This window comes from Acomys minous (genome assembly GCF_964271855.1).
Source record: "Acomys minous genome assembly, chromosome: 11".
Taxonomy (NCBI): Eukaryota; Metazoa; Chordata; class Mammalia; order Rodentia; family Muridae; genus Acomys; species Acomys minous.
In genome coordinates, this window is record NC_140492.1 from 10694940 (window position 1) to 10829288 (window position 134349).

Below are 134349 nucleotides of genomic sequence, written 5' to 3' on the forward strand. Positions count from 1 at the left end.
TCTGAGACAGGGTTTCTCTGTGTAGCCTTGGCTGTCCTAGACTTGCTTTGTAGACTAGGCTGGCCTCAAACTCTCAGCAATTCACCTGCCTCTGCCTCACCTAGTAGTGGGATTAAAGGTATGCACCATCACACCTGATTAGATTGTTTATTTTTTAAGTTCAATTAAAAAGTAGATTTTATATTTTTGTTTATATCACTGATTACAATTCTCTGTTTAAATCCAAGAGCAAAGAACTCTGCCATCCCATGAGAGAATCCCTTCTGGGGTAACAAATGCTTGATTTACACCCTTTGTGTGTTGGTTCACATAGCAATACATCATCTGTACTATCAGCATCCCATACACTTTTCTCTTATTCAGAATATTAAGATTAATCCAGAACAATACAATAATAAAGACAGTAAGGAGTTACTTGGAATATTTAAGACAGGTCTACTTGGGAGGCAGAAGCAGGCAGATCACTGTGAGTTCAAGGCCAGCCAGGTCTACAAAGTGAGTCCAGGACAGCCAAGGCTACACAGAGAGACCCTGTCTCAAAAAACAAACAAACAAACAAAAGACAGGTCTATTGAAAGAAGAAAAAGAAAAACTGCATAGAGATGTTACTGATTTAAAAAAAAACAAAACCAAAGCCAAAGGAAGATCCAACCAGAACAACAACAGAAATGGAACAAACCACGGGGCTCTGATTGTAGGTTGCACTGCAGAGAAATGTTAATTCAGAACAAGGCTGTTTTGGCAAAAGGTCACATCCAAAGACCTCCCAGGTCTTTCTTTGTGATCTGGCTGGCAAGAGATCACATCCAAAGATCTTCTAGGTCTGTGTGATCCCATGGGAATACAAACATGCCTTTAATCCAGGAGCCAGAGGCAAACAGATCTGGGTTCAAGGCCAGCCTGGTATAGAGCAAGTATCAGATAAAGAAAAGCTTCGATCCAGGCATGGTGATACACTCCTTTAACCCAAATGAAGGTAAAGTTAGTTTGTAGAAGGAAGCACCCATGTTTGAAAGTAGTGTCTAATTGAGTGGCAGAAAAAGTGATGAGTCAGAGAAGATTTGGCAGATTTGGCAGAATAGGATACACCCAACTCTTACGAGAAGAAAGAAGAAAATGAAGCTATGGAAGAGGGTTTTACAGAGAGAGGAGGCAGCTTTTATCAGGACAGTAATAGAGAGATGTGTTGCAGAGAGAGAACACAGATGAAGACCGAGTCAGCCAGAAAATGAGAAGAAGCCAGATTAGAGCAGATCGCTGAGTTAGTTTGAGGCCAAGCAGAGCAGTTCTGGGCCAGGAGACAGACAAGTCAGCTGGGAGAGGAGTTTGAGCCAGAACAGCTGAGTTGAGCCAGCCAGCCCAGAGCTCAGAAAGAACAAGTAAGGGTGAGTTTATTAATCAGTAAGTCTCAGAAGCTGAAAACATTCTAGGTTTAGGTCAGATTACAGTCATTTTTGGACCATATGACACACATAACCATAAGACACATCCCATTTTTAGAGCAGTAAAACAAGAAAAAAAAAATTCTGAACCAAATTAATACTAATATAATAAAATACCTATTAAAATATAATAAACATGGTAATATTAAACAATGTTAACTCAACAGGAGGAAAGACTTAGAGACTCAAGCACTTTTCTAGTTTCCTTAGCTGGCGCATTGAAGATATTGGTAAGTGACACCTCTTTGTTGATGCTCAATGGACAGGAAATGGGCCATAGGGTGCACCCTAATCCCTCTGCAATTTTGGGGAGAAAGTGGATCTTATGGTCCAGAAAATATGGTATACAGAGGCTAGAAGCTTCCAGGCCTAGGCCTAGGCCTTCAGAAGGAGGCAGTCAGCCTCCCAGATGGCAACTGACCCAGAAGAATAAATGCTACTTTTACATTGCACTCCCAAATCATGTGCAAGAGAATGAGAATGTGGGAACCAGGTGACCGAGGACGTTCCCATGTATCTTCTCACTCTGCTAGGAACGCAGGGGCATCTTGCAGGAAGTGTAAAGGAACTCACTGTAAAGCATATGGTATGACGTACAGGTGGGGGAGGAAGAGATGGCTTGATGGTCAAGAGCAGGTTCAGCTCCCAATATCCACTTGGTGGCTCACAACAGTTTGTACCTCCAGTCCCAGGAAATCCAGTGCCTCCTTCTGGCCCCAGCAGGCACTGCATTCATATGATGTGCACACACACACACACACACACACACACACACACACACACACACACACGCACGCAGACAAAGCATACATAAAATAAATTTTGTTTAAAAGGAAATGCCATAAGCATGACCGTTGGTAGATAATGGCTGCTTGAGCCACGGAAAGTGAAGTTTCCGTAGGCTTCAACTTGAGTTCTAATCATTCTTCTGTGGAAAGTTTCAGGACTAGTCTTTGCTCCTTATACAAACCAATAAATAAAAGTAGTAGATGCAAATAACATGGCTGAATCTCTAGGAGAATCGAAGGTCTTAGGATGCTTGTGAATACAATGCCAATGGAAAGTCTAGAGATGGACCATGTCACAACTAGGGAGAAAAATCCATTGAAGAGAATGTCAAGACTCCTATAGTGGGAGTGGGAGCTCTCTCTGACTACACTGCCTGCCTTTGGATCCTTTCCCCTGACTGAGCTGCTTCCTCTAACCTCAATAGGAGAGGATGTGCCTAGTCCTACTGCAACTTGATAGCCAAGGCAGGTTGATATCCATGGGAGGCCTCCCCCTTCTGAGGAGAAGGGAAGGAAGGGTGGATTTGGGAGGAAGAAAATGTGAGAGGGAGCAACTAGGAGGAGAGGAGACAGGGGATGCTGCAATCCAATCGGGATGTAAACTAAATAAATAATTAAAGAGAGAGAGAGAGAGAGAGAGAGAGAGAGAGAGAGAGAGAGAGAGAGAGAGAACTTCAAAGTGAAAGCAGAGCCAACTCCATCCCATCCTTGTATCCCATGCATATGGGAGCACACACTTTCCCTTGCTCAGGAGTTACAGGACACTGAGCAAAGTGCAAAAGTAGCCCGTGGTGGGATTGGGTGAATAGCAAACCACAGTGAGGCTAAACACTGGTCCATATTTGATTGATGATGAGAAATAGTATATGCATGTTCCTTAAGTACTTGTATTTGTTCCGCAGTCAAGTCAGAAAAGCATACAGATGGCCAAGCTTCCAAGTAGATGGAGGATGGAGTCCAGTCCCTTGCTGTTTCCTTCAGAGAGGATCTCCGAAAGCCCAGTGGGTTCAGGAGGCATATACAGGCCTCCAAGATGAATCAGTAGGTAAAGCAGTTGCAGAGCAAGCATTGGCTGAATTCAGATCTCCAGCACCTACACAAGGAGTCTGGGAATGGCAGCATACAACTGGAATGGCAGTGTAAACCTGGCATGACAGCATACACCTGGCATGACAGCATACACCTGGCATGGCAGTGTACACCTGGCATGGCAGCGCACACCTGGGATGGCAGTGTACACCTGGCATGGCAGTGTACACCTGGAGTGGCAGCATACACTTGTCATGACAGCATACACCTGGCATGACAGCATACACCTGGCATGGCAGTGTACACCTGGGATGGCAGCGCACACCTGGGATGGCAGTGTACACCTGGGATGGCAGCGCACACCTGGGATGGCAGTGCACACCTGGGATGGCAGTGTACACCTGGCATGGCAGCGCACACCTGGGATGGCAGTGTACACCTGGGATGGCAGTGTACACCTGGAGTGGCAGCATACACTTGGCATGACAGCATACACCTGGCATGACAGCATACACTTGGCATGGCAGTGCACATCTGGGATGGCAATGTACACCTGGCATGGCAGCATACACCTTCAATCCCAGGCTAGCAGAGGGAAGAAAATGATAAGATGATCTGGCCATTTGCCAGTCAGTTGTATTTGCCTATGATTGAGCTCCACATCCAACAAGAAAACTCTACCTCAAGTAAATAAAATGTGAAGTCTTTGCCTTGCTCACACACCAACAGACATGGGCATCCACACATACAGGTGTACAGGAGTGCATACACCTCACACACAAGAAGAAAGAAGACAGAAAGCCAAGACCAGGCAGGCATGGGCTTTCCCACCTGTAGATCTAGCAGCTGGAAAGGAGGACCAGGAGGCCAAGGAGATAAGGGCATCCTCAGATCCATACAGAGTTGGAGTTCATCCTGGACTCTGTGCAACCCTGTCCTGAAACCATCCCACAAAAAAACAAAACAAAACAAAACAAAAAACAAAAAACAAAAAACCACTGCTGGCTGGAAAATCAAAAAGCCAGAGCTGCCAATGGTAGCCAAGGAAACTTAAAAGTAAATAAGAATAATAACAATGAAAAGAAATTATGGGAAAATAGAAGCAACTATTATATAAATCTTAAAGGAGGCAAGCTAGAGGAAAAAGGCAAAGAAGAGAGGAAATTTTTTTCAAAAAAGCCTTGAGTAACAGAACAACATAGCAACCGCATAAGTCTGACAAAATAAGACAAATGGTTAACATAACAAACAAGGGGCTTGTCACACACACACACACACACACACACAAGCTTGCTTCTTCACCCTCCTGCGTACCCACACAAGCATGTATATATACCACAAACCAAAAAAAAAAAAAAGAAAAGAAAAGAAAGAAAGAAAGAAAGAAAGAAAGAAAAGAAAAAGTGAAAATCTCAATACAAGTTTATGTTGATTCCATGTTGGGATAGTAAATGGGTTTAAATTAGGAAAATTAATTTTACATATATTTCTAAAGATTATTTTTATGTGATTACATGAAAATTTTAGATTGCATACATAGCTCACATACTTCAGTTAGACAATGAGCTATATAGTTCTTTAAGGAAAGCCGTCACAGCCGTCCAAGGTGCAGCAAAGTAAATTTGTATTCAAGATTCACCCTTGACTATAAATAAGGGAAACTCAGCCTTATAAGCCCTTAGTGAAGAAACTACCTGGTGTGATATAGGAAGGAATAAAAACACAAGAGGATTTACATGAAGGAAGGTTAGCGGCCGGCGTTGAAATAGACCGAGACAGTGAACATGGCGACTGGGGTTGCAGAGCAAAAGATGTAAATCTCGATGACATAAAAGTAATGATATCAAACGAGGCTCAGCACACTTCTGCAGAGAGCCTGATAAGGACTATTGCAAGCTTATGGGCCATCTGGTGTCTGCCAAGGCTACTTAACTTCACCAGTGTAACTCAAAAGCAAAAATAGACCTTGGGTGGTTACAAGAGAGCATGGCCTCGTTGTATTAAAATGTATTTCCAAAACCCAGGCCCTCAGAGCCTTTCAAGACCTTTCAGTTTCACTTTTTCAGCCTCATGCTTGATCAAATGGGCAGGAAAAACTTAAAGCAGTGTGGTATGCACAGAACTTCCCTTTACCTACACGGACTGCAGGCCTCATTGGACCGTCCGGTTATAGCTTGCTAAGGCTGTGACACAGGAAAGGGGGAAAATGTGATGCTGGGGCTGTGATGGAGCTCACATGTAGAGTGCTCTAGTGGCTCGCACAGGGGGCCCTGGGTTTGATTCCCATCACTGCCTAAGCCCAGCAGGGTGGCACATGGCTGCAAGCCCCACATTTGGGAGTTGAGGGCAAATGCATTGGAAACTTTGGCCTCCTTGACTATTATAGAATTTGAGGCCAACCTGGGTTACATGAAACTCTGTCTCAAGAAAAGAAAGGAAGAAAGAAGGAAGGAAGGAAGGAGACAGGTGATATGACAAGAAAAACTATTATTCAAAAATTGCTAATGAATACTGGAATAAATTGATTTTGTTTTGCTGTGTCATTTATTTTAGGCTGCCCTCAAACTGCCTCAGAATCCACAGTGCTGGGATTACAAGAAATGTGTTACCGTGCTGAGTGAAACTTTGGTTGTTGTTGTCTGGTGGCGATGTGGTGGTGGTGGTGGTAGGGTGTGTGTGTGTATGTGTGTATGTGTGTGTGCATGTATGTGTGTGTGTACACATGTGTGCTTAATTGGGTTAGTTGTCTCTTCTATGTATGCTCCAAAGGATCATCTAAAACATCTCACCAGTCCTACACTGTTTTTTTTTAAACACATGAAATCTACTCTAAAATTTGTTTATTTTTCTCTTAAAAATGACTTTTATTTAAAAAAATATCTTTACTGTGGGGCATTAAAGAAAAGCAGGACATGAATTTAGGATGAGGTAAACAGGTGACCATGAACAGGGTCAAATTAGATTTATGCTAAAATATATATAAATAAAATAGGCCTTTGGGGATGAAGACTCTTTAGTTTTATGTTTACTTCTTATGCCTACATTCATTTCTTTTTATATCAGAAAAATTCAAATAACACTATTTCTTATTACTTTAAAAATTAACGAATCGGTAATTTTCTGTGCCCCCATTATTGATAGAGGTGCTCTCACTGTTAGCTTTTAACTCTTTTATATGCACATATCAACAAACAGGTATGACAGCATTTCTTTCAAAAGGTCATGAAAAAAATCCTCTAGCCTACAGGAACTTCACAGGGTCAGTTATAAAAATAAGCAGTTATAACATGGGCAGCCATTGCTGGTTCTAACTCCATGCTCGGCCCCACCCAGGGTTCCCCTCTGCATGCCGGTGCCCCCACTACTCTTTTCTGTCACATTATCTAAAACTATTTTTTTAAAACAAGTGGAATATTTCTGTCTCTTCAGCTTAGGTTCTCTGGTCACCTCAAGCCAACTACTCTGAGACTACATGTTTCCTCCTTCTCATGTCATCTGACCCTCCAAAGTCAAAGAGTGGATACTTTTTGCATTCTGGGTCATTTTCACAGACATCCTAATGAGCTAAAAAATTATAACCACTGACGCTCCTGGCACAGAGAGCAGCGGGGAAGAAAATCCTTGCGCTGAGGGTCCTGTGTACGTGAACATCTGACTCCAATGTTTTTTCCATAGACAGAAAAAATGTCATCCAATCTTAGGGGTGGGAACTACTCCAGAAAACAAACACCACCAAGGAGGATTTCCCAGCTCTCTAAGGAAAGTCACCAGAGCAACACAAGACAGGTCATAAGCAGCTCAGGTCTCTTTTACAAAGAAGATTTATTTCTGAAACAATAAATCTCTCCCCTGACACTGGTTCAAACATGTGCTCATACCACCCTCAGTCTATTTTATTTTCAGTCTTAAAAATGTTCCACAGTCTATATGTAGCTAAGATAGACAATTTACTGAATTTTGCCAAATGTCAAAATATTAACCATTTCATTTTAACAAGTTTCATGATGTCTAATGTACATTTGAACACTGATCTAAATATAAGAGCTTAGGCCAAAAAGAAAAAAAAATCATTTTTACTCTACAGTATACCTTGCAAGCAGTCTCATCTAAACAACCATCTATTTTCTTTTAATTCACTATCATTATAACAGAAATGATTAATTCAAAGAAGAATGGACATCTGAAAGCTTGGTGGATAAAACATTTGCTGCAATAAACACGAGGAGCTGAATTCAAACCCTCAGAACCCACACAGAGCTGGTGTGTGCTGGGAAGCCTGCCGATCTTATGGTGAGGTCAGAGAAAGAGACAGAAGACCCCCCAAATGAGCGTGTGCCCACTAGTCTGCTGCACACGCTAGTGAACAGGAGGTTCTATATTATACAAGGTGGAAAGTAGGGACCAGCATCCAAGATTGTCCTCAGACCTCCACACTTGTACCAGGGCACACATGCACCTATTCTTAAACACACACACACACACACACACACACACACACACACACACACACACACACACACTTCTTTTGTTTGTTGTTTTTTTGTTTGGGTTTTTCGAGACAGGGTTTCTCTGTGTATCCTCGGCTGTCTTGGACTCACTCTGTAGACTAGGCTGGCCTCGAACTTATAGAGATCCACCTGCCTCTGCCTCCCAAGTGCTGGGATTAAAGGCGTGCACCACCACCGCAGGCCACACTTCTTAAACGGATAAGAAAACCAACATATCCTACGAACTGTAGCCACTTTTTTCCCCTGACTCTTGGGGCTTTTAATGCCACTGTAAAGATAACTTTTGTGATTGATAACTTTTACACCAGATACACTCAAACATTTATAAATATGGTTCACTTGGAGAGAAACATCTAGAATAACCCTTCGGCAGTCTTTAAATAGTAAGCCCATCAGCAGAAGCAAAGCACCACACACTCCAGGCCCTACAGAAATAGTCGCTCTGTTTGTCCAGCTGCACATAGCCCCACAGATCCCAGCCCTGAGCACGCTTGGTATATTTAGCAACCACTTGCATTGCTTATCTTTCTTCCGTACATCTTAAAAAGGATCCTAAGAGACCTCAGCTGCTCCAACATTTGACTCCCATATTTCCTGTTTGAGTTTGTATGAGACTCTTTCACCCACTCTGTTCCTCAGAGGAAGTTATCAGCCTCCCACTGATTGAGATAGATAAGAGATGAGCTCATAACAGCAACGCAGGAAAGAACGGCAAGCACCTCACAGCACAGTGAGGGCACTGTGAGAACCAGCCAGCCCCAGTGGGAGAATCAGAATGGCTCAGCGGAAAGACGAAGGCTTGTTCACTTGGGGATGGTCCCCACCTTTGACAATTTTATGAGACATATCTTCACTATGGTGCCCAACATGGCCTCAAACTTTGGATCCTCCTGCCTCAGTCACCTGAGGGCTAGGACTGTAGAGTGTGCCACCACAGCAATCTCTAGCACTTATTTCTCACATCTTGCTCAATCCTGAGGGGACTGAGAGAGGGTCAGGTGATTTGGTATTCATCTGGCTAGAACACTGTTAACTTGTTTTTGTTTTCTGGATTACAGAGTAAAGAGTTGTAACTTTCATTTGCCTGCTTCAGTTGTTATCTGGGACACTAACTGCCTTCTTCTGCTAATCTAGGCCTAGTCCTGGAAGCTTCTAGCCTCTATACAATTTAACCTAAATCTAGATTGTTTCAGCCTCTGAGACTTACTGCTTAATGAGCTCACCCTTGCTTGTTCTTTCTGAGCTCTGGGCTGGCTAGCTCAACTCAGCTGTTCTGGCTCAAACTCTTCTCCCAGCTGATTTATTTAACCTGGCTTCTCTCTCAGCCCAGAATTTCTCTGCTTGGCCTCAAACTAACCCAGCAATCAGCTCTAATCTTCTGGCCCTCATTTACTGGCATGTTCCATGTTCACCTGAGTTCTCTCTCTGCAACCCATCTCTCTATTATTGTCCTGGTAAAAACCACCTTCTCTCTCTCTGTAAAACTGTGTCTTAAGTAGCTTTCCTTTCCACTCAATTAGACATAATTTTCAAACATGGGTGCTTCCTTCTACAAACTGACTTTACTTTCTTCCTTTTTTAAAAACTATCTTTACTTTCATTGTTTGGTATTAAAGGCATATACCATCATGCCTGGATCTAAGCTTTTCTTCACCTGATATTTGCTCTATACCAGGCTGGCCTTGAACTCTGATCTGTTTGCCTCTGTCTCCCAGATTAAAGGTGTGTTTGTATTCCAGCTAGATCATACAAAATATTTGGATGAGATCTCTTCCCAGCCAGATCACATAGACCTAGAAGGTCTGTGGATGTGATCCCTTGCCAGAACAGCCATGTTCTGAATTAACATTCCTCTACAAAGGGTTATAACACTAACACCCTTGTGGTCAATCTTCTTCTTCTTCTTCTTCTTCTTCTTCTTCTTCTTCTTCTTCTTCTTCTTCTTCTTCTTCTTCTTCTTCCTCTTGTATTGTATTCTTTTTTATTTTATTAATTTATTCTTATTGTATCTCAATGGTTATCCCATCCCTTGTATCCTCCCATTCCTCCCTCCCTCCCTATGACTGTTCCTGAGGGGGACTTCCTCCCCCTTTATATGCTCATAGGCTATCAAGTCTCTTCTTGGTAGCCTGCTATCCTTCCTCTGAGTGCCACCAGGTCTCCCCATCCAGTGGTCAAATATGAGACACCAGAGTATGTGTGAAAGTCATACCCCACTCTCCACTCAACTGTGGAGAATGTCCTGTCCATTGGCTAGATCTGGGTAGGGGTTTGAAGTTTATGGCCTGTATTGTCTTCTTGTAGGTTTCTAGAACCCTCTGGATCCTTCTACTTTGCTATTCTCCCATGCTTCTCTCATCTAGAGTCCCAATAGGATGCCATCCCCTCTGTCCCAGTTTCCTTGTAAGTGAAGATTTTCATGGGATATGCCCCTAGAGCTAGTATGCAGATATAAGTGAGTATATACCATTTGACTCTTTCTGCTTCTGGGTTAACTCACTCATTATGATCATTTCTAGTTCAACCCATTTGTCCACAAATTTCTGGAATTCCTTGTTTTTAATAGCTGAGTAGTATTCCATAGTGTAAATGTACCACAGTTTCTTTATCCATTCTTCTACTGAGGGACACTTAGGCTGTTTCCATGATCTGGCTATTATGAATAAGGCTGCTATGACCATGGTTGAGCAAATTTTCTTATTGTGTGCTGGAGCATCTTCTGAGTATATTCCAAGGAGTGGAATAGCTGGGTCTTGAGGAAGCCCTATTCCCATTTTTCTGAGATAGTACCAGATAGATTTCCAAAGTGGCTGTACTAGTTTGCATTCTGTGGTCAAATTTCTAACTCATGTTCCAAAAGGATGAGGGAAAGGCCATTCTTCTTTTCCTGTCAGGAACAATGAAGAGAAGAAAATGGAAGGTGGGGACTTAACCACCAACACCAGGGTCTAGAGTCAATGATTTTCACACTAACCTCTTAAACATGGAGATGTTTTACAGGACTAAGATGTTAATCTTCCCACATGGCCAGATGTTATGAAAGGCCTTTGCAAGTCATCAGTCGGTAACCACTCACTGTGGACTCACAGAGATACACTTTAAAGAACAAGACAAGGTTCTAGAGCAAGCGTGTGACGCAGAAGTCTGGGGGCATTTGTGGGGTTCCAGCTAAAGCAAGACACAGAAGTCCAGAGCACCTCTAGGGTTCCAGCGGAGAAGTGACACAGAATGAAAAGGAAACTGTAAAATTCAGTGTAATATTCAAGACAAACCCAGCATGTGGACTGCAGCCTAAGGGAGTAATGGGGGTCAAAAAGTGTTCCAAAGCCTTACAGGAATGGGATGAAGAACAAAAAAAAAAAAAAAAAAAAAAAAAAAAAAGAAAAGAAAGATGGCTTCCAAAAAGAGAAGAGTGCCTGTAAATCTGAGGACTGATAGGAACCTTAAAGTTCTTGTAATCTTTCCTCCCATTGCCCCCACATCCTGTGGGAAAGAGCTGTATGGGCAAGGGTTCAGCATAAACCTGGACCACAAGACTTGAGAGGAGACTGTCAAGGAGTTCTGGGAAAACAGGCCTTGACTCAGGAGAACTCAGAGGAACCTCAATCTATGAGTAATGAGCACTTCCTGTCACAGGCAAAGCCAGTGTTACAATTTTATGAAGCAGATGATTCTTATCCACCAAAGGGTGCATCTTCTTGTTGACCTTGGAGATCCAAGGGGAACAGCATGTTCTTTTAAGTACTATTATTTAGCTAAACAGCTGATATTAATTATAACATCCCACTCACAATGCACCGGAGTGGTGGACTTCATTTTCCTTCTCTTGGTGTGAAAGGTACCTCTTGGGAATAAGCTACATGTTTTTCACTGACTTTCAAATCTTTAGGCTACTAGAGCACTGTTGAGATTACTACTAGTCCACCTTAGACTCCAAGCACTCAAATAATGAAAACACTTCAAGTGCTGCCAAGCACAAATAAGACTAGGTGTGGAATTAGGTCAAGTCAATAAAACACTTCTGCACAAGCACAGCACAAGAACTGGCAACCTAGAGCCCTGGGACCAGTGCTGCGTGCCATCTGGTTTATGAATGAGATGTTGTTGGAATGATGCCACACCCATACTTTACTTATTGTCTAAATATGGCTGTCCTGCTGAAACAGCAAGTCGTTATTAAGGAGACCAGACAGCAGGCTGAAGACACAGCCCGTTTGGTAGAACACTCACGGAGCATGCATGAGGCCATAAATTCGATCCCCAGCACAGCATAGACTGAGCACGGTGGTGCTGTGGTGGGGAAGACAAAAGGATCAGAAGGTTAAGGTCATTCCTGACTATGCACTGATCTAGGCTAGGCGGAGACGCACAAGATGTCTAAAAATAAAAGTTAAAAGAGACAGATGTCCATCACAGAATAAAATGTTACTCTCTCTGGCGATTCCTGATTAGTGCTCTCGCCTGCCAAATGTAATTAAGAATCTAGATCAATCTTAACCATTTCTCTTTATTCAGTGAGCTTTCCTGAACACCTACAAACTGTAGAACTTGGCTGGGCAATAAGGAAAGTTAGGGCCTGGCTCTTACCAATAATATTTTTTAAGGCAGAAAAAGAGCTAAAATGGATAATTTCAACACATACCTCTACTGCTGAGATGGACATCCACATTGACACTAGGAAGGCAAACCTGGCAAACTTTGTAGAAACTAGAAAAGATATCATGGATCAAAGAAAGACACATGGCCTTCTCATCTTATATACTATAAATAAAAAATTTGCTTAGAGCTTACATTAACGATTTCTGTGAAGATGAAAGTTAGAAGACAGGAGGCAACTTTGAGGTGACAGATTTACAGCACTGATCATGAGAAGGGTTTCCTAGCAATTTACTTATTTCCGAACTCAGCAAATTGGGTGGATATATTGTGTGGAGTATGTTTGTTTGTTTGTTTAATGTCAATGACAGCTCAATAAAAGATTTTTAAAATGAATAGAGTTAGCCTACCCAAGTGCTGAAAGGAAAACAAGGAGAATGTCCAGGCCTCTTTTGGCAACCAGGAGGAAATACGAGTCTCCACTACATTTCTGTTCTAAGAATCCAGACAGCAATCATGGGTGCCTTGGGCCGGAGAGAGCTGGGAGTGTCTCATGGGTTAAATGGTTTGCACAGCTTGATTCATCAGGCAAATGGGACTCTGAAAGGCTAATGAGGAGAAAAGAACAAAGAAAACAGCTTAGCTTCTGTGAAATGAAACTTTAATCCCCACGAAGCTCTGATCGCTTCTGGGAAAATTTTATTTTTGTTGATAAATAATGTCACCTGTAAAGAAGAAAATATATGGCTTTTTATTAAGTGTAAAAATTTCGACCATACACCAGGAGTGGTGGCACACTCCTCTAATCCCAGTACTTAAGAGGCAGAGGCAGGTGGATCGGCTGTGAGTTCAAGGCCAACCTGGTCTACAAAGCGAGTCCAGGACAGCCGAGGCTACACAGAGAAACCTTGTCTCAAAAAAAACCAAAAATAATCTGGACCGTATCACCTATGTAACCAAACAGAATGAAATATTTCCTATTGTCTTTTTTTTATCCTCCAAACTGATTGAATATATGTCTACCACCTGGAAGAAAATTTTGAGGTGGGGGAAGGGGGTGGGGGGAGGGGGAGGGGAAACTTGTCTGCTCCATTTGAGGGAAACAAAGCCCTAAGATCCCAAAGCAAGCTGGTATAATGCCTCAAATTCTGGTGGGCAGAGGCACTCCTATGGACTCAGTCAGTCCATTTCCACAGGGATTGCTCATCAGACATCTGCATGTGGGACGTGAGAGGAGTTGCTTTGGGTGCGCTTGCTTTCACCAAGGACATTAGTGGACATTTTCCCTGAGTGCTGGGTAGAGGAACAAGGAGAAGAGACACAAATTCTGTCAGGGCTCAGAAATCTGAAAGGCCCCAAGGCCTAAGACACTGAGATAGACCATCTGAGTGGGCTGCACATTGTGAGGGATCACTGTGTTGCTTTCCTAAATATTTAGGAGTCTCCCTGCCCCACCCTTTGTGTGTGTGTGTGTGTGTGTGTGTGTGTGTGTGTGTGTGTGTGTCCCACTGAGCTCAATTAAGGTCACTTGCACGAGCAGGGTGGGAGGTCATTTACTGGCGAATGGGTCTTATCAGTGGCTCCACCAACTGAAGAAAATGGCATCCCTTTCCCTCACCACCATAAACTATCTGTTGTCTGTAGACCTTCTCCAAGCCCTGCCCCCTTCCATGACTGGATGGTGACAGGCCCAGTCTTCTGGAGGGCTTGTGTTGGTAATCGCAACCTCACTGAGTCCACAGGTGTGGTGGCCACGCCATCCGGTGCTCACAGCCATGTTTCTGCAGTATAGCCCCACAATCTTTTGGTGCTTGCGTTCTTTCCATGTCTCTTCCGCATTGTCCCTGATCCTTGGAAGGAGTAATATAGATGAACCCCATTTAGGACCAAACATTCCACCAACCCTTGTTGTCAACACGTCAACCACTAATGAATCTACATCAACCACTGCTCTGCATAATTAGAAGCCCCTCTAACCTTGGCTGAGGGTAGTGTTAATATGTGTATGTAAAGATGAGTATTGAGAGGCCAAAATGCTAGTGTTAGGTAGGGGATGTTTCTTTATGAGCTGTTGGTCAAGGGGCCCCAGATGCTCCCAAAGCGATACAGGTCATTGCTCTGAGTTGCCCACCACACGTAGATGACAAGATTCCATTGCCGAAAGCATTGTGCTTCGGTCACAGGCCACAGAGCAGTCGAGCTGGAACTGAGTGGAAAGCTCCTTGCCTCCTGGATAGCTTTCATAGAGCTGGACATTGTCGTGGAGATGGCTAGAAAAGTCATTAACAGTCACACCAACCTGTGGAGTCCGGCTACGGCAACAATCTAGCGCTTGCTGGTGCAGTAGTGGCATGTATGTTCAGGAAGTCAACACCTTTCTGTTTGGACTTGAGGTTCATTCCACAGGAGGAAACTCATGGAGGCCAAGGACAGATGCCTCATTCTTGCCTGGAAAGGTCCACTCTGAGGCTCGCTTGGGTTCACTCCTCAGAAGTATGGAGAGGAAGCCTACACTTGAGGTTTATCTGAAGCCATGTGCTGAGTATGCGCTGGGGTAGATGAACTCTAACGGAGGCAGCCATCCTGAGAAATCCTGGAAAGGTTCTGTGAAAGGGCTCTGCCTAACAGGACAGTGGAAGCTGCGGAAAAGAGATGCCAGGAGATGCTCATTCCTACAAGGTTGCTAAGCAGAGAGCATAAGCAGTTGTCTATCGCCTCTTCATGACCCAAGGATCTCTGCTACCCAAGAGCAGTGAGATAGCGCGAGAGCTGTTTCCACAGCGCACTCTGTGAAAAGTGCAGCATGTGGGCAAATGTCTCCAGGAGGCTAGAAACAGTTGCCACGGTGCCATTCCAGAGGGCCACAGCTTTAATCTTCCCCACTCTCCTAAATCCACATCTGGAGGTACAAGACATAGAAAAGGTCAGTGAGGGAGAAGATGGAGAAGAAGAGCAAAGAAACCGACCCAAGTCATCTTCCCTCTGCAGACATCCAAGCTTGGCAAACCTGGGCATGGGAAAACGGAAGTAAGTTTAATCTGAATGGGTGGCTGGAAGCTTAATATTCTTTGGGGATAGGTTTTATTGTGGTTTTATTATCACTTTCCCCCAAATGTCTATACTCTCAAGGCTTGGGTGGCAGCCAAGTGTGCTTTGAAAGCTTTGGGAGGGAGAGCCAAGTAAGAGGAAACTGGGTTATTGGGAGTGTGCCCTGGGATGCTAGGACTCCAGCCCCTTGCTCCAATTCTTTGCTTCCCAACTGCCACGGGGTGAACAAGTGTCCCCTACTTTCTACACCCTTTGAGACTTTCTGTTCCCACTGCACTCTTAAAGAGATAGGGCCAAGTGACCACTGGCTAAAAAACCAACAGCCCAAGCAAACTTTTCCTTCTTCAGGTTGATTCTGTTGGGGATTCCATGACAGAATGAAAGCTGCCTAGCATGTTTTATACCTGCCTGAAAATGGAGTCTGTAAGACAGAGGCCAGATTCAAGAAACGGAGACCTGATAAGGAGTTTGAAAAGATAAGACAATTTGCTACTTTGCCTCCAAATAAGTTCTTCCCATTGAGAAATGGGTTATATATTGCAGACGTAGAATGGAGCAATGAACCTTGTGTGGTAAATAAACTAATGCTGCAGGAAAAAGCACCCAAGGAAAAGAGATGATATCTCTAAGTGATGCTATTAGCAATCCAGGAAGACAAAGGAAGAAAGGGCTTTCTGAGGGCCCCTCCTAGCCCTGCCACAGAAAGGAGTTCACGGCCTAAGGTGTGAGCCATGGCATGAGGGCAGGCAGACAGGTGCACACCTCAAACATGGGTGTCCTTTAGCTGTAGCTCAATTTCACTTTATATTTATTTGTTTGCATTTCAAACAAACCTAAAGAGATTAAAATATTTCATCCTTTCCTGTATCACAAATTAAGTCAAAGGGTCCATAACGGTAGTGAATACAAGTAGCAACAGCAATAGAAAGAAACAGAAGATGGTGGGCCTCCAGCACCAGCAATGACCCCTCCCATCACTGTGCTGCTGTGTTCTGTGGTTTTTAGGTTTTTTTTTTTTACTTTTGTTTACTCTTTTTTTTTTTGAATGTCAATTACATAGACTTACTGCACAAGTAGTCATGTTTTTTTTTATAAACAAAAAAAATCTTCTTTCTTCCCAGTCTAGGTACCCCTTATTTTTTAAATTAATTTATTCATATTATATCCCAATTGTTACCCCATCCCTTGTATCCTCCCATTCCTCCCTCCATCCCGCTTTCACCCTATTCCCCTCCCCTGTGTCTGTGACTGAGGAGAACCTCCTCCCCCTCTATCACAGAGTATCAAGTCTCATCCTGGCAGCCTGCTTTCCTTCCTCTGAGTGCCACCAGGCCTCCCCATCCAGGGGACGTGGTCAAATATGGGGCACCAGAGTTCGTGTGAAAGTCAGACCCCACTCTCCACTCAACTGTGGAGAACGTACTGTCCATTGGGTAGATCTGGGTAGAGGTTCGATGTTTACTGCACATATTGTCCTTGGTTGGTGCCATAGTTTGCGTAGGACCCCTGGACCCAGATCCACCTGTCATAATGTTCTTCTTATAGGTTTCTAGAACCCTCTGGATCCTTCTATTTCCCCATTCTCCCATACTTTTCTCACCTAGAGTCCCAATAGGATGTCCTCACATTTATCCTGATTTCCTGGTAAGTGAAGACTTCCACAGGAGACAACTTCCTGAACAGAACACCAACAGCCCAGGCCTTAAGATCAACAATTAATAAATGGGACCTCATGAGGCTGAGAAGCTTCTGTAAGGCAGGAGACATTGTCAAAAGAACAAAGAGACAGCCTACAGACTGGGAAAAGATCTTCACCAACCCTACATCTGACAAAGGTCTAATATCCAAAATATCTAAAGAACTCAAGAAATTAAACACTACTTTTGTTTATTCTTAAGATAGCGAAGCTAGCCTAGGCTGAACTAGAAATTTCTCTGTAGTCCAGAAAGTTGACCTTGAACCTGTGATCCTCCTGCTTTAGCCTCCTCAGTGCTGGAACCACAGGCATGCATCTCAATCCCTTCAGTGTGCACCAAGCAATCCTTTCCAACAGAGCCCGTGAGTGAAGTAATTGGGACTTTGTGTCAATCCTTTCTATGGCTTATACAGCAGCTCTGACGGGCTTCTTCTTTCCATGGAAATTTATCTAGGGAATGACACTAAAACCCATTCTCGTTCAAGACACAAGGCATTTTTAGTAAACTAGAAAATGACATTAACAAATAAAAAATATTGCCCTAAGAAAATTAACCATTAGTTTGTAAGGAACTGCCCTAGTGCACAGCAGACATGGAACATTTTCATTTTCACACATATAAGTATCAGAGGCTTTATCCATTAATTTATTTGGGCTTTTTGTTTGATTGGTGGGTTGGTGCAGAATTCCCTATGTAGCCCAGAATGGTCTTCAACTCACAGTGATCTTCCCGCCAGGCTTCCTAAGAACTGGAATTACAAGCGCAGGTCATCTTGCTCAGCGATCATTTTAGGGACAGGCTGAGTTCCCCTGAAACTTTATTTTTAAGCAGCCTTTTATGGACAACAGACAAGCAGACACACAGAGTTGCACTACTTCTTCCTGGAATCCGGAGTTCAGCTCCAAATCGCTGGCAAGCCATTCAGATCTCCACTGGGGGATTCAGACGCCGAGCTGAGTGACGTCACGCGCAGGCCCTTCTGAGAAGCTTTCGTGGTCCCTCTGCTGAACACACTGCTCTGCGAATCACATTCTTTTCCCAAGTTGTTTCCACTTCTCTTTTATATGACTCATGTTTTAAGGCATTAGGGCCCACGTTATTTTTATGGGTAGATCTGACTTGTGAACATGGGCGAGGAAGGAACATTCAGGAATATTTGGGGAATTCTGTCATCTTAGAGGCTGATAAATTAAAAGACTTAAATTTTCCTTAGACCCAAAAAAAAAAAAAGAAAATCAAGATTTCACAAGCTGTGCACGGCCTTCTTTCCTACTACAGGACAAGCAAAGTAAATCTTGATGGAATTGAGTTTTTCTCTAGTTTCTTCCTGAAGTGGTGTGTGTGTGTGTGTGTGTGTGTGTGTGTGTGTGTGTAATATGTGTGTGTGTGTGTGTGTGTGTGTGTGTGTGTAATATGTGTGTGTGTGTGTGTGTGCTTTTGGTGTTTGATGTGTCTTACAACGTCATGCTTTTGACAACCAGACTTCTTAGGTTCAATTAATACAATAATGGTGTTATTTTTGTATTTATGGAATGTATTTTTTTAATAACTACTGGAGATCTTTATTAAACAGAAAGTGATTTTCAGTAAACCCCTCTAGCCCCAGCCACACCACCTTCTTACAACTGATGAAAGGCTTAGAAAATCTGACTTCGGAAAACTAATTGGCAGTCTTGGGTAATTTAAGGAACCTAAAATTGTTCCCTTCTTATGTTTCCTATGGTCTTCCAAGAACCTTCCCAGACCCCACCACAAGAGCAGTATAAAATAAACCACATACAATACTTTCAGGGAAAGAGGAAATCAATGGCAACAATTTTGAATTTCCAGGAAGAGACCTGCAAGGAAGTCCAGGTGGCAAAAAGGAAGGGGCAGGGACAAGCTTAAGACCCATCAGGAAGGGGAACAGTGCTCTGTACAGTGCTTTTCAAACTTGAGTATGGGAGAGATGCACTCTGCCATGATATGGCTGTTGACAACAGCCTGAGTTGGAGCCTCTACACACACACATGGCTCCTGAGGGACACCAGTGCAGCTGTTCTCTGGCCCACATTTTGGGTAACAGTGCCTCCAAGTTACTACAATCATCAAATAATTCACATTTATGTTGACGCTTTACACAGCTGGCCCTCACTTGTAAGCAGGAGTCTATGAAATACTTGGAACCATCTCAACTATTCTATGGAAACACGGCTGAAGAGGCTCCAGGCACTCGATGTCACAGCCCCACCCCTTTGATAAGTCCCTTCATCAAATACTGAAGATCACCTCAAGCCTGTACTCGCTTTTCCTAAGCATTAGATATTTCAGTAATAAGAATATCTTGTGCCCAAATAAATGTGAAAATGCTTGGAGTGCAGGTTAGTAGCTTTCCAAATGAGAAGACGACAGAGACAGTTTTCTACCTGAACAGTCACCCAAAACTCTCTATTATCAAGTCTCTGATGGAGTTGAAGACCAGGTAACTTGGTTTTTTTTTTGTTTGTATGTTTGTTGTTTTTACAAAGAAGCTTAGTTGTTTAGGGGTTAAGATGTTTTTAGGTCTAGATAGATGTTTTAAGTTGATAATGACAAGATGTGATGTAGACTGATTTACATTCAGAATTTTAGATGCACCAAGATAGGAACGATGTTCTCTTCAAGGCTGCCAAATATAAATAGCCAAAACACTAAGAATGTAACATTTATATAATGCCTGATCGTGTCATGGTTCTTCTTACTGTAGGTAGTTTATTGTATATATGTGGAATAATATAAATGTATATGTAAAAAAAACTAAATAAATAAATAAATTTTTTTAAAGAAGAAGAAAGTATTGACGTAAAAATTCCCTGGGCTGGTGAGATGGCTCAGCAAGTCAAGACACTTCTGCCAAGCCTGACGATCTTGGTTCCATCCCGAGACCTAGCTGGGGAAGAGAGACACCACAAGTTGTCCTCTGACTTCTACACATTGTGGTTCGTGTGCACGTGCGTGCGTGTGTGTGTGTGTGTGTGTGTGTGTGTGTGTGTGTGTGTGCGCGCGCGTGCATGCATGCAGGGAGGGGGGACGGGAGCAAAAGAGTACCTTCTGGATGCGACAGGGCTACTATGTTCATGAACTCACAGCAGTGTGGTTGCCTGTACAAGATCAAAAACAGTCACAGTCCAACGTGGAGGGAGCAGGATTACCCATTGACAGCTTCTGGGGAAGAGAGAGTCTGTTTCCTTTAATGGTATGGCTCCTGGTGTGTCCGCCATGGTCCAGTGGATGGCACCATGCGCAGGAGTGTATGGGCAGTATAAACTGAACTCAATGGGTCATCAAAAGAAACAAGAAACGGACATGAAGTTTGTGGGTTTAGAAAGAGCTAGAGAAGGTATTGAGATGATTATGAGTCTAAACTTTGCGTGCAGTTCTCAATGAACTGATAAGGTAAATTTTAAGAAAGAGAGAACTGGCCACAGACACCACGCTTTCCTCACAGGAACCCTCTTCACAACTGCAGTGGAAGCAGCCTCACACTGTGAAGACTTTGTCGATTTTTTAAATACTTTATTTAATATTCATACATGCATATAATATTTTTTGATCAAATCCATCCCCGTGTTTCTTTCCCCTCTAATTCCTCCCATATCCCCCACCACTTCCCTTGAGTGGTTCAATTTTGAGTGAACTCACTACACTGCATCACACACACTACTTAAATCAGTGTAACTTGAGACCAATATATACAAATAATTTAGTAATAAAGAGTCCTCAAAGATATTTAGGGCATCAGAGAAGACATGATCACCTTTATAAGAGTCAATCAGATGGGTCCAAGGAGAGAACAGCTTCCATAAAAAGCAATAGAAATAAAATAGTGTCTCGGGTGCTCACAGGCAGATTACCATACCAGAATGTACAATACCACTGTTTCAAAGCTGCACGTGACTATAACCTGTAAGGAAATGAAGCGGCCTCAGCTTTCCAGCCTTACCCCCATGGCACTTTGTGAGGTCGGCCTTTGAGGGTGAAGATAAGACCATATACATCCCATGTGGAGGCAGAGACATCTGAACACACCCTTGACCCCTAGGATAACTAGGGGAAAGCATCAACCTACTCAAAATGATTGCAACTCAACACTACAAAACTACTCCTTTGATCTTTCATTGGACTGGCTATGTTGAAATAACACTAGATGGAGGTTGTGCCTACATCAAATGGACCCAGAATGTTGTTAGGGCATGGGGTGAATCTGAGTAAGTAGTTAATAATGTTTTCTTTCTAATATAAAATACAGCTTCAGTGGAGTTTCCTCCTACACAGAGATAGAAGCTATGCCATGGAATTTCAGAAGAAAGTCACAAATACATCCCTCAATGGCTAAATGAGCCTGTGCTATCAATGCTCTGGATTTTGTTTTGTTTGGGGGGAGGGGATTGCTTTTCTTTTCTTTTTTTTTTCCTGATTGTCTTGTTTTTTTGTTTTTGTTTGTTTGTTTTTTGTTTTTTGAGACAAAGTTTCTCTGTGTAGCCTTGGCTGTCCTGGACCAGGCTGGCCTCGAACTCACAGCAGTCTGCCTGCCTCTGCCTCCCTGGGTGCTGGGATTACAGGTGTGCGCCACTGCATCCGACTTCAATGCTCTACCTTATGGGAAGTTGTGTTCAGTAGCATTCAGAATTTAAATGACCGAGGACGGCTGTTGGCCCTGGGGCTTCTGATTCAACAGGGCTGAGATGGGGCAGAGGATCTTCATTTATCATAAATTCCTGGAGCTACCGCTGTAAGGCAATTTGAGGAGCCCCTGGGGATTGCCTGGCCTTCACCCTTTACCTTGTAGGTGAGAGTCTGAGGGAGTAATACATTTATAACCCACAATGAATCCAGTAAAGCTCCCCAGGACCAGGAGTCCTGAACATGATCCCTGCACTCTGCTCTGCCCCCCACCTCTGCCGCTTTAGTCACGAGTTCTGCCTCAAACTGTGGTGTCACATGCAATCACCCTCTGCATTCCCTTATCATGAAAAACTAGGAGACTTTGATACGGGCCAGAGAGATTACCTGTCTAATCCTCCAGGGTACCTTTAAGGCCTTTTATTGTCTTTCTCCTGTTTTACAACTCTATCAACTTTTAGAACTGATAATAATTAATGTGACTCTGCCCTGAGGAAGCAAATGAATTGGACCCCTTAAAATGCAAGTGATTAGAGACCCAGATTCTGCCCAGGAGGCTTACAGGTGACCAGTAGGAAAGCAACTGCTGCCAGAGAATTAGATGAGCCATGTTTTTTATTAAATTCCTTACAGAAGATAATAACTTTCAACATCACACTTGTAGCCTTGAAATGTCAAATCTATCTTGGCCAGAGACTCAACCATAACAGGTCACATGGGGACAGATTAGATGGACCTAAAGCCACAACCTTGAGAAGACCCCCAGCTTTAGGGCCGTCTGAGCTCTGAGCCACTGATGAGGACAAAAGTTTCAGGTGCTCCCCACCCCCCACCACCACCTCCACCCCCAATTGTAGAGGAATTTTATCCAGCAACCTGGCTACTCTGCAGCTACTCTGGCAAAGGATCACATCCAGAGACCCAGGTGATCTGGCTGGAATACAGACACACTCTTAGTATACATTTTTAATCCCTCTGGCTAGAATATAGACTCGCCTTTAGTGCACACCTTTAAACCCAAACAATGTCATCTAATTGAGGGACAAAGTGATGAGTCAGATAAAGATTTGACAGAACGAGTCAGAGATAGGATACTCCCGACTCTTAGATGAACAGACAGGAAAAAGAAGCTACTTAAGAGCAAGAGAAGAGAGAGAGAGGGGGGTGAAGGGAGCAGGGCTCATAGGGACAGTAGAGTAGAGTTCGGTACAGTTGAGTGCAGTTAAGTTCATGCAGTTCAGTTCAGAGGCAGTTTTTCCAAGCAGAGCAACTCAGTGAGAAGCAGAGAGAAGTCAGTTTGAATCAGCTTGGAGAGGAGTTTTGAGCCAGAGTAGCTGAGTTGAACCAGCTAGACAGAGTTCTGAAAGACCTAGAAAGGGTGAACTTATTTAGGAGTTAGGTCTCAGAGGCTGAAAACATTCTAGGACTAGGTTAGCAGATGGAGGCTGGAAGCTGATGCCTTCAAGATCCTGGTTTGAACTAGATTGTATGGAGGCAAGAAGCTTCCAGGCCTAGGCCTGGGCATAATCAGAAACTCTCTAGGCTCAGCTCAAACCATGAACTCATTCATAAGGTTTGGGTACAGTTCTCTTCTCATATCTTCCACTGCAGGGCTGGCTTGTCACATTAGCTGTAACCATGATGTGAGCCCTCAGCCCTATACCTCCATCCCCCTGTGAGTCTCCTGTATATGAGTCAGCATAAATCCACGCAAATCCACCCTCTCATGAGCGGAGAAGTCAAAGTTAGACAGTGGCCTCTCTGGGCTACAGTCCAGGTAGGACACTGTTCAGCTCTCCTAAAGGCTCCGGGAGGCATACACACCCTGCCCATGGCAGCTTCTCGAGGCCCTACATCACTTATCTATAGCCCTTTCTTCCATCTTCAAAGCCTCCAGCACACCCCTCACCCTCTCTGACACTGAGCCTTTCCTACCTCCTTCTGATGAAGACCTTTTGGTGACAATGGACCAATGGACCCAGATGACCTACAGAGGTCCCCATCTCAGTGATCTTAGCTTCTGCATTGTCTCTTCCTCTATGTGATATGATAGCTTCAAATTCTGGAAATTAAGATATGCTGGTCTTTGGGCAACAATGTCCTACCAGTCACAGTTGAATGTTTTTCTGTGGCAACAGCCCCATACTCAGTATTCAAAAGAAAAAAAAAATCAATGGCAAGGCAGAGTTAGTGGCACACACTTCTAGTTCCAATTACCCCCAGATGCTGAGGTGGGAACCCTTGAGCCTAAGACGTTGAGAACAGGCTGGGCAATGTATCAAGACCCTGTCTCCAACAGACAAATAACCAATCAAGCACTAGTGACAGGTATTTTGAGTGGCATCTGCCCCAGACAGTGCTGCTGCTTGAGACTACTTGGAAGCTGGCTGGTGTACAACTGAGAAGTTAGAGGCTTGTAAGAGCACATAGCACACGGATCCATAGGATCCAGCTCCTTCTTCTGACTTCTGCAGGTAACAGGCGCATGCGCACGCGTGTGTGCGCCCACGCACAGACACACACACCTGAGAGAGAGAGAGAGAGAGAGAGAGAGAGAGAGAGAGAGAGAGAGAACACATACATCAGTCAAAGCACTCATACACATAAAGCACAACAGTAAATCAAAATTTAAAAGTTGTCACTTGATTGGATCAATAAAAAATGTGAACTATTGGGAAGGGGAATCAATGAACTTGAAAGTAGTCCAACTGAGGTAGTTTAGCATCAGAGAGAACAAAATAGGAAAACCAACAAGGCCTCAGAGACCTGTAGCTTATGACAGTTCCTTAGGAGAGAAGATGAATTTTAGTCATCATCATCATCATCATCATCATCATCATCATCATCATCAAGATAGGAAATAAGCCAAGTATGGTGGCATTCATCTATAGATTCAAAGGTAAAAAGTTGGAACCAGGGAAGAGGGGGAGGCACAGGGATTTTAAGTTTGGGGCCATGCTCGGCCATATAAACTAACTCATCTCAAAAAGGAAGAAAGATCTTGAAGAAGATAGTGGTCCAAGTTTTTTCAAATACGATGAACTACACATCCAGCGGCGGCAGCAGAGGCTGCGTCAGTGGCTGATGTTTGCAGCTCGGAGCCCTCAGGCGGAGGCGATTGGTGTGGTGGCCAGTGGGAGTGTCTGCGGGAGAGGGGACTCTGGGCAGGATTTGGGTCGCACTGCACAATTTGGGCTCCCTGACCCAAGCTCAATGAGTTAAAATAGAAGAAACACAAAAGAGGTTCAAAGGGAGATGCATTTCAATCAGAGTAGTGAAAGACATCTTCTTTAGAGCAGTTAAAGAGAAGTGACACATCACTTGTAAAAATTCTTGATACAACTAACCACTTTGAGCTAGGAAAATGCCTGGGCAGTTGCTGCTTTTCCAGAGGACCAGAGTTTGGTTCCCAGCGCTCTTTTTATGTGCTCACAACAGCACATAACTCCAGCTCCAGGGGAATCTGTTGCCCTCTTCTGGCTTCAAGAGGCACTGCATGCACAGGCACATAGCTACATACATATACACAATAAATATTTAAAAGTCAAGGCTAACACATGACTTCTTGTCAGAAACCACTGATGTTTGAAGGATATGCAGCAATATAGTCAAAGTGCTAAGAGAAAAAACCGTCAATCAGAAAACCTTCCCTCTGTCAACTTCTGGTCATCCCTCCCTGGAGTTACACCCTTTCCCTAGTCCCCTATGCCTAGTGGGAGAGATGGTTCATTCAGGAGCCTCAAAGCACCCTCCCCCTTTCACCAGAGCAATCACTGTACCAAACATCATCACCCCCAGAAGCCCTCCCTGTTGGCTAAAAGGACACCTCATACCATCCTTCAGAACCTCAGAGAATGGTAACAAACATGTGCCTGAGAACCAAAGTAGAAACCTTATGTATCTTCTTCACAGAGACGGCATTGTATCCATTCCCCCCAGAAACTGGACCCAAGCACATGATGAAGTAGGCTGGTGTGCTGGTCAGGTTTCATTGTCAACTTGACGTAGCCCAGTGTGACCTGAAAGGAGGGAACTTCAACTGGAAAACTGCCCCAATCCGATTGGGCTGTGGGGTGCTGTGGGGTGGGGCATTTTTGGGATTGCTCACTGATACAGAAGGGCTGAGGGTGAGCCCATCCCTCAGCAGGTGGGCCTGGGCTGGATGAGGAGGCTGTGGGGAGCAAGGCAATGAGCAGCATTTCTCCATGGTCTCGGCCTTACTTCCTGCTGGAGCTCCTGTCCTGACTTCCTTCAGCGACCTGGAAGTGGAATCCGAATGAACTCTTTCTTTGCTTTAGGTTTTTTTCTTCTTTCTTTTTGGTTCACAGTGTTTATCACAGCAACAGAGAGTAAACAAGAAGACGACCAAAAAAGGCGCATGCACAGAAAACAAGATGGCGTGCCCATTTCTGAGAATCAGTATTGTCTTATTCTTCCCAGGTTTTTTTTGTTTGTTTGTTTGTTTTGTTGTTGTTGTTGTTGTTGTTGTTGTTTTTAGGTTTTTCGAGACAGGGTTTCTCTATGTATCCTTGGCTGTCCTGGACTAGCTTTGTAGACCAGGCTGGCCTCGAACTCAAAGCGATCCACCTGCCTCTGCCTCCCAAGTGTTGAGGTTTTTTGTTTTCTTAATGTCCGTCCTTAGTTCTATTATTTCTATTTTTAAACAAATGGATACCTAAGAAAAGCTCTGGGGGGTATAGACAGAAAACTTAGCCCCTGTGACCCAGAGCTAGAAAGTGCCAGCCCAGCACAAGAGGAAGGATGGAACAGGGGCTTTCCTGGGGTGTGGCAACACCAAATGACTCATGCCACTTCCTTGTTCTAGTGCTTTCCATTGCTAGGGTGGAGAAAGCTCAGACAAGCTGGGCGAGAGCTCTTATTTAAAGGGTGGCCTCAGTGTGGTGAAAGCTTTTTGCTGTCTTCTTGCAGCAGTGCCAGGCAAGGAACTAAAACTGCAGAGCAAGATGGTGAGTGTACCCTCTAGCAGATTCAGTGCTCAGAAAATGCCTCGTCAAAGCGCTTGGAGAGGATGTTAGAAGCCCTGTGAAGCAGCTGCAGAACCGAGATGTCTCTGGCCTGCCCACCGTCTTGCTTCTTCCCTGAAGCAAATGATAAAATCAAGAATACCTCTGCCCCATGATGGGTCATTTTCATCATTGCAAGAACATAGAGCTCAAAAAACAAAAACAAAAACAAAAACAAAAACAAAAACAAAAAACCCCATAGAGCTCAGGGTAGCAAGGTGGCAGCCTCCAAGAATTGGAAAAAAAGCTCTGGCCTATCCAATCATAAGACCTCTACCGCAGAAGGGGCCTGCCATGTGCCATGGCAGAAGGATGCCACATGGTGCCCCAGAAGAGTTCCAACAGACAGGATATCAGAGATAAAACTCATTAATACTTTTTAAAGGGTCATGGTTGACCTTAACATGGCTGCTCCAAGACACAGTTCCAATAGACTCTTGCTGAGTCTCCACACCTTGTGTGTTTCTCTTAGATTACACCCTTTCCCCACATCAGCCCACTCTCCATTGAATCTAAATACAGGCACAGACACACATGCACATAGCAGTCTTGCCTGAGTCCAAAACTCATATTACATAAACCTTGGGTGCTTGTCTCTTATTTAGCTCTTGTGCCAGCAATGTCAGCCATAGCCCTTAAGAAAGTATCAGATCTTTCACCCCAGCAGGTACAGGAGCCATCTCTGAAATAAGGTCAACACAGCCTAAAACTAGTTACCCACTGTGTGTACAATTACAAAAAGAGTCAAGCTCAGCAAACTCCTCTTTGTGAAGCCAGAAGCTAAACTAAACATCAAAGCTCCCAAAGCAGGCAAACTGGACAGACAAAAGATAGGACAGAGGGACTTCAATTAGCTTTGCGACCTAGCAAATGTAGGAAGCACCTCAGTACCCCAAGCAAGGTTTGTCTTGCAGTTCCATCCTATGACATCCTATGATTTTCTCTCTCAACAGCTAGGAGATAAAGGTTCCAGACACTAAATCTGTCTGGAAGCAAAACACTCAAGTGTTCCGCAAAGTCCCTCTGCTCACAGGAGAGGAATAATTGAGCTTTTTATACCTCATGAGGCTTTCAAACCACCAGAGCTTAAGCATCAGCAATTATATAAATCCACCCATAATTCAAAAAGAAGCCAAGCTGTTAAGAAAGACAGAGCCAAAACAGAACGGCTCTTTACTTCGTGCAGCCAGGCCCATTCAGTAAAATTCGCTTGCTTAAAAGCTCTTTATTGAAAAGAAGATCAGAGAGTAAGGAAAGCATGAATTGCCGTTTCATAAACAGGCTCTATGTGGGTATAGAGAAAATTACATTTACAATATATGTGTAAAATACCTAATGCAATGTGGGTACCTATGAAGGGACCAAAAAGGCTTCGGGGCTATTACTATTGTGCGTTTTGTCATTGTTTTAATTATAGAGGTAGATTTATGACTCACAAAGACATTTCCAGCAGTTGTATAACTCACCCAGACCACTCAGGAGGCTTACAATTGACCTCATGGCCCACAGACAAGCTGAGTTCTATGAAGAAGCTTTGACTGTATTAAAGATTCTGCAAGCTGTTTGGACCTGGCTCCGTAGAATATTATGATGGTGGGGAGCTGACCTTTGTGGGCCACGTATCATAATCACCTTGGGCCACACTATGCCCTTCGGTAATCAGCTACCTTCGTTTTTGCATTTCACTTACATTATTGTACGTAACAGTTCAGCTTCTCAGGCCATTATCACTGAGCTTAGCAGACATCTTTCCTTTACCAACCACAAAGCGAAGTGTGTTTTGACATCTGACACCTACAGAACCAACTTTCCCACTTTGCTGTAGCCCTGATGATCCACCAATATAACTGTGAAGCATATGGTTTGTTACTTCTTTTTTTTTTTTCTGTGACTATGCAGGTCCACGGGACCTGTTCCTCAGTGAAGCACGTCATTCAGTGCAATTTGAATCCATGCTCATGGGTCATGATCACTCTTGATTGGTTTTTGAATAAATGACTTTCTTATTTCTTTTAGTACTGTATTTTATATTGGTACATGTGTAAAAAGTGGAATATTCAAATTATGACTAATGCCATGCCCTCGGAGGACTACCCATTATTGTCTAAAATTAACTACAACTTCAAATTCCTGAATGTGTGTTTTTTTTAACTTTTTATAGATTCTTTGTGAATTTCACATCATGCACCCCAGACCCACTCATCTCCTTGTCCCTTCAGATCCACCCTCTGCCCTTGCACTCTCACCCCAAAGAACACAAAAACATAGAAAAATAAACAAAAGTTAAAACAACAAAAATCAAACAACAGCAACAATCTCATTAGAGAAAGTGTATTGTGTCACAGTGTGTAACACAGTGTACCCTTCTGCCCAAACAGCATATTTGGGCTATTGTTGCAAATAATCATTGCAATGAGTCATTGGGCTGGTTCAAGGCCTCTGGCTTCTGCTACACTATCAAGAATGGATCCTCACCAAAATTCCTCTCAGATATCCTGTTGTTGCTCTGAGTCATGGAGATCCTGTAGGTTGGGATCTGTAGAGCCAGTGCCTTCATTCACTCCACCAGTCCATAGATGTGCTAGATGTTGGGGTGAGCCAACTCAGGGTTCTGGATCTGGTAGCTGAGTGGGTCAGGCTGCCAGCTCTCCTGCACCTGTGACAACAACAGGGCTAGCCTCCCATTTTGCCCAGATGAGGGGTGAGGCTGTATCTCCTGCTCTCACACCCTCGGGGCTGGCTCTCCTACTCCCACATAACCAATGTCAGCTCTACTGTGCTGTGCAGGGGAGGCACAGGATGCACTTCCAAGTGCTATAGCTACTGAGGGGTGGGACCAGCTCTCCCACCTGCAGCAGGGATGGAGGGACAGGAAAGGGTGAGTTAGGGGGCACCACCTCTTCCATGCCCACACTAACACACAGCAGGCGAGGGGTGGGGCCAGTTCAGCACAGTCCTAGGGCATCAACATGGACTCAGGCAGCAGCCTAGACCAGAGACAGCTAGATGGCCTTGGGTGGCAGCACAGGCCTCAGACATCAGCACAGACCCCAGCTGTGAAAGGACCACAGACCCAGACATGGCCCCCAGCAACATCATGGCCCCAGATGTCACCATGGCCTCAGGGGGCAGCACAGGCCATCCAGATCAGTTTGGCCTCCAGCAGCCATATAGCCCAGACATCCACATAATCTCAGGTGGTAGCCCAGACCACTGACACTCAATACAGACCCCAGGTGCAGCAGAAGCCCAGACCCAGGTGTGGCCCTCAGTGGCAGCCTAGGCCAGGATGTCAGCATGGCCTCAGGTGGCAGCACAGCCCACTCAGATCAGTTTGATCCTTGCTGGCAGCAGCCTAGACATGAACATCACCATGGTCTTGAGAGATTTCATAAGCTCATCACAGCCATCTGTTCTCCCTCTGTCCACAGTGCAGGCCTCCCAGAAATGCCAACCAAACACGGCATAAGAAGATGCAATAACTTCTTATAAATGGAAGAGACACAAATTTGAAGTATAATTCACCTTTGCATTCTGTTTCTGTGGAAGACTGCAGCTAAACATGAATGCAAGGCTGTATCTTCGGATTACTCTGAGTATCTCCATGCATACAAAAGTTATTATGGTAATATGCTACTATACTAATATCACATAAGGGGTCTAGCAATATACTATTAAATTTCCATTGTTTTCTTATTGGTGTGTCTTTTGTTTTAGGGCTCTGAGCAAGTCAAACACTGTGAAGTACAAAACCTGAGTGTTTCACTTACATACCCCAACAACTAACTTCATCCACTATTTGATTTCTGTCTTATTTACTATGGCATAAATATCAGCTATAACAAGATTGGCCTGTTTTTTAAAAACACTAAAAAATGTGAAAGAAAGGGAGATGGCTCAGGGGTCAGTGTGTTTGTTGCACAAGCACGAAGATCTTCCTGAGTTCAAATCCCAGCACCCACATAAACACCTGGGGATGGTCACATGCAGACTTGTGACCCCTGATGGTTGCTGACCAGCATCCTGGCTTTTGGTCAGTAAGAGACACTGCTCAAAGGAATTATGCAGAGAGTGATGGGCTGGGACAACTGATATCTCTCTCCTCTGTCTCTGTCTCTGTCTCTGTCTCTGTCTCTGTCTCTCTCTGTCTCTGTCTCTGTCTCTGTCTCTCTGTCTCTCTCTCTCTTTCTCTCTCTCTCTCTCTCTCTCTCTCTCTCTCTCTCTCTCTCTCTCTCTCTCTCTCTCACACACACACATACACACACACACACACACAGGAAAAATGATTCTGTGAGTACATAGTACTCTGTGTGTACAGAGATTCTTGGTTTCCATAGTGAGATGCTATCTCAAAAAGAAAAAAGAAAGGAAGGAAGGAAGGAAGGAAGAAAGAAAGGAAGAAAGAGAAAAGTAAAAGAATTTCAATTTTACCAAATAATCTATATGGGCTATCTAAGATTATTTACTCCTACTAAGCTATTCACAACCCTTTAAATATACAGATTGTAGATGGAGAGATAGCACAGTGATTGAGAACACCAGTTTTCTCTTTTTTAAAAAAAGATTTATTTATTTTTTATTATATATACAGTGTTCTGCCGGCATGTGTACCTTCCCACCAGAAGAGGGAGCTAGATCTTATTATAGATGGTTATGAGCCACCTGTGGTTGCTGGAAATTGAACTCAGGACCTCTGGTCGAGAAGACAGATCCCCCCACCCCCATCTCTCTCTCTCTGGGCTCTGGAATTTATCTCTCTCCAGAGTCCTCAGAATTAAAGTATCTGGAACTGGCAAAGATCACACCCCTCTGAGAGCCTGCATGAAGCAAACAGTCTGCTGCTGTGGACAATCTAAAGCAGCCCCATATCCTACAGCTGGGATTAAAACAAAAACATGTTTACATAACATAACTTAGTTTTTGAGATACCATAACTTCCATTACATTTCCTCCTTTTCTCTAATGTGAACGAGACTTGTTGCTTTCTTAAAAGGGGATTATCAACAAACCAAACACTTTTTGGATCAATAGTAATGCTCATCTGGTCTTGTCTAGAACAGCATGTACTTTGCTGCTGAGCCGCAAGCCAGGACTCCAAAGCTGCTTCCTAATAAGAGGTTACGTCATCTGTCCCCTTTGGACCAGCGTTCGCTAGCCCAGCGATGCCTTTCACCACAGCATCTACAAACCCAGGGAAGCTTAGGCATTCTTGCCGAGAACCCAGAGTTGACAGACATGACTCCTTTGCTTCTCTGGCAATAAATACCATATTTCTCAAAGTTAATACAACAGCCATTTTGAGCTCTGAGGTTTTTAGCGGTTTGGTCACAATCTCTTTTCAAATGACTAATTTACCACAATTGAAGCACTGAGCATTTTGATATCTGAGGCTTTTAGTGGCTGGTGGGAAAGTGACTGGTGGTAATCTCTTAACCCAAGGCTGCTCCTCTCAGCTCCATTTCCTCAAGATTAACCCTTTCTCTCTAAATGGGCTGTTTCTCTTTAACTCTTCCACCCTGTATGGTCTTCTGGTCCTCCTTGCCCTCCCCAGCCCACCCAGGGGCTGTGGGAACTTGACACCGAAAGTGCCCAAATCAGGGTGGGATGGCCATTGTGGAAAGGTCCAGCTCTCGGCCACCAGGTCTGAACCCTTTGGTCTCCCTTTTCCAGGGCACTATTGCTTCCCAAGTGCTTCCATCTCTACCCACAAACTCTCTAGTTGCACAGCCTACTCTGCAGTCCTTCCAAAAACGAGAGAATTGAGTGACACTTCTGGTTTTCCTGTTTCATCCACTTTTGTTTCTCAGAGCCCTTCATATCCTCTCACAACGTTTCCAGTTGTTCACCCATTCTCCCAACTTTTTTTTTTTTTTGGAAATGGGTTACAGGAAGAAGACTAAGCAAAAACAGAAAATACCCTCTGGAGATTGCAGGAGAGAACTCAGCAGCAACAGTGACAGTAAACACTTTGCTGATGTATGGAAACAGTGCATTCATTCCTATGTACCCTATGTCTCCTCTACAGCATTAGAAACCATATTTTGCATTATTCCAAGCCCTATGTCCAGGCTCCATTTGTTAGCATATTTTTTTAATCGATTTTATTTGGGTTTCTTAATTCCACTACCTCCCTTCCCCAATCTCTTCCATCCCAATCCCTTCCAGAACCCCAACACTAGGTAGGAAAGAAAGAGGGGAGAGGGGGCCATAGTTCTCTTCAGCTACTTCCTGGTGGTTAGGGTGAGTGGGTTCCTTCGGGGGGGGGGGCAAGTCCAATCTTCATTTCAGGATATCTGTGACATCTTCTCATCAAGCTGCATTAACAGCAACAAGGAGCAGCAACAACCTCCTCCTCCTCCTCTTCTTCTTGTTCTTGTTCTTCTTCTTGTTCTTGTTGTTGTTATTGTTGTTGTTGTTGTTGTTGTTGTTGTTCTTCTTCTTCTTCTTCTTCTTCTTCTTCTTCTTCTTCTTCTTCTTCTTCTTCTTCTTCTTCTTCTTCTTCTGTGTGTGTGTGTGTGTGTGTGTGTGTGTGTGTAATGTCATCCCTACCCTCACCCCCCACCCCCCACCCATCTCTCTCTGGGCTCTGGCACACATCCCTCTCCAGAGTCCTCTAAATTAAACTATCTGCAGCTGACAAAGGTCATATCCCTCTCAGAGCCTGCAGGAGGCAAACACATTGACACAACATAACTGAGTTTTTAGACACACCAAAACTTCTGCTGCAACCCTGCTATTGTTAATAGCATTTTCCTACACAAGAAAAACAATGCAATGCTTCTAAGTGTCTGAGGGAAAATAGGTAAGCCATGAGCAAAGGAAGGAAAGAGGTCACCTTGGAAAGGGGATTCAGAGACCAGATTTCATATAAAAGTTTTCAAAACAAAGAATTTGCACTACTATGAGAAAGTAAAAATATCAAAAGTCCATTTTGTTTCAAACTTTACCATTATAGTTGCATTTTTAAAATCACAGAAAAAGAACAATCCAGTAACTTTTCTCTAGGAAACAAGTTGCTAAAATGTTGAGTTTTAAATCTTATATAATTAGAGAACTTAACATTTTATAGCTATAATGTCATTCTAGCTGTGGAACATTTTATGCAGCTGAAATAATTACACAGGGAGAATTTAATTCATCCATCCACATAACCATTAATGCCAGTTATAAAGAAAACATGTCTAAAAGAACGTGTGGCTTTTCTAATAAGAAAGACACCAAGTATAGTTTTATGAATAGCTGATGACTCTAACTGATCATTATAACTAGTGATTCTGGGGAATGTTGAATAGGCAGAAAACAAAATCTGTTCATGTGTTCAGTGTGAAACACTTGATGAAAGATGGTGGAAACCTCTTGATAGTTAATTAGGATATAATATTTCTATTTTTATTATCAAAATCATTAATAATTTAATTGGTTATTAAGATGTTAATATTAATTGTGTATGATAAACCTGTTCATTTTTATCTTTCTCCATTCTGCCCATTACTTGGTGCTATTTTCTGAGCAGGATCCTGCTTATAAGATTGTGAGTTGGCAATTTTTGTTTGTATTTGGATGAACTGAGGCAATCTCTATTCACCCCAATTTAGTAGACAGAACTTGGATACAAGATCTCATATTTTGGATAAATATGCTTGTTCTTTCTTTTTACTTATTCTTATATGGGGACTTCCGAGGTGTGCACATAGGAGTACATGACTTGTGTGCACGGATGCTCTGGGAGGCATCTGATCCCCTGGGGGTGGAGTTACAGGTGATTGTGAGCCATCTGATGTGGGTTCTGGGAACCAAACTCAGATCATATTGAAGAGCAGCAAGAGTTCTGACACACTGAGCCATCTCTCTTGTCTGCTCTTGGGGACAATAGGCCATATGGCCAATGTTCAGCCATCTTGTTCAAGTCTGCACCTTTAAGTCTCTGTCTTTCCCAAAGCTTGCCTTTCACCCAGAAACTAGCTGACCCTGTTGTGAGTCAGCAGCTAAGGACAGATAGGGATGGAGCGACCCTGTTGTGAGTCAGCAGTTAGACTAAAGCTAGATGAAGACAGAGCAAGATACCCTGTGTGGCAGGACATTATGACCCTGTCTGGAATTCCCTGTGTTTTGAGAAAAGCCTGCAGCTGGGTTGCTATAGCAATATGCTCCCCTCCCTTCTGCCTTATAAAAGCTGCTGCCTGACTACTAAAGTTTGAGAGTTTGATCAATCAGACTTGCTCTCCTTCTTTGTGTCTTGCATTTTTCAACAGGTGAACTTCATCCCGAGTTTAAGTCAAACCCCACAGGCCGGGGCAGTCTGCTGTTTACTTAAAAGTATCTTTCATACACTGCCTGTTATTAAGGTGATTAGATAGTGAGAAAATTAAGTCAACACTCCTCAGACATCTCCTCCCTACAAAGCCATCCTCAGTGTCCACAACAGAAGTGCATGTTTCTGCTTCTTTCTACTCTCAGCACATACGCCACATAAGTGACATTATCCAAGACTACCAAAAAAAAAAAAAAAAAAGGCATTTGGGAACAATGTACATGTGGAGTTAAGCTATGTTTGGTTTCCAAAATAACTAATTGCCTTTTGAGTTCAACAGGAAGTATAGTAAAAAGGTTATAGTGTTACTGTGCAATGTATATAGAATGGCATTGTAATATTTTTGTGAGGGACAAGGGCAATCCCATGTTGACATATAGAATATAATAAATTATCAATAAAGGTTATTTAAGCATCTCCTGCTCTGTCCTAATGGTCAGTGAGCTTTTTCTAACTACTGCATTATAAGAAAAAAAAAACCAGCACTGGGTGTGGTGGCGCACACCTTTAATCCCAGCACTAGGAAGGCAGAGGCTGGTGGATTGCTGTGAGTTCGAGGCCAGCCTGGTCTACAGAGTGAGGCCAGGACAGGCAAGGCTACACAGAGAAACCCTGTCTTGAAAAACAAAAAAACACAACAAACAAACAAACAAAAAAACCTATTGCGTTATATGTTTTCTATTTTTCACTGTTTGTGGCACATGTTACATAAGGGCACTTCCACACAAGTACACCCTCACCATTATATATTTGCTATATAAAGTTAAACAGGTACAATAGCAGACCACGGGCAAGAATGAAATGACAAGCATCCTAAGAGTTCACTTCTCTCACACTGTCTCATCTTCATTTACTAAGCTGCCATAAGAATTCACTTTTTCCACAACTTTGCTGTTTTGACACCAATGTTTAAAAGTGTGCGCGCACGCGCGCACACACACACACACACACACACACACACACACACACACACACATTGAGCAATTTATAAAGCTTGCAGAATGTCCCTGGCCTTCCTGTTCACTGTTTAAAAAGTGAGACTAATGTTCAAGCCTAATTAAGTACGGATAGAATATTTGCCCCGAGAGAAAGAGCTCGTTCTGCCTGTCCATGAAGGGCAGCAAAGGGACCGGTCAGTTGTGTTAGGGACGCTGAGACTGCAATGTAGGCGGCCCTGCCAGATCCTGCCTGACCTTTCAGCTTCACCCATCTGTCAAGCCAGATATCAGGCAGGCTCTGAACATGCCATTCTGGGTGCTTGTCACATAGGGGTCCTTATTCCAGAACTACCCTTCCTTGCATTTCATCTTGTGGTCTTTGCAAATGTTTATTGATTTACTCACTTTTCACCACTACCCCACCCTCACCACCCCCCCCTGCAAAGGGAGAGAGAGACAAAGAGAGACAGACAGACAGACAGACACAGAGACAGAGAGAAGAAAAGAAGAAGAAGAAGAAGAAGAAGAAGAAGAAGAAGAAGAAGAAGAAGAAGAAGAAGAAGAAGAAGAGAAGTAATGTCTTACAGCCCATCTCCTTAATTCTAGGGAGAGTAAAATACAGGTGGTCCAGTCACACGTGAATTCTAATAAGCCGAGAATGGTGTGTCTGCTGAGTCTGTCTCAAATATTCCATGAGATAGTATGTACTACTTACTTTAAGTTTCACTTGGCACTCTGTCTTATTTGCTCAATCTAGCCTTGCTGTTGCCCTTTGCCGTAGCGTGGTATTAGGCAACTGTCTTGTGTGGCATCATCCTCCGTAAATATTATCATACTACAGTGTCTTTGAGGCCAGGAACAGTGTTCACCTCTTTTGTTTCGTCACTACTTCCCGTTTCACCCACCCAATTCCCATAATGCCGTCTTAAAACGTTGTTGGGAAAGCAGGGATGGGATCCCCATGTGTTCATTCACCCCTTTGCGTGGAGAACTGGCTGCTGGAGTCTGACCAGCTGCCAGGCTCTGGGTTGGTTCTGAAGATAAAACAAGACCCAGCGTCATCAAGTGGTTCCCAGCTCATTCAGGAATGCCGATACGTCAGAGTGTTTCCAACACTAGTGTGAGCTTCTAAAACACAGGGCAGTGAGGAGAAGCTGGTGAAGGACAGCAACACCAGCCTTCTGGGAGGAAACAGCATCAGCCTGAGACTTAATAAAAGGCACGGCGGTTTAGCGGAAAGACCAGCAGGACGGAAAGCTCAGGACAGCGAGACAAACAGGCCACTGATGATTGGTCCAGCTTCGTTTTAGTTCGACCTTGCTCTGACTCAGGACACTTTTGTTTTGAAGACCCTCGTTGTTTTCTTCGAGTACTTGAAGAATGACAGCTCTTTTGTTCTTATCTTCCTTCTCTGAGCATGGGGCTGTTTTCTCGCTTCCTACAGCCTCTTCAGCATCTTTCTTCCTACAGCATCTTCAGCATCTTCCTACAGCATCTTCAGGAACACAGAGCTGAGTGAAAGCAGGGGTCTCTCCCTGCCTCGCCTCTCTCGTCAGTCTTCCCCTCACTGCCCTACCTTGCGTTCTTGTTTCTTTACTCCCTCCACCTCCTGTCGCCGAGGTGAAGCTGAGCCTACTGCTGCTTTCTGACCTTCTGCAGGGTGCCACTCACCTCTTGTTCTGCGTTTCCTGCATCACAAGTCCACAATGCAGCAGTGGTTGACAATGACATATGTAGGTTCTGACACTATGAATGCAGTTACAGGAGGAAGTAAAGCACACCTCTAAGGAGAGAGGCAGAAAGTGCAGGAAGATATTCATAGGTAAGACCCACTTAATTGCACTTCCTCGGTAGAAGCCTTGGTTCTTGATCATCTGTTCATGATCACTTTTCAAACACTGACCTGTGCGAGCACAAAGCCACCACCCACAAAGCTGCCTGAACAAGACTTTACAGGTGAATAAACCTTCAGTGCTAATGAAATTTTGCTATAATTAATGTTTAGTTAAGGCCAAGTGATAGAATTAAACAAATAATGAACAGTGGCTGCTTTCTGTACTGTGCTGAACAGAATTCTACAGGGTTTGGACTCGGGTCTTACACAGAGCTCAGTAAAGCTGATCAATACAAAATCTAGCAGCTGGACTTAATGTGGCTGTGGTTGCTTACTAACTGATGAATCTATAAATAATTAACTGGTTAGGCTGGAACCAATCGTGTGATTGGCTGACTAAGCTGGAACCAATTGAGTTGTTTTTCTACGCCACGCCTCTGTTTTCCTCTAACTGCTTTAGATCACATTGTTGGGAGAGTTCTCAGAGCCTGCTGTAGTTATGGCAGGTGCTGCCCTGTTTGTGAATCAGGTGAATTTTGGTTTGCTGTACTACATTTAATTGGCCTAAGTTACTTTCCTTTTAACACGTGGAGCCAATATGGGTAGGCTTTGTCCAAAATAAAAACATTTACAATTGTTCTCTAAGTATTATATAAATTCCCCTCTGTGCTGCCTCTGTAGGAGCCATGGGTACCCCGGGTGTTGAGTCTCCTGAACTACAGACAGGATGACATATCCGGCACGCCTCAGCCTCTAACTTGCTGACTCACTCTGTAGAGCTTGAGTACTTTCATAACCTATAAGTTAAATCATTTTTACAAGCTCACAAATGGAACACTCATAGATGATGATAGAGTGTGGTTCTGCAGCATACACACACATACACACACACACACACACACACACACACACACACACACACACACACCCCTCTTATTGGTTTTCCTTCCTAATGCAGTCTCTCTAAACACAGCAATCAGAAGTCATTTTGATTAAACGACTTGTTTTTTAATTTCATGGACAAATCCTTCTTGATTCAGATGCACCCATCTCCCTCGGCTTCTTCCAATGCTCACCTATGCTAAAGGCAGCTGGTTTCTTTCCTATGGGCCATGTTTTTATTTCCATTTTCTTCCATGTTTTGAAGAATATTCCTAATTAATATAATTCTTATCAGTCCCCTAACAATATGAAAACACATATTCACCACTTTATACCTAAAACCTCAAAGTAGACTAGAAGATGGTGTTAAAGTTGAGGGAGTCAGAAGACAGGCTCCCTCTGTGAGCTCTGATATTCAAAAATCTGATATTCAAAAATCAAAAGAAAAAAATCTGGATAAAACTAACTGAGACTTTCTCATTGGACCCTCCCACAGTCTGTGGTGGGGTTTTGTTTGTTTTGCAGAAGGAAAGGTCTCAAAAGGAAGAATAACTGAGGACTCAGCAGGAAGAGTTAAGAGCTTATTATGGATTTCCATGGCATCTGGGTGCTAAATGCATTTCACTAAGCAGCCTCAGTCTGTAGGTGTGCTACAGTCAGATGGGTCCTGACTGGCCAAAAGCTCTGCCATTGGGTTGAGCTGCTGAATAATGTTTGAAACACACAGCCCCCCCCCTTTTTTTTTTTAAATGCTGCACTGGGCCCTGGAAATTTATTCAACCTTCCATCTTTAAGTGAGTCTGATGACCCTACTAACTGCAGAGTAAACTGAGGTCCCATAGTCTCCTCGTTCTCTTCACGGTAGGAGGAACATCCAACAAGCAATGGTAGGTCACCGGCATGAGCCCTGTCTACTTAGCCCTAGGGCAGATTCGAGAAGAATTTGAATACCTATTTCCCCTTCTTACAAGAGCATCAAAGGGCCGGGTGTGGTGGCGCACGCCTTTAATCCCACCACTCGGGTGGCAGAGGCAAGTGGATCACTGTGAGTGTGAGGCCAGCCTGGTTTACAGAGAGAGTCCAGGACAGCCAAGGCTACACAGAGAACCCCTATCTTGAAAACAAAAAAAACAAAACAAAACAAAACAAAACAACAAAACCCCAAGAGCATCGAGGGCTGCTTCCCAAACCAAGGAGTGGTATCAGATGCCACTATCTGATAATGCCTTCCAAATCTCCAACCTAGGAACTGAGGAAACTGGCAGTGGTGTCCGAACCTTCCTTTGTCATTTCTTCCCTCTGACAAACTTCTAGGATAATAAAAGGAGTCAATAATTTGGTCCTTATTACTTGATCACAGGCAATCACTCTTAATTCCATCCCAGGCTGAAGGCAGATCAAATAACATATTTCCACTCCACAGACAATTATATCAGTAAACCAGTGATGATATGGGATATTTGTATTTTAAATACCCTGGATGTATAGAAAGCATGAGGTCTGAACAATTGCTTCATGAACTTTGATGGTGAGTCAGAGGGTGATATTGCTGCCTGATGTGACAGATGAGGGCTCAGACTGCTGGGATGGTAGACTCAACCATCTAGCTCCTGAAGTGAGAGAGGAGACCAGTCTCGCAGTATCCCAGGTGACTCATGGCTACCCTGAAAGGCATGAAATCCCCCCATTTCTCTCTCTCTCTCTCTCTCTCTCTCTCTCTCTCTCTCTCTCTCTCTCTCTCTCTCACACACACACACACACACACACACACACACACACACCTTCTCTAAAAGGCATGAAATCCACTCATCACATACAAAAAGAAAGAGTTGAAGTCTGAATTCGGGAATGTCCCCCACAGGCTACTGTTTAAACACTTGGTGCCCAGAAACTGGTGCTATTTTAGAAGATGGTGAAACGTTTGTGGCTTGTGTTCTCCTACTCAGATGTGAGTCTACATTTGTTTTACTCCATCCTTCAGCAGGCTGGATGAGAGCTGACCACATCAGCGTGGGCACCCTGTTTTACTCTTTATATTCTTAGAGACAAATTATAGGATGTAATTTGACCAAATAAAATGTTTAACTTGTAGCTCAGTGAAACTGACAAATCAAATTAACCATCACCCCTCAATAAAGGCAGGGATATTTCAGGCCCTGGCGACTCCGTTCATCAGAACCTGCCTGCCAGTCCAGGCCTCCACATCTCTCTCACTTATGTAAAAGAACAAAGAAACGTCACCTGTGTGGAATGCTGTCCTCAGATGGGTTTCCACCCTTCACAGCTAACTTTTCATCCCTCTTCAGAACTCCCACTGCCCACAAAATGGAATTATAGCTTGGACAACGGATGATAAAGAACAAAAACAAAAATACTAGTGTTCCAAGTTTCATTTCTGTTGCTAGGATAAAACATTCTAACAAGAAACAACTCAAAGAAGAAAAGGTTCATTTTAGCCTAGAATTCCAGTTAACAGTCTAGCAATGCAGGAAAGTCAAATCAGTAGGCACTTGTCATGGCTGTTCACAGCACATCCATAGTCGTGAGCAGGGAGAAATGCTCAGTCTCCTGCTTTCCCTGCTCCCATGTGGTCCAAGGCCCCAACCAGGGAGTGTGCCAGCCACTTCAAGATGGGTCCTCCAGTAATCAGGAGTTAACCAGAGGCACGCCCACAGGCCAAGCTGATTTAGACAATCCCTCACTAAGATGAGACACTTTTGCCAGGTTCTAGGTTGTATGAAGTTCACAGAACAATCTCAAATTGTGGTCAAATACAGAGAAAAAAAACCACCTGCCTAGTGAGGGAGTATCCCAGCTTTGTATAGCATAGGAATTTGTACACAGCCTGTTATATCATTTCATATGGGCCCAAAAATGACTATGACAATCAGAGATGGCTGGTGCTTCTATTCTTTTTTCTTTCTGAAGTGTTGCCTCTGCTTTGACAATAATTTGGTTTTAACTGATTCTTCATATTAAACTAAGCCAAGCTATCCCATAAAATCAAGTGAGCAATCTAATGTCTTATTAAATGGAAGGCTATCACTTTGGAACATTTGTAATGCATGTACAGATGGCCTTAAGGCCAATTAATAAATGAGGACAAAACTCTACTTTAGCATGATGGACACCAAAGTGACTGTGCTCAATTTAAATTCCACTTCAGTGGAGGAGACCTATAGTCACAGAAAAACAAAGACACGGTAAAGCCTGTTTCTTGTCTGCTGAAGTGGGTTTTTGCTGCGGTGGCTATTGTTACTGTTTGGTGCTCGGAACCAAACTCAGGGCCTGGCTGGCTGCTGTGCTACAACTTCAGCCCTTTGGTTTTAAAAAGTAAGGAAACACTATTAGTGATTTTCTGACTCGTGTTAATGTTTAATGCCTCACACTGTAACAACTCTTTTGTGTCACGGCTTTATGTGTCCATAAAACTGTGCTTGTTTGCTGCTGCTGCTTCTTCTTCTCCTTCTTCTCCTTCTTCTTCTTCTTCTTCTCCTCCTCCTCCTCCTCCTCCTCCTTCTTCTTTCCCCCCACTAGTGTTGAAAACATACATTTTTCAGAAAGCTGTAACCATACCTATTTCCAAAGGACTCTCTTCTCAGCAAGCGTGTCCCAGCAGAGGACCAGCAATGCGAGGGCTGTGTAGTGACACAAATACTGTTGCTGAGTCTTCTCCACATCTGCCTCTAATTAGGTTTGCCCACATTTATAAAAATGGACTGTTAGTCCCACTGGTTGCAAGTGAAACCACTACCGCAATGTTTAGCCAAATTTGAAGCAAGTTTTAATTAAATTCTGGCCAGGACCATTTCATGCTCCCCAGGAAATGGCCACCAACTTCTGTTTTGCAGAGGCTTAAATACGCACAACCGCAGGGACACCGTATTTCCCATCAGGTCCAATCAGGAACAAGCATATGTCCTGACGTACTTCCTGCCTGCGTCCCTACTCCACCTACATCCAATCAGGAGTAAGCATACATCCTGACTGTGTCCTACACGTACCTCCCGCCCACACGTGATCGGTCAAACATAGGCCACACGTGGACTTATTCTTAACTGCAAACACAAGATCTGAGTTCTGTTTGCAGTTACGACCAGGCAAGATTGGGGACATAATTATACTAAAAGAATTATTCATTCATTGCCTATGTGAATCCCGGGATTGCAGTTTCACAGAATAGCCTGTGTTTTCTCCGGCAACCCATCTTCTGATCATCCCTTAAGGAAGCACAGCTGCTTGCCTTCCTTCTTGGTTCAGACTTGTGTATTAAGCAAAGCACCACATCCTGTCTGCCACAGGATCAAAATGGACAAGGCTGAGCGAGCATCTTGCCTTTTTGGTTTGCTTTGCTTTTTGCAAGTGTCTCCTGGCCCCAGCAGTCCTCCCTAACTCGGGCTCGCTGCCTCGCTCTGGGATTATAATGGGTATCAAACAAGGTGCATCTGGGTCCTGTCTTATTTCCTTGCTACTCAAGACTGTCCACTTCTTGCTGTTTCTCTGTGCTAGCGATTCACCAAGTCCTCTGCAAATCTCCCCTCCACCCTGCTTAGTGCCTGACAGAGCAGCTTCGCGGGTTACATCAACCAGGCTCCTGGTCCTCTTCTAGTTGGGCTTGACCAATAGGAAGCACCTGGATAAGATGATGGAGAGACAGATAATCACGCGCTCCTTGTCTCTGTGCAAAGCCCTGATAAGCTGCGACTCGGCCCCACCCAGGGTCACGTTCTGGAGGCGGGTCAGTGGCCCCGGGTGGGGTAGCTAACTAACGTCTCCCATAGACAGAGCTCATGCACAACCCTCGTGCAACTTCCTCCTTTGCTCACCCTTGAAGGCCAAGGAGAAGCGTTCCCCCGGGGGCCGGCCCTGAGGCCTTGCTAACCCCTGGGTTTGCACAGCTCTTCTGATTTCCCTGATTCCACGCCCTGTTCTCTAAACAGCCCCTCCCTGGGGTTGTCCTTGATTGCCCCTTTGTAGCTGTACTCCTGTCCCTATCAGGACCCTGACTTTCCTGATATATCAGATGCACAGCTAAGATTCCAAGTCTCAAAATCTCAGACTGACTCCTGGTGTTGGCAGAAAGTTGCACTGCAGAGGTGGGGGGGAAGGGGGGGGGCATGCCAGGCAGTTCCAGCACCTGGCTAATGAAGAAGGCCTTTGTTTTTCATTTCTGAACAAATGAATCAGGGACCAACAAATACCTTGTCGTGTTTTCAGGGCTCAGTGTAAACCGCTGTTATCTGGTGTTCTCACCAGCACCCTCAGCACCAATTTTAGGTTGAACTGCTGCTATCACCTTGAAGGTGGGGACCAATATTTTTTTTCAACTTTTAAAGTATTTATTTCTTCTGCCATCAACTTTCCTTATGAAAAATATATAAGCATTCTCAATGCACAACATCAGTTCATTTACTACATGAATGAATTTCATAGTTAATATTTTCATATTACAAATTAAGATATATATATATATATATATATATATATATATATATATAAAGGTACTTAAGAGAAAAGTAATGTTTATCAATAGGAATTAAAAAACAGGGAACAAAACGTTAAAATACTGAGGAAACAGCCTAAGTGTCCCTTAGTAGAAGAATGGATAAAGAAACTATGGTACATTTACACTATGGAATACTACTCAGCTATTAAAAACAAGGAATTCCTGAAATTTGTGGACAAATGGATTGAACTAGAAATGATCATAATTAGTGAGTTCACCCAGAAGTAGAAAGAGTCAAATGGTATATACTCACTTATATCTGGACACTAGCCCAAGGGACATGTCCTGTGAAAGTCTTCACTCACCAGGAAAGTGGGTCAGAGGGGAGGACATCCTATTAGGACTCTAGGTGAGAGAAGCATGGGAGAACGGGGAAATAGAAGGATCCAGAGGGTCCTAGACACCTACAAGAAGAACATTATGATGGGTGGATCTGGGCCTGGGGTCCTGCTTAAACTATGGCACCAGCCAAGGACAATACAGGCCATAAACTTCAAACCCCTACCCAGATCTAGCCAATGGACAGGACATTCTTCACAGTTGAGTGGAGAGTGGGGTCTGACTTTCACACGAACTCTGGTGCCTCATATTTGGCCACATCCCCTGGATGGGGAGACCTGGTGGCACTCAGAGGAAATATAGCAGGCTACCAAGAAGAGACTTGATACCCTATGAGCATATACAGGGGGAGGAGGTCCCCCTCACTCGCAGTCATAGGGGAGGGGAGTAAGGGGAAAATGGAAGGGAGGGAGGAATGGGAGGATACAAGGGATGGGGTAACAATTGGGATGTAATATGAATAAATTAATAAAAAATGTTTTTTTTAAAAGTACTGAATAAGAGCCAGCTAGAAAGATTAGTGCACTAGATAAGAGAGGGGACCAATATTTTTAAGTGCAGTGCAGGAGCACCTCTATAGAAAAGAAGAATGGTTGTCTCCTGACAAGGTGGAGGCAGAGGTCAGGGTAAGAGGGTGACTTGCCTCCTGCCTGGGATCTGAGAGCTGAACCAGAAAGAATTCAATATCCCTTGATATTGGGAAGAAGGAGAGACCCTTAAAACATGTTTGGGATACTGTATGTCATCAGAACACAATGCAGTTTACATGAAAAACTAAACCAAACTAGAGAAGCCAGCTGAAAACTCTCACCCTTACCCCCACACTCTCACCCACCCCAGCTATTTTTAAATAACCAAATCACTGTAGTATCTGTGGGATTGGAGGCTGCTGGGATTGGGAGTCATACCCGTATTTACGGGAATGGTGGGGAAAGAGCTTCCTCAGCACTTACTCCATTTATGAGATGTGAACATCAATTAAGAAACTGGGGGTGTGTGGGGGCGGTGTGGGAGGAGGTTCGGGGAGCATTTCACATGCAATTGTACCTCGTCCCAAACACTCTTTATCTTTCCCTTCTTAGGACTCTGACCTGAGAGAGCAAACAACCATTGGCAGGATGGTGACCTGAGACACAGGGTAAGTCGCCTGCCATCCCGGAATCTTGTCTGGGCTCCAGAACCCTAGGTTCATCCTTGGATGCCCTGACTCAACCATCTATGCTTAGAACGTCATTCCTGACCTTCTTTCCCTGTAGTACCTGGTGTAAGTTCACGAACGTCTAACTCCTAAAAGGAGAACTCTATGTCCCCAGTATGTGTGACTCAGGTGACAGCCTCACAGTCACAATCGCAGCCCTCGTAAAAGCAGCCTTTCTTGTGCCTGCCTTCAGAGCTGCTGCGGTAGAGACCTAAAGACCGTGTTTCCAACACCTGAGCAAAGTGAACGTGTGAGTGAGGGCCGCGCTCTATTCCCATGCTCTCCAGAGTAGAGTGAACTTTCCCCCAAGAGAGAACTTGCTTATTCTATGACAGAGACTTGATACCCTATGAGCATATACAGGGGGAGGTAATCCCCCTCAGGAACAGTCACAGGGGAGGGAATAAGGGGAAAATGGGAGAGAGGGAGGAATGGGAGGATACAAGGGATGGGATAACCATTGAGATGTAACAAGAATAAATTAATAAAGAAAAAAAAAGAAAACAAATGAATGGGAAGGGTTGCTTGCAGAGCTAGCCAGGAACAATGCTGCCAGCACTGGGAACCACGTCAGCTCCATCTTTGCACGCTTGCATGTTCTTCTCCCTGTCCTCATGTTTGCCAGACTCTGTGCCCCCTGCTCTGACAGCTGTCACTATTCTAAAACAGCAAAGATGATATCTGGTGGGGGTGGGGGATGAGGGTGGAGGGTGCAATCCTGAAATCCAGAGGAAGACAGTGGTAGACAGTGATGTGTGTGTGTGTGTGTGTGTGTGTGTGTGTGTGTGTGTGTGTGTGGCTAGATGCAATCTCTGACACCACAGAGGAAAAAGGGAAAGAAAGGAGAGAGGAGAGGACAGGTGAGAAAAGGAAAGCGGAAAGGCCAGGTGTGGTGGTGCACACTCATGCACTTGTGGTACTAACACTTGACACACTGGATTGCCATGCATTCAAGAGAAACAGAATGAGGCCCTGTCTCAATCAACCAAAGTGAACAATAATCAAGATGATAAACAATAAAGGTGCAGGAAAGGAAGCATGTTCTATATTGAATACTCCACAGGGAACCTGGTGACCTTGAAAGGCGAGACTAGGAAACAGGTACATTGCAGGCATTTTTTGTTGGTTTCTTTTTAATTCTGTTTTTAGAGACAGGGTTTCTCTGTGTAGCCTTGGATATCCTAAACTCACTTTGTAGACCAAGCTGGCCTTGAACTCACCAGAGATCCACCTGCCTCTGCCTCCCAAGTGCTGGGATTAAAGGGGTGCATTACCACGGCTGGCATGCGGGCATTTTTATAAACAGCAGGATTATGGGTATCTCCACACGTAACATGCTAGTGGAAACAACAGAGACAAATAGTCTGTCAGGCAATGTGATATTGCTAAGGGTTTGTTTATGCTCTAAGAAGTATACTCGTTAAATGACTTTACAGAATGCACAATTCTATCTACCATCCACCCCTCCATCTATCAAAATATGTACAATACAAATACTTCTCCATGGCCTTCTAAGTAACCTAAAATGAGGTACATTGTAAGAGAATCCACTATCCTAGAAGTGACTGTGTTACCCTTGCAATGTACCTACCACACTTAAAAATCTTTTGTAGTACTGGGCACGGTGTCTCACTCATTTAATCCCAGCACTTGGGAGGCAGAGGCAGGAGAATATCTGAGTTTGAGGCCTGGCCTACATAGCTAGTTCCAGAACAGCCAAGGCTACACAGAGAAACTCTAAGAAAACCAGAAAAAAAAAAAAATCTCTTGTAGTGCACTTTGCTCTTAGGATTAAAACAGAAAACAAAAACAAAACAAAAACAATCATGTATTCAGAACTTCATACACAAACACACCGTGGTTTGATCAAACCCACTCCCCATTCTATCCCCAGCCCTACCCCGGTTCCTCTTTTTCTTCTGTACCTTCTCTCTTAAAAAATAAAATGAAACAAACCCAGGAACCAAACCAAAAGCAAGCGTGAAGTCCGTTTAGTGCTGCCTGTATCTGCCTGGCCATGCGGCTGGAGCCTGGGTAGCCTCTCGGAGCCACATCTCTGAAGAAAGCTGACTCCCGTAGCAGCCTTACCAGGGGCATCTCAGAGTGACGCCTGCAAACCATGCTTCTTCCTACAGCAGTCTTCCGGTTCCTACCTCAGTCTCTAACTTCCGTATGAATCTGTTCACGCTAAGGCACACTGGCCTACCCTCAGGTCTTTAAATGGGGCCTTTGCGTGTGCGTGCGTGCGTGCGTGCGTGCGTGTGTGTGTGTGTTTGTGCTGGATCTTTTTCTACACCTGCTTTCTCTGCCTCTGCCGCTCTTACTCGTCCATCAGATCTTATCTCATTATTAATAAGACATCAAAGATTCCTTCTCTCATTCCTTCTGCCTTTTTATATCCACTCATAAATAATACCTTTTTCCTGCTTGGCTCTTACCCCATTTGGCATATTCCTTATCTCTTGCTGCTTAACCAATCACGCCAAAACGTAATGGCCTAAAGCAAGAAGCATTTACTGTCTCAGAATTCCCAAGAACCAAGAGCTGGAAGCACCGGGGCGGTTCTGCTCCATCTCTGATGAGCTTCTGGCAGCCTGTAGCCACATGAAGTCCTGCCTAGGGCTGGAGGCTCTGCCTGGCTCACTTACTTGGCCATTGTCAAGGACATCAGCCGTCCACTCCCAGCTGGACCCTTCACAGCCCCACCAGCATAGCAACCCAGAGAGACGGATGGAGGGCACACCGATGCCTTCTGGGCTTTGTCTTCAAGTCTGCCTGCTCTCGTATGATCAGGGAGAAGAATTGCTTTTCACCTTTTGAAGGATTTTTAAAAAAAATATTTTCAGCTGCCCCACATGATTACTTACGTAAACGTATATCTTCTTTCCTAGACTAATCTTGGGAACAGGACCTCACCACTTCTACGGTTCTCTGCCAGACGCCAGAAAAGTACATAGACATGCAGGAATGCTAATGGATAGAAGAGAAGAGGGGGGGCTGGGAGGCAAGGTCAGGGAGATGGGGGTGGCGTGAGTGAGAGAGGGGGTGGTATCTTTGTTACTGAATCCCAGATCTAGAGAGCTTCGTATAAACTATGGCACCTTAATTTTCTAGTTTTGTGAGAATTAGTGTAAGTGTAAGTCCCTACGTAGGGACATGTGAAAACGGCATAGGGAGTGCATGTGATATAGCAGATATGATCTATATGCATATAGCATGAGATACAGGGGAACGCTAAGAGAGGATGTCTAAAGGAGAGAGAGAGCAGGAGAGCAATTAGAGGAGAAAAGACAAAACACATATTTCACTTCGTTGCAGAATCTAGATTTAATTATGTATAAACACAGCTATATAACATGTGTGGGGGGAGGTGTATGTTTTCAAGGCATGAAAACACAGGGGGAGATATTTGTAGGTAGGAAGGGACCCAGCCAGCCAAAGGGAGAATGAAGAAGCACCATAGGGAATACACATGAGCAGGATATAATGAGCGCGTCATTATTCTATATAATGATATTACAATGCAACTCATTATTTTGTATGCTAATTTAGAACTATTTCAAAGGTGGCTCTGATGTTCAATGGATAGCATAACAAACCTGTAAAAGGTCTTCAAGAACTAGAGGATACCTGTACGTATAGCACCTGGTACAGTCTGACCCAAAAGGGGCCCACTGAATCTTGCTTTTCTCCTTCTGTGTTTAAATTACTTATACTGTCTATTTGATGTGAGTTCCACTCCTTGTGTACTTCCCATCCCTGCCTCCTGTTGCTAAGTTTCCATGGCTACCACTTCAAGACCTCGCACATTCCTAGGGGCCTCCTTCAATTCCTTCCTGTACCTCTCTCTCTTTAGTGCAATCAACACACTATAACCGATTGCTTATCCCTAACTTTTTTTCTTCTTCTTCTCCTTCTTCATCAACACACTATAACCGACGGCTTATCCCTAACTATTATTATTATTATTATTATTATTATTATTATTATTATTATTATTGGTTTTTTTGAGACAGGGTGTCTCTGTGTTGCCTTGGCTGTCCTAGACCTTGGCTTTGGAGACCAGGCTGACCTCGAACTCACAGCAATCCACCTGCCTCTGCCTCCCAAGTGCTCGGATTCAAAGGCATGCACTACCACACCTGGCCTTGTCCCTAATTCTTTATGCTGTTTGCTTTCGCAGTCTCTGCTGCTGTTGCATTTGTGAAGTGTGTAATAGATCTGGGGTTGAATTACATTTGAATTTCAAGTCCATCCCGTTCCTTGTTTGTACGGAATTGATAATGTACCAAAGCCCTCTGTGACTTAGAGAAACAAGCTCTGCCAGTTCCAATAGATTTGGCTGCTGGCCATATTTGATCACATTCTTTTCGTGTCTGCACAAACTAAATGGCCCACAAATAACAGACCTTTTAGTAGAGCAATTGCAAAATATAATGAGATTTTCCTAACTCTCTAATTCCTGCTCTAAGGCAAGCACCTTCACACTCATGCTAAGACCAGTGCGTTGACTTTTAAAGTTCTATAATACTAACAATATTGATATATCAGGAATACTTTAATTCTATTTTCCCTTTTTGTGTTGCTGGGGATTGACCTGAGGCTCTCACTCGATGCCAGGCAAGTACTACACTGTGGCTTTATAATGTGAAGATGGCAAATTCGTAGTGATCTGTACATTGGTAAGTAAGGTTTGTGGGTAGTTGTCAAATGAATGCCAAATTCTGCCTTTATGTTTCTCTGACTTGCAATACAATAGAAGATATTTCACTTTTTTTTTTTTTTTTTTTTTTTTTTTGGTTTTTTGAGACAGGGTCTCTCTGTGTAGCCTTGGCCGTCCTGGACTCACTTTGTAGACCAGGCTGGCCTCGAACTCACAGTGATCCGCCCGCCTCTGCCTCCCGAGTGCTGGGATTAAAGGCGTGCGCCACCACACCTGGCGATATTTCACATTTTAATAAACCAGAATCTACTGAAAATGCACTTGGGGAAAAGTTTACTTCTAAGGGACAAATATGTATATTTTGGAAAGCCTGGGTCAAATGTTCTCATTGAGACTAGCAGGGTTACAAAAGCTATTCATACAGTGATTCTGGGCCATGACCCTGGTGACATCCTGTGGTGGTTTGAATTGGAATGGCCCTCATGGGTCATTTGAATGCTTGGCCATTAGGGAGTGTCACTATTTGACAGGGATTAGGAGGTGTGGCCTTATTAAGCAGGTGTGGCCTTGTTAGACGAAGTGTGTCACTGGGGGTAGGCTTTGGGGTTTCAAATGCTCAAGCCAGGCCTACTAGCCTCTCTCTCTCTCTCTCTCTCTCTCTCTCTCTCTCTCTCTCTCTCTCTCTCTCTCTCTCTCTCTCTCTCAGCTAATCTGGATGATCCAGGTGCAGAACTTTCAGCTTTTCTCCTATACCGCATCTGCCTGCTCACCGTGATGACAATGGACTGAACCTCTGAACTGTAAGCCAGCCCCAATTAAATGCTTTCCTTTCATAAGAGCTGTGATGTTCACAGCATCTCTCTCTTCACGGCAATAGGACGTTGACTACGGCACATCCCAACAGCTTTACCTGCTCCACTGCTCGTCCTGCCAGAGAGGGGCTGTTTCCCTGCCCTCACTTTCCACAAAAGGCCATAACGACTCGTGTTCTCTAGGTGCATCCAGCCGCCGTCAGAGGAGCAGTTGGGGAGATCAAACTCTGCAGCTCTGTAAGCCCCAGGATCGTGAAAATTTGGGGAATAGAGTCTCCTTTCTGTTAGTACTTCTAAACTTCACCATGACTAAGAAACAAATAACTAAGCTGGGCGTGGTGGTGCACGCCTTTAATCCCAGCATTTGGGAGGCAGAGGCAGGTGGAGCTCTGTGAGTTCAAGGCCAGTCTGGTCTATAAAGAGAGTCCAAGACAGCCAAGGCTACACAGAGAAACCCTGTCTTGAAAAACAAACAAACAACTAAGAATAGGGCCTAGCCAGGATCATGGAAGCTTTGGGGTTTTGTTTGTTTTTTACCTTGGGTCAAAAAATAAAGCAACATGGTGGCGCATGCCTTTAATCCTAGCACTCGGGAGGCAGAGGCAGATGGATCGCTGTGAGTTCGAGGCCAGCCTGGTCTACAAAGTGAGTCCAGGACAGCCAAGATAACATAGAGAAACCCTGTCTCAAAAAACTAAAATAAATAAATCAATAAATATAAAATAAAGAAACAAACGGTGTTAGCCAGGCTTCACAGCCAGGCTTGGAGACTCACAGAAAAGCTTCCTCACCAGCATAGGGAGGCCTCCCAGCCCCTGTACCACATAAGAAGCAGCCCCTGGGCTTCCATTCCGTGCCCAGGATCCCCAGTGACTGGCTCACCCTGATTGGCTCACCCTGAGGAACATCACTCTTTGTCATTTGACATATCGTTGAATGCCATGATTCCTTTTAGAAAGGGCTGCCATGCGTGTGGTATCGGTCTTGGGCTCTGGCTTCTATATCGGAAGTGTCTTTTGTCCTAATTGTGGCAACCAAAGAAAAGGTCTTGAGCAAGATGGCCAGCAGCTGCTTGCTGCCTAGCCCGAGAACCTTGGTTCAACCCCAAAGTCCTGTGAGGTAGAAAAAGAGAACTGATCCAGGAAGTCCTCTGACCATCAGATGGGCTTCATGCACACATATATACATATGTTCACATACATGTACATAAATATAAACACACAAATGATAAATATTGTTCTAAATGCTTCTAGATGCTGTCAAATAGCCCTTGGAGAAACATCGTGCCTGGTTGGGCACCGCTGTCTCTGTGTAAGGTCATCATGATACCTCATAATCAGCATTAGCACTCTGAGAAAGTGTTTGAGATGAGAAGCCTAGGTTTCCCCCCTGACAAAGGACTTCACTTCTTTTTTCAGTACATACTGCTGAGAATAACCTCTAGCCAGGGCGACTCCCAGCACAAAGTTGGTTTAAGAACAAAGCAAGACACAGGGCTGCACTTTTGATCCATGTTTAATGAAAAAGAAGTCACGTGACTAGAAATGGACACAGAACAAAGATGGGTGGGAAAGTGTGGTGGCTGCAACGAAGGGAAGTCACTTTAACTCTGAACCCACATTACATCCCTGTCAGTTTTTACTGGTCTAACACATCTCCTGACGTCACTGATCTGACACACATTCCACAACGTACTGTCTGAGTGATAGATCTCCACTTTCCCCATGCCCAGATCCCAAAGACACACACACTGTGTCTTAGCATGGAACAGAGAAAGCACAGCCGGCCTCCATTCCTTATTACAGACAAGACAGCACTGGTGCCTGTGAGCATTGGTCATGGACACGTCTGCTAAGGTTTTCATGAGAAAGCATTTTGGCTATGCAACCATTTGTTCTTAGGACAATCCATCGTTGAAGAGCTACATCTAACAATACCGAGCACAGCTATGTGCAGAGAAGTTTCCATGGCTTGTAGTTGAGCAGACTTGAAATATGAAAAGGCATAAAATTTTAAAACACACAGATATGAAACTACAGTGAACAGCCTACTGGCTTGTTTTATGGCTCATGATTTTTTCAGTGGGGGCCAGTTAGTGTTCTATTTTTATTATTTTTTACTCTAATGTATCAGATGATCATATCTTTCTAACTAAGAAATATATACATATATCTTTGGAAAAGAACTCTGATCTCTGAAAATATATATGGTGATAGCTTTGCATTAATGACCTCGCTTAAAATAAAGTATCCCTCTCTCAAGCTAGGCAGCACTAAACTCATTCTAAGCACTTGCCATGTAGGTAGTAAAGAGAAGCGATAGATTTACTCTCCGTTCCTTTAAGATGCACATCCTTTTGGCCAGCGCAGTGCAGTCAGCAGCCTCGGCTGCTCACGTGTCATCCCTGATGTTAGGAGGACCCCTGCCTCTTCTGAGACTGGATTCTGAGTTTTTCTAGTTGCTCCACACACTGAGACTGGGCCATCTTCAGTGTCCGGTTCTCCTCCGTCAGAGCCTCAAATTCCCGAACCAGCTGAGCGGCGTCCAGCTTCTCCTTTTCTGCCTGGTCCAGCTTGGCAATGAGCTCCTTCCTGAAATGTGGGGCGCAGGACAGGTAGAAGCAGAAACATCACTGCAAACACATGCAACAGTCTGTACTGTTCTTCTCGCTGTTTACCCTCTGATCGCCAATGGCATACCTGTACTTTCCCCTTTTCATTTCTTTAAGTATTTTACTTATTTATTTATTTATTTATTAGCTTACAAAGAAACAGATTTCCTTCTACGTGGGATTCTTACACATATCTCCCTCTTCCCTCATCTCCCTGCCCTCTCTCCCCCACTGTGCCCTTTGACCCCAGAACACTTGGTTCTGTTGTCCTCTCCTCACTTCCCTTAAAGCCTCTTTGCTTCAACTCTCATGGGCTACTCCCCGCAGTCCTCCCCTGCTCGGTACATGTAGTGTGTTTTACTCTCTGTTTATCTGCTGATGGACATCTAGGCTGATGCTATTTCCTTGCCACTGTAAAAGGAGATCAACAGGGATAGGCAAGTGTGTCTATAGCAAGATGTGGAGTCCTTTGGGTATGTGCCCAGGAGAGGTAACTAGGTCAGAGGCTGGCTCTATTTTTAGTTTTGTGGAAAGCCTTCACACTGATTTCCACGGCGGCTGCACTAGTTTACACTCACATCAACCGTGGAAGAGATAGGGTCTTACTCGGCAGACCCAAGTTGCCTACTCACTGTGTAGCCCAGGTGACCTTAAATGTGCAGCAGCTCTCCTGCTTCGGCTTCCTACGTGCTGAAATCATAGCTGTGAACTACAATGCCTAACTTGGATCTTTTTTTATTTTAATTTCTACAAAACCACAGGTTTGGGGACCTTTAACTTAGCACCTCCAGTAAACATATCCAAAACGTGGGATGCATTCTAAAGACCTATAGATCAATTATCCAAAACAATGATCTTTTAAACTCTGAGTGTGTGTGTGTGTGTGTGTGTGTGTGTGTGTGTGTGTGTTTTAAGTGCAAAAAATTAAGTGCTGACTGCTTAAAAGATAAAACAGCAATGGATTTCTATTTCCGAGAAACAAAATGCCAATGTGAAACAAGGTCCAATAATTACTGAAAGTATTACTTTAGAAAGGAAGGAAAAGACTGTCAGTTACGAATGCAGTATACACTGAGGCCCTGCCCACTGTCACTGGGGGGAAAGCAACTTTGTCTTTTATTGAATTTTTGTCCTTGAATCTCAGGGTTTAGCTTCTTTCGTCTCTTCTGTCTCAGTTTAACAGATCTTCGTGAGGGTTAAGCTGGAGTTCAGTGGCAGAGCTCTTCCCAGCCATGAGCTCAGGGCCCTGGGTCTGCTTCTGAGGGCACTGTTCGCCATGTGTTTCTCTAGTATTAACACACACACAGTTGTCCCTGAGGACCCATCAGGCAGTGGATCCAGGACCCCCACGGATCTGATGATGCTCAAATAAAATGGCTTAGTATTTCAATATAAAGAGCACACACACACACACACACACACATCCTCCTGTATGTTTAGCTCTAGATAACTTACAATGCCGGACACAACATGCATGCTATGTCAAAAATAAATAAATAAATAAATAAATACCATTCTCTTTAAGAAGTGGGACAAGAAACATGCCCTGATGGCCCAGCATCCAGTGTGCTTGACTGCATCATGATACAGAACCCCACACAGGAAGGATTCCGTTCCTAAAAGCCTCTCTCTTTCTTCTTACACTGACCTGATACTACATGAGAGGAACAGAAGAATGGGTATAAAATACTCATCTTCACATTTATATTGGAAATAAGTCCAGGGCTACTGGAGCAAGGGACCTTTTCTGATCACAAACCCTATCTGTAATGTTCCAATAATCCATAAATAGAAAAAGACATGACTGTCTTGTTCATTTAGATCTGAGCCATTTGAGCGTTTAAGACCGTTAGTTAAAAATTAGGTGTGATGGGTGCATGCCTATAATCCTGGCCCTTGGCAGCCTGAGGTAGGAACTTGTGGCTAGCCTAGATTATACAGGGAGACCCTAATACACACACACACACACACACACACACACACACACACACACACACACACACTATTGCTTTTAAAAAATCACACTTTGGACAAATCCAGACTAACTCATGAATTATGTGTGTTAATGTATTCTGTATAATATAAAGCATACCCAAATATGGCTATGTAATGAGATAATACTGGATGCTAAAACAAGTGAGTGAAAGAAAATCTGATGAGGAACAATACATTCACTTGTTCACAAAGTATATTCCCACAAAATCTGAGGATCTGCAAAGGGTAGAGGAGTGGGGAGGCCATGATGATTGCTTCAAGCACGACAACAGCGCTGTCGCCACTACTGAGGAGACAAATGGGTAGCATGTGCCTGTGAGGAGCAACATCTTGTCTGTGCTATCGCCCACTCAACCCGAAACATACAAGTTACATGCAAACGTGAGGAATATTAGACAATAAAGAAAAAAATCCCTCATTGTTGAGGAAGAACAAAGCACATTTTGGGAAAATTTTAATAACTGGTAAATCCAGTACAAGACACATAAGCATTGGAGTTTCTGTACATTTGAAACCATTGAAATAAAGTTATCTCTGAAAGAGGCAAAAATTAAATCAGAATAGAAATTCTAGTATTTTCTTCCTATGCCTGACAGAGTCCCTTAGTCACTAAATTTGGTATCCGCTGAGCAAAACCGAGCATCATAAAAGAAGCACCCAGCAGGACGGAAGGGGAGGGTGTGGAAAGCACGCAGGCACATACACTAAGTTCTTAGGTTCCGACTGATCTCTGGATCTTCCTAGATGCTTAAAATACAACAGGCTCCCAATAAATACTCGACAAATGACTAATTGAAGGAAAAAGTACTTCAGGGAAAGATCATTTATATCTTAAAAGAAGTCTAACTCAAAGGGCTCCATTTAATTAAAAAAAAAAGCCACACAGCTAATAAGAAGTGGCAGAAATCAAGGCTGTCCTGATTAAATGCTTAGTTCTCTGTGTCCCAGAGTACAGTTAAGGCAGAAAATGCCGATAATTAAATATTGATTAGTAGAAGTTTTCTTGTAACTATCTTAAAGAAATTAATGAGCAGAACACCTATATGGGTTGAAAGAGAGAACTGCTACAAATCGTTCAACCATCGTTCATCTCTGGCCTGGCTGGCTGCCCTCACTTACACTGCCTATGCCATGTAACTAAAGCAATAAAGCACTTAGCTCTGCTGCCACTGCATAGTCGAGGGTGTAGGTTCTACCGATGGCTAATGTCCTGACTCCTTGTCTGACGTCTGTTAGTCCCCTGATGCTGTCTGTCGTTTGATTTGTAGCAGTGACCATCCACAGACTCGCTGGTTTTATAACTGCATGGAAAGTCTCTCCTGGTAGAGACTTATTTATTTATACATTTTTATGTTCACCTGTTAGTAAGTCCCAAGTAAGGCCCAGCACACCTAACTACTAAAACTGTTTTATGAATAGATGGTTCCAAGAAGAATTCCTTGTTTACAATGAGGTAGAATGTGATCCCACTTTTGGTTTTTCGGGCTCTCATGTCTATCATTCACCAATGTAATATGATATGGGGTGGAGGACCAAAACTAAAGGAATCTTAGTTTGACCAAAAACTTGTAGCACAACACTCCAAATGATGCAGCTCAGCAGTCAAAGGCCACACCCTTAGCATCTACCGTGACTCATCAGATGGCCCCCTCCTAAGCCTCATACCTGGAAAAGTTTTACTTGTAAAGAAAGAAAGAGAGAAGTGAAAGTGTCAGTAAGGAAAAGATTAAAATTTTGTGGAAATTAATTTCAAAATGTGGGAAACTCTTCAGGTTCCAAGAAATTGACTCATTAATGGTAAAATATTTTTTGATCTAGAGAGGTCACTATCAGGCTAGAGAGATAGCTCTGCCATTAAAGGCTAGGCTTGTAACCAAAATATGGCAAGAGAAAGATCCTTATCATGGTCTTCAGTACGTGCAAAACTAACAAAGGATTTTTATTAGAAAAAGTTAAAATTCTAGCTGGGTGCAGTGGCACATGCCTATAATCTCAGCACTTGGGAGGCAGAGGCAGGCGAATCTCTGTGAGTTTGAGGCCAGCCTGGTCTACAAAGCGAGTCCAGGACACCCAAGGCTACACAGAGAAACCCTGTATTGAAAAACAAACAAACAAACAAAAAACCAAAAAGAAAGAATGAAAGAAAAGAAAAAAAAGTTAAAATTCTAGACAGTTTGGCTCTGATGAAGTTAACAGTTTTGGATACTAAGGCAATAACATAGTAATGTTTTTATAGGGTAAACTTTATTTTAAAATAAAGATCTGAAATCCTTGAATCGGTGGTGGTACTTGAAAGATAAGTGTCCAGAGCCCAGAGCCCCAAATTTATATAGGGGTAGAAAAGCAGATGCCTCAAGATAAAGCATTGAAGGTCTTATCTTCCTTTTTTTTTTCCTTTCTTTTTTAAGATGGAGGAATAACAAATGGTGTTGAGACTTCCAAAACTTGATCTGAATAATGGTGCTGAATACTCATGAATAAATAAGTGTATACATGTACTGAGCCATGAGGAGGCAGAGGTGTGGCCAAAGGAGAACACTGTACACAGAGATTGAGTCTAAACACGGGTTTAATTTTCATGGGATTGCTAATTAGACCCAAAGAGCCTGCCATAGACAGCGGCATTACAGGTGGCTTGCCATCACCCTTGGCTCTCACTGACTAGATACAAGGTACAAAGTCCTCACTTCTTGGCTGTGAAATCAGACATTTCCCTTGGTATTAGCCTCGTCCAGGATTGGAGAGGAAGAGGAGAGTCCCCTTGCGAGAAATACTACTGTACGTAAAGGAAACTGCAGGACCCACTCTATCTGTCACCCTGAGCGGATCCTGGGGTGAGGGATAAAATAAAAATCAAGGTGCTTCCTCCATCTACTCCTTCTCTTTAGCAAAGGAAATCTACTTAAAGATTTACTCATTACGGATACTTAAATGCCATGTCCCTTTTAACAAGGTCTCAGGGAGGCAGATGGGAATGAGATCCCAGTCAAGGGATTAGACAGCACTGCTTTAGAAAGCCCATGGTCCCTCGGGAATTAAATAAAAGTGTGATCTCACAGCCTGATGATGTCTGCAGTATTGATATTTCACACAAAACTAGCTATTTAAGTAAAAGAAAAGTCCTTTGGCCATTCCTCTGCCTCCCCACACAAGGTCACCAGCAATCAATTTTATGGTCTTCTCATCACTTACTCAGCAAATATTACAACGAAGAGCCACCCAGGCAATGTGTTTATTCTCACTGGCAGATTGGTCTCAGAAAACACTTCGTCACTGCTGGGGAATGAACTCCAATCCCATGCTTTGCCCAGGAGGCAACATGCACAGACAAGACATCATGAGAAAGAGAGAACAAGACTTACTCACTTTTGTAAACACTTGTGGAAAAATGATGTTACAGGAATCCGATTATTGTGTATAGAAAACCGAATTGTTAGCAAACTAAAAGCTGAAGTTTGGATGTGTCTCTAAAAGCCTTCATAGATAAGAATGCTAAAGAATGGAAAGTTCCTGCCTATTTTAAGGCTGGTTGCTTGGGAGAGCTCTTTGCTCAATCTATGACCTGAGGCAAAGTCGGCTGGGTGGTCTTTGTGAGCTATGCCACTATAAAGGAGAACCAGTTCCATCCCGACTTTGAGTTCCCCACCCGAATCCCATGAAGAGGACATGGTGCAGCCTGTCAAGAGTGTAATTTGACCTATAATATCTCTGTATATCTTTTTTTTTTTTTTTTTTTTTTTGGTTTGGAAGAGCCTTTCCAGAAGGAGCTCCAGCTAAGAGATAGAGAAAGAGATTTCTAAAGAGCTAGTAGTTTAGTCTTAGAATCAGGCTTGTAAATAGATATTTTGTATATAGTTCAGAAAATAAAGTTACCTCACTGACCTAGCAAGTTTTTAACCTCAGTTTACTCCTCCTGTGTCTTCATTAGTATAAATACTAGATCATTTAAGCAGTTACAAAATATCCCTCTTATTGTTTCTTTACTACAATTAAAACCCAATTTCTAGACTGCCCATATGTTTAAGACCCATGTTCTTGGAGTATAAGAGAGGGGTTTAATTCTTTGTGTGTTCACACCACACAAACTGTTTTCAAAACCTCATTCCCTACCCATCCACACACACACACACACCAGTGGAATAGTGCAGAAAGAACTGGTCCTTCCCTGTTGACGCTATGCCAGCAACCTCTGACGTCCTCTCCAACCCCAAACTTCAGCCTAAAAGCATGTCTTTGAAAATAACCTAAGGCAACAAATGTTTCTATTTAAACATACAAATTTTCTGTTGACAATTTCAGAATGAGTTAAATACCATGACAAAAAGCAAACAAAAAGGGGCCATTTTTGCAGTCAGCAAAGGCTTACAATGTTCCCTGTAATGTTTTATTTACATTGTACACTGCAGTACATAGCATGGATAAGGCATTGTTCTCCATCCTATCTTAGTAAGACATGAAGATTATGGTGTTTGAAGCTTCTCAATACAAAACCCCCTTCTAAGGCTTTACTCAAACCCACTAATGGTATATGATCCTTTTACTAAAAAACAAAAAGAGACCCCTCTTAAAACTGGGCAACACTTTTAAATAAAAATTTCTCCAAGAAAATATAGAAAGGGCCCAGAAGTGCACGCAAAGTTGTGCAACATCGTTGCCATGAGGGAAATGTAAATCAAAACCACAGTGACACATCATTCCCATGCGCTGTGACTGCTCATCAGAAGGGTGGGGTGAGCGCTGGCAAGGAGACACACGATGAGAACTTTTCACAAATGTTCACAATGACATTATTCAAAATACTAACCAGTGCAAACAACCCAAATGCACATTCTCCAGTGAGAGGCAAATCAGATGTATACAACAGGACATTATCCGCAAATAAAAAGCAGGAAGCACTGGTGTGTAAGGCATGGATGAACCTTGAAACATTATGCTATGACAGTCTGGGAGTCACATCAAAAACATATCACACAATTACATTAATTAAAAAAAAATGCCCAGCAGCAAGCTGGTAGAGACAGGATATAGGTTTGTTTGCTAAAATACCTAAGGTAGGAAGACAATAAAAGGGACTGCTCAAAACTACAAGATTTCTTTCTTGCTGATAAAAATAATCTACAACCATGACTGCAGCTATACAACACTGAAAACACTGCAGAGTCCGGACCTATCAAACAGGAAATTTCAGTAAGAAGCATCTTTAAATCTTTTATAACTCTATCCTTTTCTGACATTGTCAGTCTCCCAATCAACTGGAAAAATGTTTTCTCTATCAGACAAAATATAATTATGTCTGAAACTCAGCAGCCTTTACAGTTGGTTGTAATTTAATCATATATTCTAGATCATTGATGTCTGGCAACTGATGTTAGATTTCTAAAGCTATATGATGCATAGCTATGTATGTGGAATGAGAATTCTTGTAAAATGTATCAAAAAGACACAACACACTACAACATATGCTATTATAAGGACCAAAATCACAGGCAAACAGGCCTAGATAGTCCAACTAAAGGCAGAACATGCTCTCTACTTAATTAGTCATAAGGCAGAAATAAGTGTCAATGGGATTTATCTCTTGATGAGAAGGTTTGACTATCTTGATCTACCCAGCAGCAACAACCAGGAACACTTGTACTGACTCTTCTTCTGTGCCTGGGAGCTCTCCCAAACCAGGAACGCTTGTACTGACTCTTCTTCTGTGCCTGGGAGCTCTCCCAAACCAGGAACACTTGTACTGACTCTTCTGTGGCTGGGAGTTCTCCCAAACCTGGCCCAGGGAGACCTCCTCTGGAGAGACAAGAAAAGCGCAGCCTCAAGTTCAAACACTGGGCTGTGCTCCAGCAATTCTAGCGCAGCAAACCTCTTTTAAAATACTTCAGAATGTTTGTGTCTCACTTGCGTGGAGCCACTTGCCAAAGGAATGCTAATGGCTTGGGTCAAATCTACTTGCCTGATTTATCTTGCTTGAAAACAAAGAAAGGTTTGTTATCAAATGAATTACTGGTTCACTACAGAGGCATAATAATGAAAAATAATACTGCTAACCGCCCCGAGAAGATGGATTCCATACCACACTTGGTGATTTAACAGTTGATCTTAGTAACCCTTACTGGCATCAGCAATACAAACAGAATATGTGTCTGCAGAGGGCACCATTGCAACCTATCATGGGCCACCTTAGATCAGCCTTACTCGTATCTGACCTGTATGACCAGCTCCATGGTGGATAATAAGGATACAAAGAGATGCTAAAGAAAGCCTGTGCCTGTGAGAGTGATGTAAAGTCATGAGGAAGGAATAAATTTAAACATGACTACTGACACATTGGCCTACCTTCCATTGCTAAAGAAAAGATCTGTAGATATCTATTAAGTCCATTTGATTCATGACATCTGTTAGTTTCATTATTTCTGTACTTAGTATCTATCTTAATGATCTGTCCATTGGGGAGAGCAGGGTGTTGAAGTGTCCCACTATTATTGTGTGGGGATCAATGTGTCATGTAAGCTTTAATAAAGTTTCTTTTACAAATGTTAGTGATCTTGTATTTGGGAAATAGGTGATGAGAATTGGAATGCTGTGGGCTCCGCTTTTTTGAGGAGCAGGGGAGGAGACATAGGAGAAGAAGAGGGAGTGTGAGATGGGGGGCAGGGGAGATGGGAGAGGGGGCTATAAAGTGAATAAACAAATTATCATTTTGGGGGGATTCGAGACAGCGTTTCTCTGTGTAGCCTTGGCTGTCCTGGACTCACTTTGTAGATGAGGCTGGCCTCGAACTCACAGCAATCTGCCTGACTCTGCATCCCGAGTGCTGGGATTAAAGGCATGTGCCACCACGCCCGGCTAAATTAATTAATTTTTTAAAAGGAAAGATCAGATCAACGTGTATAAAGAGATGGGATCGGTATTCCCTAAGGAACTGCTGCATGTGGAGCAGAAACAAACAGCATCCAGCTCCAACCTGGGAAGGTAATAGGCCAATGCAGTGAGGCAGGGTCCAGGTACAAAGTTCTGTAGAGGATCCTAGGTTGTGACATCCAGGCCAGATCTGGCTGCTGGGACTGGGAGTGTATCTCAGTTGGGAGAGTGCTTGTCTAGCACGCAGAATGTTCTGGGTTTGACACACAGCACTTCATAAAACAGGTGTAGCAGCACAGGCCTATGATCTCAACCGTAGGAAGGCAAAGCGGGATCATCAGGAGTTTGGGGTTATCCTTGGGTAAGTTTGACCCCAGCCGGGATGCATGAGACTCTGTCTCCAGAGAGAGAAGGGGCAAGGAAGTGGAGGAAGGGGCAGAAGCTGCTGTTAATTTTAAAGAAAAGGCAATTGAAAAAAAAAGAAAAAAGAAAAAAGAAAAAGAAAAGAAAATAGTTCTATTTTACCAACCAAGATTTGAAACAGAAAATCTTAAACCTAGATAGAATAATTTGGAATAAAGAAATGGAACTTCAGAAACTATAGGAAAGAGAAAAGAAATGGTAAAATAATCTGTCCTTGCCCTACGAGTAGCCAATTGATTTGAGAACTAGGATACATTTGATGAAATAAGATGACTTCTGCAGAAACACACTTGATCTTATGAGTCGCCTGGGTGTGTGAGAGAGGTGGTGTGTGTGTGTGTGTGTGTGTGTGTGTGTGTGTGTGTGTGTGAATCTCACATCTTTGTGGTCCTGGAAGGTTGTATAAAGTTTCTTCCCAGTCAGCTAGCTGCTTCTTTCCTAAAGTCAACGTAGGCCTTTCTTATTTTGATGCTGCAGTGGTACCCACAAGTTATCATTTTTCTCAACGTAACACAAGGACAAGGCTCAGAGCCCAAACATCAGTCATTCTTATGTCATTATCCTGTCATATTTCAAAATGCAGCACAGAAAAATATAAATTTTTATAGCATATAAATTTAGCGGGTGATTTTTTACATTGTCATAAAAATGTCACGTATGAAGTTAGAAAAAATATAACAAAGTCCTCCAGAAGATCCAATCTAAAGAATTTATCAATTAAATGAGGCTACCTGGGTGAGATGTTCCTTATCGTACCACCACAGTTCATGTGTGCACATTCACAAGTAAATATAGCCCAGAAAACACAGTCACGGGCTACTGCCCCTAAGCTCTCCCTCAGCCAAACATTGGTCACTCTCAGAAGTCACACTGTGCTTACAGATACAACCTAAATATTTTGGATAGCTTATCCAGACTTGACAACCCAAAAGAAAGCCTAGGATTAAAAAAAAAAAAAATCATTCCCCTGATTTAACAGTTTTTAACCCCCTATGGCCAAAAGTCTAAGTCAAATGTTATATTTGGAATAAAGCAAAGCAGGGAATTTAAAGGAGGCTGAGTTTGTTTGGTTAAATATGGTAGCCTGCCACCCCAGTCTACAAATGTACAGGCATCCAATCACCATCCTGAAGACTCTCAAAACAAAACACGCTTTACATTCTTTTATTTAGAAATTAAGTAATAAATATAGCGTGTTGCTTCATAAGCTGCAGGTGAAGAAGAAAGAGCAGGGTAAAGAAGGGCCATGCTTTGGAGGTCTGTTTCCCAGCCTGGCAACAGTGTTGTTTAGTGTGTAGATGCACTCAGTGTACAAGGCTTCAGGAGCACAGGAGTAAGACGTGCCTCTCCAGCTGTGTGGTAATAGGCTCACTCCTTAGTCAGAGGTATAAACACTACCAACAGATGTTGCTGATATGTCTGTAAGGACACACAGCCAGAGAGGTGTCTAACTTGTGGCTTTTTGAGAATAAAATATTAGAGTCACTGAGGATAGATACTGGCTGCACCGAGTGCAATTAAAGTGGGTTTTGTGAAACAAAGAATTAGTAAAATTAAAGTGCTCTAATTAATTTAATTGTATAATTTTCCATAGCAGACCCGTAAAAATAAATGTTATCAAGATAAAAACTTACTGGGACTATAAAATGCAATTAGTCAATACACTTACATAAATCTAAAAAGGATTTTTTTTTAAATAAGGAAATTACATATACAGTGTTGTGCCTGTGTGTACACCTGCAGGCCAGAAGAGGGCACCAGATTTCATGATAGATGGCTGTGAGCCACCATGTGGTTGCTAGGAATTGAACTCAGGACCTCTGGAGGAGCAGATGGTGCTTTTAACCACTGAGCCAGCTGAGCCATCTCTCCAGCCTTTAGAAAGGGTTTTCAATTAAAGATGACACCTCTACTGCTTAAACATAAATTAAAAATCGAGCCAAAGTGTCCTGAGCCCTCCGTGTGTGGCCATGGAAAATACGGTATGGCCCTGGATGGTATTTTGGCAATTTAAATTCGTGACACATTTAAATAAAAATCTCTCATTTAAAAAAATAAATAAATTTTGAGTGAAAGCATGCCCACGACTCTTTTCCCTAGTCCCTAGGTAAGAATACTTGATCTATAGAAGGTCTGCTGTTTGTCCCTACCACCCCCCTCCCTCCCCACTGGGCTACCCCACCCACCACAGTCTCTACTCCATAGAGGAAACTCAGCAGGAAGGTACTTACTTCCTTTCCTCAAGCAAGGCGATCTCTTTTTTGACCTCATGGTACTCTTCAGCTATTTGACAGTGCTGTTTAAACACCTGCATGGATTCTACGGAGTCGTGACAAGGTGGCAGAGGCTGCACAAACAAGGAGAAGCAATCAGTCCATCGCATCAGAAAGCAGCCCTGTCAATCAACATGGCACAGGGAACCCAGAGCTGTGAGATGGCCCATGCTGACATTAGCTTTCCTGTGACGTTCACGGACATCTCACCCCAAACCAGAGTCCCGAGACCTACTATATGTCAGTTACCTGCATGTATGGATGAAAAAATACATTTCCCATTAATTTGTATTTCTCCTTGGAAATTGTAAACTGCTTTAGAAAAGATCAGTGGAAATACCCCAGTAATCTGCTTTAATTTCCCTCTTTTGGTCTATGTCATGGTCCAGAAGCACAAGTCCATCAGAGTGATGCTATTCCCACGAGAAAGACTCCCTCTGAGAAGTGTGCTTAACTCAGAGACAGGATTCGAGGCTGGAGATGGTGCTGGCAGAATTAACAGACTGTAAGGAAGATCAGACCCTAAGCCTTTCTTGTGGCACATGAGGTACAACAGAGACTAGACATGAGCTTCTTCTTCCCTTGCATCTAATAGGAAAAGAGGTTCATGTGGCAAGCCTTTCTAAATATAACATGAGGGCAGTTCCTACTTCCAGAAATCACTTTTCAATTACTAGCTTTCCATGAGATTTTATTCTTTTTTTCTGTATCAACAATGTGTGACTTAAAACACTACTGTTTGGAATAGAAATCAATTCTACTTTAAAGAGCTTTAAACCGCTCTCTACTACTTATGGAAAACTATGTAAAATCTGAGAACCATGGAAATTTGTTGTTGACCAGGTTCTTTGGTCTTATCCATCATTATAATCTATGTAGCTAAATAGTGTATTTGACTAGGTACCACTGTGACTTAATGGATTTCTTACTACTTGCTCCTCTATTCTTCAAACACGCAGATTTCTTTGGATGTTGTATTTACTCAGTAAGAGAAATTCACTAAAGTGTATGCTCTGTCTGACTGCTAAAAGGACCCAGCTCACTCAAAGGAAGTAAAGTCCGGAATAGGTGTATGCATTGTTGACTTGTCACACTGAAATTTGTTCCTATGCACAATGAATGCATATTATTAACAGTAAGAATCAATTATACGATGTTTTAAAATTCTGAAACATTACATTCGTATGACTCCTTCTAGTAACTTAATGCATATAGAATCTAACACTAACCACTCTGTGTAGCATTTTTCCCTGGACCCCTATAAGCACATCCTCAGTGTCAGCATCAGCCAACTGTAACCATGATCCTCTTTAACACAGAAGAAAACAATGGAAAAGTGGGGCACAGCAGTATAACAATATAATTCACCTTAGGAGATAAAGCCCTCGCCAAAGGAATTCGGAACTCCTGGCTCCTCCAGTCTGTGTCCCAGAATCTCAGCCCACTCACCAATTTTCACCTGTTATGCTGGCCAGACACCAAGGCTAACAGTCAGTGGAATGAAAGCAACACACCCCGGGCTCCAGAGCCAAGCTGCTAAATCATCTGCACCCTGTTAAAGGATCTGCCTCCTGGCAGCCGTAAGATCACACATTTCATCCTCCTGTCCTCGTAAACACAGCTGAGCATAAGCCACGCTCGGTTCGAGCAGGATCCAGCTCAGCACCTGCCACCTGCGAGTACCTGAACTGCAAATCCAGCAGTTACTTAGCATCATAGCCAAAGGAATCTAAGGTCTTGCAAAAAGGCTCTGCATCCCTGAGAGAGTGAAGGTGATAGCAGAAGGGCAAAGTGCAGCAGTAGCACGCTATAGTGCAAATAAAAACAGAGGTACAGAGGTCGGAGGGATGGGTCAGCACTTAAGAACAACAGCTTCTCTTCTAGAGGGTAGGATTGAATTCCCAGCATCCACATGGCAGCTCGGAATAGTCTGCAACTCTGGGTCCAGGTGATCTGACATCTTCTGGCTTCCGAGGGCACTGCATGCATGTGTTGCATGAAAACACACACAAGCAAAACACCCATAATCATAAAATTACAAAACCCGGGGTTGGAGTGATGGCTCAGCTGTTGAGAGCACTATGTGCTCTTCCAGAGGTCCTGAGTTCGTGCTTTTGGACAGCATCTTGCTGAATTGCACAGATTCGCACTGAATTCACTATGTAGTCCAGGTGACCCTTAAACCTGTCTCCTCACGCTTCAGCCCCGCGAGCAGCTGGAATTACAGATGTACACCAGTCTATCTGGCCAACTGATATCTCATAGTTGTAGATATTTTAAGATAGCTTATCTTTAAGAAAGAAACTTGAGGGAGAGATGGGAAGGGACAGGTGAGGGTATTGGGGAGGTGAATATAATCAAAGCAAATCATGTACACAGATGAAAGTGCCATGATGAAACACACACACACATACATTCATACAGACATACAGACAGACAGACAGTCAGTCAGTCAATGTCAGCTTTCAAAGCTGTTTGATGTTGGTTTTTTGTTTGTTTGTTTGTTTTTGTTTTTTCAAGACAGGGTTTCTCTGTGTAGCCTTGGCTGTCCTGAACTGGCTTTGTAGACCAAGCTGGCCTCGAACTCACAGTGATCCACCTGCCTCTGCCCCCCAAGTGCTGGGATTAAAGGCATGTGCCACCACGCCCGGCTCAAAGCTGTTTGAAAGGACACCTTTCACCTAAGCAGTGTGATCATAGCACTAAGGGCATGTGGGATTAGTTAGGCAGCTGAACTGTACACTTGGAAGTGACTAAGATGGCAAGTTTTGTTTTACCTGTTTTTTAAACCATAATACCTGTTGATGTGAAGGCAGTTTTTCTGTTTCCCTAGGCCCATCTAAGATGCTTTCCTTCCAGGGTCTGTGGGCTGAGGCTCACTTCATCTGTACTCAGCTTTTGTCTTCCTCTACCCTATTGCCAGGGAACTTCAAGTTTCTCCCCCACCTTAAAATGTCAAACTAACTCCCTGCTAACCACAAGGGTTGCTGGACAAACCAGCACGTTTCCTGGTCAGCAGCATTGACTGTCATTTGAAGACACTGGACATGTATCCCAGCTCAGAAAATTCATCAAAGAATTTGTTTCTGTGCCTGGGGGTTTGCATCCCAGAAAAAAATTCCAGGCAATGAAAGTATTAAAAAATTGAGGTTTTATAACAAATGCACTTTAGGATAGTGATGTGCTACTCTGTACAACCTACTACTTATTTGCCATGTGATTTCAAATAGGTCCTCATGTCATCAACTTGGCCATGAACTGACTATGTAGCTGAGGTTATCCCTGAATCTCTGATCTTCCTGCCTCTACCTCCATGTGCCACAGTGCCTGTTGCATGCCATGCTAGAGACTGACTCTGGGTATTGTTATGCAAGCAAGGTCCCGACCGAACTCCATCTCCAGGCACTCTGATACCATCTTAGGTGTGCAGTGCCGTTACGTTCTCTCGATGGCAGCTCTCTCTGGCTGTCTTAGAGCTCCTCAAAAGAGGAGGTGATGTGACTGGCAGTGTTCGCTAAGCTAAGATTCCACCTGAGAAAATACATTCCTACCACCCAAGCACATCCAAACATGATTTACAGTTTAAAAACAGAGCTACCAGCTCTTGGTTGAGGGCCATCCCACACCAAGGCATAAACATGGTGTCGGGAGTGGGGCGGGGGAGGATGAAAAAGTCTTTGGTGTTGATCAATTCCAAGTTCCAACTTGTTAGGAAAACTGGAAAATGTATGAGTCTGGAGACGAGCAGATGGAGAAAGGGGGAAATTACTCCTCCTTGCCAAATGCCCAGCTCCGAGGATCTCTGAAATAGAATATTACGTCGTGTTGGCCAAAACTGGTGTCCTCACTACAGTGGCAAGGATATTGAACATAGCACATGGGAAATACTACAGAACGAGAAGCTGTGGTCGCCATTGCTGATCCAGGCAGCTCACATGTCATTAGCAGCATGCCAGCATGCATTGGAGAAAAGTCAGCCAGAAAAGGGTTTTTTTTTTTTTTTGCGAAGACTTGCCAGAGCAGGTTTAAAAATAAATAAATACATAAAATGTAGAAAACAAAAGCAAAAAACAGAACTGCCAGTAGGCTTAAGTAATGAAACATTTAAACCCAGACACTATGTTTTAATTGGTTTGTGAGCCCATTTAAGACATAGTCAAATTAAAAACTAATATATATATATAATCGATGAGAATTCCTGGTATAGCTAGAGAAACCATTAACTTTTGGGAGTAAAACAAACAGTTTCTTCAAGGTATGGTGCACACCTTGAATCTGGGTACTTGAAGGACAGAGAACCAAGAGACTGAAATCAACTCCCAGCTACTTACTGAATTCACCACCAAACTGCTACATCATAAGGTTTAAATTCTAATGAAATATAAAATATAAACTATGTGCCACGCAGCAGATATGATATTAAGAGGTTTATTATATGAGCATGAGGAGAGAAGGAAAGGAGGAGCAGAGAGAAAGAGTGAGACAGAGACAGAGAAAGGGAGAGAGACAAAAAAAAAAGAGAGAGAAGAGGAGGGTAAGAGAGTGGAGGTGGGAGAGAGGAGAGAGCAAGAGAGAGGAAGGGACGTAGAGAGGAAGAGAGGGAGGTGGGTTTGTCCTTTTATAATCTTGGGTAGGGCCATGCCTAGTGACAGGTAGGCAATGACACCCTGGGTTGCTAGGCAGCCTGGAGTAGAATCCTAGAAATAAGACGATTAAAAAAACAAAACAAAACAATAAAGATAACGATGTTTTTGTTCTCAACACTTGATTTTAACGACTACCATTAGAGATATTTCCACTAAAATCCCCATACTGGATGTAGGGAAGCTGCAAACAATGTCACGTTTGTGTTTTCTTCTGACATCAGGAGACACTGCCCTTGCTGTCTTCTCACTACCACGCTACACTTCCTACACTTGGATGCTCTTAGTCCAACCTCTTGTCCAAGGAACGAGGCCGATTCCAAAAAGACGGAAGCCCAAAACATTGAACAATGAAAAGGTAAAGATATTCCCAGGATCCTAGAGCAGCCCGTAGCAGAGCCCTCGCCTAGCTTTCGGGAGGCCCTGGGTTCCGCCTCTGGTAGTATGCGCCCTCCCGCCCCCAAAGCAATGGTTTCAGATTCTGGAACATAGATTCTGTGTTTTCACAGCAACTGCTTGCTCTTCAGTCTCACTCCGCGTATCTTACTGGAGCTTGAGAGGGGTAAATAAAGATGTTCTCACAGCCTCACTTCAAGCCAACTTTGAAACACAGTTTCCCAAGGCCCAAAGAGAGGCTTGGATGAGGTCAGAGCCCAAAGCAGTGACTTCCTCTGTGACACCCCCTTTCCTGAGAGGATGGAGCTTGCAAAGGTTTTAAATTACACCGCAGAGTCCGGCAGCCTCTGGTACCCAGCCCAATCACCAGGACTAATTTAACACGATGAAGTAAGAGCGAAACCAAACCACAGGCTCCTATTCCAAGAATGCGGCTTGAAGCACACCGCGCCAACTCAGCCATCGGTTCACGGCCTCCAGAAGTGTATTCGGTCCTTTGGAAACGAGCCTGTGAGAAAGCGCCCTGCCAAGCACCCCTCAGCAAGGGACAAAGCCGGCTTAAGCGTTTCCGTTTTCTGCTTGGCTACTTCAGAAACTACTGGCCCTGTTCACTTCAAAACTGCCAGAACTGAATTCTCCGACCCCAGCTTCCCACACAGAAGATATATTTAGGAAGCGAAGCATTCTGTAGTGGTTGAGCAGAGTTTGTATTTATTCCTTGATTCTCGGGATTGCCTATTGGGGGGGGGGGGGAGACTAGAGGTTACACTCCATTTTAATGTTTCTCAAAATTAAAAAGCATAGTCCGCTGAAATTAAGAGGAGAAAACTAGTTCAGACTGAAGCAAGGACGATCTTGAGTACGTTCAGTTATGGCCATTCAACTTTTACTATTTTAGGTCTCTAAGGACTTGAAAAAAATATTATTGTAACTGACACTTCTACAACGCATAGAACACAGTCCTAGCAAGTGCTGGGATTTATACTGTGTAATTTACACGATATACAGCTTGGAGTAAAACGCGTTTATGTCCTCCCTGTAGATCCAGAGACTGTAAAAGAACATTGTAATTCAAGAATTCTCAGACTTTTCCCACAAGGTATATTCTAACATCTACTGACTGGACTTTCAAAAATTTACTTTTGAAAAGCTCCAAAACTCACCCAGGCACAGTGGCTCATGCCTGTAATTCCAGCACTCAGAGAGGCAGAGGCAAGCGGATCTCTGTGAGTTCGAGACCAGGCTGATCTACAAAGCCAAGGCAGCCAGCGCTACACAGAGAAACCCTGTCTCAACAAACAAACAAAGCTCCAACACACACACTCACTCTCTCTCTCTCTCTCTTACACACACACACACACACACACACACACACACACACACACACACTTTTCCCCCTGAATGGCCACCAAAGCCAAAGGATACATCTAAGACACTTTTATCAATGTGTGGGCAAGAGAGAGGTAAAAGCTATTGGCCGTTTTCAGCCCCACCCCATCCTCTCCTGACCACAGTTCCAGGACAGTACTGAAGATGTCATGGTGGCAGAATCAGGGATGCTGGGCTCCCTTCATCTTTCAACATCTTCACTTCCCAGATGTCAGATGATGCACTGAGGCAAACACTAAAAGAAGTTTCTGGAGAGGCTCCCCAGATAACTGTATGTTATGATACTCAAGTGAAACTGTGAAATTGTCTATTTGCAGAAGTGACATCAGATTCTGGACTTACAGGATTCTGTCTGAGAAAAGACAAGTTCAGTATGTACCAGGGAGACACCTGTCACTGTCATCAGTGAGAGGGCTTTAGAAAGCTTTGAAGCTATTGCCCTATTTATTTATTTATTTATTTATTTATTTATTTAAGATCATTGTTTTCCAGTACTTCAGCCTGATGAAGAGAACACCCAATGCCCTGTCTGTAACTCAGAATCAAGAGGCATCTTTGGTTTTACTTTACACATTGAGAAATAAATCACTTGATCTTAAATATTTTTTTCAACCAAGAAGTGCACCAAGGAAGACTAGTTTCTCTGAGCAACTTTTTCCAAGTACTTCATTAGGGCTCCTCTTTAGCATTCCTCGTTCCTACCACAGCGTGAGATGAGCGCCAGCTGATAGAGTGAGGCTGAGAGAGAGTAAGCTTGGAGTCAAGCCTCTTCTGGGGCTGTAAGATGGACTTGGGTTTTGCACTGGACAGTAAAAGAATGTCATCATCTTTTTTTTTTTAATAGAGAAAAGACTGAGGTCTGTCAATGCCTTTCCAAATAAAAAACTAGTCTTTTCTAAAGAGAAGTAACTTCCCACCTTTAATCCCAGCACTCAGGAGGCAGAGGCAAGTGGGTCACTGTTAGTTTAAGGCCAGCCTGGTCTACAAAAGCGGGTCCAGAAAACTCTTTCTCAGAGAAGAAGAAAAAAAAAAGAAAGAAAGAAAGAAAAGAAAAGAAACTTCCATTCACTCTTAAAGTGGTAGACACAGAATGCGCCTTTTTTCCCTAACTATATAATCTGAACCTGGTGTACCAGATATTGCTCCTGATACCCACAAGGGATTTGAAACTTAGTCCCAAGAAAGGAATGTGAAATGAACCTCCCACCTGCTCTCCTAGAAATGAACATTATAGAGCAGTGTTCACGTAATTCTACCTTGCACTGAGGTCTCTGACCCAGAAGTTTGCATCAATAGAGACGTCAAGAGAAAGGTTTGTCATTGCTATTCTTGCCCGAGGCTTTTTTTGGCTTCTGTGAAAATAGAAGCACCACGAATTGCATGTTCAAACATGTCTGCATTCTTGGCAAAGCAACATAAAAAAATCCTGGGGGTCAGATTGGTTATTAAGTATCTACCCAATAGATACTTTATAGCTACACTTTATAAATTACCAAGGAATGTGCAAAGGATATCAGAAAGCCCCAGCAAGTTCTACAAGGCATTTCTAGGACTACATCACAGTAGCCTTGCCAACCTTGAAGCAAAACAAATCTCAGTTTATCAAACTAATTTAGCCGGGCGTGGTGGGTCACTCCTTTTATCCCAGCACTTGGGAGGCAGAGGCAGGTAGATTGCTGTGAGTTCAAGGCCAGCCTGGTCTTCAAAGTGAGTCCAGAACAGCCAAGGCTACACAGAGAAACCCTGTCTTTAATAAAATAGAATAAAATAAAAAACTAATTTAAATAGCCCATGGGCTCCATAAAAAGTACTAAGAGAAAGAGATATCAGCAAATTGATTTAGACAAAACTTTGATCTCAGGTTTCTCACATATAAAGTGGAGACAGAACAGTTAGCTTTTATACTTATTGCTAGAAACAAACAAGACCATATTTAGGAAAATGGCCCTTTCCTGCTATGGAGTCATATGCAGTGGTGGGACCTCATTCTCAGGGTTTACAGGGAGAACTGGTAGTTAACAGCTGGTGTTGTTTGATCCTCAACAACAAGGTTTTAAGTCTCCTGTGTAGTGACACCCGACAAGGCTCTTCTTTTTTTTTAATTTTTATTATAATTTATTCAGATCACATCCCGATTGTTATCCCCTCACTTGTATCTTCCCGATCCTCCACCCCCCCCCCCCATCACTTCCTCTTTCACCCTATTCTCCTCCCCTAGACCTCTGGCAGAAGGGGACCTCTTCCCCCACCATATGACCACAGCCTATCAGGTCTCATCTGGATAGCCTGCTTCCCCTTCCTCTGTGTGCGCCAGGCCTCCCCACCAAGAGGAAGAGATCAAGTTAGTCATCACGGAAATGCAAATCAAAGCCACTCTGAGATTTTATCTTACACCCATCAGAATGGCTAAGATCAAAAACTCAAGTGCCAGCGCATGTTGGCAAGGATGTGCTGGTGGGAGTGCAAACTTGTACAACCACTTAGGAAATGAATCTGGCGCTTTCTCAGAATACTGGGAAAAGTACTACCTTAAGACACAGCTATACCACTCCTGGGCATATACCCAAAAGTTGCTCCACCACACAAGGACATTTGCTCAACTATGTTCATAGCAGCCTTATTCATAATAGCCAGAATCTGGAATCAACCTAGATGTCCCTCAGTCGAAGAATGGATAAAAAAAGAACTGTGGTACATTTACACCATGGAATACTACTCAGCTATTAAAAACAAGGAAATCTTCAAATTGTCAGGCAAATGGATGGAACTAGAAATGATCATACTAAGTGAGATAACCCAGACCCAGAAAGACATGCATGGTATGTACTTACTTATAAGTGGATATTAGCCCAATATAGAAGCTCTCTGAGAGTCTCTGCTCAGAGGGGGATTGGAATAGATGGCTGGGACTCACTGCTGGACTCCAGGTGAGAGTTATATGGAAGAACAGGGAGACGGAAGAACCCAGAGGGTCCAGGAGCTCCACAAGGAGACCATCAAGGCTGGTGGATCTGGACCCTTGGGGGCCTATACAAACTGCTGTACCAACCAAGGACAATGCATGCAGTAAACTTAGACCCCGTGTTCAGATCTAGCCAATGGACAACACATTCTCCATGGTTGTGGGGAGAACAGGGACTGCCTCTGACAAGGCTCTTCTTTCTAACTGGCATTTATTTTCCCATAGCAGATTATGACACTCAGTAATAAGAATTACAAAATAGAAGAACTCAAGTCTAACTGTCAAGGAAGGTCTATTCTGTGTAAGGATGGCTCCTTTTGTACACAAAGCAGCAGCATCGCTTTTAATACAGGACGTTTTGATGTAGGATGGCTGTACTAAGCATGGCAACAGGACAGTGGCCTTTCCCTCCTCAGTCTCACTGCCTTGGGTTTTGGTGGTGGTGGTTTGGCTTGGTTTTTTGTTTTTTTGTTTTGGCACTCATGCCATGCCTTCGAGAACAAAGATTGTAAGCAACAGCTCTAGACAAAGGCAGGTCCTAACCAAACATCTTGCCAACTGGTAGGTGTTAACAGCAAACTCAATATCATCTCCCACCCCAGAAACACAGATTTCCTTGAGCAGGTTTTGTTGTGAGGCTAATGGAGTCCTATCTGTCCAGGAAGAGGTAATCCCATAACTGCACTGAAGGAGAAAATCAAAAGCCCTGTGTCGGAAACCATGGTGCCTGCCTCATTAAAGATCACTAAAGATGGAAGTTTCTTGCTGGAGTAAAATAAGTAAATAGATTTAATTTGTACCATACGCCAGATAGAATTAAAGCTATAAAATTCAACTGGACTTAGAGATACGCTAAGAGAAATTTATCTGGATAATCACTGGGGTGCTGTGAATCCCCTACAGACTGAGCCCCAAGCTGAGGAAGACCATTGATAGTCCAAGTAGGAAAATGATTTTCTAACACACACACACACACACACACACACACACACACACACACACACAGAGGCGGGGGGGGGGGGAGAAGGAGGTGGGGGAGAACTCATTATTTATAATTTCATGGGGGAATAATAACCAGAATTGATTTCCTGGTTTATTTTTAAAACATGGCGCCCCTGTTTTCATTGATTTCCATGATAATCAAACAGCTTTGAGGTAACAACATAATAAAGGAGACCATGTTTCTTTCAGGTCCCTACTATACTACTGGTAGTACATATATAGGAGAAAAGCATTCAAGGAATGTAATGTGTGGTGTGAGCAAACCAGAAAGAAAAGGAGCCTGGGGAGAAGATGCTGGACCAGTGTGGGAGTAAGTGTGGTAAGATGTAAGCATCCAGAGAATCATGCTGAAGAGCCTGCATATGAGGCTGGGGGCAGAGGAACAGGAACAGCCTAATGTCTGGAGAGGACACCTTCAGGATTATAGCACTATCTCCTGATGGCTGTGTGGTGACCATATAACCTTCCCAGCTTCTAAGCAATCTTTAGTGAGACCTACATAAGTGATCATGATCTGTTGAACGGGCTGGCCATTGGAAGGAAGTGTGACACACTTGTGTGTTACAGAGCTGAGAGGGACCTTTGGCTCCCGCAGGAGTCCAGGTCGTATCTGAGTGGCTCTGTGGTGGTTCTAAGGTGCTACACTAACAGCTAAGAGAACTGGCTGTTCTTCTAGAGGAACTAGGTACAACCCCCAGCAACCACATGGCATCTCACCACCATCTGTAACTGTAGTTCCAAGGGATCTGACAATACAAGGCTCAAAAGTGGTACACAGACATACATGGAGATAGGAACCCCATACACATAAAATTTTTTTAAAAAAATGTAAATCTCCTTTGCCTAATGCCAGAGTACATCATCTAAAAAATTCAGTGTAAATTAGCATCTTAAAAAAACACTCTGGTGTGTTCTACTGGGATATCTTTTCATAAGTCCATCAGAAAGTATGTCCACCAAATATTTTTTCACAGTCTGAACCAACAATTTTCTGATGGTTTTACCTCCCACTCGCTATGTTCCACTAGAACAGTAGCTCTTAACCTTCCTAATGCTGTGACATGTTGTGGTGACTCCCGACCATAAAATTATTTCATTGCTACTTCATAGCTATAGTTTTGTTGTTATGAGTCAGAATATAAATATGTGATACACAAGATATGTGATATGTGACCCCCCCAAAGGGGTCACAACCCACAGATTAAGAACTGCTGCACTAGAAATTGTCAAAGACTGGGAAAGAGCCAGGTGTCAGAGGAAAAATTATTATTCCAAAGCCTTAGCAATACAACACATTTTCTCTGCAGAGTTTAATACTAAATCATTAACCCAAAATGGAGCCAGAGTCCAATGGCCTGGAGACATCATAGCAAAGGGAAGTGGGACAAGGCACATTCTTGGCTACAGCTGCTTGACTCTGAGCATTTGAAATTTGGCTACCATAGCTGGATAACCGAGAGCATTCCATAACTGCTTCTGTCTGACCCTGGAGCTCTACAAATACAAATGTTTATGACTTAGAAGCCCCCTGGCCTGTATATCAATGCATATTTCCACTTATCTGTCTCCTGGCTCGCCATATTTGAGGCACTATAGGAAACAGCCACGTGCTTGCAGAATCCTTACCTGGAGCTGCTGCTCTAACTCTGGGAAGACCAAAGGAATGGCATCTTCAGATGGTGTCTCATCTAGGATATGAAAATACAGTGGTTACTCTGCATGTCCTATGTCTCATGAGCATCACCCATCATTTTATGAGCACATGGAAGCACAGAGAGCTTAGTTGGCCTGACGCAAAGGTTTTTAAAGTGTGTGTGTGTGTGTGTGTGTGTGTGTGTGTGTGTGTGTGTATGTGTGTGTGTGTGTGTGTCCCCATTCATCCTTGAATGTCTCCTCTAGTAGCTCTCCAATTTAAAAGGGCTACTTCATACTGTCACATTAACCCAAACCAAAAAATACTACCTATACAAAAGTGCTATAACAAGGTGCTAATGGGATGGGCAGAACAATCTATGTTTCTCTCTCTCTCTCTCTCTCTCTCTCTCTCTCTCTCTCTCTCTCTCTGTGTGTGTGTGTGTGTGTGTGTGTGTGTGTGTGTGTGTGTGTGTGTGTGTACATGTGTGACAAACAGCAGCTTCCCTTGGATAGTTTTGCCCTTTGCTCTGTCACAAGCCACCATTTACGAGCTGCTCTCCAGACCTCACAGTGGGTTACCATGGGTAACAGCCAGCAGCCCAAACAGGAATTCTCTCCCCATAGTGTCAGGCCAGAGTGCCGACCTGGGCCATAACCCACAGCTGTGTTTCCAAATGAGCCTGAGCCCACACCTGACAAACACGTAAGAAGTTTGAATAACCATAGACAGCTCTTGCCCCCCTTGAAAGATACATTCTTGGAAGCCTGTGAGGAAAGCTGGCAGAATGTTGCCTCAGACACTTAAGTTATCCCTAACTTTCTTCAAGAACGGGCTGTAAAACCAGCCTCAGTTCCTCAGTAAACAGGATCTGTCTGTCCAGAGAACTTTGACTCCATAGGGACATTGGCTATTCATTTCTAGACCATTCCCCAGTACATGCCTGAGAATGTAAAACACCACACACACACACACACACACACACACACACACACACACACACACTTAAAACCAAAGCCATTTCAAATAATAATAAAGCAGATAAATGCACCAGTTTTTAAGTTCTCACTAACAGAATCATATTCACTGGTAAAAAACCAATTAATGTTTATTTCTAATTATGCATGTCATATACAGCAAAGAAACAAGGATAGTCATGGTTGGTATCCACAGAGATTTGTTTTTATGACCCCCCATGGATAAAAATTTGAGGATGCTCAACTCAAATCCTTTATATAAAATGGAGCATATACATATTTTAAATGTGTCCTCACACATACTTTCATTTCCAGGTAACTCTCTTGTTTGGTTTGGTTTGGTTTGGGTTTGGCTTTTTGAAACAGAGCTTCTCTGTGTAACCTTGACTGTCCCACACTCACTTTGTAAACCAGGCTGGCCTCAAACTCACAACAACCTGCCTGCCTCTGCCTCCTGCGTGCTGGGATTAAAGACATGTGCCACCACAGCTGGCTCTAGGTAACTCTTAACAATCCGATGTGGTTGCTATGGAAATAGTTGTACTGTCCAAGTTAAGGAATAACAACAAGAAGAAATCTGTACCACTTAAGAACGGCCATGATTTTAAGTGTTTCCTGCCCTTGGGTGAATACAGATACAGAACTCAAAATACCCAAGGCCAACAGTATCCCCTCCCGACCCACTGGAAGCCTGGTAAAATGTAGTAAATACACAGGATGTCTGTGGCTTCTGGGAAATTACATCTCTTTGAAGGCATGGAAGACAACCACCATAAAAAGGATTTAAGCAAAGAATATATTAACTTCTACCAAACACCTCAGGGGTCTGGTCACTCAATAGCAGTTAGTATATTTTGGTCAATAGTACTGAAATACTCCCACTTAAAGGTGACCTAAAATAATGGCGACATATAGCCATGATTAAACTCATTTTGTAGCTGTGGTTGTGCTGGTCAGTGGATGTCCAGGGTTCACTGGTAATCATAAACAAAGGCTTCACATAAGGTTGTGTCCCTTGGATGCATCCTTCCTATCAGAATAGGAACAATAAAATCTAGCCAGTAAGTGTGGCTGTCTAATTCCCACGGTCACCAACAAAGAAACTGGATGCACAAACTGTGGCACCAACCAAGGACAATGCGTGCAATAAGCCTAGACCCCTTGTTCAGATCTAGCCAATGGACAGCCCTTTCTCCACCATTGTAGGGAGAGCAGGGACTGCCTCTGACACAACTCTGGTGCCCTCAATTTGATCACTTCCCCTTGGTGGGGAAACCCAGTGGCACACAGAGGAAGGGGAAGCAGGCTATCCGGATGAGACCTGATAGGCTGTGGTCATATAGTAGGGGGAGCGGTCCCTTCTGTCAGAGGTGTACCGGAACGGAATAGGGCGGAAGAGGGAGGGAGGGTGGGAATAGGAAGATACAAGCGAGGGCATAATAGTCGGGACGTAACCTGAATAAATTGTAATAAATTAAAATTTAAAGGAAGGAAGGAAGGAAGGAAGAAATGATCACTACTGACACATTGTAGAGGCGCCTTCCATTACAAAGTTTTAAGACTGACTTGGGCCTTCAGTGCTTTTAACTTACTGCAGTATGGCTTCAAAGGACTAGACGTTGTGATTGTTTGAGCTCATCGGTCCCAGGCCAGAGTGATTTGGCACAGTAAGTAGAAGCATATTACACCCTGGCATCGCAACCCTGATGACCGTAGACGAAGAGGCACTTGGAAAGAGAAACCACTTCCGTAAGGCACAGACACGGACAGGGCATGATAGAATTTTAGAAGATCCTGAGGAAAGACGCTCAGGGCTTCCTGACATTCAAGCCGTCCAGCTTCCTGTGCAATCACTTGCTTCGTTATAAAGAAAATGAGTGGAGGGTGGTCATCCATGAGCTGCCCTGCCACGTCGTGAAGAGCAAATACCCGCTATGACCCAGAACAAAAGAACCAGTGTAAAAAAAACAGTCTCACCACGCAGGTGCCTATGAAACTAGCTTATCTGGATAAAGGAAGGCTGGCGACTGGACCTCGTTGGCTGAAATGAAAAGTCTAATTGACATAATAATGGATGTCTTACAGAGAAGCAGACGGAAAACAAGACTTTTGTTTCAGAATGGCTCAAGCTGGATTAACCCAAGCAGGAAATAGCAGCGGAAACAAGAAACACCGAAGACAGATGCAAGAAGTCCACCGGCTCTGAAAGGCAACCGGCGTCTCCCGCTCCCGTGCCATCTGCTTTACCTGGCAGCCTTGCCTGCCACAAGTTTCCACGTTTCAGAAGCTGCTTACAAAGCTACCCCGGCTTGGTGTGAGGGGTGTTTACTTTTAAATAGTGGCTGCCTCCTTTGACTGGTTTTAAAAATAGACAAATATTCTAAAAGCAGAATGATGAATCACAGGATTGGGCCAAAAGGAAAGAAGGAAAATGAGTCAGGCGGGCTAGGAGCGCAGCTGTTCCACAAACATTTGGCCAAATCGGTGTAAAACATTTCCACCGTCATAATGGAGCAGAGTCCCTGAACGTGGTCAAGTCTGTTAATGGCAATTCAGAAGCACACACCAAACAAACACAGCTATACCAAGAAACCTCTAGGCATATTTAATCATTATTTTTTTTTCTAACAGAAAATGAGCAGTTTCTGGATAGATTTATAATGGGGCAAGATTCCCAGAATAACTGCATTTTTATTACAATTTAACTGCCAGATATTTATTGTCTATCATGTGCACAGTAGGGACTCAGACTCCATGCTGAACTGGAAAATCGCTTTATCCTGACTTTTAATGCTTTGAGAAAATAATATGAAAGCACTGTGAAGGGCACAGACCAAACAAAGGCAGGGGTGAACAGCGGTGCTAGGCTAGGCTCCTCATCTAACATGCACAGGAGCCTAGGATTGCTCCCAGCACAGCCACAGGAAGGCCAACTAACGTCTATCCTAAGGGACTTATTTTTTTTTTAAACTGTTTTGCCTATTTTGTGTATGGGTGTTTTACCTGAGTGTATGTCTCTGTACCATAGGCATCTCTGTACCATAGGCATCTCTGTACCATAGGCATCTCTGTACCATAGGCATCGCTGTACCATAGGCATCTCTGTATCATAGGCATCTCTGTACCATAGGCATCTCTGTACCATAGGCATCTCTGTACCATAGGCATCGCTGTACCATAGGCATCTCTGTATCATAGGCATCTCTGTACCATAGGCATCGCTGTATCATAGGCATCTCCTCTGTACCATAGGCATCTCTGTACCATAGGCATCTCTGTACCATCTTCGCATTTGGAAAGCTACTAATCTGCACTCTCTGTATATTCAGGTAATCAATTTTATTCCTTCTCAAGTCTCTAATGGAGTGGAAGACCAGATAGTTTAGTTTTACAATTAAGCTTAGTTGTTTAGGGGTTAAGGTGTTTTAGGTCCAGAGAGATGTTTTAAGTTGATAATGATGAGATATGATAGATATTGATTTACATTCAGAATTTTAGACTCACCAAGATAGAAAAGATCTTTTCTTCAAGGCTGTAAATACAAATAGGCAAAACACTAAGAATATAATATTTATGTAATTCTGATTGTGTCATAGTTCTTCTTGCTGTAGGTAGTTTATTACATATGCATAATAATGTAAATGTATATGTAAAAATATTTAATAAATAAAAACAAAAATGGTTTTAAGCACATTTGCGTATTTTGTGTATGGGTGTTTTACCTGTGTGCATGTCTCTGTACCATATGCATGCCTGGTGCCCACAGAAGCCAGAAGAGGGCACCTGATTCCCTGAGACTGGCATTACAGATGTTTGTAAACCACCATGTAGGTGCTGGGAATTGAACCCAGGTCCTCTAGAAGAGCAGGCACTGCTCTTAACCAAGGATCAACTACCCAAAGAGTTGTAAAGGACAGGGAAAATTTGTAATAAACATGTTCACTGCTGCCACCCTGGTATGAATGTGAATAATCACTGTAATTTATTGGAGACTTGGTTTTCTACCTGCAAATGGGCCTAATAACTTGTTTCAGAGCCTGGATACTGATGAAGAGATACACACATCAGTCGCTTAGCGTGAAGGAACCAATCATTAGCAAGGATGCATTCTTAATATACTTGAGTTTCCTTTCCTTTTCTTCTCACTATAAACCCAACCAATGTGTGGAGATGAGGTAGGTGTATGTGTGCACACGTGTGCATGCACGTGTGCGCCTGTGGGGGACATTCTCTTCTAAAACAAAGAGAATGTGTGTGTGAGTCAAGGTCACCATCTAGGCTTACTCACTTCTACCCTGACAGTTGAGGGGGTTTTCCAGGGGCAGCCAGTGCCTTGGGTCTGATTATTTACTTTCTTCATCTAACCCTACGTTGAAGGAATATCGCTCCTTCATTTCCCCACCCAAACAGACACTTCCTTGGTGAAATGTTACCTGAAAAATCTGAACTCATATAGGAAAGTTGTTACGTAGTTTTATTTAAAATGAGGATGGCCCATGCAATTCTAATGCTGCATCATCACCAGTATCATCATCACCACCACCACCACCGTCATCACCACCACCACCACCATCATCATCATCATCATCATCATTATCACAGCTGTTCTTAGAGCATCACAGTTTTACCCTACATAAAAAAACCTTTTCAAGTTTTGCGTCCTGATTACAAAATGTTATATGTGAATTCCGTAGTATGTGATGGATTTTCAGAGCCATAGAACTGAAGTACAGCTAGAAAGATGGATGGGGTGGGAACACTGACACGGTGAAAAGAGAAAGCTAGTAGGACATCCAGTCACTGTTGGTTCTTTATCGCTAATAAACACCCCATTGCCTTGACCGGTGCCACTGCACATGAATAAACTAATGCTTACAGCAAGTTTTATGGTTCTTAGAAGCGCTGTTCTGTTCCCTGTTATTGTCTCTGTCATTTTGCTAATTCCATCATTTATTCTTTTTTTCTCTCAGAATATTTTGACTTACTCAGCCTGTTGGTACTCAGTTTTCTAAAGGCATCCAGCACAGCATGCCACACACAGTTGGCCCTCTACATATGTAAGTTCCACACCTGCAAGTCCGGCCAATCGTAAACTGCAATGTTAGGGAGAAAGAATTATGTCTGCACTGACACGCATCGTCTGCTTTCCTTGCTGTTATTTCTGCAATAACAAAAGACGGCAGGTGTTTACACAGCCTTCATTCACACTGTATCTGGCAATGTTATCTGGAGATAAAATACAGGATGCTATACAGAGGCCATGCAAACGCTATGCCGTTTTATGGCAAGCGCTTGAACATCGGCAGACTTTGGTGTTGGAGAGGGGTCTGGAATCATGAACCTCGGAAACCCGCAGAAAGAGAACACTTCTTGCTCAGCACCCCGTCAGATAAATTTCTATCTCTCCTTGTCTTGCTATCACTAACAGCATGCCAGAAATAACCTTCTCTCATTCTCCTCTGACTGCTGGGGAGCTGTTTGCCATCAGGACCATTCATGTTTTTGAAAAAAAGAAGACATAGCTTAAGCTTTCCTGGAACTTGTGGAAATCCTCCTGCTTCTGTCTCTTGAGTATATAGGTCTGTATCAGCATACACCAGCTCAAGAGTTGCTCTCCCTATATGGGCCCTACCTCTGACTGGGTAGTGACACAAAAACACCCAGGTCCTGGTTTTGAAGCCCTCCTCTTTATTAATTGCTGATTTGAGGCAGGTTGTTTAGTCCTCTTAGGAAACATTTGCACAGTGGTTACAACATCTTCTTCTGGGGTTGTTAGCAGCATGAAGCTGAGAGGGGACAACACCAGCACAAGTGTCTATGTACCCCATAAACATTTACTTATTTTATAGCCTTTCTTTGAAGACTTAGGCAACAGATTCCAACCAAAATGAATAAAACTGATTATACCTCAAAGAATTTTCACTGATAATAGTGAACTCCAAGAGGCTGTGGATATTGTATTATTGATTTCATAAATGTGTGGTAAGCCTCAAAAGTTAGAAATGGCTGTCATACACATATGGTACATACTCACTTTTAAGCAGATATTAGCCATATAATACAAGATAACCACACTACCATACACAGACCTAAAGAAGAGGTCCCTATAGGGAATGCTTAATTCTCATTCAGAAGGACAAATAGTATAGACACCAAAAGCAGTTGAAGAGAGGGAACAGGATGGGAGCCTGCCATAGATGTCCTCTGAAGACTCCACCCAGCCGGGGATCAACGCAGAAGCTGAGACTCATAGCCGAACTTTGGGCAGAGCACAGAGAACCTCATGGGAGAGTTGGGAGATAGAAGGACCTGGAGAGGACAAGACCTTCACAAGGAGACCAACAGAGCCAACAAATCTGGGCCTAAGCCGGGCTGCAGAGACTGATGCACCAACCAAGGACAATGCGTGGAGAGGACCTAGACCCCCCAGCTCAGATGTAGCAGACAGACAGCTCAGTCTCCATGTGGGTCCCATAATATGGGGGAACAGGAGGTGTGTCTGCCATGGGACTCCGTTGCTTGCTCATTGATCACTTTCCCCAGCGGGACAGCCTTACCAGGCCACAGAGGAAGAGGATGCAGATAGTACTGATGAGACTTGATAGTCTGGGGTCAGATGGTAGGGGAGGAGGGGTCCCCCTTTCTGAGGACTAGGGGAAGGGGGTAAAGAGGGAGGGAGGCTGGGACTAAGAAGAAACAAGGGAGAAGGCAACAATTGGCGTGTAAAGTGAAAAAAAATTTTAATTAAAAAAAATTAAAAAGTAGCTGGGCATGGTGGCACATGCCTTTAGTCCTAGCACTCGGGAGGCAGAGACAGGTGGATCACTGTGAATTTGAGGCCAGCCTGGTCTACAAAGTGAGTCCAGGACAGCCAAGGCTACACAGAGAAACCTTGTCTCAAAACAAACAAACAAAACAAACAAAAAGAAAAAAATAATGAAATGAAAATGAAGCATTCTGAAGTTAGACAGCTTATAATAAATATTCACATTTAATTTGATGGATACAGAAGTAGACTGCCAAGAAACAGTAAAGAATTGAAATGGAGAACAAGGAAAACATGAAAAGGAGTTGATATTTTAATAGCATGCACAGATGCCCCTCAACTTACAGTGCCGTTATACTAATAAACCTATCACAAGTTGAAAACTTAAAAAAAAAAATGGCTGTCATGGTGCACCTTTCCTTGCTGAGTCTGTCAGCATCCATAATTCTAGCAGAACTTTCATTTTTTTGCTTTCTATTAAGTGGACAGGTAAAACATTTAAACAACAGAACAGACTAGAGATTAAAATATAAACCCAGTATTCACTTATGGCTAGACAAAAAAAAAAAAGACTTCACAGAGTCTTCCTGGAGAAAAAAAGATTAAAATTCTAGAGAGGAGAAAGTACCAGAAACATCTGGCCCTAGGGAGAGAGGGAGAGATAATACTCAAAGTAGGAAACGTTGATGTAAGGAGACAGTGTCAAGGACACAGCATCTAATTCAGTCTGTGTGATGGCCAAGTGTACTTGAACAGAAAAGTCACTGCATCACCATGTTAGAACGATTGCAGTGGTGACTGCCTCAGCTCAGCTGTTCTACAGAGTTCCCACTGATAGAACAGTGGGATTTGGCGGTGGGGGGGGGGTGTTTGTTTGGTTTTTGGTTTTTTTGGATTTTTAGTTTTTCAAGACAGGGTTTCCCTATGTAGCCTTGGCTGCCCTGGACTCGCTTTGTAGACCAGGCTGGCCTCGAACTCACAGTGATTCTCCTGCCTCTGTCTCCCAAGCACTGGATTGCTTTAACGATTCTGATTAAATAGGTCCCAGATTTTTAAACTAAATCGTGTGTAGTTAATTTGTGTCCTAATGTGAAAATTTCAACAACTTAATTTTTTTTTTTAAATAAAATGTTAAATTATCAGCCTAGGCTGATGTGAGAACCCTTGGGGAGAGAGTGGTGTTGAGAGAATGAAGACAAAACCAGATTTACATGGAAGTGTGCCGCCCTGGTAACTCAGCTGAGAATAAAGAAGATTATCGGGTAATTAAATGAAACCCTAGCGCCTGTCCAATCCTAACTTCTCTCCCATTAGAAAGGAGCCTGTGATTCTCCATAATAATTCAAAGTGGAGGATTCATATTTCTTTTCAGCACATTTGTTATTGTCAGAACTGATTCAGTGGAGGACCTCTTTGAAGAAGTTAACATCTTGGATTGCTGGTTTGAAAACCCTATTGAGCTGTTGAAGGCAGCTGCCTTTAGGAATGACAGTTATCCACGCATCAGTTGTGAAGGGTTCTCACAGCACTCTGCGTAGGGTGGCTATGGATCAGACTCCGCATATTTCTCCCTAAAGCCTGCTGCTGTATGTAAGCCTTGGAGGTCCACGGAGACGCTGAAGTCCTATGGCCCATTTTCTATCAACAAACCATCATTAGTTCTCGTTCTCAAAAGCCAAACTGTCACCCACTGGTTCCAACCCATCTTTCAAAAACTTTTTCAAGCTCCATCATCTCATCCAAAACCCAGACTCACATTGCTTTGTATTGGTGTAGAAGATTTCTTCCATTTACTCCTCTCTCTCCACATTCTAGACTCTTCTACCACGTTTCTGCCCTTTTGTTATATTGGCTTCTACACTGTCAGACCATGGTTTCGTGTTTTCTGAATAGACCATGCTCTTCATGACTCTTAGGTTTTCTCACAGTTTCTTCTTGGAACCAATAGGTAGAAAAGTGGCTAAAAGATTGTTTTTCTCCCATATATACATTACACCTAGAGATGGCACCTTTTTATAATCTACCCTCTGGCCCAGTTTTAGGGGCAGCTCTTTCAAAGGGCTTTGCCAATTGACATAGACTAGTAAGTAAATCTCAGCCTTTTAGGTTTAAGAAGGAGTCCCATCTTGCTTCATTGTGTTCATCATGTCTTGCCCCATCTTGGGAATCCTAACCACTCTGACAGAGTACTAACAGCACAGGAGATAAGAAAGGTCATCCTCTTAGAGAGGCAATACAGCGCTAGCCGCTCACTGGATTGCTAATCCCCAAACAACTGCGGGGCACTACGCTCTGAAGCATATCTTGGCATCGAAGAGCAGTGTGGAATGTCCACGGGGCACATGCTTCCTAGGAGTGCCTGTTTGTCTTAATACTCCACAATCAGTTACCACAATTACGGGGACAACTTGAATAGTAAATTTGTATCGAGTGCTTCGCTAAATGCTTCACCTATGAGGTGGCATTGCATTCCTACGTCCACATGCAACTCAAGAATTCCAACAGGGCTAAGTAACTAGCTTACCCCATATCACACCAATAAGAATGAAGATGAACCCCAAATTACCCTTCTCTAACTCCAAAAGCCCTAACCTTCAGCAACTGTCTCAGGAATATTTTCTTTTTAATCCTAAAATTACTGGAGTACTAACTATAATAGTCCCCTAAGAGATGAGCGCCTGAGGATGGAGAGGTGGCTCACTGGTTAAGAACACTTGCTGTGCAAGCCTGAGGACCGGGGTTCTAATGCCAGCACGCCTGCTACATTGTACCCTGAAAATGCCTGCCTTTTGGCTCTAAGAGATCCAGTGCCCGCTCCTAGTCTCAATGTAACACATACACATGAAAGGGAGCAAAATAGTAGAAGTGAATAAATATGATCAAGATACATTTTATGTATGTGTAAAATTGTCAAAGAATGAATGATCTTTAAAAAGAGAAACAAAAATATATCAATATTCACAAGTAAACTATGTCTCCCTTTTCCTTTGATTGCATATTCATCAATAGTATATCCAACAGTATGGAATTAATAACTCCTCAAGAGGCCATGTGCCCTTATCCACTTGTTATTAAAGTGTAGAATATTTCCCTTTTTATTCTTCCTAAATATGTGGCCCACAGGATGCATACACTGGAATTCAAAAGGCATGTACAGCTTGCATGATGGCAAATGTCACTCTGTGTGCCTGTGGGACACTCCATACACTCCTTATTCAAGAATTCAGAGGGAGTGTCCCACATATCTGCAAAGCATCTTTTGATTAACTAACAACTTTGTGTGCATGGAAATATTCCAAGTCCTTGGCTCTGACTAATCCTTGAAAGAAATGCTGCATGTCTGATGTGTATAAACATGTTAGAAAAAAGCTTCGTCCTCACAGTGAAGTAGTAAGTCTGTAAGATCAACGTAATTTAGGGGTAGGACCTTTATATCTGCTCTTTTTTTTTTCTTAACATTTTTATGGATTATTTGGTAATCTCATACATTTACATAATGTACTTAGAGAATATCCATCCACCATTGCTTCTTTCTGAGTTCCTCTAGTGCCCCTCAAACCATTTCCCTCACAACATTATGTCCTTCTGTTTTTGTTTTACTAAACACGTGTTCTTGATGGATGTTGTCAAGTGGTATAACTCTGCAAGGTTGAGAAACACTGAGAACTGCCTTAGGTTATAAAGGCAGACAGCCTTCCTAGACAACCTGAGACACATTGATCATAAGGCTAAAATACTTCAGCATGGTAGATCCTTTATAAGCCTTCCTAAGCATGTTTTTGTGGAAGTGGAGGGTAAGAATTACTTAAAGGGTAACCTACTTTTAAACAGCTCTATTAAGAAACATGAATTTCAAAAAATGGACATTTTGAAAACATTTAAAAGAGAAAAAAAGATTGTAAATAAATTTAAATATATTGATTAAAAACACTCAAGAACTCTCAGCCAAGATCAAGAGAATTCAAAGGCAGTGCCAAACAAATCTTGTTTACCTATTTGGACTTCAAAGAAGAGTAAACTCATCCAGCCCAAAAATGGGACTCATGTCATTATGTCTTCGCATTTCTTTGTCTTGTACAAAATTATGTAATAAATTTACTTGAGTAAAGCAAGCTTTGTAGCTTAAAATTTCTTTGTAACCTTGATTTTTATAATGGTACATGTTCTACTCCTATGAGACTTGAATAGAAGGGAAATTAGATGCCTCCTTATTTCTCAGATTGTGAACTTCCGTGTGTGTGTGTGTGTGTGTGTGTGGTGTGTGTGTGTGTGTGTGTGTGTGTGTGTGTGTGTGGTGTGTGTGTATGTGTGTGTGTGTGTGTGTCTTAAGGGCTCCTCATTGCACACAATCCATTCCTTGAAATTTTGGAGCTATGAAGTACATTGAAATCTTAAAGGAGTTTTCTTCTACCTTTTAGAGAAGTAATAAGACACAATGAAAGAGCTTGGACTTCTGAGGACCTGTGTTTGGGTCACATCTCCATTATTTAACTAACAACACAGTGTCAGGCCTTAGACTTCCATCTCGTAGATACAGAATGCTCATGGCTACACTGTATGGTTGTTTAAATTAGCACAAAGAACGTAGATGAGTCTCTAATGCAAAGAGAATCCGAATGATAGTGTTGACTTCTCTGTCGGTGTGGATCTTCCTGGTGCGAAAGTTTCTCCTCACTAGCGTCTTACAGAATAACCGTTACAGAACATAACAACAGGTCATGGGACAAGTGTCAGAAAAACATACAATAAAAAGTCCAGGTTTCACTTCTCCACTACATTCTCCCTTAGTGACGATGGTGACCTGGGAGACTTTAGGGTAGACGAATAGCTATATAATCAACCAGTTTACGGCTGTGTCACACCAGGATTTCCAGAGCCAAATTTGTTACTTTACATTATTTTGGAATGATCCTGACACTTTTCACACATTAACCATGAGTGTGTATGTGTGTGTGTATGTGTGTGTGTGTGTGTGTGTGTGTGTGTGTATGTGTGTGCACATGCACGGGCACGTGTGTGCAGGCCAGAAGACAACCTTGGGTGTCCTCGTTCGAGTGCCACCCAGCTTGTTCTTTGAGATAAGGTCTGTCACTATGCTGTAAGTCGCTGGTTAGGCTGGGAAAGAGAGCCCAGGGAACCTTCTTTTTCTACCTCCCAAGTTGTGGATTTACAAACGTGCAACACCATGCCCAGCTTTTTTTTCCACGGCCTTTGGGGAACTGAACTCAGGCCCTTGTGTTTGCATAGCAAGTTTCACCCCAGGCCTGAAGCATCAACTGCTTAAAAATATCACTCCTAGGTGGACATACAGGGAGAGAGAAAGAATTGCAGAGAAAACGAGACTTGGTTCTCAAAAGACCTGAGGTTTAAATGGTAATGGTTGACCAGGTGATTTTAACAGATGATATTAAAGTAATAGCAAAGGCTGATGCCGGTAACAGATGACATTAAACTAAGAGCAACAGCTGATGCCGGTGCTTGTAAACCAGACCTTCCTCCCACAGCCACTGTGACCTCCCGCCACTTGGGCCCCTTGTTCAAGGGTGGTGCAGTTCCATATGTGTGTTAAGAGGTCACTGAGGGGAGCCATGACAAAAGGCTCTAAGTATGGCAGGCTCACCTCAGACCTTACTATTTAGAGAGGCCCCTCCTCCCCTGCCCCATTCATCATTCCTGCTGAAGTCTGTTTATTTCTCCGGAAGTGTAGGAGCACCAGTGAGAAACCAACATCACACACACATGCGGCTGGAATAGGCACAGTAATATTTTTATATTATCTAACTAACTGCCAGCTCTTAATAAACCTTTCCCCGTGCCATTTTAACAATTACACAGTTTTCTATCCTTAGAAATTGTTGTAGCTCTATAATTCTTATGCTAAAGAAAGCTAAAATGGCAAGAGGAGAAGAGGAGAAAGAATTACTAAAACGACCAAATCAAAGTTGCGGCCGGGGGTGGGGGTGGGGCGGCAGGGGGGGAAGGGACTCTAGAGGCATTTGTAGAATATCTAGCAACGTGTGATGGAACGGCACACACCTTCCCATCAGTTCATGCAAACATGCAATTTTAAACCTTCTCCACGGAATCACAAAATATGGTGAAAATCCTGGAAGAGCAGGAAGCAGCCCTTTCCCCTGAAGCGAAGTGTACCTGGGGCATCACTGAGGCTAAATGCGATGCGTACTGGCTTATCTGCAGGTACCCGGGCTGTGCTGATCATGTGGGCACCTGAGGCCCGGCCTTCTCCTGGGTCTTCCAGCTGTAAGGCAAGACATAACCATTGTCACTTCACCAAATGCTGTACTCTCACACTCCTAAGAAAATTAGTAAGTTGCCTTCTCCCACATTGTAAGTATATATTTGACCCATTTTCCTTTTTTATTTATTTTTTATTTTTTGTTTTTGGCTTCTACAAAAATTACCTTCTACAAAAACTCATACATCCAGAATGAATAAAATATGGTTTTAAAATCTCCATTTCCGCTGGGTGGTCATGGCACACGCCTTTAATCACAGCACTTAGGAGGCAGAGGCAAGCAGATCCCTGTGAGTTCGAGGCCAGCCTGGTCTACAAAGTAAGTCCAGGACAGCCAAGGTTACACAGAGAGACCTTGTTTCAAAAAACAAAAAACAAAACAAAAACAAAAACAAAAACAAACAAAAGAAACAAAAACCCCACAATTCCATTTCAGCCCAGAGTGGTCATAAATATCTTTAATCCCAGCATTCAGGGAGGCGGAGGCAGGCAGATCTTTGTAATTCAAGGCCAGTCTGGTCTACAAAGTCAGCTCAGGACAGCCAAGGCTACACAGAAAGACCCTGTCTCGAAAATAAATAAAATAAACAAAAACCAAAACAAACAAACAAAGAAGCAGGATGCATTGTGGTACACACGAGCTTAGCCTAGTTGGCAGCAAGCCCCATGAACTAGTGAGAGAGCAAGTCTCAAAGAACAAGACAGACCCCGCAGAACGACTGCAAAGAGTGACTTGTGGCCTTCACTCCCATGTGCACATGCATGCCTGCACACCCATGCAGGCACAAGAACACGCATACACACCAAGCCTAAATTAAATGAAATGTTTTTGGGGACATAGTAAAGCATTAATATAATGGAATCACTTAAAGCGAACTCCAGACCATTTTAAACCTTACTACAGTTGTAGTATGAATATTATATTAATTCATCGATGACTTAGAAATCTATCAAGCACCGATGCCTAAGGCTTCACCTCTTTACAGCAGGGTGCAACTCAAACCAAAGCCTGGCCATGGGATACACACCTGCCACCATGTGGAACGTGGAGATAGAAGGGTCAGGCGATTCAAGGTAATATTTACTAACTAGCGAGTGTGAAGCCAACTTGTGCTATATGAAGCCTGTCTTAAACAAAGAAGACAAAACCATCCTGTGAGAGTTTGGCTCTATCTATTAAATTAGTATTTACTTGATAGACTTAGAGACAATGAGTGGGAAAACATCCTTTGCATAAGTTGGTAAGGGAAAAATCGGCTTCTTAAGAGAATTTAACCCAATTATACCTTGAGGAAGATATTTGATAATTTGATGTTCAGTGGGACTAGGAAAAATGTTCTTATATTACATGATATGGTTAAATACATATTTTAACATTTATACTTCTGGTCATCCCTCTCCTAAACTCTCTGCTCTCTATCTCATGTAGGCAGGGGGAAAAAACCTGTGTGATATTTTAAGGAAAATGTCTCCAAAAATGGCAAAATATAAATAAGGTCTTCAGCCATCCTTGGCAAGATTCTGAGAGCTGTTGTAGCAGAATATTTTCTCATGGTCAGGTTTTATTTATTTTTTATACCCTTTCCCATAGCTTTTCTGTGCCTAAAAATAGTATCCGGAACACCGAGTTTTGTTTTTACAGTTACTTATGTGGGCAAGCTCAAGGCACACATTTGTACAAGTGCACTCAGATGTACATACATTTTGAACCGTCTTGGCTACCATATGGAAAGAAAATAGGCTTATATTAATGGTCCAGTAAAGCTTTTAAAAACACAGCAAATGTTTATGGGCCACTTAGAATCCTGTTGAGCCCGTTAAGTTAAGCCTCATAACAGCTATGAGCACTTGGACACTCGATACACCATGGCACATGATTTTAAGGTACAAAAGGATGGTATCCTGAAATTGCTATGACTTAACACAGAACTTCTTGCTTTTACAAAAATAACCACCTGCATAATTTCTTCTGCTTGGCGTCAAGTATTCTTTTAGCCACCTCTTTCTGAAGAAATAGCACAGATTGCCTCAAATTGAATGAAATAAACAAAAGGCCCACATGTAGCTGAAAGGGAAAAATCTTGCTTCTGGGCATCCCTACAGTGCCCAGTCGGCCTGCGCATGACTTCTAGGGATGGGAAGCCCACAGTCTTCGGGTCTATCCCTTCACACTTGCCTGCAGCAACAAATAAAGCGCAGGAAGTGGAGGTCTGCCTCCGGGCTTTGCTCAACAGACCTCGGCTCTGCTTTCAAGCTAGAGAAACAACACGGATAAACACACAGCTAGGCACAGGACAAGAGAAAAAAATCTCTGCCTTCAGAGAGGAGGATGTCGAGGTCCACTAGATTTTGAGTTACACCGCATCCACAGCTTGCCTTTTCATTGCACCGCCTAGGGAAACCGGCTGCTGGTTCCTCCTCCCGCCCCTGTAACAGAGCCTTGGTTAAATTGCCGGTGCTCGGAGGAGCGGCTAGTTGAGTTTCCCACACCTGTCGCCTTACCTCACTTAGTTGAGAGTCTGCACTTGTGTAATCCAGGGCCAGCCACTGCCTTGGCCAGTCGTTGCGTGTGTGCAGTCAGGACTCGGCGAGAGAGCAATCTGCTCCTGCTGCATAGCAGCCACAGCCACTCTGAGGAGCAGAGACAGCTGTCCCGGCTGCACACTACTACCTGCTCTGCCCCGGACCCCAGCGTCCCATCCCACGGGACCTCCCTGTTCCGCTCCCTTGCACAGCCCCTCTTTCCTTTCCTTGCCAGTCCAACAGCCAGGATGTTGTCATGTTTCTAGAAAAAGCAAGAGCAAAAGAAAAGCCCTCCTCCTGTCAGGAGCATTGATAAACAGCGAGTTGTAGGGCGTCCAAATGTTTTAATTCATTAGTCCTGGCAAACCTAAAATACAAACAGACTTGCTTCACAAGGCAGGAATGTCTTCGTGGTGACCCAATCCGTGTCTGTGTCTATTCCAGCAAACTGGCAAAGATAGCATGACTCTAGTCAGCAAAAATGTCAGCTCAGCTGGACCCAGCCAACTTGGACAGGCCGCTAGCTGACTCTTGGATCCCAGCAGTGTTGATCCCATTAATAAGGTGAGTTTGAGGCTCAGCCTGGGCCTGAGCGTGATGACTTGATCCATTCTACAGATGCAGGCGCTCGCTCACCAAAGTGGTCAGTGACCAGGGAACAGCTGGGCGGCCCTTCAAACTTCTCTTTACAATTGTAAACCTGGATGTCTTGGATGTTTAAACATAACTGAGCCATGATCTTAAGGTTAGATAGTGAAACATAAATAATATTAAGAGAATGAAAAGACAAGCCACAAACTGAAAGAAAACATTTGCAAAATGCACATGGGAATCCAAAATATGCAAAGCAGTCTTAAAACTGAACAAAAAGAAGACAGTCCCGTCCAAATAAATAAATAAATAAATAAAATAGTCCAAGAGTTCTCTTTCAGCAAAGGTAAACAGATAACAAGTAAACCTATGGAGAGATGGTCATGTTTCATGTCGTTAAAGACTTGCAGATTGGAACAGAAGCTCACATCCCAGAGCAAATGGTTAAGTACTTATAGAAAAACGGTATTTCTCCTTCACTTCTAGTGGGAATGCAAAAGAGAAAAGGAATTTTACAATACAATTTGATCATTTCCTACTAAACTAAACATATTCTTATCATGTGACCCATCAGTCAGAGGACATTGACTGGTCAGGCATCGCCGTTCACAAGGCATTAGATCAAAGAGTCAAAGTTGTCTGTCTTCTATGTGCCGAATGGGAAGTGAATAGTTGTTAGAGCTTCTTTTTTTTAAATTTTTTTTATTTTTGGTTTTTTTGAGACAGGGTTTCTCTGTGTAGCCTTGGCTGTCCTGGGCTCACTTTGTAGATCAGGCTGGCCTCGAACTCATAGTGATCCACCTGCCTCTGCCTCCCATATCTTGAATTTTAAATGCCATGCAAAAGTCCATGTATTAAAGGTTTTCTTGTCATCCACAGCACAATCCCAAAGTGATGGAAACTTCCAAGGGTGCGTTCTCACTGTAGAACTTAGCTGACTGGAAGTGTGCCATTAAAGCTAGTGGTGCCTCCTCTTGATTTGAACTGTTTCCCACATCACATGCCTCATGAAAACTGTCACTCCACAGGCCCAAAGGCAACAGGACCAAGTGACTATAGGCTCCAGCCTCTGAAGCCATGACACCAAGTTAATCCTTTAGTCTCGTAAGCTGACTTTCTTAGGTCCTTTGCCAACATAATGAAAACTAATGCAATGCTATATCTTTATTGACTCCCACATTGGCTTCCAGGTCTCCCTCTAGAAAAGCTGATGGTGACACCGATATTGCAACAGTAATCAGAAACTGCTCTAACATCTGGACTCCAGTGAAACTGATAGTTGGGGATGGAGCAGTCAGACTGAGAGAGCATCTTTCTTAAAGTGACAGTTCACATTAAATACATGGAAATCATCTCCTTTTATGGTCATATAAATAGTACCTGACAGATGCAGCATCTCTGTGTCCCAGAGTCACAAAAGTAAAGGCTTCCCAGTGCATGGATTGTCATGGTCATGTGCATCTTCTAATGTCAAAGATGACTTCAAGAGAGAGGTTTGCCAGATGCTACAATGGAAATTATTTCAACAAAGGATAATTTGACAATGAGTAAAGAATAAATAGGAGAATATCTAAATAGTCTAAGTAAGCACTGTCGGAACTTGATAACAAGATAAATTGAAACTTTTCCAACCATGATATCTACTAACTCTTCTGTCTCCCTAGGAAGGATGGTGCATTTCTGGACTCATTACCTAAAACACATTCAAGATGACAACAACAAGTAGGAAACACAAGTGAAATCCATTCCCACAACTGAAACCCAAAAATAACCAGATGGCACTTTAGGAATGCAAAAGAATCCTACAAACTCAACCCAGAAAGAATATATGTGCAAAGGAAAATATTAGCACATTAACAGTATATGTTTCTGAGTGGTCCTGCTACCCAAAATGCTCGTTTTGTTCTTTTCATCAGTAAATATTTCCAGTGTTTATGTTAGTTAACTTTGCATACCCATAGAAAATACTTGAGATAAAGTAAGCTGCGGGAAGATGGGCTCATTCTGTCTCATGCTTTCAGGAGCTTCTGTCCACGGTCACTTGGGCCCAGTGGTTAAAGCCTATGGCAGAACAGTACATCACTGTAGGAGCATTTGGTGGAGAAGGCTGTTCTCTCTCATGGAAGGAAGCAAAGGAAAAAAAATTCAATAATCTCCCAAGTACCCAAGTTGGGGATCAAGCCTAGAACATATGGGTCTTTGGAAACAGCCCAGACTCAAGTTAGAGTATTATTATTATATGTGGGGTTATTTTTAATAAAAAGGGATTTCATCTAGACATGGTGTGCATGCCTTTAATCCCAGTACTTAGGAGGCAGAGGCAAGAGGATCTCTGCAAGCTCAAGGCCAGTCTAGTTTACAAAATAGTTTCCAGAGCAGCCAGAACTACATAGTGAGACTCTGTCTCAAAATGGGGCAAGGGGCCATAACACTTTCATAGATGAGCTTGCTTCTGAATTATGATTTAGGATATGCTCATAGTACAGACTATTAGCCTAGTTTGGTGATAGAAATTTCTCCATACAAAACAAGACTTCTGTGAAGACTTTATCTTTTCCAGAGCAGTGTTTCCAAGCAGTTGCTTGCTTGTGTGGGAAGCATGATACAGCAACAACAATAACCCACCCCAAACTTCCCAAGTGAATGATGTGAAAGAAAAAAGGATAGATCTTAATGATCCATTTCTCAGTTTCTGAACTGATGCTAACCAAGTCAATATGATCTTACCTAACAAAGAGCACAGTTTGGGTCAGAAACCTGGGAAATCCAGGAACCATTTGGTTCCATAAGCAGATTTTTCAAACCACAAAAATCATATAAACAGACTTTCTTTACCTTGGGACAGCTTTAGTCTATGCCGAGTCCATTTCCAGATGCAGTTTCCCATGACATGGCCACTGCCTGCCTACACATGCCTCCAGTGTATAAACCCAAAGGGGAGAGATGAACCTACTTCCTGAGTCTTTGGGTCAAGCTCGGTGCCAGTGTTAAGGCACAGTCAGAGGGGAGGGGAGTAAGGGGAAAATGGGAGGGAGGGAAGAATGGGAGGATACAAGGGATGGGATAACCATTGAGATGTAACAAGAATAAAGTAATTTTTAAAATTATTTTAAAAAAAAAAGAGCAGGAACACGTTGTCAGATGAGAGCTATGTCATAGATTCACATATGAGGCTGAGTAGGGAAAGAATTATTCTTTCAACTAGAAAATGTATGTTAGGAATGGAAGGGAAGACATAGGAAGAAGGGTATGAGAGGGAGGGAGGAGAAGGAAGCGTGGAAAGGGGTGAGGAAAGGGAGCTTCAACAGTTCTAGGCTAGTACCTTCTGCACTGAGTGTGTCAGTCTCGTGCACTATGCTGTTTTTGAGGGAAGGGTGAGCCACTGCATCCATGAGGCAAAGGCTAGCTGCCATCTATGTAGCTATCTCTGTCAATTCACACGGTAATTAATGGGCAAGGCTGCCCTTTAACACTCCTATTTTATAAAGGGACAGGGAGAAAGTTCAGATATTTGTTCAGTGTTCCAGAACTCAGAAATTACACCCAGTTTGTTGCCAAAAATAAATATTTTCAACAACACACCAAAATCTTTTTCAAGGCTAAGACTCTCTCTGAAGGAGATGTTTTCCTATGGCTAGAACTTCTCAAGAAGCTCTTTCTTTAAATATTTTTATTAATTCTTTGAGAATTTCATAGAATGTATTTTGATCATATTTACTCCCATGCCTCCCCCAGTTCCTCCCAGATCTACCTCCTAACTTCATGTTACATTTTAAAAGTAACTAACAGTGTCCACTTTGACTGCCCATATACTCCCGGGTCGGGGGCCATCCACTGGCCCATGGTCAACCTACCAGGAGCCACATCCTAAACAAAACTGACTTTCCTTCCCCCAGAAACCATAAACTGTTAACACCTCCTCAGCTAGGGGTGAAGGCTCAGGAATCCTCCCCTCCGTGATAGAATATTGACAGTCTTGATCTAGTGACACGCTTGGGAAGGGCCACAGCTACTGTGACCTCATGCGTTTAGCGGTCCTTTCATGCCCAGAAGACACTGCTCTGGTCAGGTCTTTGGCTTAAGAATCTATTTCTTAATAAAGTAAAAATGCAAAGTCTGAAGGATTACAAGGGGGCTCACTCATTTCAGAAAGCTAATGACTGTGAATATAATTCTGATGGTTTCCTCCAGTGAGCCGAATCATGAGTTAGCCCTTGTGCAAGAATGCACTATGATGTCCCTATAGATAACCAGAGAAATACAGACTGTTAGAATAAAATAATCTTTAAAAAAATAAAAAAAAATAGGGTTGAATGCCTTTTTCAGGAAACTGTAGACTACAGAACAAAAGAACACAGGCTGAGTACTCAGTGTCCACACTTTAGACAGCCCCCCCCACACACACACCCGCTCTGCTTTCTCTGAATGTTCATGTATATACCACCAAACATGACCTTTGAAAGCCAAGTACAACGCTGAGAGGGAAAGGATGCATACCATTTAGATGTTGAAAGTAAGATAGGAAATTTTCCTAATCTCTTTGAAATTGGGTGTTCCTTTCCTTTATCTCTCTATACAGAATTATCAGCTAAATCTCATTAATTCTTCAGAAAAGCTCCATATTTGTGATTTTTCCAAACACCAATTTTGATCTTCTTCTGGTTCACCTTCCTTGTGTTGGTAGAAATGGAGCAGCTGAAGTCACTCGTGGAACTGAACGAAGGAGAAGTTGACTTGAGTATATGGTTGCGATCTCTATGTTTTAGCAATTGACTGAGCGCAGAGCTCTGAGTATGTTATTGGGCTTTCCCAGGAAGAATGTCACCTAGAATTAACCCCATTACCCACTGAACCAAGTCACATGGCATGGCAGAATGATAAGTCAGGTCCATAAATCATTTCATACCATTAATGTGTCCTAGATAGCATTTATCACTCCATAGCCTTTATGTCAAATAATAATTTATGACCCAACACCTACACACCTGTTCTTAAAGGCACTTCCAGGTAAACCTAGAAGCATAAATAGTCCCTAGTTCCAAAACTCAACTAAAGCAATAAAGTTTTGTTGTTTATTTGTTTCTTATTGGTTGTGGTTTGCTTTTAGGCATAAATTGACAAGGATGAAGAAGACAGCAAAAGAGACAATAGGAACAAAACTTTGCAAGCAGGAATTTAATAGGAGAGTGGTAAGAAATGTAAATCATGTACATTAGAGACAGCTGAGGACATTTAAGGTGGAAGAAGGCTAAGATAATCAAAATAGTGTCAAAGACCAGCTTCAGACTGAGGTAAGGCGTAGATCGACTGCTGGCTGATCACCCAGCAGACTGTCTCTCAGGGTAAAAGGCTTAACTCTCCAGGCTGGAAATGATTGTTACCAACAGGACTTCCACTGCTAGCGTAAGGGGTTGGGGGCAGAACTGATTGTTGCTGGTGGAAAGCCAGAGCTGATGGCTTCCTAACAGGGGCTTCCACGGATTGTAGCAAACATCTAGAAAAAGGAAAGAAAGGGAAAGAAGACCATACACACATACACTTATGCTTGATGATGGAGCAAGATAGATTCCAGCAGACAAGTTCCAACAAGCTTCTCAAACTTCACAAATCAACACACACACACATTTCTACATACATACATACACACACACATTCACATATTGGCTGGATGGAGCAAATCTCCAAATCAGTTTTACATATTATAGACACATACCTATTGGGTGTATAGAGCAAACTCCAAAGTACAAGTCCCCGCCCAACCTTACACATATACATACATGCATACATACATATATACACACATACATACACACATACATACATATATACACACATCTTTGTGGGTGGAAAAAGATTCCAACATCCTTTATTGATGGAAAAGAATTCCAACAACTTTATTTTTTCTCCCATGCCTTCTATTTCCAGCAAAATCTTTCAAGCAGTACAAAAATCACAATGTGGATTCAGTCTTATTTTTCTTTAAGTCGACAAATACAATGAGTATACATAGGAAAAATATGTTCCCCAATACCTTCACATGATCAAATGTTTTATGAGTGAGAAACAAATATGAAAAACAAATTATTTTCATATACATTTATAACTAAGCAAGTTGTTGTATATTAACAAAGTATGAGCCAGCTTTTTCTTTATCAATAGGCTGTAATGTGCAGTTACAAAGAAAGAACCAATTATCTTAAAAGGTAACCTTATAAAAATCTTAAAATAATCACAAATCTAAACCTTTATATAAAAAAACAATCAGCCATTTCTACTTTAAATCCTCAAGGTGTGGACCTTTATTTAGTCATATCAGGAAGCTGAGGGCAAAACTTAGTACAAGAAAATTAATCATTGTCTCAGTCACCAGCCCAGCTTGAAAGAGTCACATCAGCCAGCGTTATTCTAGAATATTGTTCTTGCTCATCAACCTCAAAAAGTCCCCTACCTTTCCTATTAAAAGTGTACTTTTCTTAACTTCAATTTGTTCCTAAGGCTTTCTACATTAGAACCACTAGCAAAAACATCTTATCCCGACATTACTAAACAATCTATTTTTCCAGCTGGACGTGGTGGTACACACCTGTAATCCCAGCACCCAGGAGGCAGAGGCAGGCAGATCTTTGTGAGTTCGAGGCCAGCCTGATCTACAAAGCGAGTCCAGGTCAATCAAGGCTACACAGAGAAATCCTGTCTCAAAAAAAAAAAATCTATTTTTCCAAATTTTTTCTAAGGGTAATGGTCATTGCTAACCATCTATACCTTCTAGGTTCTTCTCAAGGGTGATGGTTGAATCATTAATCTGTTCCAGCAGCAATGCCTGAAAGAGATCAAGAATTATTATTGTGAGTGTCAGTGATACTGCCCAGTGAGGGGCTGGAAGTTCCTTTAGAGTTTTCATACAACTCATATATTATCAAGGATGTGGTGACCACACAGGCAACAAGCAGAGCTATGCTCCACAACAGCATGAAGTCCTTTTGAAGTCCAGCATGAAGTCCTGTTGAAGTCCAGCATGAAGTCCAGCAAGAAGACATGTAGTAGTCCTCAGGGCTCTGCCTCCTGAGGCACACCCCTCATGGTTATGCTAACTGGTGAGCTGCATTCCATGAATTCTATAGCTGTTTTGCTGTTCTCTTTGCTTGGCTCCAGACAAAATAGATTCCACTCTGAAATCTCCCAATCTGCTGGAATTATTAGTGGCTTCAAGCACCTCTGAAAGTGACAGTAAAGAGGGAGATTTGGGAGATTTGCTAGCAGTTGGCTCAAGAAGCAATCAAATGCAAATGCTGACTATAATAAATGCTACACCACACAAATACAAACCCCAAAATGACTCTGATTAAAAAAAAAAAGACTGGCTTCTAACACAGTGTGCCACAAGTATATTGTACATCTGGGTGTCTCGTATTTTATTGTAAGCATAAAAATGGTTACAACCATTTTGAAAAAAGATCTGAGAGTTTCTTTTAGAAGTAAACATTTGCCTATCTAAGAAATAAAGTTTAATCTTTATATTTTATACCCAAAACATATCTAAAACAAACAGACAGACAGAGTTGGGAGATGACTCGGTGGCTGTAGAACAGCATGCTGTTCTTGTAGGTGATCCAAGTTAGGCTCCCAGCATCCACCTCTCATAACTACCTATAACTTCATCTCCAGGGCATCTGATACCATCTTCTGGCTTCCACGGATACCTCTATGTATGTGTCAAAAAACAACTATGCACATATATACATAAATATAAATAAAAGTAAATCTTTTAGAAGTATAAATATGTATTAATCTTCATGACAGTTTATTTCCATGATAGTTCCACACTGGAAACTGTGGACTTTCATCAGTAGGAGGGTAAACACAAACACTGTGGTAGATCCTTGTAGACCATGGTTCATCAGTGAAAAGGAACAAACTATCTATGCACACAAACGTGGATCAATCTCAAAAGCATTTGCTTTTATGAAACATTTCACAGAAGAGTATATATCATCTGATATCCTTAATGTGAAATTCGAGAGCAAATAAAATAAATTGAAGGTAAGAAAAAAATCAGAGTTGATTGCTTCTAGAGAGAAGGGCAGGTGTAGACTGGAAGAGGACCTTAAAGTACTTTCTGGCGGGTTAGTGATGATCTGAATCGTGACAGAAGTTTAGGGATCACAGGCCTATAATTTGTCCAAAATCAGAGAACATACATGTATATATGTATATTTTGTTCTATGTAAATTTATATCAAAACAAAAAAAGATATTGAGTACTACTTGATGGATTAATATACCATAAAGAGATAGGTGGATAGCTAAGTGATAAAGTAAGGATAGTAAAATTAATAACAGAACATCGGTTGTAAGCATGTTGTATTTGCTATATATCTTCCTGTGAGTTTTATGTATGTGTGGAAATGTTTATAATAAAGTGGCATGTGTTTGGGCAGGAGAGGCCCAGTCAAATCCTCAGAGATTTTCTTCTGCTTGTTCAGACAAGAGATTTATTTCTGCTATGTTCAGAAAGAGGAATGTGTTTGCCTCTGCATTGCATCAGTGAAACACTTTGAACTGATAGCTAAACATCACCATTGATAGAGTTTTACTGAAGACATAGATTCAGTTAGTATATAAAACTCCACATTGAGACCTTTGCCATGCAACACTCTCTTCCCACCTTCCCTCCAAAATTCTAGCAACTGGATCTTTAAATTAGAAGAAACTTCTTCATGGAGTTTGAATATCACAGGAGAAAAGACTGAGGATACTAAGAGTCATAGTTTATATTGATTTCCAGTATGAATGGATCTCAGATCACTATGATACAAATCTCTGGGCACATGTGTGAGAGACTGTCTATATTAATTTAACTGAGGTGGGAACATATACCCCATTAGTGGCACTATGCCATGGACGGGGTCCTGGACTGCATATGCAGGATAAAGTGGGCCGACTGTGACGCCACATAACCATCCATCATTCTGCTCCCAGTGCCGTGACTTCCCTACCTACTATCATGTCCTCCTATGGTGATGGAATGAGCCTCTTGAACTGTAAGCCAAAGTAAAACCTTCCTCTCCTAAATTACTTATCGCCAGATATTTGGTCACAGCGATGAAAAAAGTAAATAATAATGAGCAGAGATGAACCTCTGATGAGCTTGCAGAGGTGGTTCTTCAGCCTTTGGAATGGTTCAAAGGAGAGATATGGACTGAGTTAGGAACCTTGGGATTAAAAAAGTTCTAAGGAGGCTGAAGGCAACATTTAGTGGCCATTCATTCCAGTGGGAGTTTGGAAGAGAAAACACTAAGAGAAACACAAATAGTTAGAAGCCTGCCTCATGAGGTTTCAGTGGGGGCAAAAGTCCTTAGCTAGTATTCTGCTGTTGTGAAGAGACACCATGAGCACAGCATCTCTTATAAGGGAGAACATTTATATATAAGGGGGACTGGCTTACAGTTTCAGAGGTTTAGTCCATTAGCATCATAGTGGGAAGTGGGGTCGCATGCAGGCAGACATGGTGCTGCAGAGGTAGCCCAGAGGTGGCTCATCTGGCAGCAGGAAGAAGAGAAACACTGGGCTTCTGAAACCTCAAAGCTCACACTCACACTCTCACACACACACCATGACACACTTCCTCCAACAAGGCCACACCTACTCCAACAGAGCCACACCTCCTAAGAATGCCATTCCTTATCAGCATATGGGAGCCACTTCCATTCAAACCACCAGGAGTGGAAACAAGTTTAACATTGTGGACAAGCAGGGAACAGACAAACAGAGTACCTTTCATTTTTAAAGAGGAACCTCATTCTCTTCGCTGGGGGCAATCAGAGAGGTGCCCTAAAGGTAAGGTCATATCCCCTCAAAGGTTCCAACTTACAAAACTGCAAATGCATGTGAAAGAAGAAACCTGAATTGAGGATGCTCCAGGTGGGGTTCCCTGCTCAGAGGCAGCTTGTGCTGGTTTGAATGAGATTGGCCCCCATATGCTCATATATTGTTAGTGCCCAGTTGTTAAACTATTTTGGAAGGATTAAGAGGCGTGGCCTTCTTGGGGTAGGTGTGGCCATTAAGAGCTGTGTCACTGGGAGAGAGCTTTGAAGTTTCAAAAGCCCATGCCAGACCCAGTCTCTCTCTGTCTCTCTTTGTATCTATCTATCTATCTATCTACCTATCTATCTCTATCTCTATCTATCTCTCCCTGCTGCTGTGATCCAGGATGTATTTCTTTCTAAGCTATTTTTCCAATAATATGCCTGCCTGCCTGTCTACTTTTATACTCCCTGTCATCATAGTAACAGATTAACCCTCTGAAGCTGTAAAAATGGTTTTCAAAAATAAAAGTTGCGTTGGTCGTGATGCCTCTTCATAGTAATCAAAGAGTAACTAAGATAAGCCTAGAAAATTTATTTTGAAGATTTAGTGACCGAGACACACAGAGGTCACCAGAAATTCAAGGGAACTAGATTGATTCCATCCTGAGCTGTCAATAGAACCTGGCAACATGTTATTGGCTGTAGACTCAATTTTCTTAACCAAAATATTTTATTAACAACTTATTGACCGAGCCTACGTCAATTATAACCAGATTAACCAAAACAGTAGGAAATGAAGGTTAATTGACACAACAACAAAACCTTAAGGATATCAGTCCCGAGAAACAATTCTCCAATCGGGAGCCACAGATTTCTTCCACTGGAACTGGGGGTAATAAGACCTCAGAGCCTCAGCAGGAGCCAGAGCTCTGAAACCTTCCCTCAAGTGGATTTCTCTAGGAGTGTCTTGAAGGGCAGCGATGAACAGCCAAATCTATCCCAAGTCTCCAATCAGCTCTGCCTCCAGTTCTGGGCTCATTTATATAGCTCCTCCCAGAGTATGTTCACAGGATCTTTCTCATCTGATAGCAATTAAGCTCCTGCATGAGGTGATTGCCCTGCTGGTGAATTAACATCACCTGTTCTCTTACTAGACCATTCGATCCCACACTTGGGATCCTAAATAACAGGTTTCTCTTCTTCAATTGACTTTGCAGGCATGAAAGCTGAAAGATGGAGGGGATCATGAAGCCAAGCGGTGTACAACAGGATTAAAATCCCTGCAAGAAGATCCTGAGAGGCCATTGCATGAAGATTTGAAGCTTCAGGTATGAAATGGAGCTTGCTTCAGAAAGAGGCGAGGCGCGCTGTGTGTGGCAGAGCTGTAGAGGTGGGACTACCCAATCACAGTGGGACCCAAGGCTTCCATTACAAGGCCCCAGAGCATGGACGTACAGCTTCAGAATTCTGTGTTCGCACTGCTGGGTTTCTGTTTTGTTTTGGGATTTCCTTGTTATGTACTTTCTCCTCCCTTTTGGAATAGGAATGTTGACTTGTGCCTCTGCGTATATAAAGTGTATAATTTCTCTTTTGATTTAAAGGGAGTCACAGTCCTTAGAGGGAACTCTGGACTTTGGAAAAATGTTGGGCTGAACTGTTGATGAGATTTTTTAAAAATCTGGCTAAATGTTTTCAGTTATGAGTTACCATTAGCCTGTGAGGACAAGGAATGGAGAGTTATGACTTAAAAAGTGTCCCTCAGTGGAAGAATGGACTAAGAAACTGTGGTACATTTACACTATGGAGTACTACTCAGCTATTAAAAACAAGGAATTCCCAAAATTTGTGGACAAATGGATTGATCTAGAAATTATCATAATGAGTGAGTTCACCCAGAAGCAAAAAGAGACAAACGGTATATACTCACTTATATCAAAACACTAGTCCAAGGGATACGTCCCATGAAAAACTTTACTTACCAAGAAAGTGGGTCAGAGGAGAGGATATCCTATTGAGACTTTAGGCAAGAGTAGCATGGAAGAATGGGGAAATAGTAGGATCCACAAGGTCCTGGAAACCTACAAGAAGAACTTTATGACAGGCAGATCTGGATCCTGGGGTCCTCCTCAAACTAAGGCACCAGCCAAGGAGAAGATAGGCAGTAAATTTCGAACCCCTACCAAGACCTAGCCGACGAACATGATATTCTCCACCGTTGAGTGGAGAGTGAGATCTGACTCTCACATGAACTCTGGTGCCCCTTTTCTGACCACGTCCGCTGGATGGGGAGGCCTGGCAGCACTCAGAGGAAGGATAGCAAGTTACCAAGAAGAGACTCGATATTCTAAGAGCATATATAGGGGGAGGAGGTCTCCCTCAATCACAGACATATGGGGGGGGGGAGAAGGGGGGAAGTGGAAGGGAGGGAAGAATGGGAGGAAACAGGGGAAGGGCTAACAATCGAGATGTAATATGAATAAATTAATTAAAAAAATGATATGTTTGGGAGTCAAACTGACAACAGATAATATTGTGATGAGATACTGATTATTAGCTTGACTATCTAGAATCACCTTGGAGATAAGTCTTTGGGCACATCTACGAAAGACGATCTAGAGTAGGTTAACTGAGGTGGGAAGACCCACCATAAATGTGAGTGATGACTGACACACAAAGTATTCACCTCACAATTGTGAGTTCTTGTGCTTTGAGCCCCTAGAACTCACTTTTAAAAAGCCAGACATGGTAATGGACTTGTACTCCCAGTGCTAAGGATATGGAAACAGGAGGGTTCCTGGAATTTGGCTGCTCAGGAAGTCACAGGGTAAGAAAGACACCTTGTCTCAAAAAAAAAAAAAATCAGGCAAGGAAAAACAGGATATGTTAACCGTTGGTTTAAATACACACACACACACACACACACACACACACACACACACACAATTTCAGTAGACAAAAGAAGAAGGAGAGGGAGGAGGAGGAGGAGAAGAACCTAATTTTTACATTTAAAAAAATTTTACATTAAAAAAAATTATTTCCAACCTAGTTTCATAGCTATACAAGTTATCAACCAAATCTTAGGGTTAAGATCATTTGTATTTAGTTGTTTGTTGTTATTTTCATTTTATGTATATGACTGTTTTGTTTACAGGTAGATCTGTGTACCTTGTACAAGCCTGGTGCCTGCAGAGGCCAAAAGAGCATGTCTGATTCCCCTGAAAATGGTGTTACAGTCAGTTGTGATCTATTACATGGGTGCTGAAAACTGAACGCAGGTCCTCTGTAAGAACAACACGTGCTTTCAACCACACACCCACCTTTCCAAACACTAAGGTAATTTTTAAAAGTCATACTCAATACAATTTTTTCTGAAAGTCACTGTATAAACCAGGCAAAAGAAACCAGCCTGAGGCACAGCAAACAGAGGTTTTAATGCAAGTGACCCTTCAGATGACATAAGAGTGATCTCATGTGCCATGAGGAAAGAGTGCCTATTTCCAGGCACCACAGAAGGAGGACTGATGGCCACAGGAACGGCTTCGCTGGGAACAAACAGGAAGTCTTAGACCAGCTGACTGTCATCATGCTACAAACCTCTGTTCTTTACATGCACATGCACACACACACACACAAACACATACACGTACCTGCACACACACACACCTGCACATACAAGTAAGATATAGGGAATATGCAATAAAATTATTTCCAAAACCCAATTTGATTCACCCTTTCCTGGAGGATAACTCCCTTAGCTTAGTGCTCAAACCCTGTGTAACTTGTGTTCTCTTCTGGGTTTCTGGCTCCCCCTCTCCCTATAGTGGGGCCACTCACTGTACACTCCTTTCAGTGTCTTCAAACATCAGACATACTTGATGTCTCCAGGGGGTCAAATGTAAAAATCACACGGAGGGTGTCATGGGGAATGAATGTCTTAACTGGTCACTACTGAATGAACAAGCCATTAACATCAAGCAGAGAGACTGGTTTCCTGTGCAGCATCACACCACCCTATGACTCTTTCTCCTCAGTGTTCTCTCGCTCATCTGGCTATGATGACTGTTACCTAGTATCTCTCAGCCTTGTTTTGTCTTTTAGAAGAGAGATATTTAAAAGTGACAGTTTAAAACGTTTCTCACAGTTCTAAACTTTGTTAATTTTAGGACGCAGAAATGGGCCTTAATTAAAAATTTGATTATCCACAGAATCCTTTCCCTTGCTTTGATCCAGTAAAAAAAAAAAAAAAAGAGTGAACTGGTGTGTAATAAACCGAAAATACATTTCGCAGCAGCCATCAAGAAGAGCAGAGAATGGAGATAATCCCTCCTCCTCTCCCTGCTGAAGCCAGCTACCAACACAACATCCAACTTCACTGCCAAGCCCACTTAGTCATCAAATATTTGGTACCCAGGCAATATCCATTCAAACCCTGATTATACTGTGAAACCCGAGGACGTCCAAAAAAACTGACAAGGAAGTGATCATGTTTTGTTCATCAAAACACTTTTCAAATTAAGCCATCACATCCTAAAATAGTGTATTAGAATCATCCATCAGGACGTCTTCCTGAAGGCACACAAATGCGCGATCCTTGTTTAGAAGTGGGGTGTTAAGCACTGTGCAGAAATGAAATGACTAAGAGCAGAGGTCTAACAAGACACCTGTCAATCCGCCTTTTTTTAGCTTAGCTCCTTTCAATTCGTACGAGTTGTCTGACACAAACAGCATTTTGCTGACACTTCTGTGTGTGCTTGAGCAATGACACCACTCGAATGAAAATGGAGTTTTGGGTATTTCTATCCACTTCTTAAAATGACATTTTAAGAATTACAGTGTTAACCACAAATGAATGGCCACCGGCCTTTCAAATGAAACACAGAAATAGCATGATAAGGCCATCTGTGGAGGACCAGCTCCCCATTGCTGCCACAGCTAAATGGGGCTGAGGATTTCCTAGAAGAGCCCAGAAATAGAAACTGACATTTTCCTGGAACAGAGAAATCCCAGTGAAAGTCCAGAGATTATCTCCTTTAAGGATTTAAGAATCTCAGATCTTATCATTTATATGTGTATTAGTTACGCCAAGGATAAGAGACACACCAGGGGTTAGGGCAGGTTTTATAGAAGGTTTTCTTTTTAGATGGCAGCAAGATGGCTCTAGATGAGGAAGAACACCACTCAAAATCAAAGAGACCTTTCTGCAGGCTTTCAAATTAACTCCAACAATTTAAATTAAACAAATCTGTACTGTGCTCTACGGTCTCAGGCCTATGAAAAGGAAAGGTATTTATATCAGGAAATATTCTTGTACATAAGCGTGTGTTGCTTTAAATCGCCTCCTGGATGAATTCACATCCTGTATGGTAAAAACCAATTGCTCATTTAAAATGTTCAATGTGCTTTCTGCAGAGCCTGATTAGCACTTGCAGAGTTTTCCTCCCAAATTTGGATCCTGAGATTCACAATGAACATGCATGGTGTTCCCTTACAAGGAAAAGTAAACACAGATGAATTAGATTCCCTTTGCAATTTTTAAGTGATGGTTTCAAGAAAACTTTATCACCTATTGATCTGGGATTTTTAAAAGTAACTCCTTTAATGATATTTTAGACAAAAATGCAATAACAATGTTTTTTAAGCTAAGACTTCCCACTGTGTCTACGTGAGTGGTGGAAGAACCGAGACACGTGTTTATGACGGTATTGTGGGAGCCCAGCTTTCTTCAGCCAAGTTCACTATCGATTCATCTAACACATGAGATGAGGTCTCACCTACCACCGACATTTATAGCTTTGAAATATTTACACTTATAAGTATCAAAAAATATACTTTGATACTCAAGTCTCACTCTGGTTTTAATTTATTTATTTATATACATAGTATTCTGCCTACATGTATGCCTAGACTCCAGAAAAGGGCACTAGATCTCATTTTAGATGGTTGTGAGCCACCGCATGGTTACAGGGAATTGAACTCAGGACCTTTGGGAGAACAGACAGTGTTCTTAACCGCTGAGCCATCTCTCCAGCCCCCTCAAGTCTCACTCTGAACTCAGTGACTCAATGGGCAAAATTCACATGGTGCTTGAGAGATGGCTCTGTGGTTAAAAAACACTTGCAGTCCTTGCAGAGGACCCAGGTTTGGTCCTCAGCACCCACATGATAGCTCACAACTGCTCGTAACTCCAGTTCCAGAGGCTCTGACACCCCGTATGGCCACCATGGACATTTGCATAAGCATGATGCACATACATACGTGCAGGCAAACACACATACACATCCAATAAATTAAAAAATGATTTTTTATAAAAAAAAATAATAATGTGGCCTGTTAAGTAACAGAGTGATTGTATTGTGAGGTTTATTCTAGCATGGTATAGTAAAGTAAAGAAAGAAAACATCATGAGCTACATATGGACACTGCTTGGTTTCATGTGTGTGTGTATGTGTGTGTAATATGCATATTATGTTTGGAAAATTTGACATGATTAAAGACAGCAGCAAAGCACCCATGAGTAAACTGCAGAGAGCCATCAGGCACAGCCCAAGCCTCACATCACTGGTATGCTGGGCTACCCACAATCCTCCTGGTGCCCACTACTCAACCCCATTTTCTAGTTAGCTGATATTTACAGAATGAGTAAGTGGCAGACACTACTTTAAGGGCTGTCAATACTAGTTTGTTTAATTCTTAAAAACAATCCTGTAAATAGGACCATCCTCCTACACATGGCCTCACTTTCAGAAGGTTCCCTCCCCCCACCTGTGTGATACTCTGATATTATCTTCTTAAAATCTGAGCAGGGAGGGGCTTACAGAGACTGACACAGCAAGCAAAGAACAGGCACGGACTGACCCGACACTTATGTAACTGATGGGCAGCTTGGTCTTCATTTGGGTCCCCTAGCAAGTGGAGCAGAAGCTGTCTCTGACATGGACTCAGCTGCCTGCTTTTAGATCACTTGTCCTTAGCCAGGTTGTCTTGTCTGGCCTCAGTGGAAAAGGATGTGCTTAGTCCTGATTCAACTAGATGTGCTGGGGTGAATTGGTAAGGGGGAGCTCCCCTTTTCTGGGGGGAAGAGAAGGGGGAAAGGGAGGAAGAGGGTGGAATGATAGGGCTGGGAGGAGAGAAGGAGGAGTTGCATTCAGGATGTAAAGTGAATAGATAAATCAAATATATATATATATATATATATATATATATATATATATATATATATATATATATTTGTTTTTAATCTGAGCAGGGGATCCCAACTTCTTTTTTAATTCAAATGTGAACTGAAGAGTTGAAAAATGATACATCTCTTCCTATCAGGATTAAAAACTTTAACATTCCCATTTTACATCTGGGGACAGGAAAGCAAAGAGAAGCTAAGCAACTTCCTGAGGAATGACCATTAGTGGATCCGTGTCACACCCCCAGCTTACCACAATTTTGACCACAGTACTTAGGGGAGACAATGAAAGCCACCAACACTCAACGCCTTGGTAGGTCTACAATTTACTAAAAGAAATGTTGGCTACACTCCCCATTCTTTCCATTAATGCTTTCAGAGGGGGCAGAACGGTGCTGGATAAAGGAAAGGACACACATTCATAAATGAGTCAGATTTGAAAAAAGAATTGCTTAGCTAAATGAAAGGTGAGAGGGGTTTTAAATGGCCGTGGCAGGGGCTTAGCCATTTGAATGGCAAGCTGAACAGAATACCTTTGGGGCTATTTCAGACTCTGTTCCCCAAATTAGAGCTTTTAGGAGTGGGATCTAGAGCCCTACATGGGGAAGACCAAGTTAGCTAGGAATGGAGAGTCCAAGGCCGAGGCGGGACACATCAAAGGAGGCACTCGACACTGCCTTTTATAGACCTACAGACAGCCCAACCACCCTGTTGTCCAATGAGAAAACATAAATCAAAGACTTACATCAGCTGAGGATCAAATACTAAAGATAAGAAGGCTCTGAGTCAAGGGCCAAGTCCCTTGTGGAGAGCAGCATCTGGCCTCAGAGCTCTCAGAGTGTCTGGTCCAGCCCTTTCTCTCTCACATTCTACCTAAAGCAACCAGGGCCACTTGGAAGGCATATTGTTGGAGCCCTCTTCAGCATGGATATTTTCCTTCCGACACAGAACATTTTTTTTCTCTGTTCCTTCCAGGTATCCTCCTGCTGCCTTTGTAACTTTCTCAAGTCCCCCCTCCTCTCTCTTTTGAAATAGTAGAGTTCTTCTGGCTCCCGTTCATTGGGTCGTATGGATGCAGCATCTAGTCCACCCTCTCACCAGGAAGTAACAATGTAGATTTGATTCACATGTCTCTGATGAATAAGAACGTTGACCACTATTTTTATAATGTTTTGACCGTTCGTTCAGACTATTTTGAACTATTTGTTCAATTCATTTCCCCATCTGTTGACTGAAAATATGGGCCTCAGGTGTGGTTTATTTTTTTTCTAATTCTTTATATATTCTATGTATTAATCCCCTGTCAGCATATTTTTGACAAAGATGCTCTCCCATTCTGTATACTCTCACCCCATCCCCCATCCAACGCTTCCTTTGCTGGACAGAAGCCTCTCAGTTTCATGCACCACATTTGTCAGTCCTTTTAAAAAATTCTCTGCCTGTGCCCGTGTCTTAAAATGATTTTCAATAATTTAGTGGGGTTTTTTTTTCAATCTAGCAGGTGGAAAGTGTCCAGCCATACCTTAAGTTCTTTAATCCATTTCGAGTTGATGTTTGCCCAAAGTGGCAGGCCCAGAGGGCTCATCTTCTTTTCCGTATCCCTATAGCTATAGCTGTGTTTACTTCTAGATTCTCTATTCAACTCCATTGACCATTGATCTTTGTGCCTGTTTGGGGGCTATGTTGTTACTATGGTTTTGTTGTGATTTGGGAGTGGGGTATACCTTTGTGTATGTGCTTTTGTGCTTAAAGGCAAAAGGCTGATGCTAAGTGTCTTTCTCAACCACTCTTAGTGTCTTAGAATGTTTTTACATTTATTCATTTATTTTACTCTGTGTGTGTGTGTGTGTGTGTGTGTGTGTGAGAGAGAGAGAGAGAGAGAGAGAGAGAGAGAGAGAGAGAGAGAGAGAGCACATGCACGTGTGTTTGTGCATGAGTCTTGGCACACAAGTGGTGGTCCAGGGACTGAACTCATGTTCCTTTATCTGTTGGCCTTTAGGAATTTTTTACATTACAATTCATTTAGTGTGTGTATCTGTGTTTGTGTGGAAGTGTTCATGCCATGTCATTCATGTAGTGGTAATGGACAACTAATGGAAGTCAGTTCTCTCCTTTGACCGTGTGGTTCTCAGAGATTGAACTCAGGTCATTATTGGGCTTGGAAACAAGCACCTTTTACCACTGAGCCATCTCACAGCCTTACACGCGCATGCACGCGCACACACACACACACACACACACACACACACACACACACACAGAGTTTCTCTCTCATTTAACCTCCAGCTCAACAGTTCAGCTAGCCTGACTGGCCAGGAGCCCTGGGTAGCCTTCTGTTTCACAGCCCTGGTTACAGGCACACAGCACCGCACCCAGTTCCTAACGTGGGTGCCAGGAGTCTGAACTCGGTTCACTGTGCTTGTGTGACAAGCTGTCTGCCTTACTCCTATAGTGTGATGTGAAATCATGTATTGTGATGCCTTTGGCATTACTCTTTGTGCTTAGGATTACCCTACTGGTCTAAGGAGGGGGGTGTCTGTCTGTTGTACTTCATGAGCCTTTTGGGACTAGTCTTTTTCATTTGGTGAAAATATCATTGGAATTTTGATAGAGATTACATTGACCTGCAGACTGCTCTTAACAATATTAATTCTGCTAATCCATAAGCATAAGAGGTATTGCCACCTTCAAGTGAGTCTTCAGATTTTCCCCTTCATTATTTTGTTTTCACTGTAGAGGTGTTTTCCTCTCCTTGGTTAGGTTTACACCAAAATCTTCTGCTTTGTGCATTTCTGAAGTTACTATGAATCAAATTGTTCTGTGTTTTTTCTCTGCAAGTTTATTGTTCATGGATAGGGAAAACTGCTGATTTTTTTTTTTAATTTTGTGTCCTACCACTTTGCTGAAAGTTTTGATCAGATCTAAAAGTGTTCTGGCAGGCCTCTGTGATTTCTAATGACAGGCCCGTGACATCTGTAAGTAGAAACGGCCTGACGTGTGCCCCCTCTATCAGCCATTTATCATTTCTGTTGCCTTGTTGCTCTTGCTGAGAGCCTGTGCACTACGCTGAGGTGCAGGGTAAGTGCACACTCTTGTCCAGCTCCCGCTTTTAGAGGAAGTGCTTTCAGCTTCCCCGTGTCCTATAACGCTGGCTGCAAGTGCGTCCTATGCAGCCTTTATTATGCTGGAGTGCATTCCTGGCTTCTAGTTACAAGGAGTTTCAATACTGTTTCCATTCCAAAAAAAAGTCCATCTTCCATTGCAGATAAATTCTCTCTTATAAGCCAGCATTTGATTTACAAGTCACCTCAGATTTTGAACGCTAACACTTTTCTCTTCTTAGTAGTCAGCCATAAAGTCCAGTATACCCTGGCTTCTTTCTTCCTCAATAAGTCAGGCCTTGGGTGGGGCTGGTCAATGTGCTCAGAGAGACAGGAGCTGGGGCTTTAAAGAACTGGCCCTCCAAAATGTCCTCGTTTCTGCCACAGACAGAATTCTGCCTAAAAATGGGCAGGTTTCAATGCAGGCAGAGTTGACGGCCAAACTCTGCCAAGACAGGGTAAGCAAGTCCTCAATATTTCCTGCCTTGCAAATATGTCTGTCAGAGATATTGGGCCACAAGGCTGAAGATGATGCTTCACCTTACAGAGAGTGTTGGGTGACTACTCAGGCAGTTAACTGTCTCAGTTATTTTTTTCATTTTGGAAGCTTCTAACCTGCACTCCAGGTTCACTCAGATATTTAAGTTTTATCCCTTCTCAAGTCTCTGCTGGGTTTGAAGACCAGATAGTTTAGTCTTTCAGTTAAGCTTAGCAGGTTAGGGGTTAAGATATTTTTAGATCAAGATAAATGTTTTAAGTTAATAGAGACAAGATATGATTGATATTGATCTTCTTTCAGAAATTTAGACCCAACAAGATAGGAAAGATGTTTACTTTAAGTTTGCCAAATACAAATAGCCAAATCTCTACGACTGTAACATTTATATAATTCCTGATTGTCTCGTGGTTCTTCCTGATTTACTCATGTGTAATAATATAAATGTATATGTTAAGAAAGAAACACAATAAAATAAATTTTAAAAAAAGAACTGGCCCTAACAGAAACAGGTTCTCCATGTGTGGCTAAAAGATAAAGCTGAGTCCTAATTCAACAGATCTACAACTCTAAGGCATTTGAAGCCATTGTGAGCTTGCCTTCTTAGATGCAGCAGAGGCAGGGGATGGCCTGGGACTTTTCACAAATGCGCGCGCGCCCACACAGACACACACATATGCGCATGTGCATATATACACAGACTTGGTATTCATGATTCCAGTCTAAGCGCTAGGAGCTCAGTAGAGGGTGGCAGGAAGAATCCGATCTGCTGACAGCTAATTATTGGCATGGCATAGGAGGGGGACGGGGGTGGGGATGGGGGGTGAACTTGTATGTGAGCTTCTCAAGGAAGAACAGCTTTTAGTGTTGGAGCCATAGCGAGCAAGAGTCAAGATAAGCCCAGGAGTCGCCAGCAACTGGGTCTCCCGGGAGCTGCATGAAGCAGAACTCACCTGACCCCCAGAGGAACAGAAGCTTCCAGTGACAGCTTCTTTCCTTCTCCTCAGGAAATACAGCCTTGCTGGCAGGAGAAAGTCTTGCCTGTGGCTACCAGGCCTTAGTACAGTGTCTTCCAAAGGGATCCAGAGCTTCACCGGGGGGGGGGGGGGGGGGGGGGGGGGGGGGGGGGGGGACTGGTTACCACAAACAACTCTTAAATGAATATAAGAGAATGCAGTGTGTATGAGAAAGGTGCTACCCTGGTTCTCTATGCCCCCAGAGGATGGGCCAGTGAGTGTTCAAGGCACGGGAAGATGCAGGAAGGTTGCTGTTGGAAAAGAGGCACATGCATAAAGAATCTCCCCTCGCTGGAAGGACTCAGTGCAGGTCACAGCAGTGGTACCTTCAGCATGAGTCTTCCTGGAGGGATGTAACTGGAGAGGCCGTGCACACATTCTATGCTTGGACTGATTAACAAATACCCAGGCCTTTCCTGTGTGTGATTCCAAATGGTCTTGATCAGGACAGCATCAAGTTTCCATGCTCAACTTTTTTTTTTTTTTTTTTTAAATCCAGACAGGCTTTCTCTGTTTGGAAAGGCGCAGAAGTTCTCAGATTCCACGTGCGTGGGTAAAGCTGTTCAGGGCAGAGTTGGAGACAGCAAAGCTGGTCTTCACAAGAATCCTTTGTTTTGCCCACAGTGAAGCTGAATGAAATGACTACCGTCTCCACGGAAGAAATCGATACATTTGGGATTATGGAATAGAGCTGCCTTTCAGAGAACGCAACAGTTTATATAAACCACAGCGCTTGCTTTGAGGATATATGAGTGATGCTTCTGACAGGAAAACAGAAATAACTTCAAGTTTAAAAAAAAGTAGACAGACAGCTTAGTGCCTAAGAGCACATGCTGCTACTCTTCCACAGAACCTGAGTTTGAGTCCCAGCGCCCATGTGAGGGGGTGCACAATTGCTTGTAAAGCCAACTCTCGGGGCACCCCATACCTCACACCTCTATACAGGCACTCATGCAATAACACACATACATAATTTTAAAAAGAAAAATGTTAGTTATAAGTGTTTCTCAGCTAATAGTGTATTTGCCTAGCACAAGGCCCCTGGGGTTGAACCTGAGCCCCCACACAAGCCAGGCATGGTGGTGTGCACCGTGTAGTCCCAGTTCTTGAAAGGCCATCCTTGACTCTCCCTAGAGACCATGCGACTCTTATCTTTTTCTTTCTTCTTTTCTTCTTCTTCTTCTTCCTTCTTTTTCCTCTTCTCCTTCTTCGTGTGTGTGTGTGTGTGTGTGTGTGTGTGTGTGTGTGTGTGTGTGTTTGTTTGTTTTTGCTTGAGACAGAGTTTCTCTGTGTAGCCTTGGCTGTCCTGGATTCACTTTGTAGATCAGGCTGGCCTCGAACTCACAGTGATCCACCTGCCTCTGCTGGGATTAAAGGCGTGAGCCACCATGCCCGCCTCTTTCATCTTTTTCTAAGTGGTTGCCTGAGAAGTATTGATGCTGAGACTGTTTGAGGAGCAATGCCAGGGAAAAGAACAGGCCTGAATCTGGTTGACAGGAAAACATAGATCAAGAGGAAATAAAGAAGAGACCATCGGCATTATTACAGCAGGAATTTGTGGAGATGGAAACTCCCAACACAGATCGAAACCACTGGGCAGGCTGTAAGGCTAGAAAATGGAAGGTCCTGTTGTTACATCACAACAAAAACAAACCACCCAATTCACAGAAATCTGACAAGTATTCATGAGAAGCATAGAGAATTATTCTATTTACCTTGATTTTTGTCACAGCTTATGACCTCTGGTCAGAGTCAGTCACCAAGAAGGAAATCAAGAGACCCCTATGGGAAATAAAACCGACATCTGAAGTAGACGGAGGGAGGGAACTGGGTGGGAGAGGGGATGGAGAGGTGCCTGTGGTGGGGACCAGGTATGGGGAGAGTGGGATTGGAAGCGTGGGAGGAAGAAGAGAGGGAGCAGAGGGGTCAAGGACACCACAAGAAGACCTACAATGTCAAACAGGCTGGGCCCATAGGGACGCATAGAGATTGAATCACCAACCAAAGAGCATGCATGGGAAGGAAGTAGTCCCCTACACATATGTAGCAGATGTGCAGCTTGGTCAACACGTGGGTCCCCTAACAATAGGAGTAGGGGCTGCCTCTGACTCTGTTGCCTGCCTTTAGATTCCTTTCTTCCAGATGGGCTGCCCTCTCTGGCCTCAGTGAAAGAGTATTCACTTAGTCCTGCTATGATTTGAGGTGTCAGGGTGGGTTGGTACCCAAGGAGAGGGTGGTAATCTCCCCTTCTCTGAGGAGTAAGGGTGGGGAATGGGGGAGGGGCAATGAGGGTGGGACTAGGAGGAAAGGAGGAAGGCAGCTGCCACCAGACTGTAAAATGATAAATAAATAAATTAATAGAGTAAAAAGAGCCCTCTATATACTCTATGCAACAGGGAGAATTTTCAAGGTGATTTACGGCATGGGGGTGGAGGGGGGACTGAGCAAAGCAAAAAGAAAAGTACAACACAGCCTAGTGACAGTCATTGGCCCTGCCACCAGCTGATGTCCTCTTCACACTCCTTAGATTACTCATAAGTCAAAGTGAAGACAGAAGCCAAGGTCCTCCCGGAAGTACCAAACATGACACAGTGATCCAGTCTGTTCTTTGGACCCTTTTCCAGTGTGTCGGAGGCCCTGTGCATCCAGTATATTCAAGGCAATGTTAGCTGTAAATAGCCCAAATTACAACTCAAAGACTAAAGCGTTCGAAAAGCTTTCTGTTGCATAATAAGGAAAGCTGAGGTAAGAGAGCTGCAGGGTGAGTGAGTCAGTGGCTTGGTGATGTCACTGAAGACAAAGTATCAGTAAGAAAATTCATCTCAAAAAAAAAAAAATGGAGAAGCAATTGAAGGAGACTCCCAGTGTCAGCTTCTGGCCTCCTGGCCTGCACACACACACTAGATAAACAGGTAAATTTTTAAAATGTCTACTTTCAAAAGTGTCTCTTAGTAATATTCTCAGATTCCTCCAGTAGATATCTTGTGGAGAGACAAAGAGAGAAGGAGAAAAGAAAAGAAAAAAGAAAAAGAGAGAACCTCTGCTTCAAAGACAAGCTCAGGAGAGACCCTGTCTCAAAAGAATAGGTGAAGACTGATATAGGAAGATCGCTGTACACTGGCGTTCTTTTTTTTTCTTTTTTTTTTTACACTGGCATTCTTGTATGACCACAGGCACATGCACCCAAACATATATGCATCTGCTCACACAGGCCCACACACACTAAAACACAGTAAAGGCTTTTAAGAGGAAAAGCAAAGACTAAAAGCAGGCAGCAGGCTGGATGAGGTTTTAGAGCTGTGCTTTGCCAACCTCTGGCTTCAAAGAGCAAACTGTGTTAGCTCACACAGTTCCTGTGGGCTGGGTGGCCTGGATCCGTTCTCAGGTCGCTATCCTACTCTAAAAGGTTGATCACGGCTGGGCTATCACGCTACTACCAAGGCGGCTTCTTCATACCTGCCACCAAGATGCCTGTCTTCCTGTCACGTGAACCTCATCATAGGGCTGCTCAAGTGTCCTCACAACATGGCAGCCCATGTCCCCAGAATATGTGGTGTGGGAAAGCTGTGATGTGGCTATGTTCAGTCTGCTAGAGCCTCTTTTGAGAATGGAGTCATTTATCTAGAGCACAAGGATTAGTCTCTCCCATCCAAAGGGTTGAATACACAACCCCAAAAAAGTACAATGCCAACTCAGTTACGATGCTGTGTCCAAATGTGGGGTCCGATTTAAAGGCTGAGACTTATGCTTTTTCCTGGCTCCTGTTTCCACCATTTATTAACGTCCCTGTTCTTCCAGCTCAGTCGCGTCAACTGACAGGAAATTGCTAAGACTCTTTTGGCCACCGGGAAGCTACAGGCCTGCCACGCTTGTGTACAGTTCACCAAAAAGGAGGCAAGTGATGGCTGAAATACAACCTGCACCCAAGTCTCATGGAGGGAAGAAATGATTTTGTCTTCTTCTACCCAGAGGGATGTCTCTGCAAAGCTCTGCACAAGATGATTCCAGAACACTGGCCTTGTGGTGCTGGCTGTTCACATGGATACACCTTTCTCGGCATAGTGTATGGATCCTAACTTTGCCATCCCATGCCCCACGTTCTCCGTCTCCCAGTCACTTCCTCTACCAGTGGGACACACACACATACATACACACACACACACACACACACACACACACACACACACACACACAAACAAACATGGGGGGAGGGAGAGAGAAAAAGAGAGATACTTTGAAGTAAAAAGTAATGGGAAGCCTGTTTATAATTCTTTTTTAAATCTATGGCAAGAAAGAAACAACGCCTTACCATTAGTTAGCAGACTAACATTGGCAGTTTGTAAGCATATATTGAAATAAATGCTTAAAGGGTTTTATTAATTGCATCATCATGAAGAACTAAGCCTTTATTTTTTATGATCATTAAGTCACTGCTAAAATGAGCACACATACCTGTATCTCTGTGTGGGGGATGCACAAGCCATAGCACATGCGTACACGCCAAGTGGAAATTGTCAGACACTCTCTCCTTTTACTCACAGGGCGTGGGAACAGAAGACAGGGCCTCAGGCTGGGCAGCAAGTGTCTTTACCGGTTTAAGCCATTTTCCCATGCCTGATAAAACAGATGAGATCACCTAGAGAACAGTGGCTTCAGGTGAACCTTGGTCAGATCATACGATCATGCACCCAGTGTGACCCTGTGGCCTAGCTAGTTTTATGTCAACTTGACAAGCTAAGGTCATCCGAGAGGAGGAAACCACAGTGAGAAAACATCTCCGTGAGATTGGGAAAGCCTGTAAGACCTTTTCTTGGTGATTGATGTGGGAGCACCCAGCCCATTGGGGGTGGGGCTACCCTGGGGTGGTAGTTCCCCCATCCTGCAAGAAAGCAGGCTGAGCAAGCCATGGGGAGCAAGCCAATAAACAGCACTCTTCAACGGCCTCTGCGTCAGTTCCTGCACTGTCTGAGTTCTAATTCTCACTCCCTTTGACAATGAACAGTGATACGGAAGCCAAATAAACACTTTCCTCCCCAACTTGCTTTTGGACATGGTGTTTTATCACAGCAATAAAAACCCTAATTGAGACACCTGGCATCTAATTGTACATCAACGATTAGGCAGCAGGAACTCTCCCAAGCACCCCCAAACATGGCCCCCAAAGACCAGGCATCACGTTCTCTTTTCACACTATGCATATGATGTTTTGTGTGGCTTTGTCATACATAGATCCTCACCCAGAGGAACCTAACTAAGTTTCTCCCAGTTTCCTGGCCCACAGAAAATGGGAGACAAGAAATACTTGCTCTTTAACACTGCCAGACTTAATGTCACTCGTGAAGCAATGATGTGAAACTAAAACGTTCTTGTAAGTGATGTGCTGATTGTATCTCCAAGCTTGCATCACTCAAGGACCTCGCCCAGGTCACACCACCTCCTCTTACAGAGGAGGAAATAGACTCAGACTATTTCGATGAGAGGCCCCAAATTAAGAGCTGCTTGCAACCAGACTGCTCGCTCCAAAGAGCTCTGGTCCTGTCTTGATAGACTACCTCCTCCACTTGGGCAAATCACTCCAATCTCTTAGTTTCCACTTACATAACTTTTATAGCAAGGAACACTGGTGGTGGAGGCAGAGGGCTTAAAGGTCACATGACCTAGCTGAAAACCGAGTCCAAAAGCTGAAAGACTTAGGCACCCTGTAGCAGGTGCGGCAGCTCCCTGTGCATGCAGGTGCTGCCACTTACAGGACTCTGGAGGGAGAGCAGGTCCTTAAGGAGAGAAAGCCAGCGTGAGGATGCACACCTGTCACTCTAGCTCTTGGGAGGCTGAGGCAGGAGGATCCTCAGTTCAAGGTCAGCCTGGGTTACACGGTGAGACTCTGTCTCACCAACAACAAGAAGGCAGGCTGGTGGGGGAGGGGACTAGGATGCTCAGGCGGAACTAATGCTCACTGCCATCCTCCCAACTGCAAGGAACAAAATCAAAGGATTCAAACTTACTTTTGTTACAACTCAGCATACAGCTCCGAGGACAGAGGGTGGGGACACATGGAAGCACAGAGGAGACAGCAACACCGTGTCAAAGGGAGACAGCACGGTCAACAGTGTGCTCACTCTTGCTGTTGACCTGCTTGGAAGCATTTTAGTTTACTTTGATTGGGAATTATCATAGGCTCTGTGTATGAGCTGCAATGACGCTTTCAGTCCCTTCTAACATTCTTAAACTTCACCTCATATTCAAAATGAGAAAACCAGTTTGCTAGACCTTGGGGAGACAGGTCCAAGTTGCTGAAGGTGGAACTCTGCATAGAAGCAATGTCAGAATTCTACCTGCTGCGTTGGCATCCTTATTCACTGAAACAGTCTTTAAAGGATGCGTCACGAGAATTATGCTGCTTTCTCAGCTGAGGCTGTAAAGTCCCATGAATACACAGGTAAGGCAGAAATGCAGGGGTCTTTGCCTTCAAAACAAAAGAACCCAGCAACCAATGTCCTTTAAGGTTAGGAGGTGTCTGGCAAGGCAGCCTGAGTCGGGAGAATACACATAAGCTATTTGATTGCCCTGGAATTTAATTTCTGTCTTTGGAAAGGGGCAGGAATGATAACACCTTTCTTGTGTATTGTAAAGTTTAAAGATGACTTATTTTTAAAGAGTGCAAATTATATTTAGTGATAATGCAACAAACTTTTGATTTTCTTATTGCAAATATTTTGTTCTCTTCGAGAAATTCAAACCTAGCATATGGTTGTTGAAATTCAAACCTAGCATATGGTTGTTGAAATTCAATTGTATGAAGACCATATACAAATGGAAATGATAGGAGAATTTTGATTGGAGATTATTATCAGTCCATTTTCTGTTGCTATAGCAAAAACCCTGAGTCTGGTCACTTTATAGATAAAAGTTTTACTAGTGTACAGTTTTAAAGATCCAACATCATTGCAGCCACTCAGTTCTCACAAAGTCTTCCTTACTACATCTCACCATGGCAAATGGCATCATGACAAAACCTGTGCACGTCAAAGACCGTACAGGATAACACAGTAAGCCAGAGGGACTCAGGGGCCGGGCTTGTTTTTTCTTTAACAAGCTGTCCTTATGGAAGCTAACTCTAGTCCCACAACATATACATTACATCCCAGAGCCCACCCCCACAACAAAATCACCTTACGTTAGCCCCCACCCCTTGAAGAGTCCAGCACCCCCAAGACTGCCACACTTGAGACCAAGATTCCAGCAAGTGAAACTGGAGGCCACACTCAAACCATATCCAAATACAGCAAAGATAAAGATGAGCTTTGACAGAGAGGTGACCGGCAAAAGGCAGAGAAGGGGCTGATCTGGAATATGTCATCAAGGGAGACCAGCCACGCTCACAGTGGGCCGAAAGAAAGAAAACCCCCTATTAGAAGGTTTATTCGGGGACCAGAAAGATGGCTGCATGGATAAGAAATACTTGTTCTTACAGAGGACCTGAGTTCACGGCTCAGCTCCCACGTGGTGGCTCACAGACACCTGTGGCTCCAGTTTCAGGGGATCCGATGCCCTCTTCTGTCCTCTCCAGGAAGAAGTTTTTAAAAACAAATCTGTCTTTATAAAAAGCTTTACTAAAGTTCTTTTCTCTCCAGTTCTAACAGGAACTGTGTGCAATGAAAGGCAGTTCAGTATGGCAGATTCTGGTCTCGTGAACCATATATCAAGCGTGGGTGCTATGAATGAAGAATTGATTTGGGGGGGCTGAGGAGGGGTGAAGGTGTGTGTGTGTGTGTGTGTGTGTGTGTGTGTGTGTGTATAAGCTAAAGTGTAGTCTCAGATGTCATTCCCAGAACCTGCCCTCTTTGTTTGTTTGTTTGTTTGTTTGTTTGGATGGTGCCCTCACAAGGACCTGGGACCAATTAAGCTAGGGTGGCTGTCCACTAAGCCCTGGGCATCCTTTCTCCCCACCCCTCCAGCATGGTGACCACAAGCTATGTTGCCATATGTAGATCACACATGAGTCTTCATGCATCCATGGGAAACACTTTACCAACTCAGCCGCCGCCCTGGCCTCAAGAACTAGCTTCCACACTGAGTAGCGCAGGTCTCTAAGGAATAGACTGCCTAGATGATTTCCTTACAAGGTTCCCTCCACCGAGGCTGAGGAAATCAGTCACTGACTGAGAAAGAGCTTTTGCTGTCCAAGCACGAGGGACTGAGTTCAAATGCCCAGCACTTTCACAAAAAACGAGCCAGCCTGGCCACGCATGCCTGTAACCACAGCACTATGGGAGGCAGAGACAGGAGGACTGCTGCGGCTTGCTGGCCACCAGTTAATCTCCAGGTTAGTGAGAAAGCCGTGACTTAGGGGACAAGGGATCCGGGCCTAGAGCAGACCACTTAGCATGTTCTTCTGGCCTCTGTTATGTGCATGCAAAGGCACATGCACCTGAGTCTACACACATGCACAAAACACCACTGAGTTCCCTAAATTATGCATACACAACAATTCACCCAGTCTACAGTTTGCTCTGATAGATACTTCCGTGATCTAACCATAACTTCTCAGTGCATGATAACTGAGCTAAAGTCCGACGAAAAAAGATCAAGGGCTTTCCTGCTTCTGTCAGTTTCAATATTATGGCATTAATGACTAACCCCCTTCCACCAACTGTAAACACTGCATAAATTACAACCTTGCATGCTTTAATTAAGTTGGAATACTGTTCCTCTGCTGAGTTTATGAGAAATCAATTGCTGTAACTACATATCACCTTATTTGACCATAATGCTTATAGGACAAATGATTAACTTCAAAATAGCACAGAAAGAAGGCTATGACCTAAATAAACTCAGAATAAATCTGTCTGCTGGCCCAAGGACAGGGCTGCCATCACACTCAGGTGCCTGAGCTACATCTCAAAAGCAGTCACAGTAGTGACCGTGATGAAAATAAATTTTAGTTTTATTCCATCTCTTCATGTTTTGTACATAACAGCAATCTTTACAATGTATGAAAGCTTTTTGTTTCTTCCCTTCCTTTCTAAACATCTTTCTGCTCCCATATAGCACAGATATAGTATTCAAAGCCAAACCTATCATCTAAGTTCCAGTGAGAGGGCATCCAAGGCAGGACGGTGGCGTTTCTAGGAAGGGTGAGGCAGGCGGATTGCCACAAGTTCAAAGCCAGCCTGGGCTACTGTAAGAGACCTTGCCTCGAACAAACAAATGTAAGTCCAGTGTCTAAAGAGACAGTTATAGTGATGGTTAAAATCACATACTGCTCTCAAAGAGGACCAGAGTTCAGTGCTCCGAGCCCCCATCTGGCAGCTCACACCCACCTGTAATGCTATCCAGCGCCTGCACTCATGTGTGCAAACCCCTTCACACAGACACACCTAATTAAAAATAATAAAATCTAAAATGAAAAAGCATATATATTTTAAAATTCCAGTGTGTGAATACGGTGTGAAAACTCCCTCCAAACATGGGTTCTGGGGATCAAATTCGAGTTGCCAGGCTCGTTTGGGTGGGGTGAGGGTGGAACAGCTCTCCACACTGAGCCATCTCACTGCTCACCCCTGCTGCGTTTTTAGAACACGTTGTTCTCTCTCTGCCCTGCGCCACTTTGCAACTTCTTCTCCTGATAACTGAAACTCTTCTCTCCACAGGGCACTGTAGTGCCCTTGTGACTCTTGTGAGACAGGCAATCCGCAGCACTCTTCTCACTGGCTCAGGACTGCAGATTGCCCATCAAGGTCCCCCCAGTATTTGTGCGGATTTTCCTAATGGGTTCATTAGGAACCCATAAGGAGTCCTTATTCTGTTCTGCAGTAGTGAGGCCAGGATATATCTTGCGATTTCGGAGATCGTAACCTGTGGTTTTCCAACCATATGAAGACGCACCCTCTACGGGAGAGAATGAGAGCAGCCTTCCAGGGGAAGCAGAGGACAGGAAGAGACCATTTCACTTCTCTGTAGCTACGGTCAGCTCTGCCTGTGGTTGGTTTACTCAGCCAACAGTTCCCTTTTATATTCAAGCTCCCGGAGGTTTCCGCCGTCTGTTGTCACGTGTTCTGTTAAGCGCTGCTCCTCTCCAGACCCACCAAGTGTTGCGTTCCTGCTCCTCTGTCCCTATGTGCAGACACACCCTCTGCGCTGTGCTTTTACATCAGTGGACCTCTAAACATGCCTGCAAGTCTGACCTGCAGACGCCAGCTTAAATACCACGCTGTTACGAAGGCTCCCCCACCCCGAGGGCTGGATAGATGACTCAGCAGTTAAAAGCACTTGTTGCTCTTGAGACAGACCCAGGTTTCACTCTCATTTCCTACATGGTAGCTCACAACCATCCCTAACGCCAGTTCCAAGGGATCCAATGCCCTGATCTGACCTCAGTGCACCAAGCATGCATGTGATGTATGTGCATGCATGCAAGCAGAACACACATAAAATAAAATAAATATATCTGATTTTTTAAAGGTGTCCCCCTAAATTTTTAAAGAGCTATCATTCACCTTCTACAGCTCCTTGGCACCTAATATTTTACTATCTCTAATCCTAATATCTCAAATTCTTTTACCTTTAATATGATCAAAATTCATTATATAAAATACTGCAGTGAGGCCGAGAATTTTGAAAAATTAAATCAAGCTATTAGAAAATGAATGACAGGGGGCTGGAGAGATGGCTCAGAGGTTAAGAGCACTGGCAGCTCTTCCAAAGGTCCTGAGTTCAATTCCCAGCAACCACAGGGTGGCTCACACCATCTATAATGAGATCTGGTGCCCTCTTCTGGCCTGCCGGTGTACATGCAGGCAGAGTTCTGTATATATAAATAAATAAATCTTTAAGAAAAGAAAACAAATGCCAGAACAAAAGCCTTACCCTACTTATCATGATTGCTTCTCTGAAGTTTGTCTTCACCAGGCAACTGGAAGCTGCCGGAAAACAGGAAGCTGCCCTGTTCCCCAGTGCCTAGAAGACTTGGCCCAGAGTCAACACCTAATAAATAAAGAAACAAATGAACAGTGTTTTGTCTTCTACTTTCTCATTTAAATCTGACGACAAATCAATGCTTTTGCCAATATATTTTTGAAGCACGGTAGATATTTTCAACTCCACTTCTTAACAGGATCAATTTTATAGACATCGGGGTCTCAAAGCCCCCGCAGCTCCCAAACTAGCTCACATCTCACTATAAACATCTGCTTCCAAAAATAACTTCTGTACAAGAAAGAATAAGCTGCACTGTCGAGCCAGGGTTAAGTATCACTGCCACAAAGTCAACACAGTCATTTCTCTTAGGAACAGCTAGCTACCAGCAGGATCACTCTGTGTTGTTTGTTTCTTTGTGGTAATTACAATTATCTCCTTGAAAATCGTTAGTTACCTCACACTTCAGTCTGGCCGCTCCAAGCATGGTTCTCAGTCCAGCAAAGTGGGCATCACCTGAGGGTTTATTCAGAAATGCAGGCTCTCAAACCCCATCCCAGAGGCACAGAATGAGAACTTTTTCATAAGAACTCCAGATAACACCAAAGTGCAGTTCCCAGTTCCTTCTGGAGGAACAGGCCAGACAAGATACTTTGAGCCATAATGGCCAATGTTCAGCCATCTTGTCAGAGCCTAGGTTTCTATCTCTCCAACAGTCTGTCATTTGCCAGAAACCAGCTGACCCTGTCGTGGTTTGGCAGTTAGACTAAAGATAAGATTTAGACGGAGCCACCCTGTTGTAGTTTAACAATTAGATTAGATAAAGATAGCAAAATATTAGGTGTGGCAGAACGTTGTGGCCTGCTTGGAATTCCTCGCATCTTGAGATAGCCTGCAGCTGGGTTGCCATAGCAATATGCTTCCCTGCCCTCTGCCTTATAAAACCTCTACCTGAAAAATAAAATTTGAAAGCTTGATCAAAGACTTGCTCTCCTTCTTCGTATCTTGTGTTCTGTCCCTATACAGGAGAATTCTCCTCCCAAGCTTTAGTTGAACCCCCGCTGGCCGGGGCAATGACCATATAATGGGGGAGGAGGTCCCCCTTGGTCATAGACCTAGCAGAGGGGAACAAGGTGAAAGAGGGAGGGAGGGAGGAAGGAATGGAAGGATACAAGTGATAGGATAACAATTGAGTTGTCATCTGAATAAATTAATAAAATTTTTAAAAAAGAAACTGAAAAAAATAAAAATAAATAAAAATAAAAATGAGTAACAGTAGAGCCACATGACTGGAAGAACGTGGAGCCGAGTCCTTGAGGGCACCTTTCTTCAGAAGCCTAATGCACGGGGCAGTCTGTATGGAGAGAGCAGCCTGCGAGGCAAAGTCTTGTTACTGCCCACATTTACACAAAGGTTTTGTATTGGTGCTGATGTCCTTGACTTCCTGGCCTGGTCTTCAGCATTCAGCAGCATGCCACTTTGCTCCACTGCCTAAGCAAAGCAACCTATGAGGTCAACCAGCACACACTAACAGACTTGTCTCTAGTAATTGCTCTCAAAGCATCAGTCCCCTGGCAAGTAAAAGCAACTTTACTTGAGAATGCCTTAGAAATTCAAATTATTGGTCATCATCTGAGTCTGAATGAGTGAGGAGTGAGTGAAGTGATGGCTCAGTGGTAAGCTGCAGACCTAAGTCAGGGTAGGCTCCTGGGAGGACATGAAAGGAACTCCAGCAGAGATTCCTAGTAGGGGCCATAGAGACTGAAGAGGAAGCCCTCTAACTAGACAAGTCTCCTAGCAGAGGGAGGCAAACACCAATAAACCCACAAAAAATTCGACTCAAAATTCACCCTGCCTACAAGATGTGCAGGGATAAAGATGGAACAAATAGAGCAGAGATTGAGGGAAGGTCCAACCAATGGCTGGCCCAATCCAAGACCCATCCCACTGGAGACAGACAATCCCTGACACTATTAATTATACTCTGCTATGCTTGCAGACAGGAGCCTAACAGAGGTGTCCTCTGAGATGCTTCACCCAGCAGTCCCTCGAAACAGATGCTGAGACTCACGTTGGGTGATGAGTCGGGAGCCTTGTGGGAAAAGTGGAGGGTGGGGAGGAGAAAAGGACCTGGAGGTGACAGGAGATCCATGAGAAGACCAACAGAGCCGACCACCCAGGCCCCAGGGAGGCTTGCTGAGACTGAAGCACCAACCAAGGACCTTGCTTGGCCTGAACATAGGCCCCCTACAAAGATGTAGCCAATGGGCAGCTCAGGCTTCATGTGGGTCCTCTAATAAGGGGAGCAGGGGCTGTCTCTGACACGGGCTCTCTTGCCAGCTTTTTAATCACTTCCCCCTGACAGGACTGCCTTGCCAGGCCGCAGATGAGCTGGGGTGGATGGGGAGGGGAAGGCTCCCCTTTTCTGAGGAGTAGGGGAGGGGCGGGGGAGAGGGAGGGAGGGTGGGGCTGGGAGGTGAGGAGGGATGGGGCTATGACCAGGATGTAAAGTGAATTAATTAATTAGTTAATTAACTAATTTTTTAAAAATGCCTAGCACCCACATGGCAGCTCCCAACCATCTACAAATCTAGCCCCAGCGGATCTGACAGCCTCTCCTGGTCTATGTGGACAAAGCACACACTTATACAGACATACATATAGGCAAAACACTGGCGCACATAAATTCATATTTTTAAAAAAGAAGATATAGGTGTGAGGCTTGTCTATTTGTCATTAATCAGTGATACCCCATGCCCTACTGCCCGTGACTCCAGCATGCATTTGAAAACCTGCCCTGCAGTGGGCTTTCTCAGACTCCACATTGTTGGGACTGGGCCCAGGTAACTATGTGCAGCTAGCGTTAGATCATTGCCTAGTATTTGCCTACCAGAAACCAGTGCTAACACCCCTCACTGGGGCACCCTAAAATTAAAATAGCTCCCCAGTCTTTGCCAAATGTCCCCTAAGGAGACAACATGGCCTCTATTTGAGAGCCACTGCCAAACAATAATAACACATAACAATGTAACAACATAACAATTTAATGTAAAACAGTATTTGAATAATTAATAATTTACAAAGTCCTCATGCATAGAGGTCATCCATAATTCTATGAGAAAAGTAATTGTAGGGACTTGTGAGATGGCTCAGCAGTTAAGAGCACTGACCACTCTGTTCCAAAGCACTGGCTTTGCTTCCCAGCACCCACATGATGGCTCACAACTATCTGTAACTTTAGGTCCAGGGAGCCTGACACCTTCTTTTGGCACCATGCTTGCACGTGGTGCACAGGCATACATGCAGACAAAATACCCATACACTTAAAGTAAAAGCTTTTTACTTTACAAAGTAAAGAGGGCTGGAGAAATGGCTCAGAGGTTAAGAGCACCACTTGCTCTTCCAAAGGTCCTGAATTCAATTCCCAGTGACCACATAGTGGCTCACAACCATCTATAATGAGATCTGGTGCCCTCTTCTGGTGTACATAATAAATAAATAAATTTTAAAAAAGAAGAAGAAGAAGAAGAAGAAGAAGAAGAAGAAGAAGAAGAAGAAGAAGAAGAAGAAGAAGAAGGAGAAGAAGAAAGTAATTTAACATTCATGAATTAGTAGTAAGGACACCCGAGAATCAGGTCACTTGATGTGACCAACAATCACAGCAGGAACTCAAATAAGGTGTGTGGTTTTCCCAGATAAAGATGATTATCTTGCTAAATGAGTAATGGAGCTAGGGTCCGAAGTCTGTAGTCTCACTGTATAGCTCTGGCTATCCTGCGATCCTGGAACTAACTCTGTAGCCCAAGCGGGCCTTGAACTCACAGAGATCCAGGAGCTGCCTCTGCCTCCCCAGTGCTGGGATTAAGAGTATGCTAACATCCTTGGCAGAGTCTCTAGACCTAAGAAACCTACTAGGCTGTAGGGACACTTAACCAGATTGATCAACAGAATCTATTGTACAATTCAAGATCAGTGCAAATCCAGGTGATGGCCTGCACTATCCCATGAGTGAGCTAACACTTGAAAGGAAGTATTGTGATAGTCACTATGATATTTAGAGCCATCAGAATATCTGTATTCAAATCAAGGAATAAAAAGCATCACAATGAAGCCTTTCCCCTTCAAATCACACTGTGATGGGAAAGCACAACAGGAGTCCTGAAGCACCCCACAGAGAGGGACTGACGAGGCAAAGAGCTCCACGCTCATCCGAGTCCCCACAGTCTTGGGCTCTTACGAAGTAGTGCACAAAAAGCCTGCAAAAGCCCGTGACTTTTCGGGAAGTGGCTGGAACACCATCCCGAGGTGAGCTGGGGATTTCCACCCGCACAGTAATAGACCCTGGCGTCCGGGTGAGCGCCCAATCACCAGCAGCCAACTCAATGACCTTTGGACGGTCCTCCAACATGGCCAAACGTGTTGCAGAACATAAAACTGAACCGCTAAATAAAGATCAAGGCCATGTCAAAGTCACGATGAGACTAATGACCTCACTCAAACCTTCTCATGTCAGTTCTTTTTTGCTCTGGAACGAATCTGAAACCTCTCGCTTCCCCTTTGGACTAGGTCATTAATGGTCCTTATAAACTAGGGTTTAAATCTGGAAACATTTCTAGTCAAATGAAAGGGCACAAACGCTGGAGTCAACAGCATGAGCTCCAACCCTAGATGTTAGTGGAAGAAACCACTCCACCTCCCTCCACCCCGGGGAAGAAATTTCTTTCTTCCTGAAAAACAGAAAGGTCTGATTACAAGGTTACTAAACTCTGGCTTTTCTGCGAGTTAGAATAACCACCAAGCTAAAGCTATGGACCTTGGTGTTTGGAAGTGTCCCTAAGCAGCTTGAAATCTCACCTCAGCAATCCTCTAACTGGGTTGTGTTGGTCAAACCTCTAAGCTAGCCTTCCTTGTTTCCTCACCTTTAAATAAGAGGAGATAATGAAAATACGCAAAAGGACACTGTAAACAAGTGGAATTGTAAGTGTGAACAGTAAATTAGACACATGCTGTAACACATAGGAAATACCCAACAGACAGCAGGTTTTATGCACTCACAAATAAATACTCAGGAGAATGAAGGGGCCACCTTGTGTTGGAAAAGGGGGAATTTGAGTCACTGAGAAACTGCCTAAGAAATGCTATTTCATTCTAGGAAAAAGACTGCAGGTGTTGGTGGCAGTCTCAGAAGAAACTCAGGTCATTTCTTATGTTTCCTACACTATCCAAAATAGTGGACAATTCAACATGAGTGGTTCCTGGATGCGTAGCATTTTTGTGGTGCATGCCTGGTGAGGGTGGACAGCTGAAGGAAAGAACAACATCAGAGAGATGCATTGCCCAGTACCGAAGGCACTTTTTCCGTGTGGCTATTGAGCAAGTAAATATGGTCATTTTCATTTGTAGTGTGCTTATAAATGTAACTTATCCACCAAAAATAATACTCATCAATATTTTATTAACGAATGGTAATGTAAAAAAAAATTAGAAATGGTAAAAGATAATTCCGGATTAATAATACATGTAATTAATGTCACAGGTTTATTTTTGGTGTTTAATGTGACTATGAAGACTTCAAGTTATGTACGCAACTTGCACTATATTTCCATATAGAATATGAATAATATCCATATAGACGGGGGGGGGGGGGGGGCACAAATCCAGGCATGGTGGTGCATGCTTTAATCCTAGCACTTGGGAGGCTGAGGCAGGCAGATCTCTGTGAGTTTGGGGTCAGCCTGGTCTACAGAGTGAGCTCCAGGACGGCCAGGGATACACACAAAGAAACCCTGTCTCAAAAAACCGAGAGAGAGAGAGAGAGAGAGAGAGAGAGAGAGAGAGAGAGAGAGAGAGCACGAGGAACTTCCCTAACCCTCCTCTCTGGATACCAGCTGCTGTTGCCATTGTGCAGGTCTTGTTTAGGTGACCATGTTGTTATGATTTCATGGGTGTGGGTTCTCTGTACTGTCTTATAGGAGGCATTGTGGTCATCTGGCTTGAACAATCCCCTCTTCCGCATTGTTCCCAGAGCCTTTGGTGTTGGTATTACATTGTATTGCACTGAATTGTGTTGTATAACTCTGTGGTACTGTACTGTACTGATATATATTATCAGTTGGGGTTGGGAACCACAAAGTCAGTTATTCTGTGCATTTTGACCAGTTCTGGATTTCTGTGATGGAGAGACTACAGTCTTGAGAGGAAATCATCAAAATTGATTTTTCTATTACTAAAAAGAGACTGCCTTTCCTGCTCTGCCTTTTATATATTCCATTTTCCAACATTTAGTAAAGAAAAGAAAAAAAAGAAGTTTGAAACCCTAATCTTAATAAAAATTCCTGGGTTTTTTTGTTTTGTTTTGTTTTGTTTTGTTTTGTTTTACGGAAGCTTGAGGAGGTAAAAATGAGGGGAGTGCGCCCTCTGCAGGCTACCTAGCATATTTTAGAAGCAAAATAGGCACGGTTGTGTGACCATGATGTCAATAAGTAAGATTATGGGCTTCTTACCCTTGAGTTAATAACGGTGTAAACAAAGGCAACGAACAGGTCAGTGGGCAATCCTTTCCTTCTTGGTCCCATCCCTCACTCTCCACAGAAAGACACAAAAGGGACAGCGCTTGCCTGCTTTTTCTTTTTCTTCCCACCCCCACCCCCTGCAGAATTTCTAAGAGATTGTATCCCCTGAAAACGGACTTAAAGATCCTTGTGAAGAGCCCTGCAGACACTGGGAATCGAACTTGGATTCTCCAGTTCCCTGCTAGAACAAGCGATGTTCATAACCGCTGAGCCGTCTCCCCAGCCTTGCCTGCTTTTTCTTAAGCTCACATTTAAACTTTTAAGTCAAGAATCTTTGACAGTTAAACAGGAAGGGTCCTTAGGTGTCTCTGGCCTGCATGCTGGTCCGGCCTGTTAGCTGATCCTGCTGCCCTTCTCGTCCTTGCTGCCTGTCTGTCTCTCACGTGCAAGGGCTGGTCTCCTCCTGGCACTGAGGGTCGATTAGAAACACAATAGTCCAGGTGGAGCCAAGACTGCTTTCACCTGTGACAAAGCTTACACTCCTTCCCACCCCATGCATCCAGTCCTCATACGTCACGTAAAGCCAGGTGTGGTGGTACCGAAGGGGGTCAGGGGGCTTTCCCGGCTTACCTCCTGGGCCCCTCAGCTCTCCTGTGTGTCGCTCCCTCATCCTTTCTCTTGCCAATCCTTCAGGGCCCCTGCCTCCCTGGGCTCTCCTCTCAGCCTCCCCTTGAAGGGTCTCCACCCCAGGGGCTCTGTGGAATGAGACAG

The 134349-nt window shown here is 43.3% G+C and overlaps 1 protein-coding gene across 3 annotated transcripts; it reads right to left on the minus strand.

Moving 5' to 3' along the window:
- Positions 1 to 52753: 52753 nt before the first annotated feature.
- Positions 52754 to 94337, minus strand: MAP3K7CL (MAP3K7 C-terminal like). 3 transcript variants are annotated; one of them, XM_084802361.1, is made up of 5 exons: positions 93946 to 94337; positions 91338 to 91446; positions 77438 to 77499; positions 65378 to 65493; positions 52754 to 53847 (listed from the first exon to the last, which is right to left on the minus strand). In XM_084802361.1, exons 2-5 carry the CDS (start codon positions 91405 to 91407, stop codon positions 53667 to 53669), a joined length of 429 nt encoding a protein of 142 aa, XP_084658487.1. In that variant the 5' UTR covers positions 91408 to 91446; positions 93946 to 94337; the 3' UTR covers positions 52754 to 53666. The 3 variants fall into 3 exon arrangements, with proteins under 3 accessions (XP_084658487.1, XP_084658489.1, XP_084658488.1); XM_084802363.1 differs by lacking the exons at positions 91338 to 91446; positions 93946 to 94337 and adding an exon at positions 80669 to 80821; XM_084802362.1 differs by lacking the exons at positions 91338 to 91446; positions 93946 to 94337 and adding an exon at positions 77774 to 77822.
- Between the last annotated feature and the right edge of the window lie 40012 nt (positions 94338 to 134349).

Excerpts from the sequence above, each read along its gene's own strand:
- MAP3K7CL (XM_084802361.1), bottom strand. The coding sequence starts at position 91,407 with ATGATCAGCACAGCCCGGGTACCTGCAGATAAGCCAGTACGCATCGCA. Across the intron at positions 77,500-91,337 it reads TAGCCTCAGTGATGCCCCAG|ATGAGACACCATCTGAAGAT; the intron begins GTACACTTCGCT and ends TTCATATCCTAG. Across the intron at positions 53,848-65,377 it reads GCCTTGCTTGAGGAAAGGAA|GAAGGAGCTCATTGCCAAGC; the intron begins GTAAGTACCTTC and ends CCCACATTTCAG.